Genomic DNA, 144,179 nt, shown 5'->3' with positions numbered 1-144,179 from the left:
ACAGATCCAGCTGCGGGGTGTGCTTCACAGCATTCAACTCCACGCAGGGCTATGCAGGTGACATCCAGAGGTCGGGAGGTCAGGGTTCCTCACATGTATAGAGACCTTCGACACTTAGTGTCGCTCAAATTCTCACTTTTTTTCTCTCTTTAATAAAGTTGCTTGTGTGAGGGAAAGATAGGAGTATGAGACATTTTACATTTAGACTAATATGACATCATATGTCCTATGTTGATTGTATGTCATGTTATTGGTAGTTATTTTAGATTAACATTGATTGATAGGACTGTTTTGACTGTTCTACAAACCCAAATAGGAACAGCAACTTTCGAGGGCAGAATAAGCTCTACGTGGCCGTGGACGGAGGGCAGTCTACCCCGAAGTCCTAGAGCTAAAGACGGCTATGTTCATGAGATTAATGTTCATGTGACGAGTCGTGCATCTCAGTTTAAGCATTGGAGCCCCTAACCAATAAAAAGGAGAGATGTAGTGAGGAGCGATTACAGGCCACAGTAGTCGCTGTGCCATGACGTCATCTGTGTGTTTTCTTGGGAATGAAGAAGGGAGGTTAAACCCACGAGCAGGCTGACAAGTTCCTTATTTTTAAATTGCTCCATACATGACACTAACAGAGAGCGAAATCAGTAAAATTGGAACAATCAAAGTCAAGGGAATAATGAACTCCACTCCTGGTACCATGTAATGTTCTTATTTTAGAATAAGACGTTTGAAGTTTGTAACTTCTTGCTAGAAGTGCTGGCTTTTTTATTAATCTTCCTGTACAAAATGGGGTACCCCCGTCTTCTTAACAGGATGTAATGTTACTCATGATAACTAAAGCAACACCTATAGGTTGATGATATATATCCATCCATCCATTATCCGAACCGCTTATCCTGCTCTCAGGGTCGCGGGGATGCTGGAGCCTATCCCAGCAGTCATTGGGCAGCAGGTGGGGAGACACCCTGGACAGGCCGCCAGGGCATCACAAGGCCGACACACATACATTCATACCTAGGGACAAATTTAGTATGACCGATTCACCTGACATACACAACTTTGGACTGTGGGAGGAAACCGGAGCACCCGGAGGAAACCCACGCAGACACAGGGAGAACATGCAAACTCCACACAGAGGACGACCCAGGATGAACCCCAAGGTTGGACTACCCCGGGGCTCAAACCCAGGACCTTCTTGCTGTGAGGCGACCACGCTAACCACTTCGCCACCATATGTGTATGTGTGTATGTATGCGTATATATATATATATATATATATAACTTAATATTCCGCTCCTCATTTGTTGAGCACTTTTATCAACACCACCATTGATGGTTTCTGGGAAAAAATGATATATATATATATATACACTACCGTTCAAAAGTTTGGGATCACCCAAACAATTTCGTGTTTTCCATGAAAAGTCACACTTATTCACCACCATATGTTGTGAAATGAATAGAAAATAGAGTCAAGACATTGACAAGGTTAGAAATAATGATTTGTATTTGAAATAAGATTTTTTTTACATCAAACTTTGCTTTCGTCAAAGAATCCTCCATTTGCAGCAATTACAGCATTGCAGACCTTTGGCATTCTAGCTGTTAATTTGTTGAGGTAATCTGGAGAAATTGCACCCCACGCTTCCAGAAGCAGCTCCCACAAGTTGGATTGGTTGGATGGGCACTTCTTTGAGCAGATTGAGTTTCTGGAGCATCACATGTGTGGGGTCAATTAAACGCTCAAAATGGCCAGAAAAAGAGAACTTTCATCTGAAACTCGACAGTCTATTCTTGTTCTTAGAAATGAAGGCTATTCCATGCGAGAAATTGCTAAGAAATTGAAGATTTCCTACACCGGTGTGTACTACTCCCTTCAGAGGACAGCACAAACAGGCTCTAACAGGTACTATTTAATGAAGATGCCAGTTGGGGACCTGTGAGGCGTCTGTTTCTCAAACTAGAGACTCTAATGTACTTATCTTCTTGCTCAGTTGTGCAACGCGGCCTCCCACTTCTTTTTCTACTCTGGTTAGAGCCTGTTTGTGCTGTCCTCTGAAGGGAGTAGTACACACCGGTGTAGGAAATCTTCAATTTCTTAGCAATTTCTCGCATGGAATAGCCTTCATTTCTAAGAACAAGAATAGACTGTCGAGTTTCAGATGAAAGTTCTCTTTTTCTGGCCATTTTGAGCGTTTAATTGACCCCACAAATGTGATGCTCCAGAAACTCAATCTGCTCAAAGAAGTGCCCATCCAACCAATCCAACTTGTGGGAGCTGCTTCTGGAAGCGTGGGGTGCAATTTCTCCAGATTACCTCAACAAATTAACAGCTAGAATGCCAAAGGTCTGCAATGCTGTAATTGCTGCAAATGGAGGATTCTTTGACGAAAGCAAAGTTTGATGTAAAAAAAATCTTATTTCAAATACAAATCATTATTTCTAACCTTGTCAATGTCTTGACTCTATTTTCTATTCATTTCACAACATATGGTGGTGAATAAGTGTGACTTTTCATGGAAAACACAAAATTGTTTGGGTGATCCCAAACTTTTGAACGGTAGTGTATATATATATATATATATATATATATATATATATATATATATAACTTTGTTAAAAGAAAAACTCAACAGTAGGGATAGTGCTCAACAAATGAGGAGCAAATAAGGTGGTGTGTTGTCTCAGAGAATTTACTTGACTAACTGGATTTTATATGTATATATATATATATATATATATATATATATATATATATATATATATATATATAAACACACACACACACACACACATACATACATACACAAACACACACACACATCCGAGTCACAGACATATCATTACTACCAAACCATGATTTTTGTGCACCATTACATGGTGTAATGGTGCACAAAAAGTATTTTATCTTGGATATTCACTGAATACCTTGAAGGTCCAGAGGTTCCCTTGTGATTACACCCCCAAGATACTGACATCCCCACACACGTCTAGCAGGTCATCAGTGATGAGTGAGTGGGATTATTTTTGTATGAGTTTATACATTGATTTTTAGGATAATCCTACTCGTTCTACCTTTAAAGCAAAGCATGTTAGTTATTTGACAATCTGGAAATTCTAGTTTTCCAGTAAAAAAAACAACAACAACAAAAATCATTACACTAGATTTCCATTCATTTTATCTAAGAAAATGTTGAAGTAAAAAAAACAAAACAAAAAACTGACCAGTCAGAACTAACCAAGCCACCTGATTTGTCAGACGCACAATTCAGATGAGCCGATCGTTTCAGTAAAAGTAGTTTGCTCGGGTAAGAGGCGTCATAATCGGCCACGGTAACACTTGTGGTGGTGTGGGAGGTAGAAAGAGACTTTTTTATTTTATTCCTGTTTATTCTTATATGTTCACTGCTTTGAAGAAAAGTGTTTAGTGTGTATGTGCAGAACAGGTCACTGTTGTGTAAGAGCCGTAGCGCTTAAAACAGAGCTTAAACAAGGTTTTTAGTCGTAGTCACACAAAATCTGAATGAGCAGTGTCAAAAGCGAGGAGGACTCAGTGGGGTCATCTCTGTGACGGAGGGGTCACCTCAGTTTTTCTGATAGTGATAGAGAATCCCTGTTGGAATTACCTACTAGTGTGCGGTAGAGAGTGGTGTGTATGCAGGTTTTCCTCTTGAGAAGCAGCTGTGTGTGTGTGGATGTGTGACCACAAGTCAGCAACGTGATAGTGTCTTGGAAATGCCATACCTGTCGCTTTTTGACCCTTTGATATCGGTTCTTCATACAGGTCGTCATGGCTCAGGAGGTACAGCGGGTCATCTACTAATCGGAAGGTTCCTTGGTTCGATCCCCCGGCTCCTCCAGAGAGTGCTGAAGTGTCCTTGAGCCAGACACTGAAACGCTAACTGCTTCTGATGAGCAGATTGGCACCTTGCATGGTAGCCTCCGCCGTCAGTGTATGAAAGCGTGTGTGAATGGGCGAATGTGAGGCTTACGCTGTAAAGTGCTTCGAGTGGGCAGTAGACTAGAAAAGAGCTATAAAAACACAGTCCATAAAATGCAGTCCATATGACGGTGAAGCAGACATCACCAAGCATTGGATATTTCAATGAGGTGTTGTTGCCATAATAATTCTGTTTGCAATAGTGATAAAATCCAGGATTGATTTGTTTTGACACTCGGACGTCTTTACGGATGTATTTAGTGCGTATAAATGGGTACACTGGCTAGGCTTGATGCATTGTGGGCACTGTTTATCAATGGCACACGGCATCAAAGATAAACTAATGTTTTAAGCTCCCTGCCAGTACCCATATTTTCTATTTACACACTGGAAGGATTTGGCGACTTGTACAACGACACACCTAACGTGCTGACCAGTAATCGTTCAGTTCCATACAGCTGGTTTTACCGCTGAGCCATCTGATGATCGATTATTGGCATCAAATTACATTTCCAAAAGGTGATGCACAACAGAGCGATCCAGTTCTGAGTCCTTTAAATCCAAAGGAGAGTCAGCGTTTGAGAGACATGGGTTCCCCTAGCTCTTTTTCTAAGGGAAAAAGTGAATTGGTTGTTTGTCAGCTGGTGGCAGGGCCTTTTCCTATCGGGACCCGTTCTTGTGGAATAACCTGCCTGCTGCCATCAGACAATCAGAGTCCATTGAGTCCTTTAAATCCAAACTTTAGAGTCATCTTTTTACCTTAACCTACAATTAGTTGCCTTTAAGTTGAGTGCTTCACAACCTGTACTGCATGGCGGGTCAGTTTCTGTCTCAATGAATTTACCAACCACTGTTTTGCCGACGAGATTATAGCGTATAGATTATTTACTACTGCAAACTGTTCTCTTCTCTCACACGTCTTTTCTCTCTCCCTGAATGATTTCTTCTATTTTCTCTTCTTCCGTGTGTGTGAAGCGTCTCCCTTATGTGCACATGCAGTGTGTCCTCCTCCCAGGTCTCCATGGTGACGGTGGTTGCCACGCCATCTGGACACTACTCGGCATCTGCCTCATCGCATTTTCTCTTTATACATCTTGTAAAGCCATATAATTTTGTTATCCTGTTTTAATGTTAGATCCTTCCCCTTCTGTGACTTTTTTTTTTTTTTGTCTGTATGGTGATGGTGGTCGTGTGGCCCCGGGTCCTGGGCTGTTCCGGTGGCGTCTGGACACTGCCTGGCATCCTGCACATCATATTCTTCATATATTTTATAATTCCATTATAATTGTGTTATCCTCTTTCAATGCTGTATTGTGTAAATTGTGTAAACACAACATCCACTGCATATTGTCCGTCTTGGGAGAGTGATCTCTCCTCTGTTGCTCTCCCTGAGGTTCTCTCCCATTTTTATTCCCTGTTAAAGGCTTTTTTTTAGAGAGTTGTTCCTTATCCGATGTGAGGGTCTAAGGACAGGATGTTGTGCTGCTGTAAAGCCCCTTGAGGCAAATTTGTAATTTGTTATATTGGGCTATACAAATAAAATTGACTTGACAAGCCCAGAGTCGCTCTGTTAGGAAGGCCACTGGCTTTATCTACTGGCGAAAAGAGGTGATAGTTAATTTGTGGTATTTAGAGGAAGTAACACTGGTGTAATAATGGCACTACAACGACAAGCCTAACCTTGTCGCCGCTGACAGTTCTCTCGGGCGTCTGCTATTGTCTGGTTGCGTTTGGCTGATCTTCATCACGCTCCTCCTCTCCCTCCATAAGAGGCTCTCTGTCAGTGGGGCCGTCGGCAGCCGGAGCTGCAGACCTCTTGGTCGTCTTGTTCAGAGTCCCACCCTGAATAGAACAACAAAAACACAATGAAAACCCGTAAAAACACTAGTGTAATTTTTTCCATTTCCATTTGAACTGAACTGAAAAACCTGATGACAGCTTTCACAAAATAAACCTCCCTGAAGCTGGTGTAGCACTCTCAAAACATCCCACCCCTCTTCAGACCTTACATGTGATTTATGCTTTTTGTTGCATCAGTGCTGATGTGCACGTAGATGTTTGGCTACATACATGCACGTTGTGCTCGCATGTGCCCAAGAGGGGCAATGTCGCATTTACCAAACCAAAATACTCAGACAATACCAAAGAAACCTGGAAACAGAAACAAGGAGCACATAACGGTGGCACGAATTCACGTTTGCAGCAGCCTCATCCAGTACTGGTGTGGGAAGATGGCGGCACAAACTTGTGTTTGCGGCGGCCTCACCCAGTACCGTCCATGCAGTGTCTTTGTCTACGTCCACGTCCGCGTTTGTGTCTTCGTTTGATCGCTGGAGGAGCTGGTGCTGGATCCTTTGGGAGAGCTTGGTCTGCTGCATCCTGTGGGCCCAGGGACCACGGCCCTGCCTGGAGCTGCGCCCGAAGAGGAAACACCGGGGGCGGTCTGACAGAACGCGGAAGCGGGGCAGGCTAAGCTAACTGCTAGCCCATGCAGACCGGCAGTTCCGATAACACCGAGGGTGGTCTGGCGACGGCTTCGCCTTGCCTTGACTGTGTTTTTGGTGTCGTCGTTTGGAGTGCGGGGAGGTGTGTCGAAGGTGTCTGGCTGGCAGAGCTGGCGTTGGATCAGCTGGGAGAGCTTGGTCTGCTGCGTCCGGTGGGCCCAGGGACCACAGCTCTGCCTGGAGCTGCGCCCAAGGAGGAAACACGGAGGGCGGTTTAAACAGGACGCGGAAGCGGTGCAGGCTAAGCTAACTACTAGCCCATGCAGACCGGCAGTTCCGACAGTCATCCTGGCATTCGCTCTCTTGGACAGTGAAATTTTATTCATTTTTTTGATATGTTGGATATGTGTGTTTTGTAGTTTTTGTAGTAGGCCATATGTGTTCTTGTTGTTTGGATATGTGCTTTTGTCTTTGTGTTGCACTGTTGTGGGCTGGGGGAAACAATATTTTGTTTCATTTCATGTGTGCAGGTGCACGGAATGAAATGACATAAATGTTCCTGATAACAACTCTGAGTAGACATGTCCAGGTTGCCAATAAAACCTGCAGTGTTTTTTTTTTTAGATACTTCATTGACCCTGTAGGGGAATTACACTCTGCATTTAACCCATTCTAGCTGTGCAGCTAGGAGCAGTGGGCAGCCGCCGTGCAGCACCCGAGAACCAACTCCAATTCGTCTTGCCATGTCTCAGTCAAGAGCACAGACAGGAGTACTAACCCTAACATGCATGTCGTTCTGATGCTCGGGGATACCGGAGCACCCGGAGAAAACCCATTGCAGACACAGGGAGAACATGCATACTCCACACAGAGGACGACCTGGGATGATGCCCAAGGTTAGACAACCCCGGGATTCAAACCCAGGACCTTCTCGCTGTGAGGCGACAGCGCTAACCACTGCGCCACGATGCCGCCCCGTGCCGTTTCACATGTAGACTGATGATCACAGCGAAGGATGAAGACAGACGGTGACGGTATGCGATATGGAAGTGTGTTTGACTCTATAGAGGAGAAGGTATTGGAGTATTTCATTGGACGGTACCAGATAACCCTCTCTGCTCAACCAATCGGCATTGGAGTGAGGTGAAGGCCTGCAGACACGGTCGGGGCACTGTTGATATTTCGAGCAAAATAGCTGCCGGGGTTACCCAGAAACCCCTTCTCTGCATTGCAACGCAGACATGTTTATATGCACCTTCGAGAAAGCACGTTTCAGCTGTTACCGTGTGGTTTTCAGACGTGCCAATTCCCATACACAGCCTGGTTTCTGGTTCCCGGCAAAAAACAAGCTCAACTGTGCAAGGTAGGGTTTGGTCTCAGGATAAAGTTTTCTACATGCTTCAGATAAACTATTTTGAATGACTCATCATCTGACCACATCGGGTAACACGGTCCTTCATACCTTTTGTAAATGGCTAAAGTGGAAGGTGAAGCGAGAAGCTGTCCATCATAGAGGGGGGCGGGATCATAAACAGGAAGTCTTTGAAACTCCAACGTGAAGAGTCAAACTAATGTAGATAATTCCAAACTCTGAAAAGGTTCTTTCTGATGTTAGTTTTCCTGAGTATAAGTCAGGGGGGAGGTTTCTATACCGACCTGTCGGTGGTCCACTATATTGAGGAGCACGGAGACGACGATGCAGCTGATGGTGTTGGCCAACATGAAGATCATCATCCTCTGCCAGCGCCACACTGGAATTTTAGTTTCGCTGGACAAAAAACACAGAGCGCATAAAGTCAGTACAGGTCATGTGCTACAGCATGACACAAAGTCCTGAACCGTGTGACCTACCTAGACTTGGTACCCAAAATCTGTCCGACGACAAGATTGGAAATCCCAATGCCAATCATCTGGATGGAGGTGGCCAGGCCCATGGCTGTCCCTAAAGTTGCCTGAGGGACCACCAAGGGGATGGATGGCCACATGCTTGCCTGAAAAAGAAAAATCAAGGAGGATTAAAAATAAGAAATGGACCTATCAGCTTTTTGTTGCTCATTTTAATAGTCACTGTCAGGAGGGACTTTCCTGACAAAAATTATGCCATGCATAGTGTTTTCCATCTTCATCATAGCAGCCAAATGAGGAAGAAGGAAGGTAGTGTTAAGTTTGAAGAAGTGAAGTTGTGTCTAACAAGCAGATCTGACAGAACAAGCTGGTGGAAGACCTTTACCAACAGATAGTAATTAAAAGTTGGGTTCAACCAGGTTTTACATGGACGGATGTGGGGAAGGTGCTGACTCGTTAATTTCGAATGGCGCCCTGGGGTCTGAATTGCTCAAACAGCACCACAATTACCTATTTCACCTTATCAGAAAGTTAAACAAAAACTTTCAAGATTGTAATTTTATTTACAAGGTGGTTAACCCAACTTAGTGTTTACCATATAGTCTCTCTCTCCAAGGTGATTACTTACAGGGCGAAGTGACCTATAGGCTCCAGGTTTGCCGTTTGAAAACTGCTTTGATTTTTGATTAAATGCCAGATGGTTTGGGAAAATGCTCCATTTAAACACAATATCAACTGAAATGATGAGGGCCTTGAGAAGGGCTCATATCCCCTCTTTGTACAGGGGCAATGTACAGATAGTGGACAATCAGTCAGAGTTGGGTTGATGAGGGCCCATAGTACATTTTGGTCTGCTGCATCCTGTGGGCCCAGGGACCACGGCCCTGCCTGAAGCTGCGCCCAGAGAGGAAACACCAAGGGCGGTCTGACAGGACACGGAAGCAGGGCAGGCTAAGCTAAATGCTAGCCCATGCAGACCGGCAGTTCCGATAACACTGAGGGTGGTCTGGCGGCAGCCTCGCCTAGCGTTGACTGTGTTTTTGGTGTCATTGTGTGGAGTGCGGGGAGGTGTGTCGAAGGTGTCTGGCTGGGACAGCTGGTGTTGGATCGGCTGAGGGAGCCTGGTCTGCTGCATCTGATGGGCCCAGGGACCACGGCCCTGCCCGGAGCTATGCCCGAGAAAACACAGTGGGCAGTCTGACAGGATGCGGAAGCGGGGCAGGCTAAGCTAACTGCTAGCCAATGCAGACCGGCAGTTCCAACAGTCATCCTGGCTGGCGTTCGCTCTCCTGGACAGGGTTTTTTTTTTTTGTTTAGCTTGGATATATGTGTTAATTTGGAAAAATGTGTTAGTTTGGAAATATGTGTTAGTTTAGATACATGTGTTCTGGTATTTCTTTAGTTTTTGGATATTCGTTTTTGTCTTTGTGTTGCACTGCTGTGGGAAACAATATTTCGTTTCTTTTCGTGTACGCAAGTGCATGAAATAAAATGATAAAGTGTTCTTGATTCCTGATTTTTGCCCCAGGGACCCCTGGGGGGGGTTAATCCAGCTATCTCTCCCTGTCTGTCTCTCTCTCGCTCTCTCCTGATCCCTCTAATAAAAGGCTAAAACTGCCCCATAAGTAACTTAAGTACCATCATCTTAACCCTGCTGTCATTTCTGGCTCCTGACAGACTTGTTGGAAACTGAATAGTGTGTGGCTCAAACACACTCACAGCAGCGAAGGAGTAGGTGACCCCCAGCCACAGCGTGGAGACCAGAGGAGGGACGAAGGTGAATGCCAGCAGACCGAACACAGGCAGCGTGAGGATGGCACAGGCCAAGGCGAAAACACCCCGCAGACCCACGTAGTCCTGGAATACACACACACACACACAAATATATACACACAATACACACAAATGCACAGAGATATGTAGAGATATACACATGCATGTGCAAATAGAAATTACAGACACACAAATATGTACAAATACACACAAACATAATGCACACTTAAGTGAGAGTTTAGTTTCATACAATCTTCATTTAAGTCACTACGTGATGAGTGAGCATCACGGGCAAGAGACCTTTATAGGCTAATGCAGATATCCTGAACAGTGGACACAGATAATGTGACCTCATGAGGTGTTAAATGAAGGAGATCCTTGCCTGCACAGTACCCTGTGTAGGTTGTAGAGTTGTTGTGTTATTACTGCATCTGGTTTAAGGCTGTGTTGTTTCATCATTTCAAACTCGTTATTGTTCAATTTCATTTTCTACAAAGACAAATCGGTTACAAAAGGTGACTACACATTTTCGATTTCAAAAGGTCCAGACGGTGGCATGGCGGTCTATTCCATTGCCTACCAACACGGGGATCGCCGGTTCAAATCCCCATGTTACCTCCGGCTTGGTCGTGCGTCCCTACAGATACATTGGCCGTATCTGCGGGTGGGAAGCCGGATGTGGGTATGTGTCCTGGTCGCTGCAATAGCGCCTCCTCTGGCCGGTCGGGGCGCCTATTCGGGGGGGGGAGCGTGGTCCTCCCACGCACTACGTCCCCCTGGTGAAACTTCTCATTGTTAGGTAAAAAGAAAAGCGGCTGGCGACTCCACATGTATCGGAGGAGGCATGTGGTAGTCTGCAGTCCTCCCTGGATTGGCAGAGGGGGTGGAGCAGCAACTGGGATGGCTCGGGAGAGGGGGGTGTCAGACTTTAGTCAGCATCCAGTATGATGTATGCTGACATCAGCTCAGGAACGGGACTATCAGTAGACTTCCTGATGAATATCTTTGCTGGAATGAAAAGCTCTTATGTGTCAGTAAAACCTATGGGAGAGATGCATGCAGTGTGTGGACTCTAGTTGGCTGTATGCACGCTTGTCCGTACTGCACAGGGATGTGTGTGCTCTGTTGAGCTCTGCATGTGTAGACATGACGTGTGTCACGTAGACTTACTATGAGGATGCCCACGCTTGCGGAGAGGACCAGGGAGCTGTCATAAACAGCCCCAGCGATGTAGGCAGCTTCCTTCTGACTGTAGTCACTGTACTTGTCCTGGATGAACTTACTGAGCGGGGGACACAATGCACAAACATTTTGAAGCCAAATTTTGTGTGTGTGTGTGTGTGTGTGTGTGTGTATGATCCGTTTTGTGCATCGGTGTATGTATGGTATGCACTGTACCCTAGAAACGCCTTCTGTGTTGCTCTGCAGGGTTCACGTGTAACTACAGACAAGCACATCCAGGTCTTGAGCCTTCACTGTATGCAATAAACAGGCCGAGCCACCAGGAGGCAGCATTGCAAAACACGCTGAATAAACGCTGACCTGCTGTCCTGTGTGTGAGTTGAGTTGGTGAGATTTTACCTCTGCGGTGTGTTGGATGTTTACCTGGCGTCAGCGATGAAGGGGAAGATGCCGTTGTAGAAGAACATGATGGTGAGGACCAACAGCCAGTATCTCAGAGAGAGAAGCTTCACGTCCTGCACCCTCTGTTAACACACACACACACACCACAGGCCACATAAATTAACACACATTAAAACCCTATTAGGACTTAAAATGTAAGCACTGCTGGCCTAACCGGGACAGAAATCAACAAATAAGTCTCCTCACTTAAATCTCATTGGTCTGCAATGACAGGTAAGTGTCCTCCAGCCCACACATGCCAATGGCCTTATCACACCCTACATCAGCTCCGCTCCCCACGGCCCCCTGGTTTTCTTTTCTTCAGGTATTTCACCTGTTCAGTCAGGGAGGTTTTACACCCGACACAACAGCTGAATGTAATGAGCTACCTGAAAGAACAGAAAACCAGCAGTACTGATGTAGATGAAAACAACTGCCCCCATGTAAGTCACATAACTGCTTTATATGTGGAATTGATTGGCCACAAAAGAGGTCTAGCAGGCACCAGTATGTCCTTAAGGGAATTTAGGCTGATGGACAATTTCTAGTGACGAATGTGAGCTGTCTGGAAATGGTCAGACATCTATTTGAACAGGAGGAGAAAACGAGACAAACTTCTATCTAACTTGCTTCCTGGTTATGATGAGTCGTCATAGCAACAAAGCACAGTGAGCATCTTTGACCAATCAGGTTGCTTGGATGTGAGCAGGGCAAGGTGTAGTTAGTATTGGGAAGAGGCCACGGATTTAAAGGCCGCCGTTCTCACCACTTTGCGGGACTCCTCCTGGATGGCTCCGTCCAAACCCAACTGCTTCATGCCCGCCTTGTCCAGGACGCTGACGATGACGGCCGACACAAAGCCCAGCAAACACAGCAACGCACCTGGAAAACCAAATATCCCTCAAAGCCGGTCGCCACAATGTCGGTTCTTAAGCTGTTGGAAAATGTGTTTAAGGCTTTGCAGCTGTTCAGACATGATCCACTGATAGACACTCATTCCTGCTAGCCTTTTAATGAGAGAAGAGCGCCATCTAGTGGATTTGAAGGAAGCCATTTTATATCTAACCCACGAGAATAAACGTGACACCAGCTGAGTAAAGAAACTGAATCCTGCGGCAGCAAGCTAAAACAAAAGGAAAAATTGAAAATATATTAAACTACTTTCTAAACTTCAGTGATCCCGATACTTTTGGGAAGTGTTTTTCTGGAATTTTCAAGGATATTTTCCATGACTTTTGCTTGTATATGCATGGCAGGCATTGCTGACAGAAGGTTATATTATTCAGGATTAATTGTTAGTGGAAGTCTCATCAGTCTCTAAATGAACTGTGTGACCCAAACTTCACACACTGACATCACATCTCAGCGGATAGAAATATGACTACTACTACCACAACTACTACTTTTGGCTGCTCCCGTTAGGGGTCGCCACAGCGGATCATCCGTTTCCATTTCTTCCTGTCCTCTGCATCTTCCTCTGTCACACCAGCCACCTGCATATCCTTCCTCACCACATCCATAAACCTCCTCTTTGGCCTTCCTCTTTTCCTCTTCCCTGGCAGCTCCATATTCAGCATCCTTCTCCCAGTATACCCAGCATCTCTCCTCCACACATGTCCAAACCATCTCAATCTTGCCTCTCTTGCTTTGTCTCCAAACCGTCCAACTTGAGCGGTCCCTCTAATCTACTCGTTCCTAATCCTGTCCCTCTTCGTCACGCCCAACGAAAATCTTAACATCTTCAACTCTGCCACCTCCAGCTCCACCTCCTGTCTTTTCATCAGTGCCACTGTCTCCAAACCATATAACATAGCTGGTCTCACAACCATCTTGTAAACCTTGCCTTTAACTCTTGTTGGTACCCTTCTGTCGCAAATCACTCCTGACACTCTACTCCACCCACTCCACCCTGTCTGCACTCTCTTCTTCACCTCTCTTCTGCACTCCCCGTTACTTTGGAAAGTTGACCCCAAGTATTTAAACTCATCCACCTTCTTCACCGCTACTCCTTGCATCCTCACCATTCTGCTGTCCTCCCTCTCATTCACGCATATGTATTTCGTCTTGCTCCTACTGACGTTCATTCCTCTTCTCTCAAATGCATACCTCCACCTCTCCAGGCTCTCCTCCACCTGCACCCTACTCTCGCTACAGATCACAATCTCATCCGCAAACATCATAGTCCACGGAGACTCCGGCCTGATCTCATCCGTCAACCTGTCCATCATCATTACAAACAAGTTATAGAAATATGAAGATAGAAATATGAATAAAAATATGTCTGTGAATGTTCTCATTCATCCAGGTCATGGTTATCCAAAGGAGTTGAATCAAGTGCAACTGGACTTGGTATACGAAATCTCAGCTACAGATTATGTCAAAAATACACCAAAAAATATGACTATATAATCAAACTTTACAATTTTCCATGGCCTCAATAATTTTTCCATGATTTTTTAAACAATTTCATCAACTTCCCAGTGTTTTCTATGACTGAGTACCCTGGTAGTAAAGCACTGGACAGAATTAGATCACCTGGTGCAGCACATAAAGAGCAAATCGGGGTTTTGCTTGTTTGTTTTTATCATCAATCCCTCTTTCAAATATATCAACAGTCAGAAAAATTCTTAACTAATTATCAATATACACTGGCAAAATAAATTAAATAGCATTCAATTAAATTTAGACCAGGTTATCAATGTTAAAATCGCCTATAATAAATGATAAATAACAAACACAACCCTAATAAGAATAGCAATAAAACCTTTACTTCCAATGAAACCACCACAATATACTTTCGCCCGCAGCCGGGACGCGAACCCGATCTCCTGCACCACGGGCAACTACGTTAACCAGTCGACTAAAGGGTCTAACTCGCTAGCTACGGGCTAACGAGTGTAGTTATCCGTGGTCGTTACACTGCCCCCCCCTCCTTCGGGAAGCGCGTCCCCGTGCTTCAGCATATCCGCTCCCTCACGCCTCTGGGCGTACGCGCTTCCGATGGCCTCACGTCTCACCATCCCACTTCTGACACCAATGTAGCAAATTCGGGGGGCAGCCAGGAACCGCCGCAGCTGGGACACGAACCCGGGTCTCCCGCAGCATGGACGACTACGTTAACCAGTCGTTAATCAGTTGGCTAAATGGTCCGACCCGTTAGCCAAGGGCTAGCGAGTCTAGTCATCCGTGGCCGTTACACTATATCAAATCGAAGGCCAGGTCTGAACTTTTCAATAACAAATTAAACATGGAATAAGACACGGCGAAATCAAATACATGTAAGACACCAAGACCAAAGAGATATATACAAACCCGTTCAAATAGTTACTAAGCTTTCTAACTCGCTAATTACAAAAACATAGCATTTCACTCTGCATAGTTGGCAGCAATCATCATCATCGTCAGTTTATGCGCCGGTGGACTGACTGGGCGAGCGGAGGGAGGGCTGTCCTGCTCATTACTGATTGGCTCTCTCTGGCGTGTCTCCAGGCAGATTTGGAGTTTGGGTGCGCTTGTTTTTGGAGAAATTTCTGTAACTAAACGTCACCCCTTAATGAAAACCATCAAACCGAAGACCATGACCAAAATTAAAATGTAATAGGACGGGACACCATGGACGTGAGATCTGCAGTCTAACTTACCCAGCATTCACCAAACTGAAGAATAACCACTAAGCTTTATCATTCTATAACCACAAACACGTACTACTCTCCATAAAAATAAAAGGAAAAGGGTGGCAGCGGGTTTCGGACTAATAATCCAAAACGGACGAATTGGGCAAATGTCTACTCCCAGTGAAACCCCCATAATATACGAACCTTTCATCTAAATTTGGAAGTAGAAATGTCCCCAGTGGCCCCCCGCCTGCCACCCAATGACTGCTGGGATAGGCCCCAACATCCCTGCGACCCTGGGTAAGGATAAGCGGTTTGGATAATGGATGGATGGATAAAAACTCATGTAACGCAAACATTTAATTGAAATGAATTGGGCTCTAAGATGATATTTTGCTCCACAAGTACTGAATTTTTTCTGTATGAACGAAACAAGTCGTTTACAGATTGTTAAGTGGACCATCTGACTTAGCAGAGGCCTGCAGGGCGGTGGCAGAACGTGACGTTGCCTCCCGCCCTCTTCCATCCACGCTACGGTGTAGACGCTGTTGCTCTTTGGTTTTTCAAGTTTTTCTATATATATTTTTTTTTAATTTTTTGCTACTTCTCCATGGGCAGTTCTCAACTCTAACAACTGGATTATTTGTAAAGGTGACCACGGTTTTCAGATTCCATCTCTTTGAAGAGAAGAGACTGTCTGTCCATGGCTCTGAGGCTGAAACACAACGAGTCCTGCTGCCCTTGGGGACCAGACTGGCTTTTCTCTGAACAGGAGACTGTTTTCACTCCTGGTCGTACAATGTGAGGAATCAATGTGGACGAATCGACGTTTGAGGCACTGGAATATATTAACTCGACTGAGGCTTCAAAAGACGTCTGGCGGAAAGATGTTTGAAGGTAGTGACGTTCACTTATTGACAAATTAAATAATGTCACTTGAATGTCAGGGACAACTTGACAGAAACAATTTAATTAAGTTGTGACTACAACAAGAGACCTGAAATAACAATAAATAGTGATGCTATTCAGCGAAAGTTGAGAAGAGCTGGAAGCTTTGTTTTGCTTTGGGAAAAATGCCCCCCCCCCTCTACTGAATGCACCAGCTTGCACACCTGAGGGGCGATCAGCCGCAGATGTGCAAGTCTAACAACCCACTCTTTATATTCCATACGATACACTTTATTGTCCCCGTAGGGGAATTTGTCTTGGACTCGAGTGCTGCACATCATATAGCTGACACAGCACAACACCCTGAGTCTAAGTAAAAAGTATAACCTCTGCTGTAAACCAGAACAAAATCTTTCAACATGGGCCTTCCAGCTAACGGTGTTGTCCAAGTGAACACCAAGGTACCAGTAAGAGTAGACCTGATTGATTGGTTCATCATGTATGACCACTGGACTATGATCCCCTGCTGACCTAGGGTCGAGTACCGTCTCCCCCATTTCTCACATATAAAATGAGATGGTTGGCATCACACCACTGCATGAAACTCTGTCTCAGTTAAAGAGGCTAAAGGACTTGGTTGAAGATAGCAGTTTCATCTGAAATTTAAAAAATTGTTGGTGGCTGCTCATACAACCATTTGTGTATAATGTGAGAAGAAGTGGTGAGCTGACACCTGTGCTTATTGATCTAGGTTCTGAAAGGGTTTTGTTGACTCAGACATGCTGGATTCGATTAGTCAAAAAGGAAAAATACCACTAAATCATAAACAGATGGACACCCTGTTTCAGTTTGAGATGAGCAGATGTGGCTGAACCGTATTAAAAGCGGGGGGGGGGGTCAACAAATATCAGGCATGCATAGGGCTTGGGGTCTTTTGGTTTTATTGATAATTTTAATCTGTCTGGGATTGTTTCTCCTTCAGACCTGACGGAGTCCACCCAAACAGCCGGTAGCCGGATGCTAGCGGCCAACCTCTCCACGTGACTGACTGTTTACATCCCACTCTTCCCTCCCGGAGCCTCCGCTTGGTGGCACTCAACGGTACTGTTCTGCCCGCTGTCTCCCTCTGCTGGTCTCATCTGTCATTGACCCTCTCACAGGGAGTTTTCCCCCATACAGCATCTCTCCTTGGGTCCTGCTGAGCACTCCTCCATCAACAACACTCCTATTCTCATTAGGATTACCTTAAACCATACTGCCTGTAGACCCAGCGGTACTACTAAAGCTACAATAACAGCAAACTTGGTTTCCATTCCACCCACTCCTACAAAATGTGCAAAAGCACACCAATAACCACACACAACGAGGGTCTGGTGACGGTACACCGGGATAGATAAAAAAAAGAAGAAGAGAAAACTTGGTGTCAGCGCACCTGCCTGTAGCCTAACATCACACAACATACACAAAGGCAACAAAAGGGTTTAAATAAAGTCGGATCTTATCCTTACACAGGGTAAGATCCTGTAGGTCAGGTGTTGGTTCCCCATTAGCGACCACAGCTTTTTTCTTCATAAACTACATTTTTATTATTCCAAAAAATAAAAACTTACATACACAAAACAGGGACAACTACGGCAATGTGAAATGCCAGACATCACTCATATCAGAAAACAGAAAAACCCGTTATTTTTGGGCTAGTAGATTGGGTTTGAAGGTCCTTCATGTCCATAGCTGTCCTTTAGGGTACCCATGATTCACCACTTTGATCCATAATAAAACAGGATACTCACAAATGGGGAGTGTTCCTCCATACATTGACAAAGTCCGCTTTAAAAGTCCCAGCACAGAAAAGTAGAGTTCTCCACACAGAGCAAACATAGCACCCGGAGGAAACCCATGCAGACACGGGGAGAACATGCAAACTCCACACAGAGCACTACCTGGGATGACCCACCAAGCTTGGACTACCCTGGGGCTCGAACCCAGGACTTTCTTGCTGTGAGGCAACTGTGCTAATCACTGCGCCTCCGTGCCACCAGTTCTGCGAGTCGCTGAAAGGAATCTAATCCAGTGTTGCAGGAAATTCTGCAATATGAGGCGATACCCAAATCTGTCCAAGATTAAATCTGCTGTCCAATTCGGCTGGTGTGAAATCTGTATCACATGCTACCCAGCGTAATATTTGTGCATTTCTTTCAAATTTCAAGTCTCCTAAGTTTTATGTGCCAAATGTTTACAGGGGTTACAATCCAGTTACTCGACTTACTTTCCGCTTCCGGTGTGGGGAAAATGGCAGCGTGAATTCATGTTTGCGGCGGCCTCACCCAGGATTGTCCAAGCAGTGTCTTTGTCCACGTTTACCTCCAAGTTTGTCTTCGTTCGATGGCTGGGAGAGCTGGCGCTGGATCAGATGAGACCTTGGTCTGCTGCGTCCTGTGGGCCCAGGGACCACGGCCCTGCCCGGACCTCCTTGGGCGGTCTGACAGAACGCGGAAGTGGGGCAGGCTAAGCTAACTGCTAGCCCATGGAGACCGGTAGCTGAGGGAGCCTGGTCTGCGGCGTCCAGTGGGCCCGAGGACCACGGCCCTGCCCGGAGCTGTGCCCGAACAGGAAACACCGAGGGAGGTCTGACAGGACATGGAAGCGGGGCAGGCTAAGCTAACTGCTAGCCCATGCAGACCGGCAGTTCTGACAGTCACCCTGGATGGCGTTTGTTCTCCTAGACAGTGGTTTTTTGTTTAGTTTGGACATATGTGTTCTTGTAGGTCATGGATGTGTGTCTTTGTGTTGCACTGCTGTGAGCTGGGGGAAACGATGTTTCATTTCATTTCATGTGCGCAAGTGCACTAAATGAAATGACAAATAAAGTGTTTCTGATTACTGATTATCTAAATATTTTTTGAAGAGTTTTGTCTCCCAATATAAACGGGAGAGGTATGCCTATTAGATTTTGTTCAAAGTCCTTCTATTTTGCATCACACTCCAGATCACACCAACAGACCGTTGAAAAACACCCCTCCGTAGGCAATGAAATAGACCGGTACGCTACCTGGACGCCCATGAAAATCTTTTAAAGTAAGAAATATCCATGCTGACTGCCGCCATTAAGCCATCTGTGCTAGGGGAAGGGCACGGAGCAAGAAGGGGTGGAAATCACATGACATGGAAGAACTGAGGCAGGGTCGGTCTTTGCCTCATCATTGATCACTCAACACAGTGTGAGAACCAACTACACATGAAAACGTTCGGCTTTTGTGCCAAAATCTGCAGATCGAGGCACAGACAGCCTCTGCCCATCGCCTTAAATTTCCGCATTGAGGAATGGTAGTCTTTAGGAGCAAGCTATGGCAAAAGGAGCATACAACACTTTCAAAACAACTATTCTGACTCGTTTTATTACGTGTAATCCTGAGAAATTATGAATAACGAAAATTTAAGCTATTTCTTTTTAGCTTTGGTGAGGCACTGCCTACCCTGACCACACAGCACTGCTACACTCTACCAAATACAAGAGCACGAAAAACTTACTGACACTCTTGTTTGCTGCTTCCCGAGCTGATGTCTCGGTTGACAATTAGAACCAGGGACATGACGCGTGCTGCAGAGCGGCTTTCAGACATAATGAGCCCAACACTGACGACTAGGCGGACACTATCCCCTGGTCCGGCCCGAACCCACTTGAGACTGGCACCACAACGGATCTGGATACGTACTACTGGCTAAACCAGGGAGCAAGACCACAAACCTGTTCCAACCCCGCAGTGTCAAAACCTCTTCCGTTTAACATCTATATGCTCCCACGAGTTCAGATTATGAAAAACAACAAAGTATGCCATTATAACTATGCAGACAACACAGATTTACATAAGCAGGGGACTATCATCCCATACAAGCGCTGAGTCAGTGCACTGAACAAATCAATGACTGGATGTCTCAATGTTCTTCGATTAAAAAAAAGATAAAACTGAAGTAATCATCTCTGGAGCCAAGGAAGAACGATTAAAAGTCAGCACTCAGCTACAATCAGTAATGTTAAAAACCACAAGCCAAGCCACAAACCTTGGTGTAGTCATGGACTCGGACCTGAATTTAGACAGCCACATTAAGACAATCACAAAGTCAGCCTACTATCGCCTGAAGAATAGATCAAGAATCAAAGGATTAATGTCTCAGCAGGATCTGGACAAACTTTTCCATGCATTTATCTTGAGTCGACTCAACTACTGTAACGGCGTCTTTACAGGTCTCTCTTTACTAAGACCAAAAAAGTGGATCACATCACTCCAGTTCCGAGGTCGCTACACTGGCTTCCTGACTCTGCTCTTGGTTCGTAAAGCACTGAATGGTCTCTCTCTCCCTCTCTCCCTCTCTCTCTCTCTCTCTCCCTCTCTCATCAGCTGCTTCTCCGGGGTCGGGTCGCGGTGGCAGCAAGCTAAGTAGGGCACTCCAGGTGTCCCTCCCCCCAGCAACGCCCTAGAGCTCCTCCTGGGGGATCCCAAGGTGTTCCCAGGCCAGAATCGACATGTAGTCCCTCCAGCAAGTTCTGGGTCTACCCTGGGGTCTCCCCCCAGTTGGTCCTCCTGGACCAATCTGCGATGCCGGAAGTCGGCACGCCCCAGTCCCTGCCTTTGCCTGCCGCCCGGCCTGCATTACACCCTGCAGTGAATGGTTTAGGGCCAGAATACATTTCTGATCTACTGCTACACTATGAACCATACAGACCTCTCAGATGGTCTGGGACAGGTCCGCTTTCTGTCCCCGAAGTCAAAACTAAACACGGAGAGGCAGCTTTCAGTTTTTATGCACCACGTATCTGGAACAAACTCTCGGAAAACTGCAGGTTTGATGCAACTCTCAGTTCCCTTAAATCAAGGCTGAGACGTTCCCATTTACCGCTGCCTTGTCTTAAATCAGATTTGAAGCTTTTGATCATCATCTTGCACGGCACTGGAACTTTTACTCTTCTTATTTGTTTGCAAAACTCTTTTCATTGCCTTATGTTGTTTGTACATTTTGTCATAATGCCTTGTTTTATGTAAAGCACCTTGAATTGCCTCATTGCTTAAATGTGCTAAACAGGATATCAAAAAATACATCGTTATAATTGTATGTTGATCCCTCCAGATTTTTTACGATATAACAATGCATTGACTGATAATTGATTCTTCTTCTTTTTTACATGTGTGTGGTACATACCACCCCAGAGAGTCCACTCCATGCCAAAGCGCTCCTCAAAGCGCTGCGTGAGGAAGAAGTTGAGCACAGAACCGAGGCGAGAGAAGGCCAACGTCAGCCCGAAGGCCAGGGCCAGCTCCTTCCCTTTAAACCAGAACGCTGTGATCCGGTTCTGAACAACTAGACAGAAAGCGAGAGAGAGATGTTAATGGATATTTCAAAGAGAGAAATATCGGCTTAAAAATACGATCAATTGCATCAACTATCGGTCGATCAATCATTCAATGGGGACTGATTCATCAATCATAACACTTTTTTTTTTAAAATTCCCCTGGCCAATTACCCCACTCTACTGAGCTGTCCCGGTCACTGCTCCACCCCCTCTACTGATCCGAGGAGGGCTGCAGACTACCACATGCCTCCTCCGACACATGTGGAGTCGCCAGCTGCTTCTTTTCACCTGACAATGAGGAGTTTCACCAGGGGGGACGTAGCGTGTGGGAGGATCACACTATTCCCCCCCAGTCCCCCCCCCCCCAACAGGCACCTTGACCGACCAAAGGAGGCGGCGCTAGTGCAGCGCCCAGGACACATACCCACATCGGGCTCCCCAACCGCAGACACGGTCAATTATGTCTGTAGGGATGCCCAACCAAGCCGGAGGTAACACGGGGATTTGAACCGGCGATCCCCGTGTTGGTAGGCAACGGAATAGACCGCCACGCTACCCGGATGCCTCTAAGTTTCCTTTATTAATCCCCTTGGGGAAATTCAATTACTGCAAATTAACCAGTCCTAACTGTGATGTGTCTAGCTAGGAGCAGTGGGCTGCCGCCTTCATGCTGCACCCAGGGACCAACTCCAGCTCTTTTCCCACTGCCTTGCTCAGGGGCACAGACAGCAGTATTAACCCTAACATGTATGTTTCTTTTTGATGGTGGGGGAAACCGGAGCACCCGGAGGAAACCCACCGCAGACATGGGCAGAACATGTAAACGCCATACAGAGGACGACCTGGGATGACCCCCAAGGTTGAACCACCCTGGGGTTCGAACCCAGGACCTTCTCGCTGTGAGGCGACAGCGCTAACCACTGGGCCGCCATGCCACCCAAAGATACATAATAACAGCAAGAGAAAGAGGGAGAGAGACGAGACAGTGTGTGTGTATTTCAAATGGCCTATGTTCTGCGATGGACTGGCGGCCTGTCCAGGGTGTCTCCCCGCCTGTCGCCCAATGACTGCTGGGATAGGCTCCAGCATCCCCGAGACCCTGAGTCGGATAATGGATGGATGGACTATAGTGGGGTTAGTGTACGGGTCAACACGTGATAGACTACAGCAGACAGGACACAGAAAAAGCAAAAATGGAAAAAATAAGCTTAAAGAGGGTAGAGAGGTAAAAACAAAATTAAAGTGAGAAAAGTATTAATGATAAAAACTGTCAGTTAAATAAAAGCGAGACTGTAAAGGTACGTGTTTGGTACTGATGAGAGTAGCTAAAGAGACACCGACAGCACTGGGAGGGTGTACGTGTGGTCTTACTGGTCAGGGATCCGTTGCCGGAGCCAAACAGGAGGCGACCTGACAGCATGAGGGGCAGCAGGTAGGGAGTTCCCTTGAAATGGGAGCCCAGGGCAAAGACGGACGAACCCACGACACACAAGAAGGAGAAGAGGAACACCCCGACTGCAGAGGGCGAGAGAGATCGTATCACACACACACACACACACACACACACACACACACACACACACACACACACACACACACACACACACACACACACACACACACAGGGTGAGAGAGATTGTGTCACAGAGAAAGAGACTTATGACTAATTTTCAATGAAATATCCTAACTTTAAAAAAAAGAGGAACTTGTGATGTGTTCAATGAAGGACACACATCCTACCCTCAAAAAAAAGAAAAGAGAGAGCGAGAGAGAGAGAGTCCAGTTTACTGTGACCCTTTCTACAAACAGGACTTACAGCGATTTCCCAGCTTGTCTATCAAAAAGCCGGCCAGTATGACCACCACGGCATTACTGTTGAAGACACACACACACACACACACACACACAATGAAGTTGAAATCAATCACATTACAAGACTGGCTTAAAGATCTATGTGTAACTCTACTTAAACCCCGGCCTCTGTCGTTCAGCAAGACGAACGACAAACAACTAAATTCAAAGCAAGCCACAAATAAATCCAAATAGAAAGGGAACAGACGTGTCATGTTTGCCGACATCTTCAGAATACGACACACGGCACCTTTAATCAGCTAACAAATCTTTCTGCACACTACATCATTAAAAAACAGTCAAGAAAAAAGTTTGTGCCAATTTTCGAAAACGGGGGAAAAAATATCACATTCTCTCAAAAAAAAATTTTTCCACAATTTTCAGCTTTTTTTTTCCCTCCAATATTTTTCACATTTCCACGATGCTCATCATAATAGCCATTTCAAAAACATCTTGCGTAAAGGCAGCCCCATTAAAACACTGCTAAACCAAACACAATGACAAAGCACTGTGGATTACACTGTTGTTAAGGTAGAGCTAGTGAGAAACTGTGGCCTCCGATGACCTGAATCACTGGACTGGACAAAACTGTCCATGCAGTGCACATGTCCTTACTTACTTACTAAACTTATTGCATATGGATACTTTACCAAAAAAAGTAACAAAAACAAAACATTGCTGCACATGTGCATGGATAACATGGAGACAACGGGACCAGCCTGTAGTCATTATGTTTGTCACACTACTTCCTGTCTGCACTGCGTGCGGACTGTACGTACGTCCAGGCATAGATGGCGTAGAGGAGGTTGTATTGCTGCGGGCTCATCCCCAGGCCCAGCACACAGTCCACCGTCCCATTGATCACTGTGGTGTTGGGACACGTCAGGTTCTGTCACATGAATAGAGGAAGCCATTGACAAATGTTATTGTCTAACCCGCTGCTCTGTATCGCTGAGGACAGCGTTTTTAATCCCCCTGACAACATGTTGAAAGTGCCCCGCGTGTTGTTGATGTGCACCGTCTGAGTCTGACAGCAGATAAGGTCCAGTTTAACTCTGACCTCTGACCTAGACACTTTTTTGATGGATGCATTTCAGCAAAGACTATCCGACATTTCAGCCCCTGTTGTAATATTGTCAAAGTTTAGAATTTCAGGACGCTCTCATTCTCCCTGCCCAACCTCCTCCTCCGCACAGAGGTTAAAGGTCAGGTTTGGCTGCAGATCAGCGCCTCTGGAGTTGGTCAGGGACCCGCAAGGATTTGAACCCGTGACCCTCAGTCAGTCTACTCGACTGCGACACCCTACCTACCGCCCGGTTTACTCACCCCCTGAAACTGGTCCTGCAGAACGCTGGGGATGTCGAAGCAGAAATACGAGCCGAACGTCAGCAGGCAGTTGAAGAACAACACCACAAAGCGGTAGTAGGCTGTAGAAAACAGACGGCAGACAAAAACAAGAGGGCGTTGAAAGTCATTTCCATCCCACACCCACCTCTGTGCAATGCTCGGTTTTCCAGACACACAACAGATCACACTGACATCTGCAGATGCTCTGGACCTACACTAGCCTGACACGAGCAGCCTACTTGAGTTGCCCACTGGCACCATACAGCATTAAATGGTAACCATATGACAGCAGCACTATACGAAGCTGTAGTAGTTGTGGTATTGTGCACAGTCGGTGAATAGGGGAACCAAAGTGCCAAGTAGATTTGCATAAACACAAAGCATAACAGCTATAACACCATCCTAACAACATGAAATGTGTCACGTGCAGGAGGACGGTATAATGGTGTCTGAGTAAATAAAGGCACAATACTAACAGCAGTCTTAACGATTAATAGACCATTTAAAGATAAAAGGTGGACCTGGAAATGATCCGGTTTTAGGCCCAATTCTATCCGTCCCCTCGATATGTTGAGCAATATGCTCAGCCCGTGTTGTTAGTCAGCAAACAGGCTCGCAGTTGCACGTCCAGCAGAGAAAGAAACGCGGAGCTTGCACATTTGTGTCAAAGGGAAGTCCTGCAGAGCCCACAAGACTTCCCTTGTGTAGTAGCGACCGCCTTACCCCTCTCGGCTGGTTGTGCCATGGTGGCGGCGGCGGTGGTGGATGCAGGAAAACGATCAAAACGTCAAACGTCCATCTGCAGCTTCGTGTAGTTTGTTGTGGCGAAAGTCGCTCCGCCTCACTCCGCCCAGATGACTGTGTGGCCGAGCCGACAAACGGGTGGATCTCATGCGCCGGTAGAAAGGCTTCCCGGGGGCGGGGCGCAGCTTTTGGAAATCGGCGCGCATGCGCAAATTTAGCGCAACGCTCGACGCGCGCTCTTAATCGTCACATCCGGGATTCCACAATTCTCGGTTCCGATTGACCGCTAAGGGAAAAAATGACAAATAGAATCTTTTGATTTTATATGTAAAAAATAAAAGATTTAATTGTATTTTTTAATGAAAAAAAAATATGTACACTACCGTTCAAAAGTTTGGGATCACCCAAACAATTTTGTGTTTTCCATGAAAAGTCACACTTATTCACCACCATATGTTGTGAAATGAATAGAAAATAGAGTCAAGACATTGACAAGGTTAGAAATAATGATTTGTATTTGAAATAAGATTTTTTTTACATCAAACTTTGCTTTCGTCAAAGAATCCTCCATTTGCAGCAATTACAGCATTGCAGACCTTTGGCATTCTAGCTGTTAATTTGTTGAGGTAATCTGGAGAAATTGCACCCCACGCTTCCAGAAGCAGCTCCCACAAATTGGATTGGTTGGATGGGCACTTCTTGCGTACCATACGGTCAAGCTGCTCCCACAACAGCTCAATGGGGTTCAGATCTGGTGACTGCGCTGGCCACTCCATTACCGATAGAATACCAGCTGCCTGCTTCTGCTCTAAATAGTTCTTGCACAATTTGGAGGTGTGTTTAGGGTCATTGTCCTGTTGTAGGATGAAATTGGCTCCAATCAAGCGCTGTCCACTGGGTATGGCATGGCGTTGCAAAAAGGAGTGATAGCCTTCCTTATTCAGAATCCCTTTTACCCTGTACAAATCTCCCACCTTACCAGCACCAAAGCAACCCCAGACCATCACATTAGCTCCACCATGCTTAACAGATGGCGTCAGGCATTCTTCCAGCATCTTTTCATTTGTTCTGCGTCTCACAAACGTTCTTCTTTGTGATCCAAACACCTCAAACTTGGATTCATCCGTCCACAACACTTTTTTCCAGTCTTCCTCTGTCCAATGTCTGTGTTCTTTTGCCCATCTTAATCTTTTTCTTTTATTGGTCAGTCTCAGATATGGCTTTTTCTTTGCCACTCTGCCCTGAAGCCCAGAATTCCGCAGCCGCCTCTTCACTGTAGATGTTGACACTGGTGTTTTGCGGGTACTATTTAATGAAGATGCCAGTTGGGGACCTGTGAGGCGTCTGTTTCTCAAACTAGAGACTCTAATGTACTTATCTTCTTGCTCAGTTGTGCAACGCGGCCTCCCACTTCTTTTTCTACTCTGGTTAGAGCCTGTTTGTGCTGTCCTCTGAAGAGAGTAGTACACACCGGTGTAGGAAATCTTCAATTTCTTAGCAATTTCTCGCATGGAATAGCCTTCATTTCTAAGAACAAGAATAGACTGTCGAGTTTCAGATGAAAGTTCTCTTTTTCTGGCCATTTTGAGCGTTTAATTGACCCCACAAATGTGATGCTCCAGAAACTCAATCTGCTCAAAGGAAGGTCAGTTTTGTAGCTTCTGTAACGAGCTAAACTGTTTTCAGATGTGTGAACATGATTGCACAAGGGTTTTCTAATCATCAATTAGCCTCCTGAGCCAATGAGCAAACACATTGTACCATTAGAACACTGGAGTGATAGTTGCTTGAAATGGGCCTCTATACACCTATGTAGATATTGCACCAAAAACCAGACATTTGCAGCTAGAATAGTCATTTACCACATTAGCAATGTATAGAGTGTATTTCTTTAAAGTTAAGACTAGTTTAAAGTTATCTTCATTGAAAAGTACAGTGCTTTTCCTTCAAAAATATGGACATTTCAATGTGATCCCAAACTTTTGAACGGTAGTGTATATGGCTTGCCATTTCATACTCCAACTTGCTAATGTATTTATTTTGGATGAGGGTGGGACCCATACCTACAAAAAAAACAAAAACAACAAAACACACACACACACGCACGCAACCATAGAAAATATGAATTACTACAGCATTTCATTACTATAAAAAACACTCATCATGTTGTACTGCATTTCCTACAGTCTAGAGTAATGCTGTAGGAACACTTTCTGCGCCATAGAAATGCCATAGTATAACTGCTGTTGCTCCTCCGTGTGCTGCCAACACAGCTCTGACCTGTCGAGGCATGGCCTCTACAAGATGCCTGAGGGGTGCTGTGTTATCTGGCACCGAAGCATTAGCAGCAGCTCCTTCAAGTCCTGTAAATTGCGAGGTGGAGCCACCGTGGATCGGATTTGTCGGTCCAGCACATCCCATGGAAGCTCAATCGGATTGAGATCTGGGGAATTTGGAGGCCAGGGCAACACCTTGAACATGGCATCATGTTCCTCAAGCCATTACCGAACAATGTGTGCAGTGTGGCAGGGCGAATTATCCTGCTGAAAGAGGCCACTGCCATCAAAGAGTACCATTGCCATTAAGGGGTGTACCTGGTCTGCAAAGATGTTTAGGTAGGTGCGTATCAAATTGACATCCACATGAATGGCTGGACCCAAGGTTTCGCAGCAGAACATTGACCAGAGCATCACACTCCCTTCACCGGCTTGTAGTCTTCCCACAGTGCATCCTGGTGCCATCGCTTCCCCAGATAAACGGCGCACACATACACGGCCATCCAAGAGATCTTAAAAAAAACGGCCGGGATTCGTCAGACCAGGTGACCTTCTTCAACCACTCCAAGGTCCAGTTCTGATACTCTTATGACCATTGTAGGCACTTTGGATGGTGGGCAGGGGTCATCATGGGCACGCTGACCGGTCTGCGGCTACACAGCCCCAGACACAGCAGGATGCGATGCACTGTGTTGTGACACATTCCTCCCGCAACTATCATTAACATTTTCTGACTTGTGCCACAGTAGACCTTCTGTTGGTTTAGACCAGACAGGATAGCCTTCGTTGTCCTCGCTCATCGATGAGCCTTGGGCACCCAAAACCCTGTCGCCAGTTTGTGGTTCGTCTCTCCCCGGACCACTGTCGATAGATACTCACCACTGCTGACCAGGAGCACCTCACAAGCCTTGCTGTTTCAGAGATGCTCTGACCTAGTCGTCCGGCCATAACAACTTGGCCCTTGTCAAAGTCGATCAGGTCTTTACTCCTGCGCATTTCTCCTGCATCCAACACGCTGACTAGAACTGATTGTTCACTTACCATCTAATCTACCCAGACCAGACATGTGCCCTTGTTTGGAAATGATCAATGTTATTCGGTTCACCTGTGAGTGGTCATAATGTTTTGGCTCATCAGTGTATCTATGTGACCAAAAAAAAGAGCAGATGCGTACCACTGGCTACAGTGTCTGTGTAGACGTGCTGAAAAATCACAAAAATTATACAACAGACTTTTATGGTTTTACTATCGTACATGTTCAGATGATATGCTATCTCACTGTTTAAGGCCGATAAGAATTTATATGCAATTGTATTTTTGAGCTGGGGTGCGCAATCTTCTTGTTGCGTATGGAGGATAAGCAAAGCTTGACTGTTTTTTCTTTAGATTTTAACGTTCGGCATATTTATTCCGGCAGATACAGCAGGTCTTAGCTCTCTGCTACCGACTCTCGACTCATACAACACACACTGTCGCACACAGAGAACGTGGCGACGTCACATCCGAATGCACCGTAATACAATGAGTAAGGGCGCCATCAAACAACAACACACAACACCCACACTCGCCCTTAGCTCATTGGATTACCTGAAAACAAAACAAGAAGAAAAAATAAGGCTTCTTCTTTACCTTGAAAATGAGAACACACTCTTTGCACTTCCAAGTGCCAAACATGTCTTGAGCAAACCTCTTTAGCTTTATATTGGTGGCTGGCTTTGTCATTACATCAGGACAGTATTCCAAGATTACCTTTCCATTATGTTTTTCTCCTGTATACACACAGTGATCAGCGGGATTCTGTACAAAACCATTTTCCCTCAAACACGTATGTAACATAGCATTCCAGTTTCTGCCTGACTGCTTTAGACCATAGAGAGACTTGTGCAATTTACATACTAGCTTTTCACACGTTCTTGACTTTTTCTCATAACCTTCTGGTGTCTCTATATAGATTTTACAGTCGATTGGTGGATGCAAATAGGCTGTCTTAACGTCCATCTGGTGTAAGACTAGGTTCTCCTGCGCTGCCTTCTGCATGACCACTCTTAACACTTGTCACATCAACTGTGGGTGAGAATGTCTCCTCGTAGTCAATTCCTGGTTTCTGGCTGTAGCCTTTTGCTACAAATCTCGCCTTGTACTTATCAGATCCATCAATGTCACACTTGAGTATATAGACCCATCTACCCCCCACTGCCTGTTTACCTGGTGGCAGCTGGGTGAGGCTGAAGGTTTCGTTCTCCTCCAGTGATTGCATCTCCTCGTTCATGGCATTTTTCCACTGTCTTGATTTGGTTGACACTATGGCGTCCTGGTAGGTTTGAGGAATGTCGCATACTGCTCTATAACAAGAGTTCACGCATGTTTGCAGTTTGCCCTCTGTATCCTCAGTCTCTTAATTCCTATAGGTAAGCTGGTCTCTTTTGGTTCACGGTGGGTTCCTTCTGATTACAGTCTCGGTGACTTTGCCCGGCTGTATGCGTTCAGTCTGTTCTCTTCGTTGTGCTATTCCACTGCACTTGGTCCCATTGGCTAACTCCACTGAATTGGTGTCAGGCTGGAATGAGTTGTCGAAGCTTTTAAACTTTCCGATGTCGTTCACGATGTGGGATGTTGCTCCTGCATCCACCATGATGCCTTTCATCTTCACGTTGTTTGGTGGTCTCTCGTTCTTTGTGTGCTTGGCCTTGAAGAGATGGTCTTGGTCACTATTTTGTTCCTCCGCGACTTTTCTGACACCATCTTGTTCCCCCTTTTTCTTGCACAGGAATTCCTGGTGTGTATTATTTTTGCAGTAACTGCACCACACTTTTCGAAAACATTTTCTTGCCTTGTGCCCTTTTATTCCACACTTGTAACACGTCACATTGGCATCTTCCTCTTTTCTGTTGCTAGCGTGCGTCTTGGTGGGGCCTTGGCCTTGCCTCGCACGTCTTCATCACATTATCCATAGATCTTGCCGTGTTCATTTTCTCCACCTCTTCATAGACCGGTAGTCTTCTTTTAAAGTCTGCAAACGTAACGTTATCTTCGTTTTGTGTTATGTGGACGGCTAGCGGCTTAAAAGAGTCTGGTAGCCCGCCTAGTATCATGGCTACGATCAGTCCATCACTCATGGTCTCGCCTGCATCTCTCAGAGCCGTAACGACAACGGTCAACGACATGTATAAATTTATTATGCGCGGCTTGCTTTTTCCGGAATAACGTTCTTTCAGTATTCTCAGCGCCTTCCTGCCATCATCAGCGGCTTCATGTCTTATCAGCGATAGGCTTTTATCATCGATCAGTCTTATTAGCTCAGCATAACAATCAGCATGCCAGCTAACTGTTCTTCGCTAGCGTCGGTTGGCTCACGTAAAATAGTCTCTTTTAGCTTCAGGGTATGTCAGCAGCCTAGGAATCTTGGGTCCCAAAGGTCATACCTATCTTCGGATCAGTCGAACAAAAGCTGCGGTGCCAAGACTCCTGTTGCTCTGCTCGCCATTTTGCTAACGCGCTAATTTTACCGCGGCCTACTAGCCTGCGATACTTTTTCTTTGCTAAGCTAGCTTGTTAGCTTCACTGGCTAACGCGTAATACGTCGCGTAAAACTTCTTCCGAGAATATAAACACAGATTAAGAAACTCTGTGATATAAATGCTCACTTATCTCCAAGCTGGTCCACATAGCCTGTAGAAGTTCCGTGCAATACTTGGCGTTAAACTTCTTCCGGAATGCTAGCTTGCGTCCAACTCTGCCTGGGCCCATAACCTGTTGAGCTGGGGTGCACAATCTTCTTGTTGCGTATGGAGGATAAGCAAAGCTTGGCTGTTTTCTCTTTAGCTTTTAACGTTCGGCATATTTATTCAGGCAAATACAGCAGGTCTCAGCTCTCTACTACCGACTCTCGACTCATACAACACACACTGTCGCACACAGAGAACGTGGCGACGTCACACCCGAATGCACCGTAATACAATGAGTAAGGGCGCCATCAAACAATAACGCTCAACATATATTCTTGACTCTTTACCCAAACCATTATGGCTGAGCATTTTGATAGTATTGTTCCTATTTATGGCCCTGTGATGGCCTGGCGGCCTGTTCAGGGGGTCTCCCCGCCTGCCGCCTAATGGCTACTGGGATGGGCTCCAGCATCCCCGCGACCCCGAGAGCGGGATAAACGGTTTGGATTGCGGATTGGATTGGCTCTACGTATTGCATTCGGCGAATCTGGCTCCATGTAAGCAGTGTTAAGGCGTCCCTACGCTAACTGTTTTGTAACCAGACCGAGGAGACAAACATCAGCGGTAATCGTTGGTGAACACAGGCTGCCATCAACAGAGCAGTGTGTCAGTGTAAACTACTAATAATACGTGTCTGATCCTTTAGCCGAGCGGTTAGTGATGTCGCCTTGTGGCGCAGTACACGCCGTATCGAATCCCGCACCGGGCAAGAAAATAATCGGTCATATCAGGAAGAATTTCCGTGTAATAAATATGCCAATTTTTAAATGTGTCGACCCACAATATACGGAACACAACATCAATAACACGCAGTGCGTAGTAAAATGACTATATCTTCGTCTGTCTGTCTACAGATACTTAGCTCTGCTTTTCAACATGTTAACAGGGGAGAGCGCGAACTCTGGCCCCCACTACCAAAAATTATGCAGTCGAGATTCCCACACTGGGGGAATACGCAGGGATCCGCCTACCGGTGTGCAATGGTTAGGCCTCGCCCCGGATGAACCACCTGCTTGATCGTGGAACACACTCTGCAGAACAGTCACGACGGCGCGAGCCGCACTGAGGTCATAATTCTAATAACCGTCTAGCTGTATGACGGTGCCGCGACATCAACGGTGACTCCATATTACTGTCGATGCAGATACCAAATATCCTCTGAGTTATACGTCCTGTTTACAATTTAGCTTTATATACAATGTAGGAATTATTTGCTTCTTTGTATTTCTTTATATTTCCCATCATGCAATGCCGTACTGAATGAGATGACTTTCCCCATCGCCCCGCTCTTCCAAGCTGTCCCGGTCGCTTCTCCACCCGCCTCTGCAAATCTGGGGTGGGGTGGGCGAGGAGCACCTGTCTGGGGATGAGTTGAGTATGGAGGAAGAGGAGGAGGAAGGGGACTGTGGTGTAGACAGCCGGGTACCTGTATTAAAGAAGAAGCAGCCAGAGGTACAAATGTCTGAAGATGAGTTGGAGGAGGATGGTGGTGTAGACAGCCAGACTCACACTTCCTCCCAGTTGTCAGGGGTAGCACGGCAGGAGTACTACGATGCACGCCAAATTATGAAGTTCTTGCAACGAACAAAAAGTTTGAGGAATGTCAAACTTGAGGACTTCTTTGCAGACAAGGAGCTGTTTCTGTACTCTGTTAAATCCCAGATGGGACACAAAGACGGATGCGGCTACACTGATCAGGAGATATACAGGCTACGGAGAATAGTTCTGAAAATTAAACAAGAATTACAACATGAAGAGTCAGAGGCAATATAAGACAAATCTTGTCCCGTCCTGGTCAATATTGTTGATGATGTTTAAGACCAGGCTGGTTGACGAGTGGGTTGCACCGGGCCTCCTACTGCTCCTACTGCTGGAGGAGCCACTGATACATGGAGCCAGGCCGGTTGTCTACGACTGGTGCCTTCCAGGATTTCCCAGAAACCGTTTTCCTCCCCGACCATCACCCCGCGGCGCATAGTGGCTGCAGCAGGATTGAGACTCAACAACACCGAGGCCGTAGCTCAGCTGCTCAACATGAGGTCTCCATGCCGCACACGAGACTTATTTTATAGCCACGAAGTAAAAACTGTCTGAAGGAGATGTCTTTTTACAAATACTTGTTTTGACTACTCATTGGTATTTGTTTTTCCCTGAAACTGTTTTTTTGTATGAGCTGGATTATAAAGAGATAACTGTGTTTGGTTATAAGCTGTTGGACTATTGGACTGTAGCGTATTTGGAATAAATGTAATTTTTGAAAATCAAAATCAAATCTCTCTCTCTCTCGCACGCACGCACACTTTCACCACCGAGCCTGTGTCGGTAGAAAATGGGCACGTATCAGCGGAAGAAGAGAAACTTGAGATACGTTAAAAACACAGAAACATAAAACGCGTCTATGCTACAAAAAGAAAAAAATCTCTGTATTCAACGGATCATGAACTTGAGGACTCCTGCGTTATACAGTGATGGCAAGAAAAAATGTGCATCATCACTTCCGAGACCTCCTTTTCATGATGCACAGGGGTCAGGCGAATCGGCCCGACTACATTGTCCCTAGGTGTGTGTGTTTTATATTAAAAATAATTTTAAATATCACAACCCTTTTTGTGAGTATCACAGATGCTCTACCCCCCCCCCCCCCAGTATTTCAAAGGTAATGGGCTGTGTTGTTCTGCCCCGGAGCACAAGAAAAGCTAAAATGATGGGGACGTAGACAGAAAAAGCCATTTCCACAGTGTAAACCGCTTTCTGAACATTTCACGTCCATATTCACAAGCATTAACCAAGGAAAATAAGCCAAATCAATACTTGATAAATGTGAGTTTTTACAATTTACAATTCAGTTCCTGTAAGCCTAAACACCCCTCTTTTGAGCATCTAACAGCAATCGTAGCCTAACTATGAAATTACATAACGACCAGAAAGACAACTGTTTACTTTTTTGTTGTTACTTTTATTGGGGGATGCTACACAAAACTGAAGCCCAGCTCAGTTCGAAGTGAGCCTCTTGGTTCTTCCTCGGGCCTGAGCAGAAAACACAACAGCTAAGGGTCATTCAATTCACTGACAACATCACAACTAGATACAACAGAGACTTTGGTGCAACATCATCAAGTCAAGTTTTATTTGTCCCCAGGGGGGCAATTGTTGCGGCAACATTTAAACACACAAACACTCCACAAAACACACAGGCAAATAAATACAACATGTAGTGACAAGAACAAAGCCAACGACAAGCAACGCAACTGTAAACAGTGTTACTAGCATCCTCATCATCCTCCTCATCATCATAATAGCATAAGTGTTAGCCTATTAAAGGCTAGCGTTCTCACCCGTTTGAGGCAATTTGTGTTTCTGAACATCGCTGCAGATCTTGTCGATATCGGGACTGTAAAAAGTTAAGATGTAAGTTTTATTTGGATTATGCAGTTCATGTCTGAGATAGGGAGACTGGAGACTAGCCACCGCTATTCAAGAGGGTTGATGCTAGATCCAACGGGGTGTAGCATCAACCATTGAGGGGTTGAGGTCAGTGGCATCCCCAAGGGGTGGCCAGGGGTGGCCAGGGCCACCCTGATACTATCCCTGGCCCCCCCGCTGGCCCCCCCAGCCACGAGTGGCATATGCAGAATATGCTTCCGATTATGCATAATATGCTTCTATCTGATAATTTACATTAGGTGCTGTTCATTTAAATCAATAATGTATATTTTTCTTAATAATTCATGTCAAAGGAAATAACAAATGCATAGCCAGGCAGCCAGGCAGCCAGCCGTCACTGCGTCACACTCCCTCCCTCATGCACAGTCTGCCTCTGACAGCAGCTTAACTTAACTCTCATACTGACCGTTTTCAACTAGCCTATACAGTACACTATAACAGCAAAATGGAATTCCTGAAATTCAGTCATGGCTTTTGGTTTTGGTGTGCCACCCCAAGCTTTTCAGTGGCCCCATTTGGCCACCCCTATGAAAAATGGCCGTGACGTGGGCTATGCACATTTTAGTTGACGACATGTTAAAACGATTTTTTTAGGGTTTTTTTTTATTTCGGCGTAAAGATTATATACATTTTTTGCAACTGGAGAATGTAAGAATGACTAGGTCTGCAACAACGATGAGTTAAAATTAAAATGTAAAAAAAACGTAGTTCATTTCCATATAATGTCTCGTCAGAGCCACGGGGAGCCACTAGGAGGGGCTAAAGAGCCGCAGGTCGGGTAAAACCACATAAGACCTCACCAGCCACCTGCTGGCTTCCGGGCTGCGTTCGCCGGAGCGGTCTCGGGGCCGTCTGTCGGCTGTGATGAAACGCGCCTAATCTGCCGTTCAGCGGGTTTAGCAGCAAACTGCCGTCTCTCACGCGGGGTGGGGACGGAAATAGAAGGACCCATATGGCGAGGACACGCGACCGGAAGTAACATCAGGAAAACCATTCAATAAACAGATTAGCTAAAGTGCAGGAACTAACAGTCCTGCCAGCTGTTTAGTATTGGGAAGAGAGCCCTTTTGTGTAGGCTGTTTGCTTTCAATAGCAAATAGAAAATATCGAAGATGACGTTGGATTTAGAGTGAAGCCTGTGGTATTTGGCTGACTAAAGTTTTGACAATTTTTTTCAATTTGTTTCCGTGTATAACCGGTTATTTTCTTGCCGGTGCGGGATTCGATAGGGGGTGTACTGCACCACAAGGCGGCATCGCTAACCGCTCGGCTAAAGGGTCAGACCCGTTAATTGGGGACTAACGTGTCTTATTAGTAGTTTACACTATTATGCTTACAATAACAGACAGTTAATTTACCAAACGAATCGAAAAAATGCCCAAATTTTTATTTATAAAATTCAGTTTTAGATGGGAAATAGAGAAATAATGCGCGCTTCGATTTTTTTTGTGAATGTCCCTCAACGGACACCGTATGCGGCCACTCTGTGTCGCGCAACAGAGTGCGACATAATCCAGCTAATAACGACACGCAACAATGAACTTTGTGAGGTTTTTGTGATGTTTGCGTTGGGGGGAAGACTATGTCTGGTTTGCGCAGAGCTGAAACGTGGGAAATATCCGACTCCGAGGACGAGACTGACGACAAACCCGGTTTAACACGGGCCCACCGGCGGCACGGCGAAACACCGGACGCCGATGCGGAGTCTGCCGACACGGACAATGAAGACCGCGGTAGGAAATATGAGGGTCGTCCGCCGCCCCCTCCGCGGTCCGCTCCGTCGGCGAGGCGCCGCCGCACCAGAGAGGAGGTGGAGGCGGAGAGACGGGATGCCCGGGAGAGGAGGGAGGCCAGGAAGAGGCAGAGGACTGCCAAGGCTAGGGAGAAAGAGGAGAAAAGACAGGAGCAGAAGAGGAGGAGAGAGGCTGCCGAGCACCTCAACAGTCTCCGGCCAGACAACTGCCTGAAATGCCTGACTGTCTGGATAGATCCCGGTGAGACAAGTTTGGAATCAATCAATCAATCAATCAATCAATCAGTCAATCAATCACACTATAGTGCACATTTCTTACATTAAAGTGCAATGCACAAAAGTGCACAGATAATGTGACAATTAACAAAAACAAATAATGGGAGGGGGGTCGGGAGGGGGGGTCCCTCCACAAGAGTAAAGAAGATGTACAGCATAACAACAGAGGGACATGAGAGGAAATAAAGGCAGACGCCCTGTAACTGATCCACAGTAAGCTTATGTGTTCAGCAGCATCAGCATCATGTTTATTGGCCATGTAGGGTTGCACATACACATGGAATCTGACTCCGGTTTTGCGGCTCTCTCCGTGTACTTAACATAGAATTACAACAACAAAAAAGCGTTAAAGATGAAAATATGCCCGTACATTCATTTCTTTTGTACTCACGTGCCCATCTGCCCTCTTCTCCAGCCGTATTACAACATGATGGATCTGACGTGTTGCTCGGCACCTTGGCATCCTTGGAGTGGAAGTTTAACATCAAGAGCCAGCGGCTCCCACACAGCATCACCTGGACCAGAAAGCCGCCTCCGGTTGGTACTAACCCAGTGGTTCTCAATCAGGTCTTCTGGTGGTACCTGAGGACCTGATTGAGAACCTCTGTACCTAACAGGGCTGGCTTTTGGGATTTCAACAGCTTAAATGCACCATTTTCAATCATTTTTAGATGGATGTGAGGCTCAAGATCAACAAAGAATTTCAAACTATTGAGATTTGAGTCATAATATCCATAATGTCTCGATGTTCAAGGCAGGCGCTAATGAGGATAATGAGGACCAGCACTCTGAAGTATAGGCAAAGAAGAAGAAGCATGCGAAGTAATTCAAGATTACTTTATTTGTCCCTCGGGAAATTTGTCTTGGATAATCCGCACAATACGTAGACATTGACTCAGTCATGATTTGTTTCTGTAAAATAGTTGCCAAAACACAGCTAGACTTTAACCCTCTCGCACTGAAACAAACGTAGTTACCGGTTCAGTCACGTAGTCTTGAATCTGCAGGATCCTGAAGGTTAATCCTGTTAGTGGAGATCTAACAATATCTGTCCCCAGAAGACTAAATCAATTGGAATAGTTCGGTTTTGATAGCAAGACAGGCCTTCTTACTGGATTCACCAAGTACTCAGATAGCTAATGGGCTAGTCTCTTCAACACTTCCTCCAATAACTTCCTCAAAAGAGTCCTGTATAGCCATGATAATGTTAGAATAATAACAATAACAAAAAATGGACAACCCAAACCAATCAAACTCAAACTTGCCTCTTGTATTTCTTAAGTATTTTTGTATTTCCAGCAGGGAGAGGACAAGATTGAGCCTGTCAAAGAGGAACATGTGGTTGTGGTCCTGGATCTCACGGAGTTCATGGACATGATGATGGGTGTGAAGAAGGTATGCCGTTGTTATGACAGGACAAACAATGAAAAATGGTCCAGATCATGGAAACCAAATGAAGCTAAATGCTCAGGCTACTCAACAGTTTACCTCTTTGGTGTCTTGTCTCCGTATGTGAGGCTCTGTTGTCCTTATACCACATTAGCATGCACGGTCAAACTCTGCGAAGGATGTCAGACCCTTTTGTTTGGGGACATAGAAATGCCTGCACGTGTCCTCTCTTTGGTGATAAAACTTATTGTGAGTGTCAGAGTGTTCGGCTTTATTCTGTTTGTCATGTCCGTACTCATACAGTGACCTTCTGCCCTCCTTCCTTCACATCATGTTGTCTTTCTAGATTCTGGAGACTGAGGACACGGAGGCAGGAGAGGAGTCTTTCTTTGGCTCTCTGATGGAGTATCTTAACCATAATGCTGAGAAGATGGTCACTATCTTAGTGATGACCTCTCAACCCAATTACTGGTCAGTGTGTCTTTCTGTGCCTCTGATTGATTGATCAATTCATTGATACAAAATGTATACATGCATACATAGATGCATACATAGTTAGATGAACAGGCAGGCAAGACACAGGGATGGATGGATGGATGGATGGATGGATGGATGGATGGAGTGCCTTGTTACACTGTATGCTGCTAACTCATTGATTCGACGTGATGATGTTTGCCAGGATGGAAGCCTGGAAGGGACATCCACCGTACCAGACACTACGGTCCCAGATGGGGATGGACGCTCTGGACATCGAGGAGGTCGCTCAGCTTTAATGTCCACATAAGGTTTCCCTCAGTCTAGTGTCGGGGCAGTTGATAAATCGTCACGTTTTCTTTTGCCTCCTAGAACTCAAAGATACTGGGCGTCCGGGTAGCGTAGCGGTCTATTCTGTTACCTACCGACACAGGGATCGCCGGTTTGAATCCCCATGTTACCTCCGGCTTGGTCGGGCGTTCCTACAGACACAATTGGCCATGTCCGCGGGTGGGAAGCCGGATGTAGGTATGTGTCCTGGTTGCTGCACTAGCACCTCCTCTGGTTGGTCGGAGCGCCTGAGGGGGAACTGGGGGGAATAGCGTGATCCTATTGGGAGTAATCCCAGGTCGTCCTCTGTGTGGAGTTTGCATGTTCTCCCCGTGTCTGCGGTGGGATTCCTCCGGGTGCTCTGGTTTCCCCCACCACCAAAAAGACATGCATGTTAGGGTTAATACTCCTGTCTGTGCCCCTAACCAAGGCAATAGGAAGAAATAACTGGAGTTGGTCCCCGGGTGCTGCACGGCGGCTGCCCACTGCTCCTAGCTACACAGCTAGGATGGGTTAAATGCAGAGTGTAGTTTCCCCACAGGGATGAATAAAGTGTATCAAAATCCAAAAAAAAAATCCTCTCACGCGCTACATCCCCCTGGTGAAACTCCTCACTGTCAGGTGAAAAGAAGCGGCTGGCGACTCCACATGTATCGGAGGAGGCATGTGGTAGTCTGCAGCCCTCCCCGGATCGGCAGAGGGGGTGGAGCAGCGACCGGGACGGCTCGGAAGAGTGGGGTAATTGGCCAAGTACAACTGGGGAGAAAAAGGGGGGTAATTATATATATACAAAAAGATAAAATTAAAAAAAAACAGAACACATGACTTTAGTTTTATCTTTCATGCATTCAGCTGGCTGGGAGTATTTTAAAGCTGATTTTAAGATGGAATTGAGTAATTCAAAGGCAGATGAATAACTATAATAAGTGACCTTTTCACTCCTGGCGAAGCAGCCTGAGTTTGATTGGATGAGTCCCGGCTTGCTGTTTCTTTCAACTCGTGAAACTGCTTTTGTAGTCTTATGTAGACATTTTTCATTTAACTCTTCAGTTCTCTTTCCATTACAGCTGTTTCTGTGTCATCTCTGTGACTTGGCCCGTCTCGCTGCAGGTGCTGGTGTACCTGCAGTTCTACCAATCCGTCTCTCTGGTCTTCCTGGATGGCTGGCAGGAAGTCACCGACCACGTGCGTGCCGTCACCAAGTCGTTGTCTAAACGTCCCTTCAGGTACGGACGGTGTCTACTCCCATTAGAGAAACTCGTGAAATACCCGTAAACCACCAAACGCTTAACTCTCACACCGAGCTTCAAACGCCCATGGCCGACATTGTGGTTTATGGTTTTATCCCTTGTGGTCTGTTTGGGTCAAAATAAGCCATCTTGAGAAACATCTCCACCTGGGACATCCGGGTAGCATGGCAGTCTATTCCGTTGCCTACCAACACAGGGATCGCCGGTTTGAATCCCCATGCTGCCTCCGGCTTGGTCAGGCGTCCCTACAGACACAATTGGCCGTGTGTGCAGGTGGGAAGCCGGACGTGAGTATGTGTCCTGGTCGCTGCACTAGTGCCTCCTCTGGTCGGTCGGTCGGGGTGCCTGTTCAGGGGGGAGGGGGAACTGGGGGGAATAGCGTGGTCCTCCCATGTGCTATGTCCCCCTGGTGAAACTCCTCCCTGTCAGGTGAAAAGAAGCGGCTGGCGACTCCACATGTATGGGAGGAGACATGTGGTAGTCTGCAGCCCTCCCCGGATCGGCAGAGGGGGTGGAGCAGCGACCGGGACGGCTCGGAAGAGTGGGTTAACTGGCTGGATACAATTGGGGAGAAAAAAAGGGGGGGGGATCCCCCCCAAAAATCTACCTATTAACCACAGATGCAGTTAAGATGAAGAGACAGATGATCATGTGATTAAATTCTATTCACATTTATTTTATTCCTTTTTTTAATTTGCCAAATGTGTTTCCATCGGCCATTTACAGCATGAACTCTATTTTGACAAAAGCAAAATCCACCTCAAGTGAGCATATAAACTTTTTAGCAAATTTTTTTTTTCAGAATTTGGTGTTTCCATTCGGCCTTTTCCCGTTCCAGATGTTATATTTCGCAAAAACTGGCTGATGGAAACACCACTAGTGAGTAGCGCTAGTGTGCTTGAAACAGGACGGGGAGGGCGTTTACTTCCTGACCGGGCAGTTTGGTTTTCCTGCCCCCCCCCCTCCCACCAGGCGTCTGACGGAGCGGGTGGAACTGCCGTTCTGCGTGGACGGTTCATGGGCCAGCGGGTCGCGGGTGGAGAGGGACGGCTTCGGCCTCAGCAAGGTGTGGAGCCAGCAGATCCAGCAACTGAACCGGGTCAGCGCCGCCGTGGCTTCCGCCATCACAGCGGCTTACCCGTCTCCCCAGCTCCTGCTGCAGGTAGGACACTGACACGGAGGAGCTGCGGTGTGGAGATTGTATTTCTGTTCTCCACCTGCGGTAAGAAGAGCCACTGATATGACATGTCCAGGAGTAGTAGGTGTCACTTCCCAAAGTGATATGATGCCAGTGGAATACGGGTCAAAGGTCAGAGCGCCCTCAAAGTATCCCTATGACCAGGGGGCGTCCGGGTAGCGCAGCGGTCTATTCCGTCACCTACCAACATGGGGATCGCCGGTTCGAATCCCCGTGTTACCCCGGTTTGGTCGGGCGTCTCTACAGACACAATTGGCCGTGTCTGCGGGTGGGAAGCCGGATGTGGGTATGTGTCCTGGTCATTACACTAGCGCCTCCTCTGGTCGTTTGGTCGGGGTGCCTGTTCAGGAGGGAGGGGGAACTGGGGGGAATAGCGTGGTCCTCCCATGTGCTATGTCCCCCTGGTGAAACTCCTCACTGTCAGGTGAAAAGAAGCGGCTGGCGACTCCACATGTATCGGAGGAGGCGTGTGGTAGTGTGCAGCCCTCCCCGGGTCAGGCAGAGGGGGTGGAGCAGCGACCGGGACAGCTCGGAAGAGAGTGGGGTAATTGGCCGTGTACAATTGGAGAGAAAAACGGGGGGAAATCCCGCACACAAAAAAAAAAAAAAAAATGCAGGGTTCCAACGCATCCTGGAAACCTGGAATTTTATAAGCTAGCTTTCCAGCCATGGAAAACACCTGGAAAATTATCAAATTAATCAAGTTCTGGAAAATTGTATTTCTACGTGTTTAGATTAGATCACATATTTCATCCATATGTCTAGCTGAGCTGTGTCGTCTGTGTGTGAGGTTTGGGTGGTTTGTTCAGTGAGCAACTAAAAGTCCCACAATCCATTTGGAGACTGTTGAGACTTCCACTGACAGTTAATACTGAATAACATGACCTTCTGTCAGCAACGCCTGGCATGCTTATACAAGCAAAAGTCATGTCCTTGAAAAGTCCTGGAAAATGATTTCTTTAAACGAGTAGGGGCCCTGATATGTGAACAGTCACATACAGACCGTGAACACAACGCTAAAATGCGGCGTTAGGACATTTTCCTCAAACACAGATTCAAGTTTTGTAAACCAAGGCAATCGTTTTCTGGCCGCTCAGGCGTACCGGAGCGCCGAGTCGGAGGAGGCGAGGAGGAGTCTACTGGCCTGCCTCACGGTGACGGGAGGAGGGCAGGAGAGACGCGTCGGTCCGGAGATATCGACCAGGATCTACCGCTGCCTCACGGCCCAGAACCCCCAGCTGGTCCTGGACTGACCAGGACACCTCGCGGCTGCTAGCAGGTTCATGCGGATGTTTACCAGCTATTGAAAAGTGTGTGTGTGGCTCATCGGGGACCTTCGGGGGGCACCGGTCACTCATCGGACTTTCAAGAACACTACGAGAGAGCACGGAAAGTGACTTGTAAATAAAGAATGATTTATTTTGAAAAATCCAACTTGATATTGCACATTTTGCCACTTACCTTTACATAAGGAAATAACAGAGAAGTGATTACCTGTGTGTGTGTGTGTGTGTGTGTGTGTGTGTGTGTGTGTGTGTGTGTGTGTGTGTGTGTGTGCGACCATGAGGATAGAAAAACCTGAAACCACCTAACTTGTGGGGACATTTTATGAGTCCCCATGAGGAAGAGGGTCTATTCTAGGGTTAGGACTTAGGTTTAGGGTTAAGGTTAGAATTAGGTTAAGGTAAGGGTTAAGGTTAGGCATGTAATGATGATGGTTAGGGTTAAGGGCTAGGCAATGAATATAGTCAATGAGGGGTCCCCACAAGTATAGCGTGTTGTGTGTGTGTGTGTGTTCAGCTATGTTTGCGAGGACCAGTTTGAGTTCTACACCATGAGAGTGAGGACATTTTGGCCTGTCCTCATTTCTTCAAGGGTCTATTTCGGGGTTATGACTTGGGTTTAAGGTTAAGGATAGAAGTAGGTTAGAGTAAGGGTTACGGGTAGGGTCTACAGGGAGTGAATGTAGCCAGTGAGGGTCTTTACATGTTTAGGAAGACTGTATGTGTGTGTGTGTGTGTGTGTATATATATATAGTACAACAGAAGCCAGGCCATGTCAGGGATGACCCAGTTCCAACAGCCATTAAATGTGTTGTCTGATATGGAGATGCAAGTTGCATTATTCCACTAGCTGAAGCATGATCTTTACTTTCAATAAGAATTTACAAAAAAAAAACCTGAATATAAAGTTTATATCTTTTATACAACAGCCTCAGTAAATTCACAAAGTAAGAAAGCATAACTGTACATTAGAAAAAAGATAAATAAACACCACAGAGACTAAAACATTAGCAAAATGCCTTTTCTGCAGTATCAAAAACTCTTCAGGAAGACATCACCGAGGAAAACAACACAAACAAAACCTCACATATGCGCACATTTCCAGTCCTCGGGCCTTCCGAAGACAAGTTGCCTCTGTATGACAACATGGAAAGTACTTGACAGGTGATTATATATGTATATATGGCTCTGTTCGAATGACCCAGAGGACGCCGTACCTCCGTTACTGCGCCTGCATCGTGTTTCTGCGGTCAGCCATCGCTGTAGCATCAAATTCCCCTCCGACTAGCTGAGCTTCACATGACAGGAGGACATTAGGAGGAATACAGGACATGGACGTGTAACTCACCCACAAAACAGTAAGGTTGGCTACGAGACGAGGTTCTGAGGCCTATGTTGTAGTCGATGGCAGTGGCAGAAAAGCAACGTAAAGTGCTACTGAATTCAAAAGGAAACCATTTTGGCGGGCGGGGGAGGGGGGTCATATCCAGCGACATCTTTTGCTTTGGTAGTCTTCGTCCTCTGAGTAGCATGTGTCACAGTCGCTGCTGGGTGGCATCGGCGGCTGCTGATGGATGCAAACCTCGGCTTGAGAGGAGAGCGGGCAGGGACACTCGCCAGGGACCGGGCTCGGGGAGGCGCAGGCACTGAGGGTGGACGCTGGGCTGGGGCTCCGGCTGTACGGTGTGTTCGACTCCCCGGGCAGACTGGCGGCGGGCTGCTGGGAGTCAGCAGGATAGCTGTTCAGGTTGAGGACCCAGCCCATGTGTGCATGCAGCCAGCTGCAGAGGCCTGGAGGAAGGTTCAGGGCGCCCGGGATGTCGGGGCACTGCAGAAGCCTCCGGCCCAGCCAGGCGCAGCAGAGGTACTGCAGGGAGGTGGGCGAGTAGCAGGCCCGCGTCACCTTCATGCTGCTCTTTGCTGCTGTGGAGCAAATCATTGGGTACAGCTTCTTGTTCTGCAGCTTGGTGGCAGCCACACCTGTGATGGAGGTGCAGGAGTCGTCGTAGTTATTAAACGAAAATTCTGATCTGTTTTAGAAACTAGTTCATATTTTCAGAGTGTTGGACATCGTGCATATCGGTCATATTTTACTGAGTGGCTTCATTTTGGAGATTTTGGACACGGCACCACCACGAGACCCAGCTGCACAACGGTGTCTTAGGGGGCAACTGAACACAAGTATCTTTCATAAGTCAATGCGTCCAGTTCAACCCAGTCATATAAATCACATACTTGCAAGTGAAGATGAAAGTGCAGGTTAACATTTTTTAACCAAGGGCGTCTGGGTGGCGTGGTGGTCTATTCCGTTGCCTACCAACACGGGGATCGCCGGTTCGAATCCCCGTGTTACCTCCAGATTGGTTGGGCATCCCTACAGACACACTTGGCTGTGTCTGTGGGTGGGAAGCCGGATGTGGGTATGTGTCCTGGTCGCTGCACTAGCGCCGCCTCTGGTCGGTCGGTCGGGGCACCTGTTCAGGGGGGAGGGGGAACTGGGGGGCATAGCGTGATCCTCCCACGCGCTACGTCCCCCTGGTGAAACTCTTCACTGTCAGGTGAAAAGAAGCGGCTGGTGACTCCACATGTATCGGAGGAGGCATGGGGTAGTCTGCAGCCCTCTCCGGATCGGCAGAGGGGGTGGAGCAGCGACCAGGACGGTTCGAGAAGAGTGGGGCAATTGGCCGGGTACAATTGGAGAGAAAAGGGGGGGAATCCCCCCCCCCAGAAAAAAAGTTGTTAACAGAATGTCCAGTATTGTCAATCGTGGATCACATTGCTGATCTACTTCCAGGTTCAACCTGCAGGAAGCAGCAGCCTATACTTCCTGTAGGTAGTAGTAACCATCCACAAACTAGCTGGCCAGCACAACAGAGACGTCATAGATAATGGACAGTCATGGAGACAGCCTGAGACGCCAGTTGAGTTTGTTTTTTTTTGCTGTTGTTATTGTCTAAAGGACAGGTTTAAGGCTCGTGCTCAGTTGCCCCACAAGAAACCACGGTGAAGCTGTGTCCCGCGATGGTCTGGTGTCCAAAACCTCCAAAATGAAGCCGATGGTTAAAAATTATATCATAACCGATATGGATGATGGAAACCCAGACCCAGGTTGAAAAAGAAGTGAATTTTCCTTTACAGCTAATCCATACAAGTTTTGCATAGTAGCGGCCAAACTTAGGGTAGTGTAACTTTAAAAAAACCCATAGTTATTTTGTTTACACCCATTCCACTAGGAGGCCAGGTCACAGTCTGCTACAGAACTGTAACTGGAGCTGGTAGGGACTCGGTGTCTGTCTCAAGGACACTTTGAGCGGGTGGCTACAGGATCACACAGGTCTAATAGCTGGTTCACTGCATGATGGGCAACTTTACTGAATACGGCACCCAACACAGTAGAAACATAACTGGCAGTCAAACTGGGCTGCCATAGTGAGACTATAAAACCCTGACGCACAAACCAGCAATTCTCAACTTTGGTACTAGAACCCAGAAGGTGCTGCTGGTTTTCTATTCGGACAGGTAGTTAATTACACTATACAGCCAGAATACACAGCAGAACAGACAACCAATGGTACTGGATGCACCCTAGTGCAGTTTTTCCCAACCCAGTCCTGCAGATTTTCAGTGTAACTCTACTTGCACTTACTCAAGCAATCAGCATTTAACTATTTCAGATTTGACACACCTGATAATTAAGTGCCATAATATGAATGAAATAAGGACAAGCAGGCCTACCTATTCTGGGGTAACATACTGACCTAGTAGAGTTGTTCCAAACCAAACAAGGTTATGTGTAGTGTACCGGACCTGACACGGGGATAGACACTTACCTACACGACGCCGGTTCTTATAGATGGTCAGGGTACCGTTCCAGGTGTCTAGGTGCAGTCCTATGATGGAGCCTTGGCCAAAACGACAGGAAAAATTCTCCTTTTTCCCTTTGTGGTGTAGGAGACCTTCCAAGTAAAGATGAGACTGAAATACTTAGAGAAACATTTTTGTACAAGGATTCTCCTGGTCAGCTCTGTCTGTACAGCACAGACAGGGCATATATTCACATGCACACTTGTTTATATTAATCAATATAAGTATGAATTTGTCATAAGCAACCATTGTCATCTTTGTATTTTTGTAAAAGTTGTGACAATAGTTACTACATACATAAGGTATAGAATATGCTATCAGAGAGCATTTATCATCATCCTTTGGATGCAGGATTCTTCATATTGTCTGGATTTTGCACAGAGATCCAACATTCAAGCAATTAAGGAACACCAACCTTATATACAGTGCATCCAGAAAGTATTCACACCCCTTCACTTTCCCCACATTTTGTTATGTTACAGCCTTATTCCAAAATGGACTAAATTCCTTTTTTTTCTCATCAATCTACACACAAAACCCCATAATGACAAAGTGAAAAAGGTTTTGTAGAAATTTTTGCAAATTCATTAAAAATAAAAAACTGAAATATTGCATGTACATAAGTATTCACACCCTTTACTCAGTACTTGGTTGAGGCCCCCTTGGCAGCGATTACAGACTCAAGTCTTCTTGGGTATGAAGCTACAAGCTTGGCACACCTATATTTGGGGTATTTCTCCCATTCTTCTCTGCAGATCCTCTCAAGCTCTGTAAAGTTAGATGGGGAGCGTCGCTACACAGCTATTTTCAGGTCTTTCCAGAGATGTTCAATGGGGTCCAAGTCTGGGCTCTGGCTGGGCCACTCAAGGACATTCACAGACTTGTCCCGAAGCCACTCCTTCGTTGTCTTGGCTGTGTGCTTAGGGTCGTTGTCGTGTTGAAAGGTAAACCTTCGCCCCAGTCTGAGGTCCTGAGCGTTCTGGAGCAGGTTTTCATCAAGGATCTCTCTGTACTTTGCTCCATTCATCTTTCCCTCGATCCTGACTAGTCTCACAGTTCCAGCCGCTGAAAAACATCCCCACAGCATGATGCTGCCACCACCATGCTTCACTGTAGGGATGGTATTAGCAAGGTGATGAGAGCTGCCTGGTTTCCTCCAGATGTGACGTTTATCATTCAGGCCAAAGAGTTCAATCTTGGTTTCATCAGACCAGAGAATCTTGTTTCTCATGGTCTGAGAGTCCTTTAGGTGCTTTCTGGCAAACTCCAAGCGGGCTGTCATGTGCCTTTTACTGAGCAGAGGCTTCTGTCTGGCCACTCTACCATAAAGGCCTGATTGGTGGAGTACTGCAGAGATGGGTGTCCTTCTGGAAGGTTCTCCCATCTCCACAGAGGAATGCTGGAGCTCTGTCAGAGTGACCATCGGGTTCTTGGTCACCTCCCTGACCAAAGCCCTTCTCCCCCGATTGTTCAGTTTGGCTGGGCGGCCAGCTCAAGGAAGAGTCCTGGTGGATCCAAACTTCTTCCATTTACGAATGATGGAGACCACTGTGCTCTTCGAGACCTTCAAAGCTGCAGAAACATTTTTGTACCCTTCCCCAGATCTGTGCCTCGATACAATCCTGTCTCGGAGGTCCACAGACAATTCCTTTGACTTCATGGCTTGGTTTCTGCTCTGACATGCACTGTCACCAGTGGGACCTTATATAGACAGGTGTGTGCCTTTCCAAATGATGTCCAATCAATTGAATTTACTACAGGTGGACTCCAATCAAGATGTAGAAACATCTCAAGGATGATCAGTGGAAACAGGATGAACCTGAGCTCAATTTTGAGTGTCATAGCAAAGGGTGTGAATACTTATGTACATGCAATATTTAAGTTTTTTATTTTTAATACATTTGCAAACATTTCTACAAAACCTTTTTCACTTTGTCATTATGGGGTATTGTGTGTAGATTGATGAGAAAAAGGAATTTAATCCATTTTGGAATAAGGCTGTAACATAACAAAATGTGGGGAAAGTGAAGGGGTGTGAATACTTTCCAGATGCACTGTATAGTCATGTGAAGAGTAAGTACACCCCATGGAAAGTTTTGACTTTTCTAACATACAGATATTTGATCTTCATTTCAACAATATTGATGGATAAAAGGTGATATAATGTAACAAACATCATGTAACATTTGCATTTGATAGTCCATCAGATAATTTAAATAAACATAAATGCAACTTTTGCATGTGGAAAAAGTGAGTACACCCTTGGTTATAACAGCTGGTATTGCCCCTTTGGTAGAAACAACCTCAAGTAGGCGTTATAATGGTCTACCTGTCCAGGTAGCGTAGCGGTCTATTCCATTGCCTACCAACACGGGGATCGCTGGTTCAAATTCCCTATTTTACCTCCAGCTTGGTCGGGCGTCCCTACAGACACAATTGGCCGTGTCTGTGGGTGGGAAGCCGGATGTGGGTGTGTGTCCTAGTCACTGCACTAGCGCCTCCTCTGGTCAGTCAGGGCGCCTGTTCGGGGAGAGGGTTAATTGGGGGGAACAGCGTGATCCTCCCACACGCTACGTCCCCCAGGCGAAACTCCTCACTGTCAGGTGAAAAGAAGCGGCTGGCGACTCCACATGTATCGGAGGAGGCGTGTGGTAGTCTGCAGCCCTCCTTGGACTGGCAGAGGAGCTGGAGCAGCGATTGGGATGGCTCAGAAAAGTGAGGTAATTGGCCGGATACAATTGGGGAGAAAAAAAAGGGGGGGGACTGTCTACCAGTCTCTGACATTGACTGGGAGAAACTTTTGCCCACTCCTCCATGCAGAATTCTTTCAGCTGTACGATGTGATGTTTGAAGGGTTCCTTGCGTGCACAGCCCATTTCAAATCCCCCCACAGCATCTTGATGGGATTTAGATCCAGGCTTTGATTTGGCCATTCCAGAACCCTCCATTTCTTTCTTTTCAGCCATTCCTTGCTGGATTTACTGGAATTTTTAGGGTCATTGTTATGTTGCAAGGTCCACTTTTGGTTGCGCTTAAATCTTCTGACAGATGGTCTCAAATTATCCTCAAGCACCCTCTGGTACAATGAAGAATTCATATTGGATTCTATGATGGTGAGCTGTCCAGGCCCTGATGTAGCAAAGCAGCCCCAAACCATATAATTTCCATCATGTTTCACAGGTGGAATCAGGTACTTTTGGTCAAACGCTGTCTTTGGTTTTCACCAAACATGTCTTCTCATACTGTGGCCAAATAACTTATCTTTGACCAGTCTGTCCAAAGCACATTGTTCCAGAAGTTCTATGTAGTCTTTGCCGAGGTGTTCATTGGCAAGTTTAGTCCTACACTGAGGTTCTTTCTGAACAGCAAAGGTTTCCTTCCTGGCACTCCTCCCATGTCGATCAAATTTGTGCAGCCTCTTTCTAATGGTAGACTTCTGCTGGATCACCACCTTGCCGTGGTGGAGAAGCTTGTGTGTACTAATGATCCCAAGAGCTATACCATCTGGAGCTTGTTTCCTGGTAGGATCACCCAAGGCAGATAGTCAAGGGGGGAGGTTCCAGACAAAGCGGGATCCAACAAAGACATTAACGGCGGAGGTGGTGCAAGATGACTCCAGGTCACAACAGCAGTGAAGGTGGATGAAGGCTGCAACAGAGGGTGGTCCCCAATCATCTTGGTTCTCCATGCCAATGGACTTTGGCCACCCCCTGCCAAGGACTGTGTGGTGGCTGCAGGCACATCAGCCTCACAGCAAGAAGGTCCAACCTTGGGGGTCGTCCCGGGTCGTCCTCTGTGTGGAGTTTGCATGTTCTCCCCATGTCTGTGTGGGTTTCCTCTGGGTGCTCCGATTTCCTCCCACAGTCCAAAGACATGCAGGTCAGGTGAATCGGCCGTACTAAATTGTCCCTAAGTGTGAATGTATGTGTGTGTGTTTTGGCCATGTGCTGGCCTGGCAGCCTGGTCCAGGATGTCTCCCCACCTGCCGCCCAATGACTGCTGGGATAGGCTCCAGTATCCCCGCGACCCTGAGAGCAGGATAAGCAGTTTGGATAATGGATGGATGGGTGGATGTTTGGAGATTTTTTTTAAATCCCTTCCCAGACTCATAGGCATCTGTAACTTTCTTTCTGAAGGCATCAGAGAGCTCTTTCAATCAAGGCATGGTGATATCACACACTTCAGCAACAAAGAGAAAACCATACTAACTGTCTGAGGTCTAAATAAGACTGGTTCCTCCAGGATCCTCTCTAATGATGAGTGATTCTAATTTTAGGCATTTGAAGTAGTGATAAATGTAGGTGTGTAACTGTTTCCACATGCAAAATTTGCATTTATTTTTATTCAAATTATACAATGGACTACAAAATGTAAATGTTGTATATATTTGTTAAATTACATCTTTGGAGCATCCGAGTAGTGTAGCGGTCTATTCCATTGCCTGCCAACACCGGGATCCCGGGTTGAATCCCCGTGTTGCCTGCGGCTTGGTCGGGCGTCCCTACAGACACAGTTGGCCGTGTCTGTGGGTATGTGTCCTGATCGCTGCACTAGCGCCTCCTCTGGTCTGTCAGGGCACCTGTTCAGAGGGGAGGGGGAACTAGGGGGAATAGCATGATCCTCCCACGCGCTACGTCCCCCTGGTGAAACTCCTCACTGTCAGGTGAAAAGCGGCTGGCAAGTCCACATGTATTGGAAGAGGCATGTGGTAAATATTGTTGAATTCAAATATGTTAAAATATGTCGAAAAAGTTAAAACTCTATATGGGTTGTACTTACTTTTTCACATGACTGAACATATTTATATTACTTTCTACTCACTACTTTGCTTAAATTATGCATTGTCACCATTTGAGCGAGCAATGTATCTCTCTAAGTCGTGATTATGTGAAAACGAAATGGGTTTTGAGTCTGAATTTCATGTTTTAAAAAAAAAGGCCAGCTTTGATGAGTAGAGGGATGAACTTTGACCCCTGCTGACCTGTGTAGGAGAGCCCCCAGCTGTCCTCATCGTGACCCAGCAGACTGGAGAAGGTGTGCTTGAATATGTCCAGGTTCACCTCCGAGGTTCCGATGCCCACCATCTACACAAAGGCCCCACAACACGACCAGAAACGTACAGCTCAATACAGGTTCGGCAAAATACATAAACTAAACCAGTTCTGCTGAAGAAAACTGGGTCCAAATGTTTCTCAACAAACCACAAACCATTCTAGGATGACCAGGGGCCAAACAGTCCATATGCAGGACAAACGGTAAGATTATGCGGGACACATTTATAACGTCCACTCTTTATGGGTTAACAACGCAAGGAAGTAAAGTATTTTGATATAGCAGTGGCGTGACCACGGAGGGGGGCATTTGCCCCCCCCCCACTTTTGTCCAAAGATGGCCCTCAAGATTCCTTCAAAACCGAGGAGAAAACGCCTGGGTATAGGCTGAGCAGGGTAAGAATTTTTCGGGGAAATACTGGAAGAAGACTACGTAAGTGGATTATGTGATGGCCATTTATAGTGAAAGTGCTGCTTTTATTCGAGGTCATTGTAACTGTGATGAGATGTGATGTAATGTGGCGAGGTCATACGTCAGTACTGGGTTGCTTTCATCACACAGACATCGGAAGCAATGGAAGGTATTCGAATTTTAACCCACAAATGTGGTGTTTTAATCCACATAATGAGGTACTTTATTGAGCTAAACTATGACAAATTGACCTCTTTGTGCGTCGATAGAAACTGCCATGTCATAGTACAGTCTTCCCCATTCAATTTACGCAGTACCACGTGACATTTGTTGTGTTCTATGCATACGCCAGTAGGTGGCACCGATGTTATGAATGCCCTGTTGCGTGTAACGTAAGAGAGAAGAAGAGAATAAGGAACGATTCATCATTACTACTGTGCTCCGTGCTTTACTTACTTACTTATACTTACTTACTTATACATACACTGATTACACAAGAGTTTTTTAAGTAAAGGGCGTGTCCTCAGACCCCCTCATTTTTATACCCCCCCCCACTTCATTTACCCTGGCCACGCCGCTGTGTGCATCGAGCTCAATTATACAGGCGTATCCCGCCTGCAGTTCCAGTTATTACCACTAGTAGGTGCATGATAATGTCTAATATATTTGAATAACAAATTGGAAAATAAATTGCAATAGGCAAGACCAACGGCAAATAATGACAGCAGTGTATATTGGGTCCTAGTTTAGATCTAACATGCAATAAAGAAGGAAGAGCAAAAGCAACCGACATTAACAGTACCGCTCAAATGCGTCTTTCCGAATTCGAACCCGACTTTAATGTGTTAAGAGTGAGATGTCTGCACAGGGAATGCCAGAAACGATTATCATTGGGTAATAAAGTCAAAATGTATTGTTTAAATGGAGAAAACTACGCTTCTAATTTTGAATCAAAATGCAGGACATCCTCTCAATATACGGGTCAAAGTGCTGTGAATCGCAGCGTAGAACAGGCCTGGACACCCCAAGTCATTCAGGTTGGGGCAGCGTTGAGTACAATTCAAACACAACTTAAACCCACTGCTGTGAGCAGTTTAACTGACCCTTCGTAGGCCTTCTGACTGGCCCGTCTATACATTCTGCGTGTATACATATGGCTGTCATGCAGGTTATACAACGCTCCACGGCACACTGAAGGCAAGGCCCTCTTGCTGAGATTGAGAAGATATTTTAGACCCTGGCTCCTAAAGTGGTCACATATAGATTCAAGCTAGTGGAGACGGTTGGTGTCAGCGTCCCAGGCGGCCATGACAGTTGGACATCAGAAAAAATTTGGTTTTTCACCTGTTTTCTGTCAATTCAAATAATGCTCAGTTGCTGTACTGAACCCGAGATGTTTTTCATTACAGAGACAGGGGCTTTCCCCCCCTTCTTCTCCCCAATTGTATCCAGCCAATTACCCCACTCTTCCGAGTCGTCCCGGTCGCTGCTCCACCCCCTCTGCCGATCTGGGGAGGGCTGTAGACTACCACATGCCTCCTCCGATACATGTGGAGTCACCAGCCACTTCTTTTCACCCGACAGTGAGCAGTTTCGCCAGGGGGACATAGCGCGTGGGAGGATCACGCTATTCTCCCCAGTTCCCCCTCCCCCCCGAACAGGCACTCCGACCGACCAGAGGAGGCGCTAGTGCAGCGACCAGGACACATACCTACATCCGGCTTCGCACCTGAAGACACAGCCAATTGTGTCTGTAGGGACGCCCGACCAAGCCGGAGGTAACATGGGGATTCGAACCGGCGATCCCCGTGTTGGTAGGCAACAGAATAGACCGCCACACTACCCACATGCCCCAAAAATGATTTCTTTAAACGACAGGTTGAAGTAGAGTTGGGCAATATATTGATATTATGTGGATATCATGACGTGAGACTAGCTATCTTCTGGGCTTCTGGACATTGTAATGTCATGATAAGACATAAATGTTCTTTTCCTGGTTTTAAAGCTGCATTATAGTCAAGAGATGCAATTTTCTGAACTTATTAGACTGTTCCAGCTGTTATATTCTTTGTCTCTACCTGTTTGGACATCATAGTCCCATTATTAATGAGCGTTTATCAAAAATGTCATCGTGTAAATATTTCGTTAGAGCACCAGTAGTCATCTCTACCATATCGTCAAAATATCAATATCGAGGTATTTGTTCAAAAACGTTGTAATATTTGATCCTGGCCATATCGTCCAGCCCTAGGTTGAAGCCAGTTGGACACAGTTAACACCATCTTATTTCAACACCATCCAGTCTTGCCTCCACCCACCATGTCGGTTCCGTATACGGGGGAGGTCATCTTGATCTCCCAGAAGTGCTGGCCGTCCGTCAGCTCCTTGGTGCCGCGGATGGCCGCCGTGCCACAGCTGTAGTCCTGGTGGAAGTTCACCTCCCTGTCATCGGAGCTCAGGAGGGCTCCCGCCGACTTGCACTTCTCATCCCACACCCAGTCAAACCCTGACAACATGGGACGGACACAAAAACAGCTGCATCACATATATTCCCAGAGCCATTATTCTGATTTATGTTTTTTTTTAAATTGTTTTATTTCTCCCCAATTGTATCCGGCCAATTACCCCACTCTCCCGAGCCGCCCTGGTCTCTGCTCCACCCCCTCTGCTGATCCGGGGAGGGCTGCAGACTACCACATGCCTCCTCCCATACATGTGGAGTCGCCAGCTGCTTCTTTCCACCTGACAGTGAGGAGGTTCACAAGGGGGACGTAGCGCGTGGGAGGATCACGCTACCCCCCCCCCAGCTCCCCCTCCCCCCTGAACAGGCACCCTGACTAACCACAGGAGGCGCTAGTGCAGCGACCAGGACACATACCCACATCCGGCTTCCCACCTGCAGACACGACCAAGTGTGTCTGTAGGGACGGTCGACCAAGCCGGAGGAAACACGGGGATTCGAACCGCCGGTCCCCGTGTTGGTAGGCAACGGAATAGACCGCCACGCTACCCGGACATTATTCTGACTTATTTAATATTAAAGTTCATTTCTATGAGCACTACTCTACGCATCATGGGGGTTTCATATTGGGGAGTAACTACATAAATGAAGCCGTGTGTGACGTCGGCCGTAGTAGCGCTGTCACAGCAAATGTTCACTGCAAGATTATCACGGCAACAAAAAAGGGTTGGGATAAAAATCTTGACAATTAAAGTGATTGTTTCACCATCATCCTGCTGAAGACTTACTGGAGATGTGAGATTACACACCCCGAGTGTGTGTGTGTGTGTGTGTGTGTGTGTGCACTCGTTCGGACCAGTTTGCACGTTTAACATCACAGCGAGGATATTTTTGCCAAGCGAGAACATTTTGGCTGCTCCTCACTTGCGTAAGGGTTTATGGCAGGATTAGGATTTGGGTTTAGGATTAAAGAGATACTTGCATCAAAATCCGACTTTTCCTCTTGTTAATCGATGTAAAGACTGTGGATGCGATCGATGAGACAAACGGTAGCCCTAAAATCACATTTATGGCCAGACGAGAGATATCGGCGGTCAAAAATCATATTTCCGGTTGTCGAAAATGCGGTAACTTGCCGCGTCACGAATAGCATAGGGGGCGTGTCCATAATTAGCATAGAGGGCGTGTCCGTAGCGGGACGCTACAAAAGCGGAGACGCACCCTTTTGGCTCGAAGGAATACGGCTGCGGAGGCTGCGCAACATATTCGTGAGGCGAGCAGTCGACTTCCACTGAGAAAAGAGGAATCGTCTTCCGCTTTCACATCCTCAACCTCAAAGCCGCTGTCGGCGGTCTCGTCGCTCGCCATTTTTTTGTTGTTTTTTCTTTTTGTAAAGCGACGACAGAGCAGGAAGGGGGCTGTCACCAGTGAATTTCTCGTTTTTCTACGGCAAGCGGTTTAGCCCCAGCGTTTAGCCCACTCAGCCACACCCACACGGCCGCCCTGAATTTCAGTAGCCCATAGCTATGAAACCATAAACCACACCTACCTTCCGGTTGTAATTCAAACCCCCCCCCCGTGTTAAAAACGTGCTCAGGAGCAGCACTGAAGCTTTCACTGCTCTGCTGATTATTCACATCACTGCAAATGTGAGTACGTGCAGCACACACAAAGTGTGGCGGTCCTGTAATGAATTCTGCTGCACTGGACTAACTAAAGGTGTACCAACTCCACAGTTTAGGCCAGTGTTTCCCAACCCAGCCCTCAGATACACCCTGTCCTGCAGACTTTCATTATAACCTTGCACACAGTTAAGTATGAAGGCCTTTTTGTCGTTACTCAACCAATCGTATCATTGCACTTAATCATGTCCAGTGTGCCAAATCTGACATAATTAAGTGCTGATCGGTTGAATAAGTACAAACAGTTCTAACGAGGCAGGTTCCCCTGAGGAACACTGATCTAGATCACGTATATATGACGCTCGCGCTCGCTGCCAATCTGCCTCTCTCACTCTGGTCCTCCTCCCCACAGAGGCAGTCGTTGGCAGGCTCAAGGCCCTGCGTCAGAGCCTTGGGGCCGGGCTCGTCCGGCGGGTTACACTGGCAGAATGACTCCCCCATCATGGGCGTCATGCGGGGTCTGTCCACCGTCTCCGGTACAGCCAGGGATTGCGGCAGGTAATCCGCCTCCGGGTCGAAGGGGCTGATCTGATTGACATAGAGAGAACAGGCGGCACTTTGTAAGTCCATAGAATTGGCCAAAGCCCAAAGTCTCTGACCTGATAGCAGAAGAGAGAATTAGATCCACCCGACGCCACTGCAGACTGAGTGGGTAGCTCTTAGAAGCAAAAAACAATGACCCAACAGCTCGGAGACTGCAAACATTCAACCCTTAAAATGTCAACTTGAATCTGAATTATCTGCAGCCAAATGGACTCCAGACCGTCTTAGCAGCAGAATGCTCCACATCCGAAAAGCATTACCACCCATACATGACGTGTGTCAAAGTCCCGACGCGGTGGCCCTTCTCCCACATAGCTGAGTGGAACTGCCACTGGTGAGACAAGCAACGTGCGACGGACGGCGTGTAAAAATAGACGCCATCCAAAATTACAGAGCCGTCCCTCTGAAGACCCAAACATCTCAGACACGGCCATTTTGAGACAGGGGACAGTCCCCAGTGGAAAATCACCAGTTGGCTTCGGGCTGGAAGTTATCTTTCGCAATAACCTCGTTCTCTTTCATTTCCTCATAAGTGTTAATGACAACACCATGTTTATCTGTGTTGACCTCCATCCCAACCAGCCCAACTCGGTGCTTTTAACACGTCTTTTTCTGTGTCAACCAAGCAAATTTGAACAAATGAGGATTTGGATTTGGTGGGATGTCCTAAGAGAGCAAATCATGGAATATAGATACAACGTCCTCAAAGTACAAAACCACTGTGGCGCGACCGAGGATATAGCGCCAGCCATCCATTATCCAAACCGCTTATCCTGCTGTCAGGGTCGCCGGGGTGCTGGAGCTTATCCCAGCAGTCATTGGGCGGCAGGCGGGGAGACACCCTGGACCGGGCCGCGAGGCCATCACAGGGCCGAAACACACACACACAGATTCACACCTAGGGACAATTTAGTATGACCGATTCACCTGACCCACATGTCTTTGGACTGTGGGAGGAAACCGGAGCCCCCGCAGGAAACCCACGCAGGCACGGGGAGAACATGCAAACTCCACACGGAGGATGACCCCCGGGGCGACCCTCAAGGTTGGGGGCTCGAACTCAGGACCTTCTTGCTGTGAGGCAACTGCACTAACCACTGCGCCACTGTGTCACCCCACCAGTACTACTGGTCTTTTATTCTACTAGGAAGTTCATCATATTCACCCATTCCAGTTATTCAGCCCCCTGGTCTCAAACCTGACCAGAGGCGGAGTAACTGGAACAACAGGTGAATATGATGAACTTCCTGGTAGGATAGACAACAACCAGCAGTATGAGTGGTACCCGAGGACCTGATCGAGAACCGCTCATCTAAACCATCTTTATACTGATCTGAGTTTAATACGTTAGCTTGGGTTAATATGTTAGCTAGTTGTCTGAGAGGGCATTCTACATGAATGCTAACGCTGGAGTACAACACAAGCAGTGTGACATCACATCCTGTCTGTGTTGGTGAACACTGCATTGTGTCCCAAACAGCCAAGTGGACCCAGGTCCTCCTCTCACCAAGCGGTGGAGAAAGCATGTCTTCAGTCTTATGGTTTAGTTTTGTGTTTAGACTCCTCTATAACAGAGTAGTTGTTTTGGTAATTGTATACTCACACTTTGGACCGTGTAAAGAATTAATTTCATGACAATATTTATTTTCTGCAATTTTCACAGAACATCACATACCATGCACTTAATGAACTTCAAAGCTACCCTCACAAAAAAACACATGCTGCTTGTGAAAGGGGATGGATAGGGGTCATGGCAGTTTTACAGAGGTTTGGTTATTTGACAGTTTGCTAAAGAAGGGAGGACATCATCCTCTTGCACCCCCCCCCCAAAATCGACCCCTGCCCTCACCTCAAACCAGTTGCCCTCGCTCTCCTCGGAATGCAGGAGCATCGCCATGGCGTCCGTCTCAGCATCTTCCTCAGCACCAGCATCCTGCCAAACTTCACCCCACTCCAGGTGCACATCAGAAACACTCCTGCACCTCCTCAGCATGGCACCCCTGTGGACAGCAGACAGACCACAAGCACCTCTCAGAAACTTCTGCTATGGTCTGGGAGACATTTATTGCTTTGCTTGAGGGCTTTTAGGCAGGAGCGGCTGCTTGTCAGCACAGGAGTTTGAAACAGAGCTTGAGGCACCACCTCCCAATGCCCTGGACCCTTCTACGCAAACAGATGTGCTAGAAAGTTTGTGAACCCTTTAGAATTTTCTGTATTTTCTTTTCTGGGGACCCCCCCCCCTTTTCCTCCCCAATTGCATCCAGCCAACTATCCCACTCTTCTGAGCTGTCCCGGTCGCTGCTCCACCCCCTCTGCCAATCCGGGGAGGGTTGCAGACTACCACGTCTCCTCCAATACATGTGGGGTCGCCAGCCGCTTCTTTTCACCTGACAGTAAGGAGTTTCGCCAGGAGACGTAGCATGTGGGAGGATCATCATTATATTCCCCCCAGTTTCCTCTCCCTCCAAACAGGCACCTAAGCAACCAGAGGAGGCGCTAGTGCAGCAACCAGGACACACACCCACGTCCGGCTTCCCACCCGCAGACACGGCCAATTGTGTCTGGAGGGACGCCCGACCAAGCCAGAGGCAACACGGGGATTCGAACCGGTGATTTCCGTGTTGGTAGGCAATGGAACAGACCACTATGCTACCCAGATGCCCAGAAATTTTCTATATTTTTGCATTAAATGTGACCTAAAATGTGATCAGATCTTAAGAGAACCCAATTAAACAAATAACACAAAAACATTGTACTTTTTCATTTGTTCATTGAGCAAATGTGATCCAAAAGTAAATGTCTGGTGTAGAAAGTATGTGAACCTGTAGGATCATCAGTCGGTTTACAGGGGTTATTGGAGTGAGGCATTTCAATCAACTGGATGACAATCAGGTGTGAGTTTAGCAGGTCCTGCCTTGTTGAAAGAACATAAACCCAGGTCTGCACTGTCAGAGTCTGGTCTTCATCACACAGGTCTGTGGAAGTTTGCCATTCCTCGGTCAAAAAAGTTGTTGAAGCTCAAAAGGATGGAAAAGGTTAAAAAAAAAACTATTTCTAATGAGTCTAGGCTCCACCAATCCACTGTCAGGAAGATGGTGTGTGTACAAGTGGAAGAAATTCAACACCATTTTTATTCTCCTCAGGAGTGGTCATCCAACAACAAAAATCACCCCAAGAGCAAGGTGTATAATATTCCAGGAGGTCACAAACAACCCCAGGGTAACGTCTAAGGATCTACAGGCCTCTCTTGTACTGATTAAGATCCGTGCTAATGATTCCTTCATCAGGCAAACACATAACAAGAACGATGTACATGGCAAGATAGCAAGGAGGAAGCCACTGCTCTCCAAGAAGAACATTGCTGCCTGTCTAAAATTTGCCAAAGACCAAGTGGATGAGCCAGAAGGCAGTTGGAAGAAAGTTTTGTGGACGGATGAGCCCAAAACAGAACTTTTCAGTTTAAACGAGAAGCATTATGTTTGGTGAAAACCAAATACCGCGTTCAGACATGGGACCCTCATCCCAGCTGTGAAGCACGGTGGTGGCAGTATCATGATTATGGGGCTGCTTTGCTGCCTCTGGACCAGGACGGCTTGCCATCATTGAGGGAACAATAACTGCTGGATTGTAGCAACAAATTCTGCAGGAGAATGTCCAGGTGTCGGTCCGGGAACTGAAGCTCAACAGGAAGTGAATCATGCAGCAAGACCACGACCCTAAACACACAAGGCAGCCTACCAATGAATGGTTAAAGCAGAAGAAATGTAATGTTTTGGAATGCCCAAATCAAAGTCCAGACCTTAATCTAATAGACATTTTGTGGAAGGACCTGACGAGAGCAGTTCATGCAAGGAAGCCCACCAACATCACTAGAGTTGAAGGAGTTTTGTAAGGAGGAACGGGCCACAGTTCCTCCAAGCCAATGCGCAGGACTGATCAACAGTTAATGGGAGCATTTGGTTGAAGTTGGTGCTGCTCAATGGGGCTCACACCTGTTACTGAAGGCAAAGGTTCACAATACTTTTTCTAGCAAAGGAGTAGTGTTTGATTTTGCTCAATAAATTAAAGTGTAATTTTCTTCTTGTTGTTATTGTCTCGTTTGTTTAATTGGGTTCTATCTAGTTTCAGGACCTAGATGAAGAGCTGATCACAATGTAGTAGGTCACATTTATGCAGAAATACGCAAGCATTCACAAACACTATTGCCACTGTACGTACTTACAGTAGCTACATTGGAAGTTCTGACAACCAAAGCATACTTAACAGTCACAATTTCCTTTTTTCTGCTTTAACCAAGTAGAGATAAAATGCACAAACATGAAGTCCTGCATTCCAGTTTGTGTGCAACAGTGAAAAATGTTTAGTCACTGGCTGCTGAAAAGGCAGATGTCAGCTGATTACAGTAAACAGCAGACAAGGGACAGTAAACAACAGATGACAGACAGTTTCACCCGGTCAGCCCGCCTTCCTCTGCTGAGGTGATTGTTCATTCAGTATTAAGGCATCTCTCAGATGCATGAAAAGCCCCGAAGGCCATGTGACGGAAAGACTTCTAACTGCGAAGGTTCCTAAATTACTAGCCTGTGTGTATTGCCTTTGAATTCTTGTAAATATTTTGGCTATCGATCTCAGATACGTTTTCACGTTCTTGTCATTCCTGTTTCATCACAGGGGCCAATTCCCTTCTACTGAAGCATCTTTCTGGCCTTTGGACTTTAACCGACGCAATCAAGAGAATCAAAATGTGATAAGATGCCAAACCATGAATTTAACAATCTTGTTGGTCAACCATCATCCAATAAAAGATATTCCAGACTTCCTGTCAAGAAAAACCAAATGGACGGATGTGCTGTCCAGGCGTGGCTAGAAGATTGTTTTAAGTCACAATTGTTGTTCAGTTACGAATTTGAAAACTTAACTTCAAAAACTCTTATTTGCACCAGCATGTTCATTTGGGTCTTAAACTGACGACGAAACTAAGTCCCCAAATAGATTTCGACTCTCTAAAACACTTCCGAGCCACCTGGTTTTCATTTCACTAAGTGCCAGTATTAGTCACTTTACTAGTGCAGTGACCGCTCGGGTGTAATCCCCCCTCCGACCACAACGTGGATTGCAACGGCGGCGTGGCGCTGTTCGTCCGGTAGCCAGAGACAGACAGATTCCTTCCATTTTATTTAGATCAGTGGTTCTCAACCTTTTTGGGGTCCTGGACCCCCTGCGTATTTTTGATCTACCCTGAGGACCCCTCCACCTGATCTTGGGGGAGGGGGGTTGCAATTTGATAGAAACAGTAGAAACTGCATTTTAAATTGCATTATAGCATTTATTCACTCTTTGGGGCAAAAATAAGAGCTTTCAGTTGTAACTTAGATATAGTTAACAAAACAGAATTCTTATGCAGTAACTTTCAGATATATGTAACAAAACAGAATATGTATTCAGTAACTTTCAGATATGTGTAACAAAACAGAATATGTATTCAGTAACTTTCAGATATATGTAACAAAACAGAATATGTATTCAGTAACTTTCAGATATATGTAACAACAGAATTTTTATGCAGTAACTTTTAACAATGCAAACGGGAGCGAGATCTCTTATTAAAATACAATAAATTACACTTGTGAAACAGATGTAATTAGAGAAAAAAGTCCTGTTACCCTTTATAGTTTAGGTAGATAAAGGTCTCAGTCACATTTGAGTAAAACAATCCTATTTCTATAAATGTCATAGGATCTTTTTTTAAAGATATTTTATTTTCACGGACCCCTTGCAATTACACCACGGACCACTAGGGGTCCGCGGACCCCCGGTTGAGAAACACTGATTTAGATGATGGGAAATGTGCTGAAGGCGGCCTGTGAGTCTTGTCAGCTTGTTCCTCGGAGCAGCTGGTGTCCGTATCCCAAACAGGTGCAGGAGATAATTGCCAATCATTTAGATTATCTAGTCTGGGGAGAGGCTCACTTTAACTGGGCCTTAGCCTACATTCCCCGACGACATCATATGGACTAACTAACTGATGTCCCCAGCGGGGAGGTGGAGGAGTTCACGTCAATCACATGCCGATTAAAATGCGTAAAAATCAGCCCAAAGTTTCCTGCTCTGTGTTCTCTGCCTTGTACGTCCAAACTGCGGCACACATCAAGTCAACGACAGGGTCAGTTGTTTTTTCGCGACACTGCATTTAGACACGAAAACCATGACCACTGTAGGCTTACTTTAATTACAGTGTAATTATACCCACGACGTTATAAACCGCTTGAAGAACGCAAGCTACGTAACGCGTCGTATTTATATTCGGCAGTTGTGCTTAATAATGCCATCTCGCGATACTTCAAAGACGGTCACATTTCTGCTTATATATAAGAGAGGTGGAACTCCAGCACCAGTAGACCCCGTCCCTATCTGAATGCCAATGTTCCATTAAAGAGAGACAGAGAGAGAGACAATAAACAGCCCTACTGACTGGCATGGCTGCAGATCTACTGGCGATGCGGTTCTGGTTTTACCTTGCAGCTGTCTTCTTGTGGACTGTCTTGCAATGGCTCATCTTTCGTGTCTGTATGTAACATGTGCCGTCCGCTCTGGCCAACCTGAACGCAAACCAGACATAAACAGCACGTCCGTTCAGCCTCGCCTGCTGGTGGTTGGGCGACTTCAGTGGAAGGGAGGAGTACATTCTGCTAATCGACTAATGACTTGGAAAGCATTCAGTAGGCAGATATGATCACCTTCCTGGCAGTGATGTGGACGAGTAGGGCACACGTGTCTTATCCGCTGATCATAAGATAAAGCGTGCACGGCGATTTGTGGTATATTGATAAGGGCTGCCAAACGCCTTTGAAAAATAAAAACCCATATTCTTAAATAAGTGGGGGGGGGGGTTCCCCATCTGTGCATACCATTATCGTTAACGGACAAGAACGGAAGGAAGTCCTTGAGTTCTTGTTTCAGTCGCATACAATGCTGAGTCACACTATGGCGCAGCACCGACCAGGGGCAGGCGTCCTATATTCTCCCATACATTGACCTATATAGGGTTTGTATCTTGCTGTCATTCATTATCCAGTCAGATCGCACGTTTCGACTATTTGTCACGGTTTTGAGCTTTCAAAACACAATGTCGTATAGTCTTGTTCCTATGAAACAGCGCAGCATCATTTTTTTCCGTGATGGCGTTGAAACCCCCCATGGTGCGGGGGGAACGGGAATTCCACACTTTCGAGAAAATTAGTCAAAACGATCTTGATATTTCTGAAATACTTTCTCTCTTTCTTCTTTTTTTGCACAGGACGCACGACATCCTTGAAAGACATTTAAAAGCACCAAGTTTTTAATAAACGTCGCACAAAATTACAGGACGACCCACAACACAACAGCCCGCGTCCGTGATGAAGAGCGGCGTCTTTAACGACTGCGTAATGCGTGCGCGTCGCAAAACCAACGCACTAACATCCTATTGGTGGATTCTGCAGTGAGGCGGGACTCGCGGGTTTCACACGGTTTGATTGGACAGCTGTGTGACGTCACACGGAAGTAATTTGCTGCCGAGTTGAGCTACCAAAGACACAAACATGGAACAAAATAACGGTAAGTAAACCGCATTTATCTAATCTATCCAAGCTCATGACGCTTAAAACGTTCCATGACGCACGATGAAGTGAGCCTGAGTTATGTGTACTAATATATTAATAATATGTAATACATACTGTATGAAATTTCCACCTGTGTCATAATCATGTGCCAAACAGCTAGCTGGCTAACATAAGGGCAGTTCATCACATCGGTATAAACCTTAAAATATTAAACTGACATTGAGCAGCACTTCAATACTTTAAATCCGCATAACACGTCCAAATGTACGAATTATATATCAAGATGCTTAAACATCAACCAGATGAAACCAGTCTGAACCCGGTGGGTTCAATGGATAAAATGTGACTTGTCCCTGACCTGGGTTTCAAGTACCTATTTCAATTTTTTTGTATTTGTATCTATTTTTACATCAATGTGTCATCGTTGTAATGTTTTACTTTCATGACCTAATATGCTCTTGAAAATGCTTTACATTTTCGTGTTTTTGACTGACCCTAGTATTTCCTGTTCTGCAGATTTTCACTGTAGCCCTGCATGGATAGACCTGCTTTTACTTCCTCAATCAAATAAAATTCAGTTATATCAAATTTGGTATACCTGACATAATTATGTGCTATAATATGATTGGCCGAGTAAATACAAACAGGCCTACCTATGCAGGTTTTACAAAGAAAATCTGCAGCACAAGGGGTCCCTGAGGACTGGGTTGGGAAATACTGTTAAGCATTTTTATTGTATCTTGTAGCACTATCCTAATGAACTTTGTCAATATTGTATTATTAGTCAAGGCGTTGTATTTGCTTCAATGACTGAGAACAGTCTGATGTATCAGCTGTGTCATGTCATCAGTAGTTATTGTCCATACCAACAGTGGTGCTTATTGAGACGTTGTAAACGGCCTCTTGCATTGCCATGTCACTCGTATTACCAACGTAGATTCAATCTTTGACTGTTTTTTAGATGAAGGAAACCTAGCCCAGGTCCAGCGTGTGGTGTTGGTGCTGTCAGGGAAAGGAGGGGTTGGCAAGAGCACCCTCACCACAGAGCTAGCACTGGCTCTGCGGCACACAGGCAAGAAGGTGAGGCCCTAGATTGGAAGTGTGTGTGTGTGTGTGTTGTGTGTGTGAGGCACTAGATTAGAACTGTGTGTGTGTGTGTGTGTGTTTCTGTATATATGTATAAAATAGAGGGAGAGAGAGATTATCATGACCTCTTAAATAGTCTGTCAACCTACAGATATCTACTTATCGTTGATACAAAGAGCATCAGTTTTTACAGTTGAACAGTCCCCATAACTTCCTGGCATTATCCTCATATGATCTCATTCACTTTCACTATCTTTCCTCACCCACTTTGACAAAATCTTCCTAAGGTCACAAGAACGTTGACCTTTGACCTTCCCATTATTCCTTGCTTAGTCATTTCCATGATCGAGGAATCAAAACTTAGAGCTTATTCTCCTTTTCCAGCTATTGGGCGTCACTCTGGTTGTGAGCAACGGTGGAATGCTAAAAATATATGTGTGTTTGCCATTGTCCGATGTGTGTAAAACACATGTAACACCTGCATATCTCATATGTCAGGTTGGCATCCTGGATGTGGACCTGTGTGGACCTAGTATCCCCCGTATGCTGTGCGTGGGCCGGCCTGAGGTGCACCAGTGTGATGCCGGCTGGGTGCCAGTCTACACGGACCCTGAGAAGAGCCTGTCCCTCATGTCCATCGGATTCCTGCTGGAGGACCCAGATGAGGCGGTGATCTGGAGGGGACCCAAGAAGAATGGTATGTATAACCTGACCCTGAGGTTTGAATGGCCGCATCTACCCCCCCCCCCCCCAAATGCATCAATTACAGAGAATTAATATTCAAACTTTCCAGAAGAATGATATTGCCAATATGGCTGAGTGGTTCTGATTTAAAGTAAGCGACTCACTGCATCCCCACTTCCCAGATTTCTGAGTTTTAAAGAAAAAGTTGTTGGGCTGGCTGAGTGGTTTTGTCTGTTTGTCTTATTCTCATTGAGCTATGCAGCAATCACGGCCCTGCTTCACATTCATTTATATCTCTGTTCTATGTGGAGGATGACTGTTTATCATATGCATAATGAATTGCCACTCTGAGGAGTTGAACCGTCAACCTCCTGGTTACAATTTCCCTCCTCTAAGTAAACCTTAGGCTACCGCTGTGTGACAATAATGGCTCCATGGTAGATCCTGAGCTGGGTGGGGTGGGGACGTGTAAGATAGTTTTTTAACTCTATTTCTCTCTCACTTGACTCACCCCGACCTCCTCGCCATCCCCCGGCTGGTGTCCCCTCCCTCAGCACTGATCGGCCAATTTGTGTCGGACGTGGCGTGGGGAGAGCTGGATGTGCTGCTGGTGGACACACCCCCCGGGACGTCCGACGAGCACCTGGCCGTGCTGGAGAACCTGAAGAAGCACCGCGTGGACGGAGCCGTGCTGGTCACCACACCCCAGGTATGGAATTGTACTGGGAAAACTGGGAGAAGGATGGACGAGAGAGCAAGAGAAAGAAAGGAAAAAACAGTGGGAAAGAGACAAAATCAAGAAAAACCTGAATTAAATGTGGGCTACAGAATGTGTTTATCATTCAGCCCTGTGTTAAATGTTACGTCTTGTGTGTCAGGCAGCCCTGTGCATGTGACTCACAGACATAATCACAGTAAATATGAAGCCTGGTCAGGATAGAGGCCAAGTGCTTGTGTGTATGTAGGTATATATGTACAGATTGTACATATATACCTACATATGTATACACTGTATGTTTGTTTGTGGCCTTACGGGTTGTGTCGAGGACAGGATCAGACCTGGCTGTGTTGGAGTTCTTCCCGAAAAAAAAAACAAAAAACACCTTCCTCTTGTTGAGTCTGTGCCAAGGTGCTGCAAGGCTGTTATGATGCTGGTACACAGGTTTTTAAATGTATTCTTTATTTAATCCCCCCCAATTGTACTTGGCCAATTACCCCACTATTCCGAGCCGTCCCGAGTGCTGCTCCACCCCCTCTGCCAATCCGGGGAGGGCTGCAGACTACCACATGCCTTCTCTGACACATGTGGAGTCACCAGCCGCTTCTTTTCACCTGACAGTGAGGAGTTTCGCCAGGGGGATGTAGCGTGTGGGAGGATCACGCTATTCCCCCCCAGGTCCCCCGCCCCACCCGAACAGGCGCCCATCCCGACCGACCAGAGGAGGCGCTAGTGCAGCGACCAGAACAAATACCCACATCCGGCTTCCCACCCGCAGACACGGCCAATTGTGTCTGTAGGGACGCCCGACCGTAACACGGGGATTCAAACCAGCGATCCCTGTGTTGGTAGGCAACGGAACAGACCGCCACGCTACCCAGACGCCCCCTGGCACACACATTGTTATTGGGGCTCCCTGTACTCTTTCAGTTTGAGAAGCCTGGCATGCCGCCTTGCCGTCGAGCGTGACTGCTTTGAAAGCGAACAAACAAAGAGATGCGGGTGATGTGCGTCTGCACAGATACAAATACTGCAGTTCCAGTACTGCTGACTCTGTGATGGACTGGTGGGCTGTCCAGGGTGTCTCCCCGCCTGCCGCCCAATGACTGCTGGGATAGGCTCCAGCATCCCCATGACCCCGATTGGGATAAGTGGCTTGGATAATGGATGGATGGACAGTACTGTTGACCTGTTCCTTCTGGAAGGGATCAAACTCATATCATATACATGGAAGGATTTCTTCTCACAAGGAAGCGAGTACAATTCACAAAAGAAAGTAAATGAAGGTGCAATTAGAATTTTTTTTTATCAGAAACCCAAACTTTAAATGAAATCGAGTTTTCTTGACAGCTGAGCTGGTTTATGTGAATGTGTCCAGACAGGACGCTTAACGTAAAGACAGACCTAAACACCGCATCAAGTTTATTTGTCATGAAAAGTAGTTTATACTCAATGTCAGCATGAAATGCTTGTTTTGCTGGCTCAGCACACAAGTGCAAAATAAAGTACTTGTCAAAATACTTCAAAGTGCGAGAACAGGAAGTGCAGACTTTAATGCACTTTGTTGGACAGCGTGCTACACGAGACAATGTCCAACATTATCCACGTGAAAGGATCTACCTACCGTAAGAGATTTGAAACCCGATATTCGGGGAGTTTAGTAGGGACGGGGGAATGACGGGTGTCTGCAGAGAAGCATGACACCGGGTGACGTGAGGGTGTCTCTCTCTGCAGGCCGTCTCTACGGGGGATGTGAGGAGGGAGATCACGTTCTGCAAGAAGACGGGAGTAAAGATCTTGGGAATCATCGAGAACATGAGCGGTTTTGTGTGTCCGCACTGCTCGGTGAGTCCACAGACACACAGACACACACACACACACACGGTACCTACTGTCACTTTCTTATCTCTGTCACATATACACACACGTCCTGCTTGTGTGTTCTTTAGACTGTAAAGTTGTGTGATGTGAACTGCTACATGAGTTTGTCAGCAGCCTTGATAACTGTCATTCTCTTTACTCCGTAGTTGGTCCTGTTACATAAACCTACATATACAAAGTGTACTTCTCTATGGGGCTGTTTTAATGTAGGTGGTTGTTACCTTGGTATTCTGGTTTGTAGTTCTGCTACACCGATGATCCTTACGACAGCTCACTGGCAGCTGGCTTCCTGTCAGTTTTGTTCTTTTCTGGGGGAAAAAAGGCTTTGGGTGCTTGTGTTAAAGTACGGCACTGGATTATTGATAACTTGTTCACAAATTCTGTTTATGAAATATAAACATTCTGACAGATAAATATGATCGTTAAGCAGCTTGAATCCAACTTTTGGACCGATTCCTCACACATTCTCTCAGATCTTCATGTGTTTTTCTCAATGCTGTTTTTGATGCATGGATTTTTCTTTCTTCATCAGGAATGCAGCAACATATTCTCTAAGGGGGGCGGTGAGGAGCTTGCCAAACTGACAGAATCCGTGTTTCTGGGTGAGAGCAATGTATTTGATGGTGAATTTTAATCCCGTAAAATTGAATCAGTTCATCTGGACACAACGTTTACTGACAGATGTTTCATCATCATCTAAGTGACCTCTTCAGTCTCAACTGACTGCAGGTATCCCCCCCCCCCACCTATAAACAATACAGTATCATAACGACAGCAACCAACCATCAGTTTTATATGCAATTTGACATGACCACTAACTAGAGTTTCAATGGCCATGTGTACTATTCACAGAGGATTTGGGAGTGTTTGCAATCACAGCATTGTAAGATGGTGACAGATGTACTCTTAACCCCCCCCCCCCCCTCGGTTCAGGGATGGTTGTCCCCTCTTCACATAGATGGCCTCTTTGACTCCCCGTTTAAACCAGCATTCCTCCCTATCAAGGATGTGCACATCTTCATCCCTCATCTACAGACCAGATGGGTGTAAACTGTGGAGTCCTGGCCTGACGTGTTAGCTCTCCTGTGTTGTGTCATCCTCTTGGCCAGCGTCTGTTTAGTTTCCCCGATGTACAAGTCACGGCAATCCTCCCGGCACTTAACAGCATACGCTATATTGCTCTGTTTGTGACAGGGGACCGATCCTTGGGCTGGACCAATTTGTGGCGCAGCATCTTTTGGGGTTTGAAAGCAACTGAGATGCAGTGTTTGGAAAATATGCGTCTCAACTGTTCCGACACTCCTGCCACATACGGAATCACCACTGGTTTACACTTAGACAGCTGTTGTCCTTCTCCTCTCTGATCAGCTGGTGCACTGTTTGGGCATCTTCCTGGCTTTGACAAAATGCCCAGTTAGGATAACCACACTTAACCAAGGCCCGTTTGGGCGTCCGGGTGGCATGGCGGTCTATTCTGTTGCCTACCAACATGGGGATCGCTGGTTCGAATCCCCGTGTTACCTCTGGCTTGGTCAGGCGTCCATACAGACACGATTGGCCGTGTCTGCGGGTGGGAAGCCGGATGTGGGTATGTGTCCTGGTCACTGCACTAGCACCTCCTCTGGTTGGTCGGGGCACCTGTTCGGGGGGGAGGGGGAACGGGGGAATAGCGTGATCCTCCCACGTGCTACGTCCCTCTGGCGAAACTCCTCACTGTCGGGTGAAAAGAAGCAGCTGAAGACTCCACATGTATTGGAGGAGACATGTGGTAGTCTGCAGCCCTTCCCGGATCGGCAGAGGGGGTGGAGCAGCGACCGGGACGGCTCGGAAGAGTGGGGTAATTGGCCAGGTACAATTGGGGAGAAAAAAAACCCCAAACAAACCAGGGCCTGTTTAATGTGGGATTTCTGCCCTTCCCCGGCCGCTGTGTTGGTGGGGACGTTGTCAGCTCGATGGTACAGTGTCCTGAGGACTCCTAGTTTATGCTCCAGTGGATGATGAGAGTCAAACCTGTGATTACAACTATTACCCAGTCCTCTGTGAATGGTACACATGGCCGTTGTAACTCTAGGTAATGCTCACGGCAATTTGCATATGAAACCAATCATTGGTTCAGTCGTTACGCCACTGTAGTGTTTTTAAGGGTAGGGATACCTGCAGTCAGTTGAGACTGAAGAGGTCACTTATGCCCCTTTTCCACTACATGGTACCGGCCCAACTCGACTCGCAGGGTCGTTTCCCAGTACCGTAACAGTACCCCCCCCCCTCAGTGTAGCTGGTTTACATTGATTTTGGTACCCGCACCAGTTTTTTTGGAACCTCGACAAAGGTGGTACCAGAAAAGTAGTAAGTTACCAAAATGCCAGTACTTTCCAGTAATGGAAAACGAAAAAGTCGAGTCGGGTTGAGCCGGTACCATGTAGTGGAAAAGGGGCCTTAGATGAGTGATGAAACGTTTCTTCCAATAAACGTGTGCAGATGAACTGATTCAACTTTATGGGATTTCCTTACGTGGATTATTGAATCAATGTGAATTGTAATGTTCCTTTACAGCCACACAGTGGCGTCACACTCCACAGGTGCCGCATCCATCTTTACCCAGTAATCCCCCCGTTTAGCAGTTTCCATCCCGGCCTCGCTGCTGAAACAGTTGTAGGTTTTGGTGCAGCGTGCACGCTTTCGAGGAAAGCGGTGATGTTTATTGATCCATCCACATTTCATCTGCTGGTTCCACTCGGTGTTTGTCCACTTTGTGCGCCAGTAATGAGGCGGGTAATGGGGCAGATAATGCTTATTTGCCTCCAGGCCCCATGCTTTGCACCGAGATATAAACTAAAGCCTCTGTGGATTCGTATGCCCCGTCGCTCATCAATCAGCACTTTTGACAAATCAATCACCAATATTGATCCATGCCTTGCAGATCCAAGTCATAAGGAGCTTTCTGGATTCTGTTCAGTCCCAGTTTGTGGTTTTTATCCCGCTCAAAATCGAGCTTTCTTTAAAGTGAATTTATAATTATATATATATATATAAAATTGTATATTCACTTTCCAGCTTCTGCTTGAATATACTTTACCCCTGGGTGACTTCTTTGTGAAAAAGGCTGATTCAACACAAATCCTTTTAATTTTGATGGATTTAACTTCGGACACATTAAAATATAAAAGTTTTAGCGAAGAAAACACCTGCTTAGAAATACTGCTCAGTTAGGAGCAGTATTTCTATCACTTCAGGTTACCTACAATTGAAAATATGGAACAAATATTACTTGAAAATGTGTTAAAATGTCAAAATGAATGCTCACCAAATTTTCCCTCTAAAAAATGTCACTTGTATGATCAAATTGAAAAAGCACCAAAATCCAACACGAGATGCTAACCAGACGTTATCCAGCCCGGCAGCAGCACCGAGGCCAGGAAATGGTCTGAGAAAAAAAGAGCTTTGAACGCTTTTTACCATGATGGAACTGAATGCGGCGGCACGGTGGCGTAGTGGTTAGCGCGGTCGCCTCACAACAAGAAGGTCCTGAGTTCGAGCCCCAGAGTAGTCCAACCTTGGGGGTCGTCCTGGGTCGTCCTGTGTGGAGTTTGCATGTTCTCTTCATGGGTTTCCTCCAGGTGCTCCAGTTTCCTCCCACAATCCAAAGACTTGTAGGTCAGGTGAATCGGCCGTACTAAACTGTCCCTAGGTGTGAATGTGTGTGTGGGGGCCCTGTGATGGCCCGGTGGCCTGTCCAGGGTGTCTCCCCGCCTGCCGCCCAATGACTGCTGGGATAGGCTCCAGCATCGCCACAACCCTGAGAGCAGGATAAGCGGTTTGGATAATGGATGGATGGATAGAACTGAAAGCCAACTTTGCTGAAAAGGTTTTTCTTTCTAATTGTTTCACGGGGGGGATCCAACGGAGTCTAGAACGTTCCTCTGTTGGTGTTTTAGAATTCAGAATGTTTAATTTCACAATCTGGAATGTATTTCTGTCATTGTAGATGCATTTTAAAGACGTGCATATGGGAGGGGGGGGTTGTTCCCGACTTGCAGCAGTTTTATCGATGGGCTTCGGTAGAGTCATTTATAAACTGGTGTGTATTGTGTCATCTCAGGCTCTGTGCCACTGGACCCGCAGCTCGGCACCAGTTTGGAGGAGGGCAAAGACTTCATGCAGTCGTTCCCTTCCAGCGCCACCTTCAGCGCCATCAGCCGCATCTCCCAGACTCTGCTGAACAGCATGGAGGCCGCCTGATACGAGTCCCTGCCGTGAACCACAACTCTCGCCAGTTTAGCCGTTTCACACTTCACTCGTATTGCGCCCCCTGATGTTCATCTGTTGACACCGGGCAGACGCATCGTCGTCTGATCGAGCCGATGCAGATGTTTAAGCTGTGCGGACAGTGAAGACAAAGTCGATTTACACATTCTTCTGCCCCGTTTCCACCTTTGTAACGTGCCAGCGTCGGTCAGCCCGGCTGGGCGACTTGCATAAATTTTTCTTCATATTTCGGAGCCAAGGGCCAGCAGATGGTTGCACTTCAGACCGTGGAGCCCGTTTGCGGAGGCCATTTGTGAAAGGCCGAGTGCCGGATCCGACTTCTGTCGTCGGAATAAGTTCCTGCTGGATGTTGGAATTCAATTCAAATCTTTTTGCCGGGGTTTAGATGCCACTACTTTAGTCACACAACTGCACACGCTTAAATTATTCACCAATTTATTTTTATAATCTTCACTTAAGTATATTTATAATCACTGTTTGCTCTCTGTAGAACTGAGTTTTGCAGAAAAGATGTGATTGCTGGTAGAGGTTTTAGCCATGGTGTGAAAACCAGTTCTCACCTCCCCGTCACCCAAGAGCAGACTGGGAGTAGAGCCGGCGCTTCACTTTAGTAAATTGCTTCATTTTGTTTTACTTCCAATTTAATTGAAACCTTCTTGTGCTAATGACACATTTTGTAATAAACACTCTATGGCAGTGGTGTGTGTGTGTGTGTGTGTGGTGTTTGGAAAGCGAGTCAGGTCTAAGTTCGGAATCTTCTTTAATTTGATTGTGGACATTCATCTCAACACAACAGCAGAATAATTTGAACACCAGTGGCGATACAGGCTTTTCCAGCCGCTGTCCCATTTTTCAGAAAACAAATTCCAGATCAATTCTAACCAAGTCGTCTGGAAATTAAAAACAAACACGCTAGGCCAAACTCGAATCCTCCATCTCAGCGGTGACCCGCCGGCCGTACGGCACGAACCGCCACGGCGTCGAGACCAACAACAAACGGTCAATAGTTCTCTTTCAGGTTCAGCTGAAAGAACAGAATCTGGTGTGGCGAGCAGAAAGAGAGCTGTGGGATGTGGTTTTGATCTGGATTAGACCTTCTGAAAAGTGGCCTGGCTCTTCAAATAACTCAATATTGCGACAGAACACTGAACTCCATGCAGGTTTTAATTCGGGGGAATGCGGTGAAACACGGAGAACAGCCACAGACGAAGGGAGAGAAGATGAACAAGTCGCAGAGGAGATGAACATTTTTTTTTTTTTGGTGGAAATTACACGCGAGACCCAAACACTAGGCGTGCACACACACACACACACACACACACACACACACTCACAAACACACACACTTGCGCGCGCACAAACACACCTTTAATGTAATCAAACAGCTGCACTACAGGGGCAAAGTGTGGGAGAAGGTTTGTGTTAAATGATTAAAATACAACGGTTACACACAACACTCCCACTCCACCAGTCACATACTAAAGGCAATCCGATTTTTGCAATACCGAGTAATACATCCAGAGGAGTCCAATCACTTATCACATTTAACCCACACACAGTGCATTAAAACCTATGTATAGATATTTATACTATATGTCTGTATATATTTATATAGATATCACTGGGAATCAAAGACTTCTGCTCCGTTTTAACAGTTCCAATGAATAATTCCTTATAAATAAAATCAGTGAAAAAAAAAACAAAACAAACAAACCATGAGCTACTAAGTTCATACACATTTGCCTTTACAAATAGATCCTCGACATTAATGCAAAGAGTGTCCACTCCCAGGTCAGCGGGGGAGCAGGAAGCAGTGGGCCCTGTGGTCGGCTCTGAAAGACCAGGAGCAAGGCTACACCTGATGGCCTCGAATAAGAGACGGGAGGAAAACAAAAATAAAGGAATATTCATTTTTTTCTTTTTCATAACACACACGCACACACACACACACGCACACACACACACACACGGGACAGACAAATCACTACATTGCGCATTTACAAGAAGTTGACTATCAAATCAGAACAACTGTACACAGCGTGGCGATAAGACCATATTATGGAGCCATATTTTATTTCCATCTTTTTTTCTTTTCTTTTTTTTTTTTTTTAATCCACCTTCACTTGGTTTTCCCCCGCGTCTGAAATTTTGTACAATACTTTCCCGTTTTAAACTTTTCTCTTTTCCTCCAGCAGCAACTTAAAGGACAGATTCTGTAGTGGAGATGTTTGTGGGGGTGGGAAGGGGGGAGGGGGTTTATTTCGTGGAGAGGATGAGGGCGACGATCAGCCCGTAGAGACCCAGGACCTCGGCGAAGATCAGGATGAGAATCATGCCCACGAAGAGCCGAGGCTGCTGGGCCGTGCCCCGCACGCCCGCGTCCCCCACAATGCCGATGGCGAAGCCGGCTGCCAGACCGCTCAGGCCCACACTCAGTCCAGCACCCAGGTAGAGGAAACTCCTATAAACAGGACCGTGACATACAGACACCAAGTGTTACAGACACGAAGCACCCACTTCAGTTGGACAACAGGACTCATTTTAGGGATGAAGGTCATATTGGGTAGCAAATCTCCTCCCCCCTTTTTTTCTCCCCAACTGCATCTGGCCAATTACCCCCCTCTTCTGAGCCGTCCCGGTTGCTGCTCCACCCCCTCTGCCGATCCAGGGAGGGCTGCAGACTACCACATGCCTCCTCCGGTACATGTGGAGTCACCAGCCGCTTCTTTTCACCTGACAATGAGGAGTTTCACCAGGGAGATGTGGCGCGTGGGAGGATCACGCTATCCCCCCAAACAGGTGCCCCACCCGACCAGAGGAGGCGCTAGTGCAGCAACCAGGACACATACCCACATCCGGCTTCCCACCCGCAGACACGGCCAATTGTGTCTGTAGGGACGCCCGACCAAGCCGGGGGTAACACGGGGATTCGAACCGGCGATCTCCATGTTGGTAGGCAACGGAATAGACCGCCACTCTACCCAGACGCCCTGGGTACTGAATCTTGGTACCACCACTTCCAGTGCTATCCATACCTACCAGACACTGCCGAAATATAACGGCCGAGCTGCTGATTTAAAGATCCATTCACTTTTTCAGCCGTCTTCTGGAGCTCCAAAACAGAAGTTACAGGCTCTGCGCACTCACCTTTGACCCCCGCAACACACCTTAACAGGTGATGGCAAATGCCATTAAGGTAGCTGATGCATTAAACTCGGTCAAATGATAACATATATGACAAGTGACAAATGACAAATGATACAAAATGAATTGTTTAGTTTGTTTATTATCTACACATAAGTTAATATGGCTTAATATCTTCGCAATTGAAAAAAAAAATCTTTGTTGTAATTTGCTCTTTGGTATCAGTTCAGGCACCAGTACTGTTTTTAAAAATCATTTTAGCACCTGTACAGGAAAAGATAAACGAAACCCATCCTTAGATGAGGGTTGTTAAAAGGTTAACTACGAATATGATCCTCGTCATACATGGACTCAAAAGCTGACTCCTACGTATTCGTTTTTCCAAACACCTCCAGATCGAGGATGGATGGGTGTAAGTTGGTGACCATTAAATTTTGATCGTCATCGGTAACCGCTTTAACACCAAACTGAATCCACAGCAGTAGTTCATTCTGACCTGCAGTGGGATTTGCATTCTCTCATTCTGCAGAAATGAACGTCTTGTCAATATACTCTACTGGTCATAAACATACTCTACTGGTCATCAATATACTCTACTGGTCATCAACATACTCTACTGGTCATCAACATACTCTACTGGTCATCAACATACTCTACTGGTCATAAACATACTCTACTGGTCATCAATATACTCTACTGGTCATCAATATAATCTACTGGTCATCAACATACTCTACTGGTCATCAATATACTCTACTGGTCATCAATATACTCTACTGGTCATAAACATACTCTACTGGTCATAAACATACTCTACTGGTCATCAATATAATCTACTGGTCATCAACATACTCTACTGGTCATCAACATACTCTTCTGGTCATCAATATAATCTACTGGTCATCAACATACTCTACTGGTCATCAACATACTCTACTGGTCATAAACATACTCTACTGGTCATCAACATACTCTACTGGTCATCAATATAATCTACTGGTCATCAACATACTCTTCTGGTCATCAATATAATCTACTGGTCATCAACATACTCTTCTGGTCATCAACATACTCTACTTGTCCTCAATATAATCTACTGGTCATCAATATAATCTACTGGTCATCAATATACTCTATTGGTCCTCTGCTGTCCCGTCTTAACATCACTGCAGTATTCAACAGGGAAGCGCGTAACAAACATCCCATCAGTGATGAGACACCCATCAAGTCCACACATCCTCACAGCACGTTGCATTAGGTCTACAGTTGGTGAAGATACGCCCAGCTGAAGAAACATGATTTCTCAATTATGAAAGATTCCTGCTATTATGTGGAAGTGAAAAAGCAGAAACAGTGGACCCCAAAGCACCAGAAGGTATACTTATTGTCATTTATTATTTGGTACAGACTTACACAACTACGATGATAAGTGGGGGTTACGGCACTAAAGACTGAAAGCAGTGATCCTAATATATTCCTCTTATAGCGCCAACCTCTGGTAAACGGAATAAAATAAACTATTCCTTTCTCAACCTGAAGCTCTCAAGATCCCCTGAAGGGCAAGTGTGTCTAGGGAATTTGCATATTTCTAAATACTATTAACATGTTATACATGTTAAACATAGTATCACTACTAATTAACAATGAAATATTAATGAAACAGTGTCTCATACTTAGGTATGAAATGTTAAGTGGTGTTTGTGTCCCAAAAGTCACATGACTGAATGAGCCTGTCAGAATCGACCCTTGTCATGACGTCACTCATGAAATCCTCCCATCATGTTTTACCTGCTATTTGCAGAGGCCCGCAGCAGTTCGTCGCTCCTCTGCAGGCAGCCAATCAGGGCAGGGAACATTTTATTTTAATGTGGGGGGGGGGGGAAGTGCTCCACCCAATGAAAACATACTATTTTATCCAAGGAGAAAGCGATTTAAGGAAAAAAAAAAAAAAAAAAACGAAAAATAAGAAATTGCATATTCCAGTCGGCAGCTTGCAGTTCCAGATACAACCACGTGACGTATACACGTCCTCTCCAACAGCAAGTCACTCTTCTAAAATGAGGGGTATTTGCTAAAACGCCAGGTTCTTATGCAGTTGTGTTTTGTTGGGATACTTTATTCTTATGGGATGAAACTTCAAATATAATTATTACTTAAGATTTCATCATACATAAGTCTACTACTACTACGTTTGGCTGCTCCCGTTAGGGGTCGCCACAGCGGCTCATCCGTTTCCATCTCTTCCTGTCACAACAGCCACCTGCGTGCCCTCTCTCACCACATCCATCAATACTGATTTAAAATCGGAATCAAAGTTATGCAAGTGTCCTCAGCATAATCTTTTGAGTCTTTTCTAAACTCTTGGAGTCGCCCTGTAATTATCGTTCAGTTTTATTCTACTGAAAATGAACGTTATTAACTGTGTCCCAACGTTACAGAACAGCTAACCATGGGATCTCCAAAGAGGAACACTTACTAAATGCAAAACAGAAAATGAAGGGAAATTACCAAACCTCATCCGGGGGGGGGGGGGGGTGCAGGGGTCAGGGGAACTTACTTGTAGAGGCTGACGTTCTCGGAGATGTTGTTGGCGATCAGGACTGCTACTACCAGGCCGTAGATGGCTATGATACCCGCCATGACCACGGGAATGATAGACTTCATGATGAGCTCGGGCCTCATCACAGACATGGCGGCGATCCCCGTGCCACTCTTAGCCGTGCCATACGCCGCTCCCAAGGCTGTAAAGACGACGAGAGAGTGCTTGTTAAAGGAGAGCAAGAGTACACAGGTGGAAATGGGTGGTTGGGCAGATGCCTCCCCAGGCCTTAAGGATTCTTAACACCAAATAAAAAGTAACCCGGGCAGTGTACACATACTAAAAACTAACTACTGACACATTCCTTCATACAGACTTCTGCACATTTCTATATAGATATTTACCGGTGTTGTTCTACTTCTTGTGGCAAAATTAGCAGTTTTCTAAAAAAAAAAAAGAAGCATTACACCGCTCATTGTACTTGTATGGCAAGTATGTGACAAATAAGCCTTTTGAATCTTTGAAATGTCTACACATGATGGAAAACAATGAAAGCCGGTTAAGTCGAACACAGGACCAAAACTCCACCGTATAGCAGTGAATGAGGAAGTGAAAACAGAGATGAAGCAAAAGGAATTTTTTTTGTTTCTATTCCCTTTTACATACATCAAGATGTCTCCATCTGGGGGACTTCTGCCTGGACTCATAAATGGGAATAATGGATCACGTTCTTTCTGCCACATGAACTCATTCAAAACACAATACAACCCATCAGCCATTCTTGTACTTCTAGAGACCAGAACATCTTTTACTTCGGTCCTCATGACCCTTCTGCTTCAGTCCCAATATATCAGAATTAACCTCTGTGGAATTAATTATAATAAGCAAGAGGTTTTTATAGCAAAGACAGATAGCACCCCCTGGCTGTACTTGACAGCTGCAGAGTTCAAAATCTGTATTTTCCTTTAAAACACTACATCAGTGGTTCTCAAACAGGTCCTCGGGCACCACCAGTATTCTTGATTTTCTATTCAGCCTGGTTTTCTATTCAGCCTCCCTGTTTGGAGGCTGAATAAGAGGAGCAATAGGTGAATGTACTGAGCTACCTGGCAGAACAGAAACCTGCAATACAGGTTAAACCCAAGGACCAGATGGACAAAGAAAAATCACTGCACCAGACAAAGACAATGAAAATCAGTTATATCCCTTTCCTACTAGAACACAGATGCACATAATTCATATTTCCAAATAATGTCAATATCTTTTAATCTTTTTTTTCCTGTGGATTTTTTTTTTTTTTGCCCCTTTTTCTCCCCAATTGTAATTGGCCACTCTTCCGAGCTGTCCCGGTCGCTGCTCCACTCCCTCTGCCGATCCGGGGAGGGCTGCAGACTACCACATGCCTCCTCCCATACATGTGGAGTTGCCAGCCGCTTCTTTTCACTGACAGTGAGGAGTTTCACCAGGAGGATGTAGCGTGTGTGAGGATCACGCTATTCCCCCCAGCCCCCCCCCCCAAACAGGTGCCCCCACCGACCAGAGGAGGCGACCACGACACATACCCACATCCGGCTTCCCACCCGCAGACACGGCCAATTGTGTCTGTAGAGACGCCCAACTAGGCCGGAGGTAACACGGTGATTCGAACCGGCCATCCCCGTGTTGGTAGCCAGCGGAATAGACCGACATGCCACCCAGACTCTACCTTTTAATCTTGACATCCATTTTTAAACCGCAGTCTACCCTGAAATGGGCCCAGGGGTGAATCTGAGTGTCTTAAGTAAAATTACCCTACCACCACCGAAAAACACACATATATGCACAAGCTGCAGGAAACTGCACTCCTCTAGGACTAGATCAGCTGTTTTAGGCCGAGGCACACAGGAAGTGTGTCATATCGACGCAAGAGGAAATACAAGAAACCACATTTCTTTCAGCGGTGGCATCGGAGCTAGAAACACTCTTCCATCTGCTGTGTGAGAGCAGACTGGCTGATGGAGCAGAGAGGAGGGAGGGTCTAAAATGCTCCATCAGCATGTTAGCAGGCAGCTCGTGACTCAGGGGGGAGAGACAGCATAGTGCCACCTACGTCACACACGTCCTTCAGCAGGAGGAGAGCACAGATACTCCCTCTTTCTGAAAGACCTCCAACTACCACAGATGACTGCTGCAGGTTTTACCCATCAGTGACAGCACACCTTAACACACCTGCTAAATACCATACTTTAGAGATGGGCACTGTGGTCTGCAACACAGCTTTGACTGCCCGCTGATGACTGGATGTAATTAGATTAAAAGATGAATATTATATAAGACCTGGATTGATACATCAACTAAAAAGGTGCAGTAGTAGAGTGCAGATCCCTGCCAGGTGTATCTCCCCTTCTCCGGTGCTCAAACTTGGCTACTAAACCTGCTGAGGAGTTAGCACTCAATTTCAGTATAACAAAAGGTTTTTCAAAGGTTATGAATCACCGCAACCACGAGAGATCCTCAATATACAGTCATAAATGTGCACAAAAATTATTAGGCTGACAGGCCCAGCAGTATGCGAGATGAGCAGCGGACAGATCCACGCACACACTGACAGAAAAACCAGTATTTTTCCTGCCATCATTAAACACAAGTCGACTGAACAGGAACTATGGAAGAAGGAAAAAAAAGTTTAATATGCAGCATTCAAGCTAAAAATATCTAGCTTATAAAAACATTCTGCCTGTCAGTCTGTGGATGTGCAGCCTCCTTGGCGGACCCTCGCACGAATGCGACCAAGTCTAATATGAACTTGCACTCTCCAGAAAGAAAAGGTTTGTTATGCGACCTCTTTGGGCTAACCCTAACCCTGTCTTTATTTTCATAATATAATGAAACTGGGTAAATCGTTTACGCTCGCGCAACTCACATCGACGGTTGACTCAGATTGGGCAGCGACGAGAATATGAAACCCTTCTCGTTTTGACTGCAACCTAGAGGAAGTCGTCCCTTTATAACTGACATTTTTTGAATTATCAAAATTCTTTTACCAACTTTTGATCATGTCGCTGCCCGATCTGAGTCAACTGCAGATGCGAGTATACAGTTGACTCGCATCTACAGTCTAATGATGTCCTCAGTTTCACGTCCGACATACATCTCATCTACAAACTGAGAGGGTACAAAGTATATGGTTAACATTTTGAAGCAAAGTGGACAGGAATTTGACTGACAATTATGTCTGATAATACATTTCCATGATACTTTCTTTCGATATGAACTTCTGGATTATGGTATTGTCCCAAATTTCATCATTCGAGTTTATCAAATCAGCAATTCCTCAAAATGGTCTCAATATTTCCTCAAAATGGTACTCGCGTGTCCTTAAAAAAATAATGTGTGGTGTATTTATTGGGTATAAGACAAATGCATGTTGACTACACAACACAAAGATAATATTCATGATACAGTGTATATTTACCTCACAAAGTACACATAAAGTACCTGATCCTCACTTTCTCTTGGCACAGTTTCACATGAAAGTTTCTTGACTTGCTAAATAATGAACCATTACTAAGCCGGTGTTGTGTATACTTGTGTTTGCCTGCTCACATTTCGGAAAAATGGTGTGGATGCGAGTGACGCATGCGTGAGCGGAAACGGTTTACCCAGCTTTATTGTACTACGAAAATAAAGTGAGGTTTTTATTTTTTGGTTCTTCCAGTTTTCCTGTGCTTAGGTCAGCAGTTAATGATTTGCTGACTTGCAAAATACGACCCGACTTCTCGTTTACTTTTCAAGACTCACACCCAAATACAAATGTTTTGACACCGCTGCACGGTTGACTTAGTTCGGGCAGCAACAGAGAGAAGCGTTGGTTGAGCGAGCTACAGACTGACTGAAGGAGCAACAGCAGTGAGAACAGACCTTTTCAATTTCAAAACGTTTTTCAAATATTCTGAATCACCACAACCACGAGAGGTTCTTGGTCACACTGTCAGAACTGTGCACAAAAACTATTAGGCTGGTAGGCCCCGTAGTGTGCGAGATCAGCTGCAGACAGACAGACACACACGACCAAACGCGTTAATTATATCAGTGTATTACAACGGCTTGTTGTCCGATTGTCTTCACCAAGAATACACATCCTGTGCTTACAAAGTAAGGCTGGGGATCAGCAGGTACCTCCGATCCAATATCCTATCAGCTGATGCATACTGCAATTTTTCAAACCCCTCAATATAATATTGCAATTTGATATGATTTTTTGGTGGCTCTATTCCTTATCAATAGTAAAATGTGAAAACTAATTTCAAACAACATTTCAACAAAATGCATTTCTTATTTAAGCCACTTGCATTACAACAGCTAAAATGTGAGTATGCTTCACTGAGTACACGAACCATTTGAATTCAAACATTTGAAGGTGTAGAAATCACTTCATCAGCATCTGTTAAATGCACTTCAACACTGCGATATCCAAATATTCACAGCTTACTTAGTATCACTATTTTGCACCGATTTCACCCCCCCCCCATTCAGAAAGTGATGAATGGTGAAAAATATAAATGAGGAAAATCTGAGTTCCCTTCTGCAACAGGGACAGGAGAGAGATGAGGAGCTTCCATAGGAATAACAGCCAGCCCGCCACAGCAGGGCGGCATGTCACCAAGCAGAGGACGCCAGTTTGACAAGATATCGCTCCCTCCTCAGCTCTCAAACCTCGTGTGTGTGTGTGTGTGTGTGTGTGTGTGTGTGTGTGTGTGTGTGTGTGTGTGTGTGTGTGTGTGTGTGCGCATGCTCGCCTCCCCTGCAGCAAAAGCCGAGCAAAGCGACGGCTCTTTCAGACGCGTCTGACTGAAACAGGACATCCAGTGTGTTCACTCATGGCCTATATCCAATACAGGGCTCTTCACCTCCGCAAGCACGCGTACACACATATCGGGTAAGGTTCTTTGATAGCGAAAAATATCACCACCGCCGATTTTTACATCAAGTGAGGTTCAAGTCATCAACATCCAATTCAATTTCTACTCATTTCTGTTGTAAGGCTGGGCGATATTATCAAAACCACATGTCACCATCTTTGATTGATATATTGATAATGTGATGATATTTTGGGAATGACTTGTGCTTTCACAACATATTTACACACAGAAAATTATGAGACATGATCGTTACTAATGTGGACATGATGACCAAGCAGATAGACATTCATTATGTCACTCCGCTAAAACAGTCAAATAAATTGAGAAAATTGTCTCACTTTACTCTAATGCGGCCTTTAAGATCAGGAAATGACAACACAGAAGTCCATCCATCCGTCCATCCATCATCTAAACCGGTTATCCTGCTCTCGGGGTTGCGGGGATGCTGGAGCTTATCCCAGCAGTTGGGCGGCAGGCAAGGAGACACCCTGGACAGGCCATCACAGGCCCCACACACACTAGGATTACAACGAGTAGTGTCTGCAGTAATTTCATAATAAACATAGAAGTCATATATCTCCATATTATCACGACCAAAATCCAAGAACGTATCTAGTCTCATGACAACTGACATTAAACTGTCACCCTGGCCAGCTCTACGCTGTTGTTTTAAGTAGAAATGCACCAATTCCAGTTTTCTTGTCCAATTTCCATGTCCGATTTTTTAAAAGTCCGACTTACCAATTCCAATCGATTACAATTTTTTCTGTTTCCAAGAACTATAATTGACAGCATACACAAATATTTTTTTAACTTTGTTTTTTTAAATAGAAATTTCAATTGAACGTTCATAATAAAACACCGACTATTAAATAACTTGCATTTTCTCCCAAACGGCACCAGGTTACACGACCTTCCCCTCACTCAAACAAATATCAAAATAAAAGCGCTCCACGTTACTGGACGGAACTTTTTTGTACAAATAAAATCTAGGACTGCATTTGATCGTCGCCATGGTAATCGGTGGCAAAAATCAGTATTCCCTTTTCTTTTTTTTTTCTTCCTGAGAGACAGTAAACACAGTTGGCAATACGGCACGGGAAAAACTGTGTCTACGCCACCGCATCATGCTAGCTCTGTTCATAATCACAATTAATGTTCAAAATCCTAACGCAACCGAAGTAATCCCATTAATTATTTAAGATTTCATATAAAGGTCTACACTGACAAAGTATTTTTTTTTCATGAGCAACCGATTTCACCTTGAAAGTGTTTTTGTAGCCAGATAATTTCAATTAAAAAGGAAATACATTGAAATCTGATTCTGCCTTTGTCTCTCAATAGCATAATTAATTACAATAACAACCTAATGACAGCGTGTGATAAAGACAATTAAATCTACTACTACTGTCACCACCACCTTCAGCTGCTCCCATTGGGATAAAGACAAATACTAACAGCAAAAAATATGAGCAATTTAGTTTTTATAGTCTGTGGCTGTAATTTATTTAATTTGATTATTGCAATTAGTTTCACCCAGACCTGGGGTGACTGCCTTCTCCATAGCTGCTCTGGAAGTCCCTCCAAACACATCAGAGACTGAACCGATCTGTCCATATTCAAGTCATTAATCATAACGCACCTCTTCAGAATTGCTTTTAGTGTGAGACTAAGGTTGTGTTTTATGCTTTTGGTATGTTGTTTTTAGTGTTTATTTTTACATATGCGAAGCGTCTGAGTGTTTTATAAAGCGGCGTTTAAATAAAACATTCATTCATTCATTCATCATCAGCCGCTTCTCCTGGGTAGGGTCGCGGTGGCAGCAAGCTAAGTAAGGCACTCCAGACATCCCTCTCCCCAGCAACGCCCTCCAGCTCCTCCTGGGGGATCCCGAGGCATTCCCAGGCCAGATTGGACATGTATTCCCTCCAGCGAGTTCTGGGTCTACCCCGGGGTGTCCTCCCAGTTGGCCGTACCTGGTAAACCTCCAAAGGAAGGCGCCCTGGAGGCATCCTACTCAGATGCTCAAACCACCTCATAGCTCCTTTTGACGCGAAGGAGCAGTGGCTCTACTCCGAGCTCCCTCCGGATGTCCGAGCTCCTCACCCTATCTCTAAGGCTGAGCCCAGACACCCTACGGAGGAAACTCATTTCAGCTGCTTGTATCCGCGATCTCACCCTTTCGAACACTACCCAAAGCTCATGACCATAGGTGAGGGTTGGAACGAACATTGACTGGTAAATTGAGAGCTTTGCGTTCCAGCTCAGCTCCCTCTTCACCACAACGGTCCAGTACAATGTTTTCGGCAGGTGCCGGACTCCGCCAAAGTTGTCACTTGTCTCCAATTCTGTTTGCGATAATCATGGACAGGACTCTCAACGCGCAGCCAAGGTGAGGAGTGTGCCCATTTTGGGAACCTCAGAATTGCATCTGTGTGGAGTTTGCATGTTCTCCTCATGTCTGCGTGGGTTTCCTCCAGGTGCTCTGGTTTCCTCCCACAGTCCAAAGTCATGTAGGTCAGGTGAATCAGCCATACTAAATTGTCCCTAGGTGTGAGTGTGTGTCGGCTCTGGACTGGCGGCCTGTACAGGGTGTCTCCCCGCCTGCTGCCCAATAACTGCTGGGATAGGCTCCAGCATCCCTGTGACCCTGAGAGCAGGATAAATGGCTTGGATAATGGCTGGATGGATGAATCATAGAATCATATCCTTTATTAACAGCGACCAAATTAAACTATGAAATTAATTTACAGATTCCATGTATGAAGTCAATTGTGAACATGAATATGACTTGTGTAAAGGATTTTAAAAAAATACGTTTTTTTTTAAACTGTGAAATAAGCATGTGACCTGTTTTGACCCCACCCCTCAAAGAACCGGAATTGAGAATTGTTAACAACTGGAAATGATAACCAGAATCGGAATCCGTCGTTAAAATCCAAAATGATACCCAATCTGACTTGGGAGACAGCCTGACGCATACAGTCCAAGGTGTCCTGCCATGCCACATCACATCCTGGCCACCATGTTGAGATGTCCTGAAAGCGGTTCAGAGGCTTTTTGGCAGATGGTTCTGGAGACATTGCAGAGGGAAGTTGCAGGCCAATCTTCAAATGTGCACATGGCAAGGAGCCACATCCCCTCTCTTCTCCAACTGCTTACATTCACTTATTTTCGTTTAGATTAATGCCATCAATACGAGATTAAATCACTCCAGTTTTATAAAGAGTAGCTGTGCACACAAATTTAACAGTCTCAAATTGTGCACTGTCTCTATATACACCTACTGGCTGCAAGGGGAAAAACTGCTTTGACCTTGTGGACCTGCTGCACTTAAAAGACAAAAGTGCAAAGATCCTACCGAAGGTGGCTAGGAGACAATGTACCCAATGTATCACTACACACCAGTCGTAACAGGTATGTTGCCACAAATAGTTATTTTAAATGCCACTATCAATGATTGATTAAAAGGTGGCCGAGAAAGGATAATGAAACATTTCTGGTACACCGGCTCTGGTTGAAACTAGTCTAATTCAATTTAGCCCAATTCAAAATTCAGGAAGAGCACCAAAATGACTGACTGTTCTTGAAATCAGTCAAGAGAAAAACTGATATCAATTATAATCACAACACCTGGTGGAATATTGTTTTCGCCATCATCATGAAACTCTATGAACTCGAATCAACTTCAGCCGCTTTATGGAGGATTTCCAACCCACATCGACAGAACAGGAACGTTTCCTTGGCATAGTAGAAGCCAGTATGATCCAAAATGTAATTATGGTTTTAAAACAAAGCTGCCAGATATCCTGGCACTTAAACAGCCAGAATAATTCAGCAACTATCTGTGTGGACTGTTAAACCCTACATCAGGCTCACCTTTTGTCACCAGCAATAACTCCACCCTAATGGAGCTCAATATCACCAAGGCATAATTGACACAAATGTTGGCAGGGAAGCACCGGGTCTCCCCAGATGTTACTGTTCAGTAGGGAAGATTAAACCTTTGATATTCTGGATGGTGGACTGCTGCTGCAGTGGTGGTGGTGGTGGTGGTTGCAGCATTATGGAGGCCCCAACCCCAGGGCTGTAATCCTAATCCTCTTCTTAGGTAAACAGCTTTCAACATGTTTTCATTTCCCTCCCATCAGAGCATTAATTTGTATGGGAAACCCCTCTGACGTCCTTTGGCGTCATGTAGAAGGGAGCCGTCCTCAGCTGTTGCGGAGGTTGCAGGTCTAGTAGTTAGCAGGCTAAATGCCTGCCTCTGTTCTATGACTCTGCCAGTAGGTGAGGTTTTAGTTTTACGAAGGGGAACCCGTGACATGTAATTGGGTCTTGCATCATTCCCACCGAGCGGGCTTTTAAACAAGGACGGATCCAAAAGGTGGACATACCGATCATAATTTTAGAGGCTGATCCGAAGGGGCTACGCAGTGAGAGACAACACAGTAGCCAACATTTGGATGTTTAGGATTCATCCCAGAGCTGGTGCCCTTGTGGTAAAAACTCTGACGACTGTAACCTACCCTGTAGAAACTACGCCAGTATCAGCCTCAACGGGAATTATACCACACAATTGACACCGCTGTACTGAACTACCCTGACTGGAGTAACCAACGCACAGATAAAGAGAAAGCGAGAGTTTATCTTTGGGTTAAAAAGGTTAGCAAGCAATACAGCTCTTACTAGAATAATTGACATGCCCGATGATGAGAACGTGGAAACTTTACTGCAATTTCTTTAATAAGCATGTCAGGATTAAAACGGTAAAACATGCCAGAGCACTGCACAACTGCTAAAAGGTGAGAACCAAACGTGTGTCTGTAATCTAGAGATGCACCGTTCAATTGGCCGGTGACCGGAATCGACCAATTTTCAGCTTGATCGGCCATGACGGGTGACCTGCCAGTCGGTCTCGGTCAGATATATCCGATTCTGTGCCGCTCAAATTTACATGCATGTGCTGCACGATGGCTCACCTCACGTACACAGCAGCACAGACAGTAACGTCACAGCCACACACACACACACACCAAAACATGTGGTCGAAAACCGTCGTTCACTTGTAGAAAGTAAAACATGTTACAGAAAGTGGGATATACTGCAACTGGTTTTCAGTTGGATTTTATTTGTATAAAAAAAAAACCTCTGTCCAGTAAACTGGAGAACTTTCTTTATTTTGAGATTTGTTCGAGTGAGAGAAGATCATGTAACCTGCTGCAGGTTTGGAGAAAATGTAAAACTTATTTAATAGTCAATGTTTTATTATGAACATACAATTGAAATTTCCATTAAAGTTAAAAAAACGTTTATGTATGCTATCAATTATAGTTCTTAGGAGAAAAAAAAATAGAAATTGGCTAATCAGGCGTTTATAAAATTGGAAATTGTCATCGGCCAAGAAAACTGCCATCAGGGAATCTCTACTGTAGTCTGCACATTTCTTGGATGCAGGTTCGTCCTTTAGCACAACAGCCAGGTTCTCATCAGGCCTTGTCCAAGGTAGCCAGCTTCAAGGGGAGAGCTAAGGAAAATATTACATAGCATTATCTGTCATGTAGAAAAATCCTCAAAGGGCTTCCCTTCCCCCACAAGGAGGTCCAAGTTCAGCAATAAAGCACCACCCCTGGAGATGGCAGGCAACGTCTTGCTGAAGGACACTTCAGCAGTGAACGCTTTTGCCAACCCAGAGGCTTAAACAGGGTTTCTCTGGTTGAAGGACTGTCTCCACATTGGCTACACTGCCCTGGTGCCCACATGGGCAGTTAGGTCATACCAGACATCAATAGTAGGGTTAGGGGAAGCAGACTGGATTAAAGCTGTGATGGGAGACATGTAAACTCATCTTACAGACACCCAGGTCTTCATCACCACAGCCTGTGCCAAGGCCTGCAGCAACGGATGCAGTGTGCGTACACACACACACACACACACACACACACACCAATCCACTAACACAACACAAGCTCAACCACTGACATGATCATCGAAGCTGAACGTCCTTCTCAGTAACAGCAGTATCAAATTATAGTTATCAAAAGACCTTTAACAGTGTTGTTTCATGGCTCCTCTCAGGTCCAAACAAACAAAATGACAGCTCAGACTGCAAAGGACTGAAACATCTAGCTTGTTCCTTTAAAACAAAACCATCATTTACAAAAGAAGATGTGTGATCATGCCATTTTCTTATAAGAATATGCAGACTACTGTGCCATCCAGGGAGCGTGGCGGTCTATTCCATTGCCTACCAATGCGGGGATCACCAGTTCAAATCCCCGTGTTACCTCTGGCTTGGTCAGGCATCCCTACACACACAATTGGCTGTGTCTGTGGGTGGGGAGCTGGATGTGGGCATGTGTCCTGGTCACTGCACTAGCGCCTCCTCCGGTCGGTCGGGGTGCCTGTTCGGGGGAGGGGGGACTGGAGGGAATAGCGTGATCCTCCCACGTGCTACGTCCCCCTGGTGAAACTCCTCACTGTCAGGTGAAAAGAAGCGGCTGGTGGCTCCACATGTATCGGGGAGGCGTGTGGTAGTCTGCAGCCCTCCCCGGATCACAGAGGGGGTGGAGCAGCGACTGGGATGGCTTGGAAGACTGGGGTAACTGGATGGGTACAATTGGGGAGAAAAAGGGGGAACCCCCCCCCCCAAAAAATATGCAGACTACTGCAATACATCCAATACATGAACCCTCCTGGATCAGCCTGAGCCTTCAACACAGAAACTCTCAAAGCAATATGGAAAATCAGAGTGAACAGTGTAGTTAGAAGAATTTAAAAAAAAAAAAAAAATCACAAAGAACAATAGCACCAGTAATTGGCATAGGCATTTCCCCAATCTTCTGTACAACGCAGCAAGCACAACCGAGAGCAGACATGGTCTAGTTTCCCATCCATCACCTCTGATATTTTCAACCACGCTTAACAATAACCTGGTCTAAATCAGAGCAAATATTAACTGATGATAGGTGGCGAAGGGGTGGGCTGGGCCATGGTGGCTACAGCTTTTGTTTGACAATCTACAAGAAGTTGCCAAATTTTCAATATGTTCATAGCCTAAAGGGCAGGATTTTTTTTGCGTATTTTTTCTATCATTCTGTGACTTCCCAGTTAAGTTCCCTATGTATTGAAATCCAAAAATTCAAATTTTGGTCCAAGTACGTATGTTTCAGCATCAAAATGCTATTTTCCCCAAGTCCTTCCAAAAACTTTCCCATGTGACCTGATGTGTGTTTCTGCACTGCACTCGAACACTTTCTTCACTCTCCACGCTTACACTGTCAGCGAACTGCATGTGTGTGTGTGTGTGTGTGTGTGGGGGGGGGGGGGGGGCATCAGCGCTAACCCACGTCACTGCTTTTGCTAACGGCCGAGAGGGTGTTTTCATTTGAACAAACTGGAAAAGAACACAGATGGTGTCGCCCTTTGTAATTAGCCTTACAGACCCCTTATCTATGGCTCTGGTACGACATGTCTGCCATGGATGACGAAGACGCGACAGCTCAGGATCAGAAGATGCTTGGATAAATTGCTTGCATTGCCTCCTTTACTTGCAAGGGTCTTATTACACTTGGGGCAAAGAGTAATTTCGGTTATTTGAGTAAAGCATAACGTTTGGCGTCTCCGCCGTGACAATACAAACGCCTCTCAAGTTGTGTTCAGGAGCACAGCCCTGCCCCTCGCTCAAAGACAGGCCCTCGGAGGGATACAGACGGTACGAGAAGGAGACAGAGCAGCAACACTACGATCACGATATTTCCATCAATTCAAATCTGACACCCTAACTGCTCCAGTAACACCGGACCTAACAATACTCCACTCGTTTAGAACCGGTTCCTGTATAGAACAGGGCATTCCAAAACCCCATTCTCCAACTGTCACTCCTCCTCCACCATCAAAGGCCCTTCATGCTGGCTACCATGGTGGACAACACCCTGCCCTAACCCATCACTACCCATGACTCCTCAGCTCTGATGAGGAGAGAGCAGGCTCTTAGCTCCCAGCTTGGCATTAAAGCTAGCTGGGCATTTTCCAGCCATCATGATAAATGCCGGGTTTCTATAAAAAAATAAGACTTCATCTGCCGGGGCATTTTTCTTTTTCAAATCTGTCAATACTGCTGCCAAGGTAAAGGTTTCTTCCATACCTCCCCCTCTTCTAGTTATTCGGTGTGGCTGCTGCTCACGGTAAGGCAGTTTCACATGAAAAAGTGACAATGATATTATGATATCATATATGTTGAACTGTTCCCACCCTGTAATTATTTGATCTGCATGTGTCTGTGGGTGGGTTAGTGAACAAATGTGGGCATGTGTGTGTGTGTGGCTGATAGGCAATGTGCCCATGCAGCCAATCCGCATATAATGCAACTGTATCCTCGTTGAATAGAAAGCGAGTGTGTTATGCATGCTAATTGTTATCATATTTCAATTAAGAGGGTTGGCTAAAACTAAGATTTTTATCTTTCAGGTTGTCCGATGTGCACCGTCACCGTAAAAACAAATCAAATATAAGGGCTTCCGCTTCTCAATAGTAAACAGGTTCTTCCCGTTGGTTTTAAATTGACTCATGTGACAAAGGTCACAGAGACTGATGATGTCATGAATTTTAGTGCTATGGCGCAAAGCTAAATTCATAGTCAGTTTGATATAATCCTTGCATGTCCAGTCTGTGCTACCTGCTGATAATGCACACTTCATCCTCAAAAACAGAGTTCATCCTTTTAGCTGCAGCTCTGGGACCATTCAGGATCAAATCTATTGTCCATTGCATATTGAAATATGATAGCATAAGTTACAATTGTAATTTTTCAGCGAGAATCTTACACTGACATCACAATTTCTGTGCTTCTTTTTGTTTTTTTTACACAAATTGAGACCATGTCACTCACTAAACCTATTGTTCTAGTTCAGTGCCCATTCACTTCCTGTTCAACTTGCACCTGCTGGGGAAATTTGAAATCTGAGTGTGGAGACAATTGAGCTGCGGTATTTCTACCCATTACATCATCACACACGTGACATCACCATGTCAGTATCATGCGTGTGATGTCATCACGTCTGTACATTCGGCACAAACGTATAGCATGCTACTTCCTGGGGTCATCAGCAATACACCCGCCAAATGGGAAAGTCGACTGGATGAACGGTTCTCAAGAAAATCAAAAGGACAGACATACATACGTACACACACAGAGATTGTCTTTATGCATACTCAATAACTCAGGTAAGAAAATCAAACAAAACTGAATCAGTTCCTCTGGATACAACATTTATTGGGAGAGAAATGTTTCATCACTTATCTAAGTGATCTTCAGTCTAAACTGACTGCAGGTATCCCAACCCTTATATATAAACAATACAGTCGCATGACGTCCGAAACCAACGATCAGTTTCATATGCAAATAGGTGTGACCACTAATTAGAGTTACAATGGCCATGTGTCCTATTCACAGAGGATTTGGGAATGTTTGCAATCACAGCATAGTAAGATGGCAACAGATGTACTCTTAAGACCCCCTCCCCCTCGGTTTAGGGAAGGTTGTTCCCTCTTCACATAGATGGACTCTTTGACTCCCCATTCAAACCAGCGTTCCTCCCTATCAAGGATGTGCACTTCCTCATCCTAGAAAGAGTGGCCACTGGCCTGTAAATGGGTGTAGACTGTGGAGTTCTGGCCTGGCGCTTCTATATTGTGCCATCGTCTTGGCCAGCATCTGTTTAGTTTCCCTAACGTACAAGCCACAGAAAGCCTCCTGGCACTTTAACAGCATACACTATATTGCTCTGTTAGGCGAGTGATGAAACATTTCTCTCTCAATAAATGTTGTGTCCAGATGAACTGATTCAACTTTCTTTTAACACACAGTGATTCTCTATTTTATTATGACGCTGGTTGTTGCCAACCACTAGATGATTACTGTCACATTTTTGGCTGTACACCATTTTTTCAAGCTATAACCTACCCCCTTATTCCAACCCCATAAATCCTTTGCAGAAGACTATTGAGATTATCCCATGTCTGCAATTGAAGCTGCCAAGGTGTGTTGGCCTACCCATTATGTTTGTTACAGTTTGTTGGTCCCGTCTCCACAGACAACACTACAATCACCTTTTAAGGTAATTTTTTTATACACCGAGTAGAGAAGTCTGATTGTTTCCCCTATCATTTTATTTCACTTCCCTGCTTATGCAGACATGCTTTACAATGTCAAATTAGGTCTGACATGTTTAATGTGAACACCCACCAAGGAAAATTCCATTTCTTTGCAGACTAACATGGCAAATATTAACAGATCTGATTTTTAAAATTAAATGAGACCTAAATGCCTTGTGTGTATGTGAGCTAGTAACTTATCAGGATTTTAACATTAACAAATCTGAAGTTTAATTCATGTAGAGATTAACACACACAAACTTTCCTCCACACTGCTGTCTCTACGTCACTCTGACAGTTTGAAGACTGGTAGTATTTTGACCATGAATGAAAAAGCCACGAATGCCAAACAGCCCTGACCTACTGGAAACAGCACAACTCAATAGGGCTGGCGGGTCAAACTCTTACCAATATGACAATTAATGGCTCATCACTGCAAGTGTAATTGAATACCCAGTCAGTCATCTTTGACATATGTAGACTTAGGTGATTCGGCACACAATGGCAAATCAAACTTGACTTAAACGATTCACATCTGATAATAAGTGTCATGCTGCACCAATATCACTGACAGACCAGAGATAAAAAGGAAGAATATGATTAAAAGAAGAAACCGGTTACAAACTTGGCCATGGAAAACAGAAAAATTATTGATTAAACTGAAAGCATCAAGCCAGAGTCAAAGTTCATTTTCTTTGCCACCAGCCAGCATCATTACAACATATGACTAGTACTGCCACTGACGCTGATAGTGCTTTTTCTCCCTTTTACAATGAAAGTTAATGAGAATATAATTTATTTTTACAGGCAGGAATTGACAGCTCGCTGGTTACAAGGCCAGGCACAACTGTAACTGTACTTCACAGGATCGCCGGCCAGTTGGACCTTCCTAGTCTGAGGGTTCATCATGTGGTTATCATGTGATCCTGTCATTCCAGTGTGACAAGGAAGTCTCCACCTGAGCCTTGGCTTGCAACAGACATGCCAACTTGGCACAAGAACAACCAGTCTACTAACAACCCGAGACAGTATATTTGGTAAAAACAGGACTACACATTTGAAAATGTGGGGGCCTTTATTCGTCAACTTAATCGCGCACAAGAGAATCTAGTAAGCAATTAGTTCTCAATTGGTACTTAAATCGTTTAATTTATGGCACGATTAACGCGACCCCCCTGCTTGACAACACACACACACACACACACACACACACACACACACACACACACACACACACACACACACACACACACACACACACACGCAGCTTGTCAGACGGCGGTTGCGCAGGCTGCAGACGTGGTCACCGAGCTGACACTACACACCTCCGGTCGCCCAGATCCCACAAGCTAACACACAACTGACTACGCAATTACAGCCAGTTAGAGGGCAAACTACACCAAGCACATGGCTGGAAATTAACGCCGTAAAAATCTTATTCTGCTGTGACAAGCAAGATGTAGCCCAGGTCAGCCTCTGCCCATCCATCAGCTCGCCGACCACAGCAGCTAAGCTAACTCGGGGGGTCCAGCGATCCGATTACCCCCGAAGAAGCACGACCGCCCGCTGTCAACGAATTCAACTTGGTGCAAGTCGGCGTCCTTTCTGAGGCAGGCGGCTATGACCTGGGTTCTCCCACACAGCCTCTTAGGGGGGGACGTGTATACGAAGTGTGTCCGTGTATCGGAGAGCCGAGAGTTAGCGGCTAGCATCCGGCTCCAGCTACCGACACGCTCACTAAACACGCAGCCGGACTGGCTGCACCTAAAGCAGTCAGGCTGAGGATGGCACACGGACGCACACGTCGGTCCGAAACACATACGAGAACGCACATGATGAGAGTTCATCGGGAACATTGAAGGAGAATTTGGAGATAATTACCGCTGAACACCATAGCCGCAGAGGCGCCCATCACTGCGAAGAATGGGGAGTATTCGGGGCTCTTGGACGACATTCTCTCTCCCACAAGTTATAGATATATATTTATATATTTGTTTTTAAAAAAAAAACAAACCCCAAATGATACAAAAACGACTATTGCTGCGTTTCCCCCTTTACGTTGTACTTGGCTAAACCAATCGAAGGCCACGGTCTTGAGTTACAGCCCCCCTTCCGACACCAGCACCGACAGTGTAAACGGACGAGTCACGACTCCTGCGATAAATACCCGCGGCGCAGCGGCACAAAATGGCGAAGCGGAAAACGTCACCTGACCGGGCGTGCGGACAAACCACGTCACGGCTGTGCGTAGGGGGGAGGGGGCGCGGGAGCACGCGACTGACGTTACTCGTAATTTATCGCAGCATAAAACACACGTTTGGAGAGAAAAAAATGATTTTGTTAATTTAGCACACACTTTTTCAAGGTGAAGAAATCGGTATGCTTTTTTTTTACGTTTCTCGAGTTTCTTTTTTTGAAGGTCACCCCCTCTCCCGTCGTGTGTCATTTTGGTGCGCTCCGCTGCGGGCTCGCTCGCTCTCTCTCTGTTTGACATATCCAAGCGTTTGTCTCCTTCAGGATCAGGAAGGAGGTTGACAGGAGTGAGCTGGATGGAGGGTGGGGATGCATTCCTAAAAGATGCTAATCCCAAGCAATATTCTTTCTTTGTAATCTGACATTCATATATATATATATATATATATATATATATATATATATATATATATATATATATATATATATATGTATGTATGTATATGTATATATGTATATATGTCCACAGAATGTTGCAATGGAACCTTCGATGTAGAAAAAAGAGCTCAACAATTCAGGAGCAAAGACGTATTTTTTTATAGCTCAAAGTTGTTAAATGGCAGAACAAGCTTGTTTCGTGCTCAGTGTACTCATCAGTTGCTATATATATATATATATATATATATATATATATAAAATCCAGTGATTCAAGTAAATTCTTTATGAGACAGTGCAATCATCAGCTGTCATATATATATATAAATATATATAGTTTTTCATGTATATGTCATATATGTCATATATATCATATGTGTGTGTGTGTGTGTGTGTGTGTGTGTGTGTGTGTGTATATATATATATATATATATATATTTGTCTACTGTCTCGTTGCATCCCGCTCGCCAGACAAATGTGCAATGTACACACAAGAGTTAGGCACTCAGGACGAACCTAAATGATCCGTAATTGTGATTTGCATTCTGACGAGATTGATATATTTGTGCAGATACTACAATCGTCATGTTGCATAAATTCAAATACATTTGGAGAAATACTTGGAAGGCAAGGTGGGTAGGTGTGTGTGGGGGGCAGTAAGCCATGGTATGCAGCAGTGATGTAGACCATGAGTGTGAGAGAGAGAGAGATTGTAAGCTCGTGTGTATGTATGTGATGGGGGAGGGAATCGAGAATCCCCGCTCTATACCTCCGGGGGGGGGGGGGTGGCTAGCATGGGAGTGACTGAGTGTGAGTCACAGAGCCTATGCAGTCCTCTTGCCTTGCTATCTCCTCCCCCTGTTCTTTCTCCATCCCTCCTTCTTTGCATTTTTATTGTCAAACCACTGTCATTTCTATATCAACATAGCAGGCAATTTGTCCCATTCCTGGGCCAACATCTTGCACGACCTACCAAATCGAGGTTCACTTATACAAAGATGACCCTGTATTTCATACATCTCTATCTTTCTATCTATTCAGCCTACATTTATTTGTCTTTGGCTTTTCACTTCCCATAGCTTTTAAGATGCTTTTTTTTTATTGCTTCTGTCATGATTTAAGTGACGAACGTGAGCACTAGGTCCAATGTGCAAACTTGCTCCAGTAAAACCTATCCTGATCAACAGATTTTTTGAGTGGGGGGTGGGTGTTTGGTGTGCACTGATGGCAAATGCATTGAGAACATTGATCATGCACTGAGAACATGAAGGTCAGACCTGAATGGAGAAAATTCTCACACCATTTTCTCTTTTCCTATACTGGCTGTATGGCTGACCAAAATATTAATCTGAGAATCTGGTTGGGGTGATCTCTGAAGGGTACCACATAGCCTCTGTACAGCCACTGGTGGGTCATGACAGCCTGTCGTAGGTACACACTCAGCAGCCCATTCAACAACACCCCATGTAATACGATAGCTGGTGTATCCTACAATGCACTGTATTTCCTGTTTATTTTGGGCAGACAAACAAGTGAGGCTCTCGTCCTTGCAGGTTGCACTTGTCACTGGAGATGATAAAGAGAGTACTGTATATTTAAATGAACAATGGAGCTTGTTAAAGTACAAACTGTGAGAGTTCTCCATGGCTGCATGATTTAATCAAGTTAACATTGAACTTGTTAACAATTTAGCTACGATCTATAAACATCAAAGTGGTGCCTATCGATTATTTAGGCACGGTGGACCACAGGGTCACTTTGGATTAGAACGGCAGCATCCAGCCATGATGTGTCTCTTGATACCCATCTTCTTTAAGCTGTCCTTGCTCTGTAGTACTGGAGATGCAGTCATGCCGGGACTCTGTGGGTATTTCGCAAGACAGCTCTCTTCTGAGCAAGATTTGCCGAGGATTTAAATAAAGGAAGACACCGAGCTAAGCCATGCTCAGCTTTGGCAGTTGTCCAATAAAGACCAGTTTCAGCATGTAGGACCAAAAATACAACTCTCCTGTTCCCTGACACGAAAGCAATTGACTTGACTTGGCCTTTGGCAGAATACATTCTTCAGTACTACCTTTTGCTTGACCATTATGCTATTCATTGCATTTTTTACGACCATCTGTTTGTTGTAGTATTTTTGTTGTACTAACTTGTTTCTTAAATTTCCCCTGCTGACTGTTTCTAAACAGCCTCTTCATTCTTTTTTATCCCCTGCTTTGATTGTTTTGTCTCTTTCTTTCTAATGTAGGCTAAAGCATGGCAAGCTGCATTTCATGGATGAAATGTGGGATGTAAGGTTTATTAATACGATCATTAACAGGGGGTTTTAGCGTACACCTGGGAAGAGGATAAATTCTTACTCTCTAGGTTGCCAAGGACACAGACAAAAATCCTAGAATTGCAAAGCCCTATTTGAGATGTAATCCCTAACACTGGAGGCTGGTTGAAAGCTGACCCTCACCAGTCAACCAAACACATAACCAGTCAGGGCCGGCTCAAGCCTTTCTGGGGTCCTAAGTAGAATTTGATTTGCCCCCCCCACCCCAACCTCACAATCAGTGTCCCCACACCCCCTCATTTCTCATGTGACTGCACATGGCAGCTTAGTTCACTTTGGCCATACTGGTTTACAGGGACGGTTCACAAGTTTGATTGCAGACCAAAACACCATATTTCAGGGCGTCCTCTGCCCGTTTCATATAATCCCTCCATCCACGACTACTACTACCACATGTCATCTGTGGGAAGGGGGTTGGGGGGGGGGCTGGGCTGAGACAGACATGTCTAAACAAAGGGTTAAATGCTTAAGCATCTTAGCGGCGGGGGCTGGAAATGGTGGGGTTTTCAGGAGCGTGTGCTCATCCCACGCCGAAAGGAAGAGCTAAATATAGAAGCGCGTGTGCATTTAGCGGAGTGCGAATCCTGAATGAACGGCACACCCTTGGCAAAGGAGAGGAGTCAATGCCACTTAGAGAAGGAATTACTCTGCCGCTATGCTGTCTGCGTGCCTTTCCCCCTCGCCTGCATTAGCCCAGCCTGCACTCACTTCAAATGAATTGACTGTTAATACGTTTGAGTGGGGCTGAGGGATAATGCTACATTATGTGAGCGCGTGCGTTCAGCTGGAATGCTCACGAAACGATGTTTAATGACGTGCCAAAAAACAAAACAAAAAAAAAGATAAGAAAGCTGCTGTTGAGGGGATCGGAGATCGCCGGTTCGAATCCCCATGTTAGCTCCGGCTTGGTTGGGCGGCCCGGTTGGGTGGTCCCAGGCGCAGATCTATGGGGTGGCAAGGGGTGGCAGCTGCCACCTCTGGGACACAGTCTTGCCACCCCATTTATAAATCAGATATGTTTTTAAAGTATATTTTATGTACATGCATGGTGAAGGTCAATGAGGCCCGCACCAAAATAATCTCAAACAGAAGTCGCCGATTTAGAATCCCCCTCCCCCTCACAGGCGCGGATCTACGGGGTGGCAAGGGGTGGCAGCTGCCACCTCTGGGACACAGTCTTGCCACCCCTTTGCCACCCCAGAAAAAAATCTCTAGATCCGCCACTGGGTGGTCCCAATTGTATCCGGCCTCCCTGGCCGGATACAATTGGAGAGAAAAAAGGGAGGGGGCGGGAATCCCCCCCCCCCCAAAGAAAAGGTGCTGTTTTCTCGAGTCAAGTCAAGTCAAGTCAAGGCAGTTAGTAATCAGATTTGAATAGTGGCTTTGTGCTGGTACGAAAGTCTTGAAAGGGTTCATATTTCACATCATCTGTGATCTAAACGATAGTAAATGACTGGTGCTGCCTGAACCTCGCAGTGTGACAGATTTCTGACTACAGCGGTTTGGAGGTTATATTTGTAACGAAACAAACGTTCCTCATTTCTAGCAAAGATTTTCCAGTCATGCACTTCGCTGTCACGTATTTCCACAAGACGTTTAAATAGAACATAGATACCAAGCCTCAGTAGACGTTTCTTTCTGTGGCCATACTAGTATCTAAAACGGTTCTAACTGGAAGAGTCCCAGACTTTGAGATTTGTCATTCCACCTTTTTTTTTTTCTTTTACTATCTCAGTTTTCCTCCCAAGCCACTGTTTAGTTACGTTACTTCACATGACTAAACTTTTTAAAGATCACAGTTAATGTAGGATTTACGTTTTACCACATTCATCTATTCGCTTTAATTGCTCTCAAGAATGCAGTCTACCTTTTCTTTTCAATCTCCTTCGCCGAGTCTCTCTCAGACGATCATCTCTTGGTCTCCTAGATATCACGAAGCGTTGATACCATCTAATATTGGTTGCTTGTAATCTTATCTACAAAACAAACATTTCCTGCATTTGTGTACCTTGGATATTGATCTGCAACAAAGTGCCATCTAGTATATACTGAAAATGTAGTGATCACTTAATTGGACCGAATAAACAAATACATCTAAAGTTTTATTTAGATTGACACCAGATCATCTACAGATGGGTGACAAACTAAAGGAAAACACAACATAAAGTGTCTTAGAAAGGTGTTGGGCCACCATGAGCCTCCAGAACATCTTTAATGCTCCTTGTGTCATAGATTCTACAAGTCTCTGAACTCTTTTGGGGGCATGGACACCATTCTTCCACAAGATATTCCCGCATGGTGTTTTAATGATGGTGGTGGAGAGCACTGTCTAACTAACACGTTGGTCCAAAACGTCCCATAGGTGGTCAACTGGGTTGAGATCTGGTGACTGTGAAGGCCATAGCATATGATTTACATCAAGTTCATCCTCATCAAACCATTCAGTGATCCCTCGTGTCCTGTGCATGGGGGCACTGTCATCCTGGAAGAGACCACTGCCATCAGGATAGAAATGTCTCATCATAGGATAAAGGCGATCACTCAGAATAACTTTGTATTGAGTTGCGGTGACCCTTCCCTCTAAGGGGACAAGTGGGCCCAAACCATGCCAGGAAAATGCCCTCCACAGCAGAACAGAGCCCCCGGACCCCCTCACTGTAGGGGTTAAGCATTTAGGTTTTTCCTTTAACTTGTCACCCGTCAGATCAACTAGTCTTCGTGAAATCATGATTTATCTTCACCATCTGTTGAAACTTTGACAACTAAGATTATTTTGGTAGCTCAGCATGATAAAGGTTCACTATGCCCCTAAAACTAGACTTGGGTCTAGTTTCTCTGAAGAAGTTTGAAACTAGACTCAAGTCTGGGTTTAAATCCGGTGCAGGGAACTCTGCTGCCACTACACCATCTCTCTCTCCACAGAACTTCTTGTTTTTCTCAATTCACAATCAAATAAACGACTAAAACCACTGGAAGATCATCTTACCAAAATAAAAGTCTCTTCCAGGGTCATCTTACCAAAATAAAATCTCTTCCAGGATCACCTTATCAAAATAAATGCCTATGAAAATCTAAAGCTATGAAAGTAAGAACAATCAAGTCAGACCAACTTAGCATACAAAGAAACACTTAAGAAATAAATTCAATCTTTCCAAAATCATCAACACACCGACAGCTCTACTACTGCATATATTAGACCTGTGAATAGCAGATCTTCCATAGCTGCAACCTCTGAAGATGCAGCAGAACGCTAATGGAGGAAGGCGGCTTGGGGTTAACCGACTGTTTAAGAGGCATCTGGCACGCCACTGCGACCAGGTCCAAACTAATTTAACCTTCCCTTAACAAAGGTAGCAAAGTGCAAACTAGGGGGAAAACATTCCAAAAAAATTTTTTTTCCATTGACCAAAAAAAAAAAAAAAAAAAACCACACTGGAGGAAAGATTGACTTCTTTTACTGCAGGTATATTATTGTATTTCCACATATAAGACACATCCTGTATTTTACTCCACTTATATATTCTTACTGGACCGCATCATAAAACACATTCACAACAACACAGATATTCACTGCTGAGGGACGCAGAGAGCCGCCAACAGCCACCGTGCAGTTTTGGACTAATTTTGATACTGTCACATGACTTGGGGACGGATAGATGAACAGAACAGACAGAGAGAGAGAGAGCGAGAGAGAGAGAGAGAGAGAGAGAGATGAACACACTGCACTGATCTTTACTGGTGATTGTAAACAAAAAAAACCTTAATATTTGTTCTTCATTTGCCACACCATCATTCAAACGACCAACTGTATAAATACATATACACACATGGGGAGTGGGCTGGGGTTAAGGTTGCAGGCTTTACAAAAGAGCTGAGCTGCTTAGGGAACTGGCGCACAATAACAGTAAAATTCAGCACCGACCAATACACTATTTTATACACACATACACACACGCGCACACACTCACACCGATTACACAGCACCACACTAACTTATCACCTGACGGAGCTGAAAGATATGTACAATAAGTCATCAAGAGGAAAACTGACAATTAGGCTTGATCCAAAGAACCTAACGTGCCCCGGCACAACCCGCCTTACTGCATCTCAGACATGGTACACCCACATTGAGAAAACACAGAAACACTGTTCACTACACCAACACGGTAGTTTTACAAAGTTAACCCTAGTGAGCCTTGCTCCCCCAGCATGGCTGAGTTTGTTTTTGCTGTTGTTGAAATGACTGCATCCTTATCTCTCGTGAAAAACAGCACTAGCTGATTACAATGTTGGCGACCAGCAGACTCCACATACGAAGGAGCCTTAAAGTTTCAGAACGGTCTCAGCACAGAACATGAAAACATCACATCTGAATAGATATGTTTAACAAAAAAGAAAAAAAAAGAGGGAAAAAAAAGTCTAGATTACTCACCATAGGCTTTAACTATAGCATATTCTGACATATGCAGTTTTCTATCATATAACAGGACCCTCTAAATGAGGGGTAAACAAAAATTAGCAATACAATGCAATTAAAAAAATAATACAAAAAAAACAAAACAAAAAAGAAAACATTCATGATGAGATTTTCAAATTATAGTGACCATATTAATAAATAAAAATATTCAATATTTAACAAAATTTAACAAATTTGCTGGACGGAAGCAGTTTTGTTTGCATATCCCCGGATTGCTCCTCAAAACACCTCCATGGACGTTTTATGTGCAAGTATGTCTGTGGATAACTCGATGTTTGGATACTGATTGTTTTCATGCGTGCATGTATCTATGCTTCATGCGAGCGTGAATGCATGTATGTGACAGTAACTGCAATACATGTTAGTGTGCATGTCTATGGGCATGTTTGATTATGTTGCCATGGTGTCCTGGAAGCCCCACACCTCCAGCAGAGAGATCTGGAAGCTCTCGGCGCACAGCGGCGGGTTGTCGAAGGTGGTGCAGCGGCCTGTGCGTCCGTGGTTCAGCTCCGAGTCGATGTAGAGAGCGTTGCCCTCACCTCCCCCTGACCAGAAAGAGAAACAGCGTGAGTTAACTTTATACGTGAGGTCATATTAGTAATTACCCCTTATATAGAGATCCATAATTCTTTCTACTTTTATAAAAAAAAAAAATCCACCGCTTTCATAGATGTAACATTTCTTTAGATTCTGCACACACCCTTTGTTCCTACAGACATTGACATTAACCAACACTTACAAGATATACACACACAGAAACCCTTTTTCTCAATATAAAAATATAACACTACATTTATAGCTATACTGATGGCTGCCTGATTGTGTAGACAACCATCAGTCTAAAGTGATGGATGAGGGCGGATGAGAAGAGGCCTACAATTTCTCCTGTTGATTCACCGGATGGTCTGACACCATCACCAGTCTCCCAGCAAACAAACAAGGTTTTCTCATCAGTGTTCTGCTGAAAGCAGTTCAGATTTCTGTTTTTCTGTACAAGTTTGCGGATGACACCACAGTCGTGGGCCGTATCACCAACAATGACGAGACGGCCTACAGGGACGAGATTCAGCACCTCGCATCATGGTGCACCACCAACAATCTTGTCCTCAATGGATTTCAGGAGGTCTAGAAGCTGCAGCCACTCCCCCATACACATCAATGGGATGGAAGTGGAATGTGTCTCCAGCTTTAAATTCCTTGGAGTCCACATCAGCGAGGACCTCTCCTGGCCATTAAACACCCAGGCCCTTGTGAAAAAGGCCCAACAACATCTGCATTTTCTGAGGAGCGCCCGTCTATCCCCCAAAATTCTCACCAACTCCTACCACTGCACCATAGAGAGCATCCTGACCAGCTGCATCTCAGTGTGGTACGGCAACTGCACCTCAGTAGACCTGAAAGCTCTGCAGCGGGTCATCAAGGCGGCCCAGCATATCACCGGTACCCAGCTCTCAGCCATAAAGGACATTTATCACAAACGCTGCCTTCGAAGGGGTCTCAGGATCAGCAGAGATCCCAACCACCCCAACCATGGACTGTTCTCCCCCTGTGCTCTGGGAGGTGCTACAGGAGCCTCAGAGCCCGCACTACCAGGCTCAAAAACAGCTTCTTTCCACAAGCTGTTGCCCACCTGATCCTGGCTACCCACTGAAGGTCTGTAAATATGTTTATACTTGTGCTTTTTTTCTTTTCTTTTTTTTACTTTATCTTTAGCTTTTAGTCTTTATCTGTATGTATCTTATACTATGTTTGCTATGTTTGTCTGTCTTGCACTGTTCGGTGAAGCCGCAGCCCTCATTTCGTTTTACACATGTGCCTGCACATTGTTTTTAATGACAATAAATTGAATTGAATTCAACTACAGTTTATTATGGACAATAACCTGCATGGTGGGCTGGTCTCTAAGTGAGGGGTGAAATAAAACCAGCAATATAGACCAGTCAGAGAATGTGTGGTTTACATTTACAACTGGCCAATGAGGAACACTGATCTCTGTAACATTCTAAGAATTTCTTAGCTGAAGTAAGCACACTTTGAGACTGAGATCACAGATTTTGTGACACTTGTGGCCAGACGGACGACACTCATCTCTTGCAGGCAGTTTTTTTTTTTACACAGAAAACTGAGCAAAAACAGAAAGTAATTCTCAGCATTTTAAGAACAAGTCTAAAACTGTCCTCATTTTTAACATTCTGAAAGAGATTGATGAGGCTCAAACAGAAATCCTGCCCACGAGGTCGAAAACAGAAAGGCAGCTTGTATGTAGGGGCAAGTTAAGGATGAGCTATGGAAGAGAAGTTCAACATTCATCATTCATCTGACTATATATTCCGTTCCATGTAAACCAATATAGAAGGATTTTTTTTAACACAACCCATGTAAGCAGCTTGATCAGACAATCATATTTGGAATAAGGACCTTAATTGGGTTGTTGTGCACATGAAAAGATAGTCATCAATTATTGACACCCCCCCCCCCAACCCACCCCCACTCACCCACGATAATGGAGTCAAAGTTTCCTGCCATGAACATGGAAGTATTCTTGGAGTTCAGGTTGAAGTGGCGGGCGGACAGGAAGGGCGATAAGTCTCCAGCAGGTCTCTCTGGCTGCAGCAGGTTGTTAGTGTCCATGTTCGGGGCCTCGGAGGCGGACACATCCTCTGAGCCCGGGTCCTTGATGGCGGAGGCTAGCTCTGGATGTCGGATCACCACCCACTCATAGCGCTCCATTTCTGGCTTCAGCTGACACGAGAAAACAAAGCAAGTTATCATAACTTAAATAATTACATACCTCAACACCACACTGTAAATTAACTGCATATAGATCCATTTACATTTTTGGAATTAAACACAGATGGACTATTTTCATTTACATATGCAGCGAGTTGAAGAAACACAGTAATAATTCATAGACCCATTGTAAGGATTTTTCCCCCTCCTTGTGCGCCCCTATTGTACTTGGCCAATTATCTCACTCTTCAGAGCCATCCCAGTCACTGCTCCACCCCCTCTGCCGATCCGGGGAGGGCTGCAGACTACAACATGCCTCCTTCAATACACGTGGAGTCGCCAGCCGCTTCTTTTCACCCGACAGTGAGGAGTTTCTCCAGGGGGACGTAGCGCGTGGGAGGATCATGCTATTCTCCCCAGTTCCCCCTTCTCCCCTGAACAGACGCCCCGACCGACCAGAGGAGGCGCTAGTGCAGCGACCAGGACACATACCCACATCCGGCTTCCCACCTGCAGACACGGACAATTGTGTCTGTAGGGACACCCAACCAAGCCGGAGGTAACATGGAGATTCGAACTGACGATCCCCAAGTTGGTAGGCAACGGAACCGTTACACTACCCGGATACCCCCATTCTAAGGATTTTAATTCACTCAACAATACCAACCCTAATTCTAACATTTCAGTCCATAACCTTGCACTCATCCATAAGGAGACTGTTGAACTTATGGACTGCTTTAGGTACTTTGGACTCACTCTGGACAATAAACTTTATTTTGACCAACACATCATCTCATCTCATCATCAGCGCTTCTCCAGGGTTGGGTCGCAGTGGCAGCAAGCTAAGTAGGGCACTCTAGATGTCCCATATCCCCAGCAACGCCCTCCAGCTCCTCCTGGGGGATCCCAAGGGGTTCCTAGTTCAGATTGGACTTGGACATGTAGTTCCTCCAGCGAGTTCTGGGTCTACCACAGGGTCTCCTCCCAGTTGGATGTGCCCGAAAAACCTACAAAGGAGGCGCCCAGGAGGCATCCTAATCAGATGTCTGAACCACCTCAACTGGCTCCTTTCAACTTGAAGGAGCAGTGGCTCTACTCCGAGCCCCCTCCAGATGTCCTTGCTCCTCTCCCTGTCTCTAAGGCTGAGCTCAGACACCCTATGAAGGAAACTGATTTCAGCCGCTTGTATCTGCGATCTCACCCTTTTGGTCACTACCCAAAGCTCATAACCATAGGTGAGGGTTGGAACAAAGACTGACTGGTAAATTGAGAGCTTTGCCTTCTGGCTCAGCTCCCTCTTCACCACAACGGTCCGGTACAACGTCCGCATTACTGCTGATGCTGCACCAATCCGCCTGTCAATCTCCCTCTCCATCCTACCCTCACTCGTGAACAAGACCCCAAGATACTTGAACTCCTTCACTTGAGACAACAACTCATCCCCAACCCAGAGGGAGCAATCCACCATTTTCCGGTAGAGAACCATGGCCTCAGACTTGGAGGTGCTGACTCTCATCCCGGCCATTTCACACTCAGCTGCAACCCACCCCAGTGCATGCTGGAGGTCACATTCTGATGAAGCCAACAAAACCACATCATCTGTGAAGAGCAGAGATGCAATTCTGAGGTTCCCAAAATGGACACACTCCTCACCTGGGTTGCACCTTGAGATCCTGTCCATGAATATCACAAACAGAATTCGAGACAAGGGACAACCTTGGTGGAGTCTGACACCTGCCGAAGACGTGTTTGACTTTGTGCTGAGAATGCGTCCACAGCTCTCACTTTGGTTATACAAGGACTGGATGGCTTGTAGCAACTGCCCTGGTATCCCATACTCCCGCAGTACCCCCACAGAGTGCTCCGGAGTACATGGTTGTAAGCCTTCTCAAAGTCCACAAAACACATGTAGACTGGCTGGTCAAACTCCCATGCCTTCCTCAGCACTTCCGCAAGGGTAAAGAGTTGGTCCGTTGTTCCACAGCCAGGACAGAATCCGCATTGTTCCTCCTGGATCTGAGGTTTGACAATTGGTCAGAGCCTCCTTTCTTAGCACCCTAGAGGAGACTTTCCCAGGGAGGCTAAGCAATGTGATGCCCCGATAATTTGGAGCATACCCTCCAGTCAACACATCACTGACATCCACAAACACTACCAACATAGTCTCTGTCTTTCGTAAACTCAAGGTGTTCACTTTCTCTTACTTCTGTACAAAAGTATATTTCAGCCCATACTACTTTACGGCTCCCCGTTTCGTCACCATTTTACAAGACGTCAATAGGAACTGGCTCGTCCACATCTCACTCCGTGCATCTAAACTATTTGGCCTTCCCACTCCCAATCTACCAGACCACAATAGCAAAGCCACAACACACAGAGCACCAACCATCACCCAGAATTCCCCTCAGCCCTTCACCCATTTTTCACCTGCTTCCATCTGGTCTCAGGCTCAGGTTCCTCAACTGGAGACAGGCCGCTTTAGAAGGAGCTTTGTTCCTTCTGCCATTTACATTCTAATCTCACTGAACCTCTAAAATCTTGTGTTAATGTACTGTTGTCTCCCTGTTCTCCAAGTATGTTGTGTGGTATGTATAGTATGTGTACATGTAGTTACTGTATGTCAGACTCTGTACAAAAGGTGAAAACAAACCTCTTGTATCTATCTATCCATCTATCTATCTATCTAGCAGTGTTGAGAAAATGCACTGAATATGAAATCAATAAAAGCCTTTACCGAACTTTCCACCGAATAGATTATATACATCAATCTTTTCACCAGATCTAGCCCCACGTTATGGGCATGTCTATTTTTTACACTACAGGTTTATTTTGACAAGTTGACAGAAAACCAAACACTGGAGGTGACCATGTGAAATGTAAAAACACTACATCCAATACACACAGACGGCGTACAGCGATGGCACATTTATTTCATGAAATGCATCTCATAACAGCCCTATAATGGGAGTCAAATGTCAACTTGACATTTACACAGATGTGTAACTGAGAAACGATAGTAGCAAATATGTGCTTTGTGGGCTGGAGACCCAAGTCATGCAGCTGCATAATGGTATATACATGACAGTGGCGCTTTGCTAGTGCCATAAATAAAGTACATAGGCTGGGCTTTGCAAGATTTAAAGCTAGTTTATGGTGAAAAGTGTTGTTGTTATTTCTGATTGCCCCCCCCCCAAAAAAGCACAAACATTTGTTATTTCCTTTGGTTTTTAGTAAACATAGGAAACAGCTGTGTGCAATGAAACGTGTGTTTTAAGTTAATCTTTTCTCCTGCCAATAAAGCGAGAAAAAGCACACTGTTAAGGAGCACCTAACTGTATCATTTGTGTTGATACGAAATCCCTAGCCATGACCTTTCACATTTAAAAATAACAGGAAGTAGCTTCTGCTGCTTGCCACTGTGGGGTTGAATGAAAACAAAGAAAAAGGCTTTTCTCCCAGATAACTTGACAACGTCAGACCTTTCCAGAGTAAATCCAATTTCTCTGTGGGGATAAACCAGATAAGATTACCCTTATTTAATCTTATCCAAATAAAATCAAAAACCTGAAGCCATCCATTTTGTTTTTTGAGGTGAAAGATGTGCACACTATCAAGTTATCTCTCCCTCCCTGAACATCTGACATCTTCCAGTTCCTCCTCTCCATCTCTGCACCTCTCCGTCTGTCTGCTGGTGTAAGATGAGGAATGTGAGATACTACTGGTCCAACATGCTCAGGTTACAAGAATTTCTAATCTGTGTGTGTGTGTGTGTGTGTGTGTGTGTGTGTGATGCCATGTTCTACTGAGCAGCTTCGGAGAATGCACAGCTGCTCATCAAAGCAGATAGCACGATTAATAATTCATGCAGGTGGCATCAGAAACTCAAGTCTATTGGCTATAGCTCCACCGGGTATTAAAATAACTAATGTTACATGACACTTTCCATCAAATCTCAGAAAGGTGTCCATTTTTCCAGAGGAAGAACAACCTCTGACGCAACTGGTGAACTTTGACCTGACGGAGGGGCTTTTCCCACTGGGGGTAGACAGCTCAGAGGAAGAGGAAGTGGCTCTCACTTTGTCTGGGGAGCATGACTGTCATATGGGACCTGACATTACAGACCACAGTCTACTCTGATATAGTAAAATCCGTACCATTAATAACTAAGTGTAATATAATGTTGATAAAATCAGCTGCTTTGGTGGTCTGTTGCAGACTGGTTTTATGGTTAACAGTGGTGGGCACGTGCTGCCTGTGCCCGAGACCAAGCTTTAATGAGGAGGAATTCACACATGTATTGTATTTATTTGGAGACCAGAGGATAAAGTGATGTTCAGATACTGAGTGATCTGTCTTCTAAATCAAAGACAATCCTCAGCTGACAAGGGTGGGAGCCAGCGAGGCCATATGGAGCCCAGTCAATGCCACTGAAAATTCAGAAGAAAGAGTGTTGGTACCACCCCCTGGTGGCCATATTGAGTCACAGCTCAAAAAAAAGAAAAAAAAACTTTTCCATTGACAAATGGATCAAGTACAGATTTTTGCACATTCACAAAACAAACTTGGTGATGACAGATGGCCCTTCCTAAATACACCAAAAGGATTGTGAGAGTCCTGTGAAAACGGTCAGCATTAAGTATGAAGCTCTGTCTTCATAATTATTCAACTTTCATATCATCATATGCATGCTCAACAACCCAGGTAAGGAAATCCCAGACAGCTGGATCGGTTCATCCGGACACAAGGTGTAGTGGGAGGAACGTTTCCTCATTAACCTAAGGGACTTGTCATTCTCAGCTGACTCCAGGTATCCCCAACTTTATAAACAGCACAGTTGCATAATGACCAAACCGGCAACCCGTTTCATACGCAAATGCCGTGACCATTAATTAGAGTTAAAATGGCCACATGTACTATTCAGAGGATTGGGGAATAGCTGGAATCACAGCATTGTACCAATCACATCATGGACCTGGAAGCAGCACAACTGTGGATGAAAGTTTCAGCCTGCCTCAGCAACACGAAGCCGCTGCCGTCCAACATCACCAGAGACAAGAGGAAAGCTCCCACGACTCTCAGTAAGAAAAATGACATCATCATCATCCTTACAGTGGACAAAAGTAGGTGCACTATTTAATTAAACAAGATAGACAATCAGGAGGAAGTTATGCCATTACTCCGTGACATAAATAATTATGAGGCCCTGAAACAACATCCAGGCAGTGGTTACAAGGTGATAAGCTGTTATAACAGGACAATGCTGTTGACAGAACTTTGTACCACAGATTATACCCGGGGAAGCTACACCTAGTCTGTATGGTTTACCTAAGCTACATAAACAGGATGTGCCATTATGGCCTATTGTTAGTATGATTAACTCAGTGACCTATAACACCTCCAAGTTTCTGGTATCTATTCTTAACCCGTTGGTAGTCAGTAATGAACATCACATTCAGAACACTATGGTTTTTGTGGATAAGGTGAGGGACATCATCATGAAAGGGGATGAAATTATGGTCTCTTTTGATGCTACATCTCTCTTCACATGCGTTTCTGTTGCTGAAGGGGTGGAGGTCGTCCATTTGAAATTACAGGATGACCCCACCCTTAGTAACAGGATTATCCTTAACACTGACCAAGTGTGTCTGCTCCTGAAGCTGTGTCTTCAGTCCACGTACTTCACATACAGGGGGCAGTACTACGTATAGGTCGAAACATGGGTGTGCTATGGGTTCAGTTTCACCTATAGTTGAAAACTTGTATGTGGAGGAAGTAGAAGAGGGCTCTGGTGTTCTATCCAAGGACACCCCCTTGCCACTGGTTCAGATTTGTGGACGACACCTGGGTTAAAATTAAAACTCAGGATGTACCACATTTCACTGACCACATCAGTTGGTGGGCAACCATATCAAGTTCACCAGGGAGGATGTGAAAAATGACAGGTTAGCCTTCTTAGACTGTGAAACTGCCATTGGTGATGGGGGACATTTGAAAGGTGATGTGTACAGTAAACCAACACATACTGATCAGTACTTAAGGATTGACTCTCATCATCCACTGGAGCATAAACTAGGAGTCATCATGATGCTTTACCACCGAGCTGACAACGTTCCCACCGACATAGTGGCTGGGGAAGGGGAGAAATCCCACACTGAACAGGCCCTGGTTAAGTGTGGTTATTCTAACTGGGTGTTTGTTAAAGCCAGGCAGATGCCCAAACAGTGCACCACTCGATCGAAGGGAGAAGGGGAACCACTTCTTAAGTGTAAACCAGTGGTGATTCAGTATGTGGCAGGAGTGTCAGAACAGTTGAGAAGACTATTTTCCAAACACTGCGTCTCAAGTTACTTTCAAACCCCAAAACATGCTGCGCCAGAAAATTGGTCCACCCCAAGGATCAGGTCCCCTGGCAAAAACGGAGCAATGTAGTGTACGCTGTTAAGTGCCAGGAGGATTGCCGTGACTTGTAGGGGTGTAAGAACATATCAATACACTAGAGTATCGCGAGATTATCTTTTGTGATACTGTATCGATTCTCAAAACCACTATATCGATTTTTAATTGTTTACATGTAAAGGTTCGTGACAAACATTTTGTGTTGTGTGTAACCCCACGACTGCTAGATAACAGTGTTGTAATCTATCTTCAGCCATTTGACTCTTCCACTCCAACACAACAACGTAAACTGAAACAGAAAGTAACATAAGCACAAAGAACACAGGCCTATGAAATCACAACATATCGCCTTTCTTACAGTATCGCAATATACAGTGGCTTGTAAAAGTATTCATACCCCTTGAACTTTTCCACATTTTGTCACGTTTCGACCACAAACATACATATATTTTATTGGAATTTTATGTGAAAGACCAACACAAAGTGGCACACAATTGTGAAGTACAAAGAAAATTATACATGATTTAAAAAAATTTTTACAAATAAAAAACTCAAAAATGTGGTGTGCAAAAGTATTCAGCCCCCCTGAGTCAATACTTTGTGGAACCGCCTTTTGCTGCAATTACAGCTGCAAGTCTTTTGGGGTATGTCTCTACCAGCTTTGCACATCTAGAGACTGAAATTTTTGCCCATTCTTCTTTGCAAAACAGCTCAAGCTCAGTCAGATTAGATGGAGAGCGTTTGTGAACGGCAGTTTTCAGATCTTGCCACAGATTCTCAATTGGATTTAGGTCTGGACTTTGACTGGGCCATTCTAACACATGAATATGTTTTGTTTTAAACCAGTCCATTGTAGCCCTGGCTTTATGTTTAGGGTCGTTGTCCTGCTGGAAGGTGAACCTCCGCCCCAGTCTCAAATCTTTTGCAGACTCCAACAGGTTTTCTTCCAAGATTGCCCTGTATTTGGCTCCATCCATCTTCCCATCAACTCTGACCATCTTCCCTGTCCCTGCTGAAGAGAAACACCCCCAGAGCATGATGCTGCCACCACCATGTTTGACAGTGGGGATGGTGTGTTCAGAGTGATGTGCAGTGTTAGTTTTCCGCCACACATAGCGTTTTGCATTTAGGCCAAAAAGTTCAATTTTGGTCTCATCTGACCAGAACACCTTCTTCCACGTTTGCTGTGTCCCCCACATGGCTTCTGGCAAACTGCAAACGGGTCTTCTTATGGTTTTCTTTTAACAATGGCTTTCTTCTTGCCACTCTTCCATAAAGGCCAGATTTGTGCAGTGCACAACCAATAGTTGTCCTGTGGACAGATTCCCCCAGCTGAGCTGTGGATCTCTGCAGTTCGTCCAGAGTCACCATGGGCCTCTTGGCTGCATCTCTGATCAGTGCTCTCCTTGTTCGGCCTGTAAGTTTAGGTGGTTGGCCGTGTCTTGGTAAGTTTGCAGTTGTGCCATACTCTCCATTTCCAGATGATGGATTGAACAGTGCTCCGCGAGATGTTCAAAGCTTGGGAAATCTTTTTATAGCCTAACCCTGCTTTAAACTTCTCCACAACATTATCCCTGGCCTGTCTGGCGTGTTCCTTGGACTTCATGATGCTGTTTGCTCCCCAATATTCTCTTAACAAACCTCTGAGGCCATCACAGAACAGCTGTATTTGTACTGAGATTAGATTACACACAGGTTGACTCTATTTAGTCATTAGGTCAACATTCGATCATTCAGCAATCATCAGGCAACTTCTGAAGGCAATTGGTTGCACTCAGAGAAAAGGGGGCTGAATACTTTTGCACACCGCACTTTTCAGTTTTTTATTTGTAAAATCTTTTTTAAATCATGTATAATTTTCTTTGTACTTCACAATTGTGTGCCACTTTGTGTTGGTCTTTCACATACAATTCCAATAAAATATATTTATGTTTGTGGTCGTAACGTGACAAAATGTGGAAAAGCTCAAGGGGTATGAATACTTTTGCAAGCCACTGTATTGGATTGTAACCCATGTATCATGACACGTATCGTATCGGCAGATTCTCGCCAATGCACAGCCCTAGTGACTTGTACATCAGGGAAACTAAACAGACGCTGGCCAGGAGGATGGCACAACACAGGAAAGCTAACACGTCAGGCCAGGACTCCACAGTCTACACCCATCTACAGGCCAGAGGCCACTCTTTCAAGGATGAGGATGTGCACATGCTTGATAGGGAGGAACGCTGGTTTGAACGGGGAGTAAAAGAGGCCGTCTATGTGAAGAGGGAACGACCATCCCTGAACCGTGGGGGAGCAAAGAGTACATCTGTTGCCATCTTACAATGCTGTGATTGCAGCTATTCCCCAATCCTCTGTGGATAGTACACATGGCCATTGTAACTATAGCTAATTTTTAATGGTCACGGCAATCTGCATATGAAACCAATCGCTGGTTTCGGTCGTTATGCAACTGTATTCTTTATATGGGTGGGGATACCTGCAGTCAGTTGAGACTGATGAAGTCACTTAGATGATGATGAAACGTTTCTCCCACTAAACTTTGTGTCCAGATGAACTGAGCTAAACAAAAATCAGGATCAATAGTAAATGGTTTACTTGTCACTCAAAAAAAAAAAAGAAGCAGTGAAGTGGAATGAAGCTGACCTGACTGACCTAAAACAGCCTTTTGAGCACTGCATTGTTGCAGGAACCAGTCCAAATCTGGGCCAAAACCCAGTAGGGAATAAAAACTTACCCTGAAGACGAAGCATTCCCCTGTGCCAAAGAAGCTCAGTTTGTTGCCTCCCCTCTTGCGCTCCTCCCAGTCAGTGGACAGAAAGGCCCCGCACACCTGAACACACACACACGAAAATCAGAATTTATAACTGGGTATGTTGACACAGTGTGAACAAGATTAAAGAGGTTGGATAACAGAAAGAGAAGAGTCAAAAGGCTGCCAGTCCGTCCGTCCGTCCCTCTCTCTCTCGTCTCTCCGTCCGTCCGTCTCCCTCTCTCTCTCTCTCTCTCTCTCTCTCTCTCTCTCTCTCTCTCTCTCTCTCTCTCTCCTCTCTCTCTCTCTCTCTCTCTCTCTCTCTCTCTCTCTCTCTCTCTCTCTCTCTCTCTCTCTCTCTCTCTCTCTCTCTCTCTCTCTCTCTCTCTCTCTCTCTCTCTCTCTCTCTCTCTCTCTCTCTCTCTCTCTCTCTCTCTCTCTCTCTCTCTCTCTCTCTCTCTCGTACGGCCGATTCACCTGACCTACATGTCTTTAGAATGTGGGAGGAAACCGGAGGAAACCCACACAGAAATGGGGAAAACATACAAACTCCACACAGAGGACGACCCGGGATGACCCCTAAGGTTGGATTACCCTGGGGCTCGAACCCCACACCTTCTTGCTGTGATGCAACCACGCTAACCACTGCGCCACCGTGCCGCTACATTACATTATATTACTACATTAAAGATGTGCAACTTACAAAATATTAACCCAAGCTAGAAAAAAACCCCAAAACAAAACTAACCATCCTTCTGCTTTAACTCAACAATAAGGTGGTCAGCAGCATCAGGTTGGATAAACATCATTCAGCCATAAATGTTCGAGTTGGCTGATTCAGATTATCTTCAAGATGAGCCAGCGGTCACCAGACATAAGACAAGCTGGCTCTGCTTAACTGGCCACTAAATGGTAAGTTACAAGTCAGAAAGTACATGGGAACAAGGCTTACATTAGCTAGCTAAGAAAAACGATAATACTGAACTGCAAGCTGGCTTTACTATTTCCACATTGTTTTAAATACTTGCTTTTCACGCTTCTTGTGTTATTGTAATACTGCATGTTTTATTGTTGAATTTTTTGGCATTTCAAACAGTGCAAGTATTGGTAAGTAGTTGCCTCGCTGGAGCAGTGGTTGTCAAATTGAGGTCTGACAGACCTGATGAATGGGTTAACCAACGACAGCACAACACCTCCATCAAACCTACGGTCCGGTCAATAACTGTGACCCACTTTGATGTCGAGATTTGTTTCAAAATGTATCCCTCAGTAAATATCCATGGCTTCCCACCAAGCCCGTGTGGAATTCCAACATTTAACTGTGATGGACACCTACAAAAATCCTCCTCTGACCAAGCTAATATTCACCGCTGGCTGCAGAATGCTCCTGTTGCTGTAGAGAAGCGGTACCCAACCCAGGCATCTCCCAATTCTTTTTTTTTTCTTTACCCCAATTGTATCTGGCCAATTACCCCACTCTTCCGAGCCGTCCCAGTCGCTGCTCCACCCCCTCTGCCGATCCAGGGAGGGCTGCAGACTACCACCGTAACATGTGGAGTCGCCAGCCGCTTCTTTTCACCTGACAGTGAGGAGTTTCGCCAGGGGGACATAGCACATAGGAGGATCACGCCCTTCCCCTCAGTCCCCCCCCCAACAGGCGCCCCGACCGACCAGAGGAGGCACTAGTGCAGCGACCAGGACACATATCCACGTGTGACATCCCACCTGCAGACAGAGCCAATTGTGTCTGTAGGGACGCCTGACCAAGCCGGAGGTAACACGGGGATTCAAACCAGCGATCCCCATGTTGGTAGGCAATGGAATAGACCACTATGCTACCCGGATGCCCCTGCATCTCCCAATTCTGTCTGATGCCTTAGATTAATTATCTGTCCACACCTATACGTCCAACACAGACCCACCCAAGTCAAAACAGTGGGGGGACAACAGCAAAAACACATTACGCAGAAATCTCATTTGGAATAACTAAAATTGTTCGTGCTTTTGCTGTCTGTACTACGTGTATCCAGTGCACTGTCTCTCATCAGTGATTAAGGAACTAAGTTTCTAGCGGGATTAAAAGATTAACTCGCATGGCTAGATAGCAATTATTAATTTGTGACAATGTGAGAGAAAAAATAAACTGCACTTTTCTTTTCAATTACAGCAGAGGTTCTCAATTACATTTCTGACACGTCAACTTTCTACAAATCTCAGCTATGTAAACAGAAACGATGCTGACAGTGTTACAGCGAGAAGCATCATGATGTCCTGTTTTGGCTGAATCCTATCCTGCAGCACTGGGCTTGCTGGTGTGACTCTCTTCAGGTCATGGTACAAACTGAAGTGTCCCTTCTCAACACACTGAAGCCCTACCAACTCTGGGTGGGTGGAAGAGTAGGAGGAGTTCTATAATTGACCCTAATGGGGATGGAGCCATGGTCAATAGTGTGTGTGTGTGTGTGTGTGTGTGTGTATATGCATCTTACGTCTCCATCAGTGGTTCGGATGAGGAGCAAAGTGGGCTCATAACCTTCACAGTGGGAGTAAAACCTGGAGGAGGAAGAGGAGGGCTGATTTAGCATATTTACCACTAACCAGGACTATTCTCAATCCTGTGGTCCAATAGGCCGAGCAGAGTACTAATGCAATAACCATAAAGTTAGGGTTTCCTCGTATTAAAACATGTGTCCTAATTACTTGAGGCGTACCTGTTGAGGCTGCAGCCGTGGTTGGTGGTGGTAAACAGGAGCTGGGGTTGGCACAGGGCGAAGCGCTCCGGGATCCACGACCAGATGTCCCGCATCTCCTTGGCGCTCACGATCTCTGACGAGAAAGTGTCGGGGTTCAGTGCCAGCTGCACATTCCGCCTGGGGGAATCCAGAGCCGAAGAGGAGGAAGACAGAGAAGAAAATGAAGAGAAGCCAGAAGAGGGGAGGCAGATTGATTAGTGATGCACTTCTGAACAGTAATTCAAAGTAGATGAAGCAACAAAAAAATTAAGGGCATTTATGCAGCTGATTGACCATTGAGCCAATTTAATACCATATCAGTGTTGAGATAAAGAAAAATCAAAACTGTACAATGGGGTCTTTAGGATTACATTACTGCAAACATCGAGAAACTCTTTACAAAAGCAGATAGAAATGGTTTTTTATGAAAAAAGCAGAGAGCTGAGAACAGAGAAGAGATGAGTGGAAATGAAAATAACAGAGTGGAGAACCCACCTAACACTGTGCACGAACCGTGTACACAGGAAGCAGGCAGTAAACACAGGTGTGGAGATGAGAAGAGAGAATGGTGGATGGGAAAAACATGGAAGAACCAGATGAAAAGAAAACAGAAGAACCAAAGATGAGACAAGATACAAAACAGATGTACTTAAAACCTACCAACCCTTCTATGAGGGTGTATAAACCTATAGAGTCTTCTGCAAAGCATGCCAGAAAACTGTGCCAAAAAAGGTTGGACAATTGATATAGCTTTGGTCATTTACTGGCTTTATATACTGTGAACACGTTATCAGTAATATAACTTAACCTAAACTGTCAGCTGTAGCATTCAGGACTACCTCTCATTCTTAGCATGCCACCCTGATTCGGTCTGTATTCTTGGAAGTGTGACATTTATTTATGGTAGCATTTACAGAGGAGCTTGTGCCCAGAGTCTTAATAGTCTAATTTGATGTCAAGTAGATCCACAAAGGATGTAAACGGATCATCTCAACTCTAATATAGGCACTTAAGCTTTGGGTTTGATATATCAGAGTACACAAGCTGAATTTTGATGTAATTCCTAATGCTGATGTTAACTATGGTGGCAGTCCCCTCCATAGTCTAGTCCCTCAGGAGTCAAGAGCATAGCCTGAAATACTTGAGACTCAAGAGGCTGGAGACACCATCTTTCTATTGGGTCATCTGGGATCAAACCTTGGTGTCAGAAGCCGTTGCCCTGCTCTAGCAAACTGTAACCTGCATCTAACCCTGACCTCTGAGGACAATTAGCAAAAAAGGCTATTTCTCTACCCTATCAATAAAGACGTGTTTCAGTTAAACGATCTAAAAGGAGTATTTGGAATGACCCTGACCATGGCAAATCTGTGTTGCTGCCAGCAGAGATGGGCCATTTAAAACAACCAAGATGCAATTTGGTTGTTACCAGGTTTGGTGGATAATGGTAGCCTGTACTTTGGGGTGCCTTTGGCATGAATCCAAATCTCTCACTGTAATCTCCCACCATGACCCATTCTTACATCCTGTATATTTCAACAGCATACTGAAGACCTTACAGCTAGATTCTTGAGCAAGTTTCCTGACCTCCACATATGTATCACCAATAATTACTGTAATATTATATACACATACCTCTTCTGTTTGACAGTGATGCCTTTCTGTTGCAGGGACTTCTCATTGGTGAGCTGGAGCAGAGTGATTTCTTTGCGGCTGAACAGGCGGATGGAAAAGGCTTTGTCCAGCAGTTTGTCAGGGGTGACAGTGGAGCCAATGCCCTTGACGAAGGCCTGGATGTCCCCCTTCACCCTTGCTGAGTCCTGGGGCTGCTGCTGGCCAGCCGGCCTGCCCTGGGCTTTGTGTTTGCGGTAGAACTTGAGGAGGGCCAGCGCCACACGGTACAGAACCTTGTAGCCCTCCACCAGGTAGACATCCAAGACGCGGGCCACGTGGCTGAAGGGGAGGTCACCCAGCACCCAACGCTGCCAGTCGGAGTAGACCTCTAGCACATCATTGGCTGTGGCCACAATCAGCTTGTGGGCCGAGGGACAGTACTTGTTGGCCAGGTCACCGAAGGTCATGCAGCTGGACTCATAAGCCAGGAAGGTCTGGTCTAGCAGCCGCTTGCCAGGCTCGTTGCAGGCCAGCATGCGACTTACGTGCTCAAAACACTGAGCTTCATCGGCACTAAAGTGCAGGAGCAGGGCGGTGACCGCAGGCAGTGCTGGGCAGTGAGAGATGTCTGGGAATTGCCCTGCCAGGCAGGATATGACCCGGTGAGCCGAAGCCACAGCCTCAGACTTCAGGCAGTAGTGCGGCACAGTACTGCCGTCCACAAACTCTGGCAGCGGAATGGCAGAGGAGGGCTTCTTGGTGACTGCATTACCCATGAGGTCCCGGTAGACCTCAGCGTCCGGGGTAACCGTGCGACATGGGATGGCTTTGAACAGCTGCTGGTAAACTTGCGCACGCAGTTTGTGGTTATTGGCCCAGTGGCCTTGCCTGGCCAACTGTTTAAACTCTTTCAGTTCCTTACAGTCCACCTTGGTGGGCCCACTGCTCCTGGCAAGCTCACCCATCTGGTTCCAGTCCACAAAGCTGCCGTAGTCTTCCTCAGCCATGGTGCTGACACTGGTGTAATGTTGGCTGAGGAGAGTGGAAGGAAAGGACAGGGGGAGGGGAGGGGGGGGCTCAGAGGGTATGACTAGCCTTCTGTCCTCCACACAACAGATGAGTTAGTCGTCTTATTTTAACTGCCCATGATAATCACTGGAAAACACACAAAACAAAACAAATCAAAAATATGAGAATCTGTCTTTCAGCAAAAAGCGTTAGACTTACATAGCATTATCCATCAGACTCAAAAGCTAAAAACACACTGGCCCAAGTAGGCCAGCTCCTCTTTACCATCCTCCCAGTTTCAGAAGCATATTTAGCTGGGGTCATAGGTTACTGCTATCAACTAATGCCATCAACTAAGAACTAACAGTTGTGGTTTCATCAAGCTATTATAATGCCAGTTTTGAAGTTGTAAATAAGAAAATTTATGTGGAAACACAAAAACATCAAAATGTCAGTTAAGAGGTAACGAGATAATTACTGAAGAAAATACATCTTTCGAATTTCTCCAATGGCAAGTAACGCCTCTCCGTTTTTCTCTTGACCATTTCTAATGACCAGCTATTGGAAAAGCAACCAATTCCCTTTTGTGCGTCAAAAAAAAAATGTTTAAAAATTTACCTAACATTTGGATGAAACAATGGTTATGGAGAGACAGGTTGAGCAGGGTTTATTCATATGCATTCCCATTGGGTCACAGCTACGACTGTCCAAATCAGAAGGAGCGAGCTGAAAGCTGACCACATTCAGTAAATGAAACAACATTAGCCAATTTCCTCCAATTAGCCGAGATTTCTGGTTTGGTAACAACCTTCTGATGTGAAGAGGAGGCACTGCAGACAGCTGAGCAAACAACTTGGCCGACATGGGGGCACAGCGAGGCTATCGCATGGTAGCATGTGACAACCGCAAAATAACTTCTGAGGATGAACTTTGATGCAGAAATAAGGCTTGGCTTTACAAGACCGAGCTACATAAACTATTGAAGTCACTGTGCGGAGAGTCATAGATGAGAAACTAAGGCCCACAAGAAGATACAGGACATAGCATTCCTCAGAAGTGTGAGTAGATCAAGAAAACAACCAGAGAGTATTGAAAATGGATGTTTTCCAACAGGTCACATGGAGATACCAGCTTGTGTTCATTTCATCCCATCAGCTGATGTGAAGATTAAGATTACATAGTGTGCAGTACGGCGTACAAGTCTTCTATTTAGCGCTTGCCCTTGATTTCCTTAAAGTGTCTAGCTCAATAATCCAGGTAAGGAAATCCCAGAAAGTTGGATCAGTTTATCTGGACAGAAAGTTTGGTGGGAGAAACGTTTCATCGCTCATCTAAGTGACTTCTTCAGTCTCAACTGACTAAAGGTATCCCAACCTTATAAACAATACAGTTACACAATGACCAAAACGAGCAATTGGTTTCACAAGCAAATGCCGTGACCATTAACTAGAGTTACAATGGTCATGTGTACTGTTCACAGAGGATTTGGGAATAGCTGCAATCACAGCATTTTAAAATGGCAATAGATGTGCTTTAGCGCCCAACTTGTATATGGAGGAAGTGGAAAAGAGGGCTTCGATTTCCTATCCAGGGACACCACCTAGCCATTGGTTCAGATATGTGGGTCACACCTGGGTACATACCACATTTCACCGACCACATTAACTCTGTGGACAAGCACATCAAGTTCACCAGGGAGGATGTGAAAAATGACAGATTAGCCTTCCTAGACTATGAAACTGCAATTGGTGACGGGGGACGTTTGATTGTTGATGTTTACTGTAAACCAGGGGAGAAATCCCACATTAAACAGGCCCTGGTTAATTGTGGTTATTCTAACTAGGCGTTTCTCAAAGCCAGGAAGACGGCCAAACAGTGCGAAGAGAGGAGAAAGACAACAGCTGTCTGAGCGTAAACCAGTGGTGATTCTGTATGCTGCGGGAGTGTCAGAACAGTTGAGACACGAATTTATGTGAAATTGGTCCACCCCAAGCCGAGGATCGTGTCCCCCAGCACAGAGCAATATAGTGTACACTGTTAAATGCTGGGAGGATTGCCATGACTTGTATGTACATCAGGGAAACCAAACAAACTCTGGTGAAGCGGATGGCACAGCACAGAAGAGCTACTGCGTCAAGCCAGGCCTCCATGGTCTATATCCAAATACTGGCCAGTGGCCACTCTTTCGAGGATGTGACCAATGGGCTGTGAATAGGGAGTCAAAGAGAACATATATGTTAAGAGGGAACGGCCATCCCTGAACCGAAAAGGGGGGGTAAGAGTACATCTATCGCCATCTTACAACGCTGTGATTGCAGCTATGCCACAGTCCTCTGTGAATAGTACACATGGCCATTGTAACTGTAAGACCCTGTTTACACCTGTAACTAACATGCACCTTGGGTGATCCGATCACAAGTGGGCAGCTCCATGTATGGGTCTTTCGGTTTCGGAATTTAATTTAAAACTCAGGTTTTCCCCTCAGCAACATTCGTAAAGGGCTGGATGTTGTATGTTCAACTACCCCACTAAGTATGCATGCACACACACACGCATGCACGCCACAGAGATTGCTGGTAATTTAGCACAGCGCAGCCTTGTAGTTATGGTGAACGCAGATAAACCATAGCTTGAAGTTCCAGTACAGTTCAAGTACAATTAATTTTCAAAATGCCGCAACTCAATGGACATTTATTTTATCATATTTCTCACGGCGCCGCACAACTGCCGCCATGGGCTATGCATTGCAAATTGAGGTCACTCACTTATGGACTATGTGAGAGGGACGTTTAGTAGGACACGCTCGCAACTCGCATCAGGTACGCCGTAGGTCTGGATGGTTTCATACTTGTTTATTTATCTGAGAGGCTATCTATATATTGCACAGTCCTAATGTGAAGCTGAGCGCGGCTAATGCGAATACAAGTACAGTACAGTTCAAGCACACTTCATTTTCTAAATGCTGCACCTTAATGGATGTTATTTTAATATATTTCATAATTATTTGAGAATATTTATTTTGCTTTACTTTTAAGTAAATCTTACCTTTTTATTACTAGGTTGCAGGTGGTTGCAGCAGTATTGACAGACTGTTTTATTTAAGAAAGACAGAGCCATACCCTATTTTGTTCAGTAAAACCACTGTTTGACTAAAAGAAGAAAAGAAAGAAAAAGAAAAAAAATGTGTTTATGTTTTGTTGGTTTTCCCCTCGCTGTACAGAAAACGTACCGAGCCGTGACTTCAAAACAGGGGTACGTACCGATGCATGATTTTTGTGTACTGTGACACTCCGAGCTCAGACCACATTCAGAGGCAGTCTGGACGGCATATGGTCACATTCTTTTAGCAGTGTGTACGCGAATGTGTCCTGGGCCACACTGAAGGACCGTCTACACAACTGACATCCTCTGAGTACGTGGAAGTACGCGCTCATTCACATACCCTGGCTTTGTCCACAACATCTGGAAATTTCGAAAACCCCATAGAGACATATTACGAGTGCTTCAAACATCTTGGGCGATTTGGCTTGCCTGGAACACACCAAGGAATAGACTACGCACAGGAAGTGCATTGTTGCCTCCCACCGATTAAAAACAACAACGCATTTAGTCTCCGCAAGTGAGACCCAATTACAAGTGGTCACTCAAGACGCATCCTAATGCCAGGTGTGTACTGACGTACTTAGAGTGGTCCCCTTGTGGTCGGACCACCTAAGACGCATGTTAATACTAGGTATAAACAGGGCCTAATTAATGGTCCCTGCATTTGCATATGAAACCGATCGCCGGTTTCAGTCATTATGCAATTGTGCCGTTTATAAGACTGAGGAAACCTGCAGTCAGCAGAGACTGACGAAGTCACTCAGATGAGTGAAGAAATGCTTCTCCTAGTAAGCTTTGTGTCAAGATGAACTGATTCAACATTCTGGGCTTTCCTTTAAGCGTGACTTTTCCCATCCTCCTCAGGATGCAATCAACCACAGGCAGACCGACAACATGAAATGAACCATCTTCAGCGAGAGGCCGCTTTAAAACCACCATGTTAATAAATATTAACTTTGTGAGTAGGTCCTCAGGGTAAAAAAACGACACTCCCACCTCCACCACCACTGCTACTCATCACATGCAAACATAGCAAGTTATTGTGGCCTTAAGGCTGAGGACTGTCCAAGTGCCTCTGAGCAAAGCATTAAACCCATTAGAAATGAACTGAATAAAACCAACTCAACAACATTTCAGTTCAAGTGTTAACACAAGCCGTCTAATGAGTAGCAATGTCCCAGTAATGTTGATATCAACAAGACGGGTTAAGGGGTTGGAGAGTTGTTGCCCCACAGAGAAGAACACCCTGTTAACAAGTGTTGCGGGCAGGGGCCCTTGGTTCACCTTGTGTGCCTGCTCATTAAATTGAGCTACGCTATGGAACCAGTAGAGCGAGGGTCCATACGCTGCCATCCTTGTTAGGAGGAGAGCTTAGTGTTCTTAACTTGCTTATAAAATGTGCTTTGAGGTTTACGCAAGTCTGTAATTAACACAAGAGTCAGCAAGTCTGCTTCAAACAGGAGCAAGTCAAACATTGCCATAATCACTTGTTTGCCGGGGTCAAAGTCAAATGGTGTTGACCTGGTGACAACTGATCACAAGCGACGGCAAATGTTTCAACCTCTTGGCACTGTTATAATGCAATACTTTGCAAACCTTAACACTGCATTCTAAGAAAACAGGCACGTCACGCGGGTCGAAGACACCAAAGGTTTCAAACAAAGAGGACTTCTTAACAAAAGATACCGTATTGGCTCCAGCTGAGAGAAACTGCACCGTAATGCTAAAATGAATTTTGGGGCAATTTCTCCAAATTGTACATGCTCATTTGGACCTAAAGGGTTCGGGGTTAGTGGGTCAGGCTATTGTCAAGGTAGTCAGGCTTGGAAGTGTCATCCTACAGGCTAAACAACTACCTATAATAAGTCAGTGTGTGTGTGTGTGTGGGTCCTTACTCCTCTGTTGGGTAAGCACGACTACCATCAAACCAGGAGTGTGTAGCAGTGGACCGTGCACCTCTGGATGCACGCCTGGCACCGCTACACAGCCAGGCTGAGCAGCATGCCAGTGTGCTTCATGCCAGTGTGCTTCATGCTAGCTCCGCGTCAGGTCAGGTGGAGTCAGACTTGAACTGCACAGCGTTAAGTCACAATCAAGTCCCCGAGGGGTTTTACAATCACGTCACATTCTCCGACAGAGGTCAACGGAATGACTGACGATGTACGACACCCTCTTTCCTTGCACCCTCGATTGGGATGAGGACAGAGATTTAAAAAAAAAAAGAAAAAGGGAAAGGAAGAGGGGAGAGCCATTGCTTATTTAGAGGTGGCAGCAAGACAGCGGGCAGTGAACGCACACACTCGCCACATGGTAACGTGTTTAGAGCTAGCAGTTAACCCACCTTCACTCCCTTTCTCCATTCATGCTGGCCAGGTTTGGGGTTAGCAAACGAGCTAGCCTGCAGCCTCCCAGTCGGCGTTATTTCGTCTGCAGGTCGGACCCAGCCGAGCGGAGCTAGCCGGCTAAACGGCGAAACAAGACGAGGGACGCGGCGATGCAAACATCGGCCGGAGCCGGGCTGGCTTACCAAACGCGCTCCAAGGCTCGTTAATTTGATCCACAGGATTTCCCGGAATTTGTTTTCGCGGCGCGCATTCGGCTTGAATCTGCTGACAGGCAGCGCAAAAGGAGGAGGGAAAAAAAACACGCACACACACACAACCCTCCGAACAGACGTCGGGGCTGCGGAGACCAAGTCCAACCCCGGACGGGCTCCGGGCAGGCTGATGACGGGCGAACACGGAGAACGGCCGCGCCGGGGCTCGGCAGCGCTTACCTGGCTGTGAGACGTCTTCAGATGCGGAGCAGCGGTCATATTGACTGGATGTGGGCATGCGCAGTTGGGCCCTGACGCCGTCACAGTCCACCCCCCCCCCCGATGGAGAGCGCGGCGCAGCGCTGGACTTGAAAAAAACAAAAAGACGACGACGATGATAAACATTATTTGTCTTGCTTCCCACGCACGAAACGCAGCTCGAAGTGCTTTATATCGGAGAGAACCGCACACATTAAGACAAGCGAGAGGGACGCAAGACAACAGAGATGAGACGACGAAGATCACTGTGATGACATCAAATAGAAACAATTAGATAATAAAACCTTTTGAATTCAAACGTAACTCATTAACGGGGAAAACCCATTGTACACCGCCCAAACAATCAAGGCTCCATCCACTCTAGGCTACAGGTTTGCAAAAGGACCAACAACGTCCCACACACTGTGACTTATGTGGACACCCAGTCCGGCACACTGCCGTGACTATGGATTGGTTTCGTTTTGCAGAGAAGGACATTTTATTCATCTTGCTCACATGCAAGAACTCCTGTCAACGACACCGGGGGGGAGAGGAGGGGGAAGAACCCGCCCCGGGCCAACAACACCCGGCTTTGTCCTCCTCAAAGGGACCTCCAAGACACAGCAACACAACACATGACACTCATTACCACTAATTTCATTAGGAGGGGCCATGCCATCGCCCCATTGTGACTCCGAGGGGAATGTCATCATGGCCCCGGCCTGCTGCTTCTGTGTCTCATGTCCTAATTTCACTTTAGGATGCCGCATCCTGTTCAGCTCTGCTGCTTTGCAAAGACAAATGTCTGATAAACTGACTCTGGAAACCCATAAGACGCACTATATGATATATGCGTTTTCTTACTAGCCGCGACTGGCTTCAGCGGCTATGATTGTAAAACATCGCCACTGCCTTTCTCATCAGATTGGATGAAGTGGGTGGCCACTGGAGTTTAGAATAAGCTATCAAAAAGGACAGGACAAATAAAACGTAGGATACTGAATGACGAGAGCTAAAAACTACAAATTACATAATGTGCAGTTACCAAAACCCCCCCAAATAAATGGCGATATGGATACAATATGATATAAACCCGTAGGGTGCAGTACAAATAAGACGTGGTAATAGATGATTCTATCTATCTATCTATCTATCTATCTATCTATCTATCTATCTATCTATCTATCTATCTATCTATCTATCTATCTATCTATCTATCTATCTATCTATCTTCTCTACTGACTGCTTTACAGTCTAAAACAACTATAACTTTGCCGTCCACACAGTCAGTGTACCACCGGTGGAGGAGAGAAACGTGCTAAAACAGCAGACCCAGCTCTGCACCTCTGCAGAGCTGGGTCTGAGCTCCTCCATAAAACATGGATGGGCTGGCAGAAGGTTGCCCGGCGGTGAGTTATCAGTTGGGCCTGTGGGGACGTCTATAAACCTGGGTGAGGGGAGAAACCTCCACAGCAACGACTCCACACGCGGCGTCAACACACAGCCCATGTCAGATCTCTGTCAGATTGCTTGGATTTGATCTTTTTCTCATGACTTCTAAACACATGAATGTCTCAAAGGCCCAAGGCTCCTTTTCCTTCAACTGACGTCGTCAAGGGCAGATTTAGGGGGCTGACTGAGACCACCCTCAATACATAAAACCGACCACCTCCGATGCCTCCCTGTCATCTTAATACATGCGGTTTCAGGTGACTCGGCCGTACTAAATTGTCCCTTGGTGTGAATGTGTGTGTGTGTGTGTGGGGCCCTGTGATGGACTGGCGGCCTGTCCAGGGTGTCTCCCCGCCTGCCGCCCAGGGACTCCAGCATCCCGCGACCCGAATCGGGATAAGCGGCTTGGATAATGGATGGGGACGGATGGCTAAATAAAAACTGAGATTGATTTTGCGTTAGCAGTCAGGTCACATGACAATAGTATTTCATGATAACCTTATTGGTCTCGGATCAGCATTCCTACAATTCCTACAGGAGACCATACAATTAGAGGCCCTGGCATTTCCTTCTGCAAATACCACAACTGCCCTACAGTAGACTTCAAGCAGGTCTCTTCTTCTAGTACATGCAAACAGCCATTTGCATCAGTTTACCAAACTGCACCCCCTCATTCTCTGGTTTGCACCACTATACAAGCTGCAACTGTGTTGCAAAACTACACTCCACATTATAAGAACACTAGGAACGCCACCCACCCCCCCCCAAATATCACGGGATCCTCTCTGCCCCCCCCCATTCAACATGTATGTAGCCACGTATGCCGCAAAGCATCAACAGGATGCAGCAGTGACCTGCAGGTCGCTGGTGCTGATCCAGCAGCCGTGACACGGTTGTGCGCTGGAGAGCAGACAACAGCCGTGTCACAGGAAGTAGGCCACTCTAATCCACGCAAGTCAACGGGATGCGCCGCAGTGACGAAGCCGGGCGACACAAGCAGGAATCTGGAAACGCTTGGAGCGCGAGGAGATCAGGAGGATTGTGCAGGAGGACCGGATGGCATGCGTGCACATGTGTGTGTGTGTGTGTGTATGACCCGTGTGTAGGTGTGACTACATATGTGTGCGAATGTGTGTGTGAAGGGTGGAGCCGGCTGTGGGCAAGAGTGCGAGAGTGCATGGTGGGTGATTGGGCGTGAGAGAGAAAAGCGAGACAGGTGACTGAGCACAAGAGAGACAGCGTGACAAGGAGAAGGTGGGGGGGGGAGGGGGGGGAGAGAAAGAGAGACAGATGGGTGTAAAGCCAGTAAGCCCTAAGGTTCTAGCTCATGAGGCTTTATGTACATCAAATCCTTCTGCTCCGGCACACAATGTGACAGCACGCCACTGAACAAACACACACACACACACACACACAAGCACACCGTGTTCACCCTGAAAACCACAACAACAGTTTTTTTTTGCGGAAAAAAAACACACAATCCCAGTCAGGCAGAGAAACACCACCACCACCACCACACCTGATGACACCTCCTATCCTCCTCTCCGCCCCTCTCTCACTGCTCCCCACGCTCCCCTTGTTCATATAAACACGCAAACGTCCCGGCAGGCCTCGTCCCACGTCACCGAAATCACAAGCTGCTGATCTGGACCGGAACCGCGTTTTGTCATAACTGCCGTGGTGTTCTAGCGCCCTCTGCTGGCAAGCGGTGGGTGTCCACCTAATTTCTGGCCAAACTAACCGGATCCCTCAGGTTATTATTTCTGTGCGGGGGCCAGACAGGGCAGACAACAAAACGTGACGTCATCATTCTCCGTTTTAGCGCGGGACCGACTGCTACCCTGAGCCAGATGAAGCAATGGCAGCTTTGACCACAATTTATAAACATTTATTTTTCTTATCTATTGGCCCCAGCTGTGGAGAAAAGAGGCCGTTGAGGGCCAAAAGGAGCACACTTGGGTCTTCAGGCATCCGAGACCTGAGCTGACCTGAGGTGGAGAACCTCCACCAGGGGAGGGCTTTAAGTCTTTCTTTCTGCTGCTCCCATTCACAGCAAACACCAGACCTGCAAAGTCCGGCGTGACGCATCTCCTTTGCCACGTGACACCTGAACGTTCCCCCGTTTTCGGACTATTTTCTCCAAACGACGGCGAGACGGTGTACTTCCTCTGCTTTTACTTGGCTTTCACACCTCGTCAAATCCTACAACCCAAACATGACACAAGTCTGAATAGGGGACATTACAAATTAACAGCGGTGTCCTCTGTTTAAATTCCCAGTAGGTGTTTTGATGACTCCGTGGTTTTTTTCTTCTTCTTCTGTGTATTGCTACATCGCGTCCCAGAGGGCTGCTTCCATTTAGCCGTTCACATCGGGCTCCCCGGCCGAGTGTCGATTCACAACCCCAGGCTCCAACACTATTGGAGCCCCCGTAGCGTGGGCTCCATTGTGTCGCTGAAAGGCCCAGGCCGCCCTCCCTGTATTGTCTTCTCTATAGAGGGGAGGCAGGTTGCCCGGGAAACCGCGGGACGCCTCTCCACTCTGCCCGCAGACGGACGGAGAGGAGAGCGGAGCGGCGAGGGAGGTGAAAAGAAAAGAGAGAGCAAGAGAAAGAGAGCGCAAGGGAAGAATAAAGGAGGCCGGAGACGTCTCCTGCGCCGAGTTTCTTTGTTTTAGTTTTCTTTCTCCCCCTTTTTTAAACATTTAATTTTAATGTTTTGAAAGTGGGAGTGATGGCTGCAGTCGGGTCAGCACCAAGGCCTAATGAGGTGAGGCTATGTGTGTGTGTGTGTTTTTGTGTGTATGTGTGTGTGTGTGTGTGGGGGGGGGGGGGGTTCTTGAACAGCTACCTTTGTGAGCACCTATTTGAGCTTTTAACCATCAGACTGGGGACATCTTGGCCGGTCTTCACTTCTTTAAGGCTCTACATTAGGGTTGGGCCTCGGGTTTAGGGTTAAGGTTACAATTAGGATTAGGTTAAGCTTAAAGTTAAGGTAAGGGTTAGGGTTAGGCATGTAGTTCTGGTGGTAAGGTTAGGGTTAGGGTTAGGGTTAGGCATGTAGTTCTGGTGGTAAGGTTAGGGTTAAGGGCTATAGGGAATGAAGGTGGTCGATGAGGGTCCGCACAAGTTTAAAATAGTAAACATGTGTGTGAATCTGCAGACGTGTATTGGCAGTGGCAGGGCAGAACAGGAGAATAGGTGAATGATTATAATAGTGAGCATAGATGATGATAATAGTTTGACAGAGCATGTCTTTGTTTAACTTGCAGACACCTGCAGCATTCTCCTCCTGACGTTGAAGACCCGACACCTGGCGGACAGACAGACAGACATGCGTCTTGTACTGCGGCCACGCAGGTAAGATGTCCACATGTCAGGTGAACTGGACACTCTGTATCTATCGCCCACAGGTGTGAACGGTGTGTTAGGGATTGTGTATGTGGGCCCTGTGATGGACAGGGGCTGTGTAAGGCAGCCATGCCAACATGCCCCCTGGTTCTGCCAAATGACAGAAGCTAAGCAGGTGTGGGCTTGGCTAGTACTTGGATGGGAGACCTCCCGGGAAAAGGAGTTGCTGCTGAAAGTGGTGTTGGTGGGCCAGTAGAGGGCAGTCTCCCTCTGGTCCTTGTAAAACAAAATCCCCAAGCCCAGGGCAGTGAGATGAGACGTTAAACCGAAGTCTTGACTCACTGTGGTCATTAAAGATCCCATGGCACTTACCGCAAAGACTCGGGGGTTCCCCGGTGTCCTGGCAAAATTCCCAACCTGGCTCTCCCCATCTGGCCACCTAATCATCCCCCCATGCAGTTCGCTCACTGAGTCCTCCCTCTCCACCTCACGCTGACGTGTGGTGAGCGACCTGGTGTAAAATGGCTGCCGTGCATCACCCAGGTGGTGCTTCACATTGGTTGTGGTGAGTCTCCCCCTCACTGTGAAGCGCTTTGAGTGTCTAGACCAGTGTTTCTCAACCCAGTCCTCAAGGACCCCCTATCCTGCAGATTTTCATCGGAACCCTGCATAGGTAGCCCTGCTTGTACTTACTCGACCAATCATCTCGCAGCACTTAATTATGCAAGGTGTGCAACATCTGACAAAATTCATTGCTGATTGGTTGAATAACTACAAACAGGTACCTATTCAGGGTTGCAAAGAAAATATGCAGGATAGGGGGTCCTTGAGGACAGGGTTGAGAAACACTGGTCTAGATAAAGCGCTATATAAATGTAATCCATTATTACCCGGACAATTACCCCACTGTTCCGAGCCGTCCCAGGCGCTGCTCCACCCCCTCGGCCGATCCGGGGAAGGCTGCAGACTACCACATGCCTCCTCCCATACATGCGGAGTCGCCAGCCGCTTCTTTTCACCTGACAGTGAGGTGTTTCACCAGGGGGGGCCTAGCGTGTGGGAGGATCACGCTATCCCCCTCCCGAGTCCCCCCGCCCTCAAACAGGAGCCCTGACCCACCAGAGGAGGCGCTATTGCAGCGACCAGGACACATACCCACATCCGGCTTCTCACCTGCAGACATGGCCAATTGTGTCTGTGGGGATGCCCGACCAAGCCGGAGCCAACACGAGGATTCGAACCAGCGATCCCCGTGTTGGTAGGCAACGGAATAGACCCCTACACTACCCGGACGCCCGGGGTTGTGGTATTTTATATCCATGTGTTGTCCACCAATGGACACGATTTTGGCGGTTTTTCAGAGGAAGGCCCCCGGGTGTACTGAGTCTTTATGCTGTTGCAGCTTCACCCTTATTAGACCGGACAGTGAAGACGCTGTCAGAATGGAGTCGGTAGAGAGGAAGACATGAGACAAAATGTCCTCTACTAGATTGTGTAGAGACAGGTAAAACCCTCACAGCCTGAGAGGGGAACCAAGGCCCCATTTCGAGATGACTGCCAGGCCTCTCATCAATATCCCATCATCCCCCAGGCCCCACATGGGCAGCTCCTATAAAAATCCATAAATCCATAATTTCACATCCGTGTCTCTCCCGTTAAACGGTGCGTCTCCTGCGCATGACATCATCTAGCTATCAGACTACCCACGCGCCCCCTGTGCCACATAAACCTAAAATAGCATGACATCTCCCTTGTGTGACGCACAACCGCGCCGGGTCCCCCTGACAGCCCGTGACGGACGTCTTTCAACGGCACATCACGCCGCCGCCAAAAGCTTTGATCGACCGCGTCCAACGGAGACTTCTGGTAATAGGAAGCGAAGTGCTCAGAAGTAAACCTGGCAGTTTATGGGCGAGGGGGGGAGCCTCGAATGTGTGTGTGCGCGGACTAAATGATGTTTGTGTGTTTAACTTATGGGCCATGTGGATTTGGATCGGGAGTCGGCGTAGACAGACCTTTTCTGAGTTAAGATCACACAATCGTCTGCTCGCACATGCAGCTGCACATTAATGTGTTTCTAGACGCCTACATGGAAGAAGCGTGTCAGAAGAAGAACACGACACACACACACACACACACACACACACACACACACACACACACACATCCTGTCATTTTCATTCTGAATACAACGGAGGTGACTATGAGTTCACACACACACACACACACACGCACAGACACACACACACACAACTGTACAATGCAGGATCCATTAAATAGGGCGTGTGTGTGTGTGTGTGTGTGTTTCTCTCTCTGGGTGGCACAGTGGCCCAGTGGTTGGCACTGCTGCCTCACAGCAAGAAGACTCTGGGTTCAAACCCCGGGCCCTCCCAGGTCCTTTCTGTGTGGAGTTGGCATGTTGGCCCCCATCTCTATGTGGGTTTCCTCCGGGTGCTCCGGTTTCCTCCCACCATCAAAAATACATGCATGTTAGGGTTAATGCTCCTGCCTGTGCCCCTGAGCAAGGCAATGGAAAGAGGAACTGGAGTGGGTCCCCGGGCGTTGCTGCTGTACAGTAGGACGGGTTTAATACAGAGAACAAGTTTCATTGTAACTGAACAACTGTACTTCTCTCTTCTTCTAGTGGCTGTCTGGTGTTGTGTCTGTGTCTGTCAGCGGTGACTTTACTCCTGCAGAGTCTCTGGGTTCCTGCTGAGATGAACACTGGGGAGATGACTGGGAGGTCACCTGACCAAGACGGTACGACACTCCTGTAACACATTACATTACATTACATTACATTACATTACATTACATTACAGTCATTCAGCCGACGCTTTTATCCAAAGCTACTTACAATAAGTGCATTTAATGTAGGAAACCATGAGACCTACTAGTCATCAGAGGTCATAAGTGCATCTAAACAAGCATCTAAGTGCAAAACCAGTGCTAAAGTAAAAGTGCAAGAAAGAGTTTTTTTTTTTAAAAGAGTGAATACAATAAGTGCTAAGAGCAAGTAACAGGGTAGTAGTTCTTAAAGAGGTGAGTTTTCAACCTGCGCCGAAAGATGGGGAGCGACTCCGCTGTCCTGACATCAGTGGGGAGTTCATTCCACCACTGTGGGGCCAGGACAGAGGAGAGCCGGGACCGGGTCGATCGGCAGCAGGGGCCTCTGAGCGACGGGGCAACCAGGCGTCCCAAGGCAGCAGAGCAAAGTGGTCGGGCGGGGGTGTAGGGCTTGACCATGGCCTGGAGATAGGAAGGAGCTGTTCCTTTCACTGCCCGGTAGGGTAGCACCAGAGTCTTAAACTGGATGCGAGCAGCTACTGGGAGCCGGTGTAGGGACATGAGAAGGGGAGTTGTGTGGGAGAACTTAGGGCGGTTGAACACCAGACGAGCTGCAGCTTTCTGAACAAGCTCCAGAGGTCTGATGGCCGACGCCGGGGCGCCGGCAAGGAGGGAGTTGCCGCAGTCCAGCCGGGAGATGACCAGAGCCTGGATGAGCACCTGTGCCGTCTCGTCGGTGAGGAATGGGCGAATCCTCCTGATGTTATAGAGGAGAAATCTGCAGGAGCGAGCGACCGATGCAACGTTTGCAGCAAACGACAGTTGGTCATCCGGGATCACACCCAGACTCCTCACAGTCCGAGCTGCCATCACCACGGTGTTGCCAATGGTGATGGCCAGGTCTCGGTGCGGGCAACCTTTCCCCGGGAGGAACATCAGCTCTGTCTTGTCCAGATTGAGCTTCAACTGTCTCCCCTTATCGAAAAATGCTACACATTTAAGGTATATTTAGACGGATAGATATCGGATGGGTGGACGGATAGACACAGACAGACAGACAGACAGACAGACAGACAGACAGACAGACAGACAGACAGACAGATAGACAGACAGACAGACAGACAGACAGACAGACAGACAGACAGACAGACAGATAGATAGATAGATAGATAGATAGATAGATAGATAGATAGACAGACAGACAGACAGACAGACAGACAGACAGACAGATAGACAGATAGATAGATAGATAGATAGATAGATAGATAGACAGACAGACAGACAGACAGACAGACAGACAGACAGATAGACAGACACACAGACAGACAGACAGATAGATAGATAGATAGATAGATAGATAGATAGATAGATAGATAGATAGATAGATAGATAGATAGATAGATAGATAGATAGATAGATAGATAGATAGATAGATAGATAGATAGATAGATAGATAGATAGATAGATAGACAGAAAGACAGACAGACAGACAGACAGACAGACAGATAGATAGAAAGACAGACAGACACAGACAAATAGATAGATAGATAGATAGATAGATAGATAGATAGATAGATAGATAGATAGATAGATAGATAGATAGATAGATAGATAGATAGATAGATAGATAGATAGATAGATAGATAGATAGATAGATAGATAGATGTTGTTACTCATTATAAAGTCTTTAGTTGAAAAATGTTGGTTTTGGGCCATCCAACATTTCGCGTCCTGTAGCTGGTTTATCAGAAATGCCTGTGTCCTCACTGGGTTGGGATGTGGGCCGACAGCTGTCTGCCCACTGCTGGCTGAGGCTCTGTAAACAGTTCGCGGTGGGTCTCTGAATGTGCCTGACAGTTGTGGATTTGTGGCCAAAAGTACACCCATGTTCGGTTTAATTGTCTGGCCAAACTGTTTTGCTAACGGTGGGCATCTGAGGGGGCAGCAGGCGGGGTTGTTTTGGTGGAAAAAGTTCTTCCTGGATTGCAGCAAGAAAAAAAAAACCAAAAAAAAACAATTGTCAACAAACTTCAGCTAAGAATTGAGAATTCTTTTGTAAAATGTGATATATATATATATATATATATATATATATATGTGTGTGTGTGTGTGTGTGTATGCGTGTGTGTGTGTATTTATATTATTTATTTATTTATTTAAAGGCCTTATGAGTAAACTAGCACATCTTCTTGCACTGTGACACTCGATTCTCAAGTGTCAGTAAGAGCCCATGTGGAGAGCTCAACAGTCCACTTGTTTGAGGCGTTTCAAGTTTCCTTTGGCCAGAGACGCAGAATATAATACTACAGCGTATCCTGAAGCATAGTATGAAATAATGATCAGCAGGGTTTCAGTTGACGGAGTGTTATATACATAGTTGGCCACTAGAGGTCAGCATTTAGGAGGAAATTACACATTGCACTTTCAAGGTGTAATTCTTGCACCATGGCCTCTCACTTGTGATGGGTGCTGGGAAAAACGAATTCCAAGTCATTAAGGTACTTATCAAGTCATTAAGGTACTTATCAAGTCATTAAGATACTTATGAAGGATGTTTTTCTTTCAGTCTATGGCGCTGCAAGCTAACATAACAAGAGTTTTCCAAAATATAGCAGACGAATGGCAGATGATTTGAGATGACTGATACAGACTGAGGGCGGCACAGTGGCGCAGTGGTTGGTGCGGTTGCCTCACAGTAAGAAGGTCCTGGGTTCGAGCCCTGGGGTAGTCCAACCTTGGGGGTCTTCCCGGGTCATCTTCTGTGTGGAGTTTGCATGTTCTCACCGTGCCTGCGTGGGTCTCCTCTGGGTGCTCTGGTTTCCTCCCACAGTCCAAAGACATGTAGGTCAGGTGAATCAGCCGTACTAAATCGTCCCTAGGTGTGAATGTGTGTGTGAGTATGTGTGTGTGTATGTGTGTGTTGGCCCTGCGATGGCCTAGTGGCCTGTCCAGGGTGTCTCCCCGCCTGCCGCCCAATAACTGCTGGGATAGGCTCCAGCATCCCCGCGACCCTGAGAGCAGGATAAGCGGTTTGGATAATGGACAGTTGGATGATACAGACTGATAGAGAATTAGTGGCTCGAACAAATGAGGTCACAACTGTGATGACAGATCCAGACCAAGAATGCTTTGAAAATGCAACCCGGGGGAACAACATTCTGTCCAAACAGCCCCATCCGCTGCTTTCTCATCTGAGAGGAAAATAGTTTCAGCAGACAGTGGAGGCCAATAGTAGCCTACACCTCGGCCGCAGACCCAACATTGTTCTGCAATTTTTCAAAGACTCACCACAAAGTTTATCCAAACGGCCACCCAACAACGTTCCCTGCAGGAAAACACTCCACATGTGGGGAAAAAGTTGCATTGGCCACAGGTCATGTTTATAATACCTGAGGCTCAGTCATCCCAGCCTGGGAAAGGAGATCGGAAATGCAAGTTTCAACCCTCCACCAAATGTGTCATATGCCTCTTCAAGTGCCACGACGGGAAATCTTAAACGAGTCACCACCGTTAGACCTCTAACAGCACAGACATTATCATCAGTCGGGTGTAGCTCGCTATAAAACCCATATTGTTCTGGATTTGGCGTTGGGAAATTACCAAAACACTCAGATCCCAGCTGGCTCCCACATAGGTGGAATAACTCAGCATTCAACAAGGACAGCATTCATTTTTTTTCACCTCCTTTTGAAGGCAGACAACTTCACTCATCACCTTCTCCTGTATTTTCAACCCCCCTAATTTCTGTAAAACAATCAAAATCTCCCTCCCTCCAGTCGTCTTTCCCCCTGCTCTTTTAACACGATCGGCCACGGGAGTATCATCAAGCCTTGCTGCGTGATACTGGCCCAGATAATATTCCTGTGACCCTGAGTTTGGACGGTGGCCTGGGAGGCTCAGTCTGCCTCCTGGAGCTGAACTTGACACAAACAGCAGATCACGTGGAGGAACATGTTGGACGGTTGAGAAAGAGGTTGGCTTCATTCGAGGAGGGCGTTTGCCAAATTGGACTCTGTTTGTGAATGTTTTTTTGACATGCTATTGTCAAAGTCATTGCTCCCAAGTGCAACAGAGAGCAGATTGAATATGCTATAAGGAGAGTCGTGGCACATTTAACCTTTCTGTGGTGTTACCAAGCTGTCCAATATAACACTCAATATTCCTCATACAGTGCCAGCACAACATTTAACAGTTCCCCCTGCCACACTTTGGCGCTAAATGCTAATGTAAGAAGTCCTTGATCTACCCTTTCTAATAGTCCCATTAAAGCCACACCAACACACTCTTAAAACACACGTTCACTGTTTTTATAGTACTGGTGTGTCTGCCAACCAGCACATCTAGGTGGATTACTCTGTACTTTTGGGGACCACCACTTCGGGTCAGCCAAATACTTTGCATTGACCAGCCAATCCGAGCATACACAGGAAGAGAGGTTGTTGGCTTAACGGGGCCTTCGACACGTTTTGATGCTGTTAATGTCAGCAATTCTTTTTTCTTTAATGTTAGTCAGCCAAGCGTTTTCACCCACTGAAATTCTTCTGCCTATGAGACATTTTTATTTATACATTTGCTATGGCTGCCAAATCCAATTCAGTGTCATGGTGAGGTGAGTCTGTCCCAGTAGGCACTGGGTAGATGGCAGGTCAGCAGTCCGTTGCAGGGCACGCTCACACACAATCGCTCAGATAGTATTTATGTGAGAGCAGAAAGGGAAAGAAGAGCAAACTATATGCAAAAAAAAAAGAAGAATAGGTCGGGCGTCCCTACAGACCGAATTGGCTGTGCCTGCGGGTGGGAAGCTGGATGTGGTATGTGTCCTGGTCACTGCACTAGCGTCTCCTCTGGTCGGTCGGAGTGCCTGTTTGGGGGGGGGAGGAGGAACTGGGGGGAGTAGCGTGATCCTCTCACGTGCTACGTCCTCCTGGTGAAACTCCTCACTGTCAAGTGAAAAGTAACGCCTGGCGACTCCACATGTATCAGAGGAAGCATGTGGTAGTCTGCAACCCTCCCCGGATCGGCAGAGGGGATGGAGCAGCGACTGGGACGGCACAGAAAATAGGGTAATTGGCCGGATACAATTGGGGAGAAAAGGGGGGGAAAAAGCCACGAAAAAAAATGAATAGGAGGAGACGTCATCCTCTACTACTACTACTACTACTACTACTACTACTGCTACTACTACTACTTTCGGCTGCTCCCGTTAGGGGTCACCACAGCAGATTATCCATTTCCATCTCTTCCTGTCCTCTGCATCTTCCTCTGTCACACCTGCCATCTGCATGTCCTCTCTCACCACATCCATAAACCTCCTCTTTGGTCTTCCTCTTCTCCTCTTCCCTGGCAGCTCCATATTCAACATCCCTCTCCCAATATACCCAGCATCTCTCCTCCGCACATGTCCAAGCCATCTCAATCTTGCCTCTCTTGCTTTGTCTCCAAACCGTCCAACCTGAGCTGTCCCTCTAATATACTCGTTCCTAATCCTCCCAATGAAAATCTTAGCATCTTCAACTCTGCCACCTCCAGCTCCGCCTCCTGTCTTTTCATCAGTGCCACTGTCTCCAGACCATATAACATAGTTGGTCTCACAACCATCTTGTAAACCTTCCCTTTAACTCTTGCTGGTACCCTTCTGTCACAAATCACTCCTGGCACTCTTCTCCACCCACTCCACCCTGCCTGCACTCTCTCCTTCACCTGTCTTCTGCACTCCCCATTACTTTGTACAGCAGACCCCAAGTATTTAAACTCATACGCCTTCGTCACCTCCACTCCTTGCATCCTTCCCATTCCACTGTCCTCCCTCTCATTCATGCATAGGTATTCCGTCTTGCTCCTACTGACTTTCATTCCTCTTCTCTCCAGTGCATACCTCCACCTCTCCAAGTTCTCCCCAACCTGCAACCTACTCTTGCTACAGATCACAATGTCATACGCAAACATCATAGTCCACGGAGACTCCTGCCTGATCTCTTCTGTCAACCTGTCCATCACCATTGCAAACAAGAAAGGGCTCAGAGCTGATCCTTGCTGTAATCCCACCTCCACCTTGAACTCATCTGTCTTTCCAACCGCACACCTCACCACTGTCACACTGCCCTCATACATATCCTTCCTCATACAATACCACACTTCCTCTCTCGGCACCCTGTCCTATGCTTTCTCTAAAGCCACAAAAACACAATGTAACTCCTTCTGGCCTTCTCTATACTTCTCCATCAACATTCTCAAAGCAAACATCACATCTGTGGTGCTTTTTCATAGCATGAAACCATACTGCCGATCGCTGATCATCACCTCTCCTCTTAACCTAGCTTCTATTACTCTTTCCCATATCTTCATGCTGTGGCTGATCAACTTTATACCTCTGTAGTTGCTACAGCGCTGCACATCGCGCTTGTTCTTGAAAATCGGTACCAGTATGCTTCTTCTCCACTCCTCAGGTATCCTCTCACTTTCTAAGATTGTGTTAACAATCTAGTTAAAAACTCCACTGCCATCTCTCCTAAACACCTCCATGCCTCCACAGGTATGTCATGTGGATCATCTGCCTTTCCACTCTTCATCCTCTTCATAGCTGCCCTCACTTCCTCCTTGCTAATCCACCACACTTCCTGATTCACTATCCCCACATCATCCAACCTTCTCTTTCTCTCATTTTCTTCATTCATCAGCCCCTCAAAGTACTCCTTCCACCTTCTCAACAAACTCTCCTCACTTGTCAGCACACTTCCATCTCTATCCTTGATCGCCCTTACCTGCTGCACATCCTTCTCAGCTTGGTGCCTCTGTCTAGCCAATCAGTACAAGTTCATTTCTCCTTCCTTAGTGTCTAACCTCTCATACAACTCACCATACACCTTTTCCTTTGCCACCTCTCTTCACTTTACGCTGCATCTCCTTGTACTCCTGTCTACTTTCTTCATCTCTCTGACTATCCCACTTCTTCTTTGCCAATCTCTTCCTCTGTATACTTTGTCTTACTTCCTCGTTCCACCACCAAGTCTCCTTGTCTTCCTTCCTCTATCTTGATGACACACCAAATACCTCCCTAGCTGTCTCCCTCACCATTTCTGCAGTGCTTGCCCAGCCATCCGGTAACTCTTCACTACCACCCAGTGCCTGTCTTAACTCCTCCCTGAACTCCACACAACAGTCTTCCTTCTTCAACTTCCACCATTTGATCCTTGGCTCTGCCTTCCCTCTCTTCCTCTTCTTGGTCTCCAAAGTTACATACCACCATCCAATGCTGCCTAGTTACGTTCTCCCCTGTCACCACCTTGCAGTCTCCAATCCCTTTCAGATTGCACCTTCTATATTAGATATAGTCCACCTGTCTGCACTTTCCTCCACTCTTATACCGCACCCTGTGTTCCTCCCTCTTCTTGAAATATGTATATACCATGGCCATTTCCATCCTTTTTGCAAAATCCACCACCATCTGTCCTTCCACATTTCTCTCCTTGACACCATAACCTGCCCATCACCTCCTCATCAAATCTGTTTCCTTCACCAACATGCCCATTGAAGTCCGCTCCAATCACCACTATTTCCCCCTTGGGTACACTTTCCACTGCTTCATCCAACTCATTCCAAAATTCTTCTTTCTCTTCCATCTCACACCCAACTTGCGGGGCATATGTGCTGATCACATTCATCAATACACCTTCGAGTTCCAGCTTCATACTCATCACTCTGTCCGACAAGTTTTTCACCTCCAGCACACTCTTGACATATACTCTTCCTTCAGAATTACCCCTACCACATTTCTTCTCCCATTCGCACCATGGTAGAAGAGTTTGAACCCACCTCCGATACTCCTGGCCTTACTCCCCTTCCACCTGATCTCTTGCACACACAGTATACCAACCTTTCTTCTCTCCATCATATCAGCCAGCTCTCTCCCTTTACCAGTCATAGTGCCAACATTCAAGGTTCTGACTCTCACTTCCACATGCCTACCCTTCCTCCTCTCCCACTGCCTCTGGACATGCCTTCCCCTCTCCTTCTCCTTCGCCTAACAGTAGCATAGTTTCCACCGGCACCCTGCTGGCCAACAGTACCGGTGGCGGTCGTTGGTAACCTGGGCCTCGACTGATCCAGTATGGAAATCTGGCTTATGATCCACATATTTGATTTGGCAAAGATTTTACGCCAGATGCCCTCCCTGATGCAACCCTCTCCATTTATCCAGGCTTGGGACCGGTACTAAGAATGCACTGGCTTGTGCGTCCTCAGTGGCTGGGTAGGAGATGTCATCATCCAAAAATGGAAAACCCAGTGAAGAAGTCCTCACTGATAATCACACATACATACATTTGTCCTGCTAAGTGGCTCTGTTAGCTGCTAGCAACATTAGCTTGCTAGGAGCTGATACAGAAAATCTGATTCACCTTCAATCGTCTGTAGAACAGGAATCAACTGCTTAAATATCAGGGATGTTGATAAATGTTTTTATTTATAAACTAACCACATAGCTTTAGCTCACTTTTTGTAGTAAAAAACATTGAGCAAACACAAAACATGTCGACAAAAGATGCTGAAAATCGCTTTTTCAAAAGGTTTACAGAGTGACATTCTGGTTTTAATATGTCAAAATGTTGCTAAGACCAGAGATAAAGATGCTGCACAAGCAAATATTTTTCTTGTACATTTACTGGTAAAAGTAATCAGTAAGTCAGGTTTATCTGCATCGCCCAAAATCACAAGAGCTGACGCAGACTTTAGTTTAGATTTGAAAGAGTCGACAGTCAGATTCTCTGATGGCAGCTGGGAGACTACTACTCCAAAGAAAGGGGGCGTGGTAAGAGAAGGCTCTGCAGCCTGCAGACTTCTTTTTAATGCTGGGGACACAGAGGAGGCCTGACCTTTGAGAACAGAGGGCATCAGAAGGTACATGAGGCTGTATAAGACCTGACGAATATGAGGGGGCAAGCCCATTAGGTATGTTATAGGTAAAAGGTGGCACTTCAAAGTCAGATTTAGTATGAACGGGGAGCCAGTGAAGGGAAGCTAGAATCAGTGAGATATGGTCAAATTTTACCAATGTTCCGTAGGTGGAAAAAGGCGGTCTTGGTGATTTCTCTGATGTCCAATTCAAAAGACAGGGGTTGAAAAATAACACCAAGAGGAATAAATAAGCTCGCTCCTATTTATATCTGAGCTGAAAGCTCCACATATTTTTCTAGAGCTGATGATAGAAGTTGCCGGTGTGTTTGCCGTTTCACTTATACTTTTGCTTATATATGTTCATGCCTTTGGATAATCTGGAGCCCACCAATCCAATTGCCAAACTTCAGTGTCTTTTGGATTGTTGGGGGACATTCGATGCCTATGAGGGGAGCACATGTAAAATACACAATCAAGGGCTGGGGTCGAACCCAAAGCATTCTTGCTGTAAGGCAGCAGTGCTAACTACCAAGCTGCTGGTCCAACCACGTTGTGATGCTTCAATGCTTTGCTGTCTGGGACTCCTGAATGTTGTAAAGGTTTTGATAGCGTGTGGTTTGAATCAAAGCCTACAACCAGTCCTCATACACTGATGCTGTATGACTGGTAAATGTGGTTTCTCTGAATGAAATTACAGATCCGAGTTGGGGAAACAGTAGACGTTGAAACAGGACCTTAGTCTAGGTTTTAGCAGGTGATGATGTCATCAACATGAGCCAAGGGGTACTCTTATCCATTAAAGTGTCTGTGCAAAAACCAACACAGGTTTTTTTCTTTATAAGTTTGGCTCTTTGTGTGCACACACACATGTGTGTATGTGCCTGCTAACATGTGGACTTGTGTTTATTCTGGTGTTTACTTATACCATTTTTGGTGTGTGTGTCGGCCTGTTCGCCTGTTTTTGTTCTGTGTATGTGTGTGTGTGTGTGTGTGTGTGTGTGTGTGTGTGTGTGTGTGTGTGTGTGTGCGTGTGTGTGCGTGTCTGTGGGGGGGCACTCTATAAAACCACAACGTAATGCGAGATGACTGTAATTACCCGCAGAGCTCCAGTTACTCCTCCAACAATATTTACATGTCATAAATTATGAATCATTACATCTTTATCTGTCCTAAAATAGCCCTTTCTGGAAACTTCTGCCTGTAAAAATGATTGGATGTCATTACCCCATCAAGCTAATATGGAAAATACCCATAATACTTTATTCATAACAAGTTGACCAAGGGAAATAACATTACATAACACAGACTCAGTGATATGTGGAACAA

At 45.9% G+C, this 144,179-nt stretch overlaps 6 protein-coding genes and 1 non-coding gene across 8 annotated transcripts; 2 read left to right on the top strand and 5 right to left on the bottom strand.

Annotated features, from left to right (window-relative positions):
- Window positions 1-4,188: 4,188 nt before the first annotated feature.
- mfsd1l (major facilitator superfamily domain containing 1-like) lies at window positions 4,189-25,554 on the bottom strand. Its single transcript, XM_056297723.1, has 13 exons — window positions 25,396-25,554; window positions 24,652-24,752; window positions 24,105-24,214; window positions 23,291-23,346; window positions 22,846-22,989; window positions 21,324-21,482; window positions 12,392-12,507; window positions 11,608-11,708; window positions 11,173-11,284; window positions 9,949-10,086; window positions 8,236-8,375; window positions 8,041-8,152; window positions 4,189-5,782 (listed from the first exon to the last, which is right to left on the bottom strand). Exons 1-13 carry the CDS (start codon window positions 25,415-25,417, stop codon window positions 5,654-5,656), a joined length of 1,440 nt encoding a protein of 479 aa, XP_056153698.1. The 5' UTR covers window positions 25,418-25,554; the 3' UTR covers window positions 4,189-5,653.
- Window positions 25,555-32,300: 6,746 nt separating this feature from the next.
- On the bottom strand, window positions 32,301-32,462 carry LOC130128104 (U1 spliceosomal RNA). The gene has a single exon (XR_008811877.1). It is a non-coding gene; the product is annotated as a U1 spliceosomal RNA (small nuclear RNA).
- Window positions 32,463-36,364: 3,902 nt separating this feature from the next.
- On the top strand, window positions 36,365-42,965 carry LOC130128013 (probable crossover junction endonuclease EME2). 2 transcript variants are annotated; one of them, XM_056297726.1, is made up of 8 exons: window positions 36,365-36,855; window positions 37,306-37,427; window positions 38,193-38,285; window positions 38,626-38,750; window positions 38,959-39,037; window positions 40,194-40,309; window positions 41,306-41,495; window positions 42,629-42,965. In XM_056297726.1, exons 1-8 carry the CDS (start codon window positions 36,444-36,446, stop codon window positions 42,782-42,784), a joined length of 1,293 nt encoding a protein of 430 aa, XP_056153701.1. In that variant the 5' UTR covers window positions 36,365-36,443; the 3' UTR covers window positions 42,785-42,965. The 2 variants fall into 2 exon arrangements, with proteins under 2 accessions (XP_056153701.1, XP_056153700.1); XM_056297725.1 differs by having other exon boundaries at window positions 38,190-38,285.
- A 112-nt stretch (window positions 42,966-43,077) lies between these two features.
- On the bottom strand, window positions 43,078-63,488 carry LOC130128012 (SPRY domain-containing SOCS box protein 3-like). The gene is made up of 7 exons (XM_056297724.1): window positions 63,343-63,488; window positions 58,677-58,827; window positions 56,617-56,812; window positions 54,460-54,647; window positions 51,660-51,762; window positions 46,645-46,770; window positions 43,078-44,794 (listed from the first exon to the last, which is right to left on the bottom strand). Exons 1-7 carry the CDS (start codon window positions 63,381-63,383, stop codon window positions 44,295-44,297), a joined length of 1,305 nt encoding a protein of 434 aa, XP_056153699.1. The 5' UTR covers window positions 63,384-63,488; the 3' UTR covers window positions 43,078-44,294.
- An 877-nt stretch (window positions 63,489-64,365) lies between these two features.
- nubp2 (nucleotide binding protein 2 (MinD homolog, E. coli)) lies at window positions 64,366-75,175 on the top strand. The gene is made up of 7 exons (XM_056297728.1): window positions 64,366-64,423; window positions 65,390-65,508; window positions 66,013-66,211; window positions 66,753-66,907; window positions 68,651-68,761; window positions 69,330-69,399; window positions 72,897-75,175. The coding sequence occupies exons 1-7, from the start codon at window positions 64,408-64,410 to the stop codon at window positions 73,034-73,036; spliced, it is 810 nt and encodes a 269-aa protein (XP_056153703.1). The 5' UTR covers window positions 64,366-64,407; the 3' UTR covers window positions 73,037-75,175.
- On the bottom strand, window positions 75,104-95,959 carry atp6v0cb (ATPase H+ transporting V0 subunit cb). The gene is made up of 3 exons (XM_056297730.1): window positions 95,684-95,959; window positions 78,765-78,948; window positions 75,104-75,524 (listed from the first exon to the last, which is right to left on the bottom strand). Exons 1-3 carry the CDS (start codon window positions 95,754-95,756, stop codon window positions 75,320-75,322), a joined length of 462 nt encoding a protein of 153 aa, XP_056153705.1. The 5' UTR covers window positions 95,757-95,959; the 3' UTR covers window positions 75,104-75,319.
- Window positions 95,960-102,222: 6,263 nt separating this feature from the next.
- On the bottom strand, window positions 102,223-126,351 carry tbc1d24 (TBC1 domain family, member 24). The gene is made up of 7 exons (XM_056297722.1): window positions 125,921-126,351; window positions 119,491-120,624; window positions 117,838-117,996; window positions 117,616-117,679; window positions 115,112-115,207; window positions 105,741-105,987; window positions 102,223-103,790 (listed from the first exon to the last, which is right to left on the bottom strand). Exons 2-7 carry the CDS (start codon window positions 120,474-120,476, stop codon window positions 103,636-103,638), a joined length of 1,707 nt encoding a protein of 568 aa, XP_056153697.1. The 5' UTR covers window positions 120,477-120,624; window positions 125,921-126,351; the 3' UTR covers window positions 102,223-103,635.
- Between the last annotated feature and the right edge of the window lie 17,828 nt (window positions 126,352-144,179).

The sequence above is a fragment of the Lampris incognitus genome, chromosome 17, assembly GCF_029633865.1.
Source record: "Lampris incognitus isolate fLamInc1 chromosome 17, fLamInc1.hap2, whole genome shotgun sequence".
NCBI lineage: Eukaryota > Metazoa > Chordata > Actinopteri > Lampriformes > Lampridae > Lampris > Lampris incognitus.
The sequence above is the reverse complement of the archived record's forward strand: the minus strand, read 5'-3'. Positions and strand labels throughout refer to the sequence as shown.

Coding starts and splice junctions, on each gene's coding strand:
- LOC130128012 (XM_056297724.1), bottom strand. CDS start 63,383: ATGAGCCATTGCAAGACAGTCCACAAGAAGACAGCTGCAAG. Junction 56,813..58,676: donor GCGAGGGCAACTGGTTTGAG/GTGAGGGCAGGG, acceptor TATGTCAATCAG/ATCAGCCCCTTCGACCCGGA. Junction 54,648..56,616: donor CTGTGGGGAGGAGGACCAGA/GTGAGAGAGGCA, acceptor CCATGTTGTCAG/GGTTTGACTGGGTGTGGGAT.
- nubp2 (XM_056297728.1), top strand. Junction 66,212..66,752: donor GAGGGGACCCAAGAAGAATG/GTATGTATAACC, acceptor CCCCTCCCTCAG/CACTGATCGGCCAATTTGTG. Junction 66,908..68,650: donor TGCTGGTCACCACACCCCAG/GTATGGAATTGT, acceptor CTCTCTCTGCAG/GCCGTCTCTACGGGGGATGT.
- atp6v0cb (XM_056297730.1), bottom strand. CDS start 95,756: ATGTCGTCCAAGAGCCCCGAATACTCCCCATTCTTCGCAGTGATGGGC. Junction 78,949..95,683: donor TGCGGCTATGGTGTTCAGCG/GTAATTATCTCC, acceptor TCGTCTTTACAG/CCTTGGGAGCGGCGTATGGC. Junction 75,525..78,764: donor GAGAACGTCAGCCTCTACAA/GTAAGTTCCCCT, acceptor TCCTGTTTATAG/GAGTTTCCTCTACCTGGGTG.
- mfsd1l (XM_056297723.1), bottom strand. CDS start 25,417: ATGGCACAACCAGCCGAGAGGG. Junction 11,709..12,391: donor AGGAGGAGTCCCGCAAAGTG/GTGAGAACGGCG, acceptor GTGTGTTAACAG/AGGGTGCAGGACGTGAAGCT. Junction 10,087..11,172: donor CAAGCGTGGGCATCCTCATA/GTAAGTCTACGT, acceptor TGTGTATTCCAG/GACTACGTGGGTCTGCGGGG.
- tbc1d24 (XM_056297722.1), bottom strand. CDS start 120,476: ATGGCTGAGGAAGACTACGGCAGCTTTGTGGACTGGAACCAGATGGGT. Junction 117,997..119,490: donor ATCACTGTCAAACAGAAGAG/GTATGTGTATAT, acceptor GGATTCCCCCAG/GCGGAATGTGCAGCTGGCAC. Junction 117,680..117,837: donor CACGGCTGCAGCCTCAACAG/GTACGCCTCAAG, acceptor TTCCTCCTCCAG/GTTTTACTCCCACTGTGAAG.
- LOC130128013 (XM_056297725.1), top strand. CDS start 36,444: ATGTCTGGTTTGCGCAGAGCTGAAACGTGGGAAATATCCGACTCCGAG. Junction 39,038..40,193: donor ACGCTCTGGACATCGAGGAG/GTCGCTCAGCTT, acceptor GTCTCGCTGCAG/GTGCTGGTGTACCTGCAGTT. Junction 41,496..42,628: donor CTCCCCAGCTCCTGCTGCAG/GTAGGACACTGA, acceptor CTGGCCGCTCAG/GCGTACCGGAGCGCCGAGTC.